The sequence below is a fragment of the Dromaius novaehollandiae genome, chromosome 13, assembly GCF_036370855.1.
Source record: "Dromaius novaehollandiae isolate bDroNov1 chromosome 13, bDroNov1.hap1, whole genome shotgun sequence".
NCBI lineage: Eukaryota > Metazoa > Chordata > Aves > Casuariiformes > Dromaiidae > Dromaius > Dromaius novaehollandiae.
The window spans coordinates 4065433-4207363 of NC_088110.1; the positions used below are offsets into that span (position 1 = coordinate 4065433).

The 141931-nt window shown below is 43.8% G+C and overlaps 4 protein-coding genes across 11 annotated transcripts in view; 3 read left to right on the forward strand and 1 right to left on the reverse strand.

Annotated features, from left to right (window-relative positions):
- Positions 1-21117: 21117 nt before the first annotated feature.
- On the forward strand, positions 21118-69786 carry CBFB (core-binding factor subunit beta). 2 transcript variants are annotated; one of them, XM_026112120.2, is made up of 6 exons: positions 21118-21376; positions 21529-21615; positions 26226-26342; positions 46280-46396; positions 52733-52859; positions 67481-69786. In XM_026112120.2, exons 1-6 carry the CDS (start codon positions 21299-21301, stop codon positions 67501-67503), a joined length of 549 nt encoding a protein of 182 aa, XP_025967905.1. In that variant the 5' UTR covers positions 21118-21298; the 3' UTR covers positions 67504-69786. The 2 variants fall into 2 exon arrangements, with proteins under 2 accessions (XP_025967905.1, XP_025967904.1); XM_026112119.2 differs by having other exon boundaries at positions 52733-52828.
- A 9405-nt stretch (positions 69787-79191) lies between these two features.
- On the forward strand, positions 79192-81632 carry LOC135329766 (uncharacterized). The gene is made up of 2 exons (XM_064519542.1): positions 79192-79676; positions 80554-81632. The coding sequence occupies exons 1-2, from the start codon at positions 79376-79378 to the stop codon at positions 81630-81632; spliced, it is 1380 nt and encodes a 459-aa protein (XP_064375612.1). The 5' UTR covers positions 79192-79375.
- An 8084-nt stretch (positions 81633-89716) lies between these two features.
- PHAF1 (phagosome assembly factor 1) lies at positions 89717-126029 on the forward strand. Of its 7 annotated transcripts, none has more exons than XM_064519463.1 (17): positions 89717-89774; positions 90272-90399; positions 94823-94905; positions 98700-98783; positions 103438-103481; positions 103774-103853; positions 108918-109012; positions 111537-111634; positions 113376-113488; positions 115530-115663; positions 116317-116400; positions 117127-117209; positions 118054-118097; positions 120091-120134; positions 121768-121826; positions 123444-123516; positions 123990-126029. In XM_064519463.1, exons 2-17 carry the CDS (start codon positions 90336-90338, stop codon positions 124077-124079), a joined length of 1272 nt encoding a protein of 423 aa, XP_064375533.1. In that variant the 5' UTR covers positions 89717-89774; positions 90272-90335; the 3' UTR covers positions 124080-126029. The 7 variants fall into 7 exon arrangements, with proteins under 7 accessions (XP_064375533.1, XP_064375537.1, XP_064375538.1 ...); XM_064519467.1 differs by having other exon boundaries at positions 89750-89894; positions 124325-126029; XM_064519462.1 differs by having other exon boundaries at positions 89751-89894.
- A 6399-nt stretch (positions 126030-132428) lies between these two features.
- Positions 132429-141931, reverse strand: part of B3GNT9 (UDP-GlcNAc:betaGal beta-1,3-N-acetylglucosaminyltransferase 9) — a 16378-nt gene continuing 6875 nt past the window's right edge. Inside the window, exon 2 of the mRNA XM_064519461.1 lies at positions 132429-135582. Within this exon, the coding sequence (XP_064375531.1) occupies positions 134274-135582 (1309 nt within the window). The 3' untranslated portion in view covers positions 132429-134273. The remainder of the gene's footprint in view (positions 135583-141931) is intronic.

Here is a 141931-nt window from a genome sequence, read left to right on the forward strand (position 1 = left end):
CACACAGAAAATTCCCAGCAGTGGCAGCTTTCTTCCCACCATCCTGACAGCGAAATCAAACCCATCTCTTCTGGCAACCACCAGTTTCTGGGGCTGGATAGTGCGGTCTGGAGAGCTGCAGGCATATCTGGAGGTACCTGCAGATACGGAGCAGAGCCTCCCTCGTGCAGCGTTGCACGGGCCACGCTCGCTTTGATCATGTTATATCCATCTGCCCCTCCCGAAAATGAGTCGGTGGTAGGCAAAGGAGCTTCGCCATTGAGAAACGCCAGTGACCGCACCTAGGGAAAACCAGGCTGAACGGCGCAGATGTGAAGCAGCTGGAAGCTACAACTCAGGAGAGGGATTTCAGATTCACCGTTGACGGCGGAAGAGCTGACCAAGGGCTGGGCCCCGGCTGGAGGGGAAGGAGGACGAGGCAGAGGTGCGGGTCTGGCCGGCAGCAGCGAGGCGGCACGCTTTCGCACGAGCCAAAGGGCCAGGCTGGAGCCCCAGCACGGCGTTTCAGCCTCCGCGCTCGGCTCCAAGCACCCCGGAAAAGAAACGACGTGCCTTGAGAAGGGGGAATGAACATACTCGTGCAGCCGGCTCGCCCCGGCCCCGCGCCGTGCAGCAAAGCAAGCCGCAGGACGTGGGTGCGGGGAGCTACGGGCTCGGCAACCCTCTCTGCTTAATGCTTTTACACGATAGCATCCTTTATGTAGATGGCTTCTTGTTTTCCTCCTCCTCGCTAGGCATGGGACCCGCTGCACAGACAAAGAGGCACCATGGTATAAAAACTTGCTACATCTTGCCTGGAGGCAGCAAATCTGAAAGCAAAATTGAATTCTTAAGGCCCCATGGAAAGTCACTAAACCTGTCATGCGAGGTTTGCTGGCACCGACGCGTCCACGCTGAATGAAGTCCTCTGGGTGAGGGTTATAGGCTCCAGCGCCACGGCCCGCCGCGGTGTTTCGTGAGCGGTCCCCAGCCATCGGCCCCATCGGGCTCGGCGTGCCACCAAGGCTCGCTCCCGTCCCCCAAAGCGTTTCCGCTCCTCCTTGGCCTCCCTTTCCCCCGCATCAACCCGGAGGGAAACACGGGTTTAAGTGCAGGTGATTTAAGGCCAGGCGTAAGGCGTTGAACCTCCCAGCGCCTCTCTGCCCCGTGCGACGGCCCACGGGAAGCCTCACAGCCCGCGTGCGTCCGGGCGCTCTCCGGGAACGCCGTCCGAACCCGACTGCGCCGAAATCTACAGAGAAAATACGTTCGGGTGCTTTAATAAGCAATAACCTATTAAGAGAGCTTCTGCAGGCTTTGGCCTACTTAATACAGAGCTTAGGGCTAAAAGCAACGTCGAAGCCGAGATCGACCCTGTTGCTGGAGGGAATCCCTATAATTTTCCATTCGATTCCCGGGACGAAAGGCTCAGACGCCTCCCTCCTGGAGCGCCGGCGCTTTTCTCTGCTCTCCCTCTTGGGATTAACCGCCGGGCGGCCCGTCTGGAGCCTCTTCTCCCGGGGCAGCCGGTGTCCCCGGAGGCTCCGACGTGCACGGAGCTGCGCGCGGGCTGACGGCGGCGAACGGAGCAGCTGGGCATGAACGGCGCTGGCGGTGGCCGACACCGCTTAGGCACCTTCACTCCCAGCCGTTTTGTTGTATCCCCCCCCGCCCCCCTCCCCCGGGTCTGAAGGATGGAGGATGAGTCATCCTCCCCCGTTCCTCGAGGAGAGATCTGAAGCGCTTTCTAAAAAAAAAGACAACCCAAAACACGTCTGCTCTTTTAATCGCTGCTAAATTGCACAAGGCGCAGCCGGTCTGGCCGGTGATGCCACGGAGCGCCTTTTCCCATGGCGCACACATGTGTTTTACAGTTTTCCACGGAGCCTCGCGGAGGCTGGGGAAGCCGCTCCAGGGCTCGCCCGGCAGCCGGGCCCCGCGCGCCGCCACGGCTCGCTCGTCGGCGAGCAGCACGGCTCCCTGCCCTGCTTTGCGTCTTGCCGGCATCACGTCACTGGTATTTCTTTCCTCAAAGCCTGGTGGCAGAGCAGAATATCTTGGCACTAAGCGAAAAAGCCCAGCGCAGCACGCCGGAGCAAAGGGCAGAACTGTTTCCTCCTGCAGCAGCTACGTCCCGGCAGCCCTCTGGGAGGAATATATATATATATATTTTTTCCCCTTCCATTTAATGCAAAAAGAGAGCTCACAATTCCGGTCTGCTGCATTTTTTTCATTCCCCCCTTGAAAAAAATATCCCCCTGCCTTCTGCAGTGAGAGCGTGTATTTATGAGCCGAAAGAGCATCGACCACAGCATTATTTAAAAGTTTGTTTTTGACGAGTACCTTTGGCTTTTCCACGCTATAAATCAGCCTCGGCTGGGAGTTTATTTTTTGATCCGGAGGTGATGTTTTCGTAGCCCTGAAACGGCCGTAAAGGCTGGCGTCCCGCGGAAAGTCACGCTGGGCTCTCCGCATCCGTGGTCGGCGTCGTTCGCCGCGGGCTGCCGCTTGGAAAGCGCTTTCCTTCGGCCGGACGGGAAAATCAGGTGGAAAACATCAGAGTGGCCCTGCAGCCTTTTCCTTCCCCCCTGGCCGAGCATCGCCGGCAGGGACCCGCGGAGGGGCGACACGTGCGAGACCCTCATTTTTAAGCAGAAAGGGTTTTTTTGCACCATAGCATTGTAATAAAAAACTAGCCCTAAGTTAGGCTCCTCCACTATGTGCTTGAAGTCGGAGAGCCCGAATCCGGCCCCAGAGCCTTCAGACAGCTGCAGCTGACTGCCCCAAAGAAGCAGGAGCAGCCTCATTAGCTCAGTCAGGCGGTAACTCTGAAACCTAATGGGAACCGCTGGAAAGGCAACCATGTTAACATGCTCCCTCCACCCCGGAGACGGCCTTAACTTGTTATTCCACAGCAATTCTCGCATTGTCTTGGGAGGCACAAGTTTTCAACGTCTCCAAACGTGTCAAGTCAGCTCTCAAAATCTGCATGTCTGCAACACACAGAAAAACAAACCTGGCTTTATTATGAAAAACGTCCAACAGAAAAAATATTAAACCTGCTCGTCTTGTGTCTTCCAAAGCATGTGTTTGCCAACAACTGCTTTCCTTTAAGCACGATGCTAATGCTGCTCCAGGAGTTACCCACTTCCCTGCTACGCGTAGCTACCGCCTGCCTAGCTTCAGGTGGGCAGATAAAAAGTCAGTCCTCAAATTCTCCCAGTGGGACGTGCGACCTTCAGCGGCCTGACCTCCTCCTACTTGTTTTTCTTTTTTATGAGCGTGCTTGTTTTACAGAAGTCCCAATTTCCAGCGTGACCCGGCCGCGTCGCCTGGACCTTGCAGCTCGCCCAGAGGCAGAACCGCCAGAGCAGCAGCATCGGGGCTCCCGGGGGAATTGCTCCATTTTACAGATGGGGAAACTGAGGCCGGGGCAAATGAGGTGGGAAGGAAAGGACAGACGTGGCGGGGCGTCTGCATCCCTTTGGGACGGGAAGGTGCCTGGCGAACGGGCAGCCCATCAGCCCTTCGGGTTTGGTTACTGAGGGTGCTGGGACCCAATTAGCGGCCAGGCGGGCTGCCTAACGAACCAGGGCCCGTGAGGGGCACGTGCTGGCCAGCTGCAGGGGGGTGCAAGGCCCCCCCACCGCTGATCCACACCTGGGGCTCCTCAGGCATTAACCAAGCAGGGCTAGAAAAGGCTGCAGCCCAGCTGGGCATGTGCCTATGGAGGTCCCTATCTGCAGGGGTCTGTGGGAAGTGGGGGCCTGGCTTTTGGGGGTTGAAACCCCCTAATGCTGGTGTCTATTGTAGCTGCTTGTGATGCTCCTGGGCCCTGCAAGGATGGGCTCATGTGCCTGCTCTCAGGCTGAGGAGGAGCTGTTTGAGTGTCTGCTCCCCAAGGAAAGGGAAGAAATGCTGCTAAACAGGTAGGAACAAAGCCAGGAGATGTTGCTGCCTATTGCAGTGGGTTTGAGGTGATGGGGTTTTTCTGCTGTGTGTCTGGATATCAAAGTGAGAAGTGGGGAGATGCTGAACCAGAAGGAGCTTCTTGTGAGAAAGCAGCAGGGCCCTGTAGCACCTGCACAAGTAACTTAGTGACCCTGTGCTCAGAACTGAGGCCCTGGGGCAGGTGCTGCAAAGAGATGAGTGTTTTTTTCAGGGAAAAATGATGAAATGGGAGAGGAAATAAGAATCCTGTCTGAAAAGGCAGTAACTTTACTAAAAATCCCATGCTGAGTTGAGATCTAGTGTGGAAGTGTGGAAGCAGTGACAGCTGTCTGGGGGGACCCTGGTGGTCTGTGTGCTGTGACTTTGCTATGAATTAAGTGCATCTTTGTCCTGTAGCAGTATAAAAATGTGCTGTTTGACTGCGGGATGGCACAGGCCTTGGAAATGCACGTGGGAGAGTGTGGGCTGGGAAAGGAGGGGAAATCTCTGTGTGGCTCTGGCACGTGCAGGGAAAGACCCATTGCTGACTTGCATTGAGGGCAAACTGGGTTTTAAGACCTGTTCCAGCCCTTGGTGGCTCTCAGACTGTAACATCCCTGTGAGGATGGCTGGGGGGAGCAGTCAGTATTTGCCCAGCTTTGGATGGATCCATTGCTGGTGCTGCCCGGCAGCAGGCAGGCACCTTGGGAAGGGATGTGAGAAGTCGCCTCCAAGCCTGGGTGAGCTGTGCCCCCGGCCAGGCCCTCGTCCTAATTCAAAGCAGGCCAAAATTATGCAAATGGGGGAAATCCTGCCAATGCCTTCCTGGAGAGGCAGCAGCTGCTGGGAAGCCCTGGCTGCTCCCTGGCACGTTTGCCGGGGGAAGGAAGCGATGCAGGAGCGGGCGCGTTGGCCGAGCACCGCGGGAGCAGCCTCCCGGGCCGCCGCACTGGGTGCAGGACGCGATTAGCGCAAGGGAGCCCCGTCCCTTTGGATGTGCGCGGGGCAGAAGAGGACACAGCAGCACATTTGCATGTGGTGGCTACACCCGGCTGCAACCAAATTACTGGTGGTGGAGAAGAGTCATCCCTCAGGTCTGCTCCCTAATTTATGGAAGCAAAAGCAGGGAGGGGATGGTGAGGGGGAGGAAGGGAGGGAGAAGCAAGCATGGCCATTATGCATGCAAATACAGCGTTTGCATGTGTTTTGTGCACTTTCCCACCATTAACGAATTGCTTGTTACTCTGTGTGCTCCTGGGTCCTGAGAGCCACAGCGGCTCTGCCCCTGGGCCGTGGTTTTGCGTGCCCAGCAGTCCCTGTGCAGCGTGTCGCAGTGTGCCGGTGCCTGGCTGCATCTGGGCACCCACAGGGTGAGCCAGGCCCCACGGGGACCCTGCCCGGCCCACGGGCCTGGCCTGGGGTGGGGAGCAAAGCGAGCACCTCGCCCTCCGTGTTCCCCAGCCACCCACCTGGGCTTCCTCGCTGCAATACTTATTTTCCCCGAAGCAGCTTCCCATGGGGCTGAGCTAAGCCAAAACGCCTGCAGGCTCAACCCCGCCAGGGGCGAGGACCTGCTCGGATTTGCTCTCTGGTGCTGTTGCCTCCGGTGCTGATGGAGGAGCCCTGATGCTAACCGGAGGATGCACTGGATTCTCCTCCGCTCTGGCTCGGTCCGCTGGCTTTAGGCTGATCCTGTCCGAGAGGGTGAGATTTGCCTGTCCCTGCACATCGGGAGCAAACCTGTTGAGCAACTTCGCTGTTAAAATAGTGACTGTAGGATGAAGCAGTGGGAGAGCAAGATCTGTCCGCTTATGTCTCTTCCGGAAAGGCTTGGTAATGAACCAGTCCTCTGTGCGTAGCGGGAATGGAAACAACAGCCCTGGAGTCTGACCCCAGACAATTGTTTTCAGCAGAGAGGACCAAGAAGGCAATTAATAATGTTTAAGTGAAAGAAATAAAATAGCAATACTGTATCTAGAAATTCTTCTGAGGGCCAGAGGCATGGCAGAAAGATATATACTTCAGCATTTCTGTCAGAATAAATGACCCTCCTGAGAGAACTATTTTTTGAGACTCTTTCTGCCCCACTGGACATAATTTAAGAAATGCATTACCACTAAAAACAGCTAATTTTAGCCAGTAGATGAGTTGCAAAGGGTCATATTTTTCCTCCTGCACTTGAAGGACAGCGGATATGTTATTAGAGAACCATAATGCAAACAGTAGTTTCTGATTAGAAGAGAACATCGTCAGCGCTTCTCCAATTAGGCATAGGCATCAAGTTCCCCAGCGCACAAATGGGTTGTTAGCAAACCTCTGTCTCCTCTGCTGGGAACAGAGCGATGGCTTGCGAAAACGCAGCCCGCCTATTCAGAGCTGCTGTGAAGTTTCTTGGCAAGAGCCAACTCCTCAGCCCCATCTGTCAGTGTGCTCCAGCCCCTCTGTGAAGGGACCACCACTGAGCATAAAAAGAGGGCATTTGTCATGTCTGCTTCCAGGCCTTGCCCTCGTGGAGAAATGGTGCAGTGCCAGTTGTCTATGACGTGGATGCTTGTCCCCTGAGCAATGAGCCAAGGCCACCACGTTCATTTTGTGGAGCCTACCAAATGGCCATCTGAGATCAATTAGCTTGTCGTTACTCATCCTGCTCTGCCTTGAACTGGTGACCTACAAGTGCAGGTCCACAGGCTGGGCTCCCAACGATGTGCAGATCTGTCCAACTAGCAATGAGAAGTGTCCTCTGTAAACGCAGTGTATGCGGTCCTGCTCTGTCAGCCACCAGCTCTTATTAACTCAACCCAAGGGCCAAGTTGAGCCAAGCTTGGAAAAAGAGGTAGGAGCATCAGCTGTTTAGCTCCGTGATAATGGGCTGCTGACTGGAGGAGAATGGCTTGTGTTAGTGACAATTTAAAACTATTTTATGACTTGAAATGCTGTTTTAACTTTGCATTTGAACAACTGATGTCTGGTTGCTTTGTTATTTTAAATTGCTATTCATAACTAGTTAGTAGCTGAAATCATGGCTTTATTTATTGAAGATACTGAGTATGTAATCCCGAGGCTATATTTATTGGCCTGTGTGTATTGAAAGTTCATTATTTAGATGTGGATATTTAACATAGTAAAAGATATGGCCTTTTTGATTAAAGGAGTGTGGCCTTGACAGGAGTGTTTGCTGCCTGTGGAGTCTGCAATTACTGCACATGATTCAGTTCTTAAGCTTAAATCTGGAAGATCCATGACTCCTTTTCTCATTCAAATTTGTGTTCTTGCATAACTGTTTTTGGGTAGTGTACAGGGAACAATGGGATTCATTGTTAGTCTGAAAAGTGGATTATTTCAAGATGGCTGGGATGCAAGTACAGGTCTGACGTGGTTTGGGAGAGCTGCTTTAGGATGTCTGGCGTGTGCTGACCCTGACCTTCAGGGGCTGCTGGGTGTTGCGGCAGTGGGCACGTGGATTTGGGCGCTGCCACTGCTGGAGAGACGCTGGGGCTCCTGGCTGCGGTACTGAAATGCAGCTCTGGAGCGTCAGCCTGCTCTGGGACGTCTTGGGACAGCAGCTGGTGTGGGCAGGCTGTTGGCATTACCCCGTCTGTGGCGACCTTCCCCTGAGCATGGCCATGGGAGACGTGCTTCCTGCGTTTACTACTGTTTAGTTTTTCAACCTAAATATAGACCAATTGTTTCTCCCCTTGGAGTGCTGAAGAGTTTTACTGTGAGCTGCATTTTCCAAAACCTTCTCAAGAGGATAATATTTATCATTGAAACAAGCTCTTGTTCCAGCGTGTGTTTTTGTTTTAAGCTTCCTTGCTTTAGTATGGGTGGGATCTAATGTTGGCCCCTTTATGATTATTTTAATTAGAACTACCCGATGCCAAAGGACTGTGCAGCACGGCAGCCAAGGCTACTTGGGTGTTAATAGTTGTGCGCAGTAGAAACCTGAAGACTGCTATTCTGGGTTTTCAAGACCACGTGGCTCAGCCTACACTGTGTTGACATAAGAGGAAAGCTTTTTGGAAATTGCCACAGCTTGGAAAATAGTTGGTCCTTTTTTTGAAAATCCTGGAGTTAATAAAAACAATATTCTTTCTGATTAAAACTCTCTAAGTGTTTGCTTTACTATGCTTTTAATTTCCAAATAAATCAGTGCCTCTATGGAATTATTCAATTGACACAAATTTGTTCCACCTAAAATGAATAGCAAGCCTGAGAAAGCGATGGGAAATTGCGAATTCATCATTGCATGACTTCCACCAGTACATATTTCCCCTAATCAAAATGCAACCAGATATTCAATCCAAGGAAAACATTTCAAAGAGTTCATCATATGCCACAAGCTTCCAAAACTTTGCTAAATCTGATAGCAAGAAAATATCATACATCTTAGTCATTCATATATGCCATGGAAAGATAAATGTAAGGTTCGGCTCTTACCACAGTTGGAGAAACCTGTAACTGGGGTCCTTTCTGCAAGATTCATGAGCTGATGGAGCAGTGGTAGAGGGACATTTCAATATACTGTGTTACAGTCTTGGGTTTCTATGTTTAAACAAGCAGAAAAAATATCCAGTCTTTCAGGTCTCACTTTAGGGGGAAAAAAAAAATTTTGAAGCACAAGCTTGACTCTCCTTCAGGTCAATGGCTTTTAGGCATGTGCTGAATAAAAATCTTCCTGAACCGAGGCCATACTTGTGAGCACAGAGCAAAATAGTGGGAGCCCTGGTCATTGGAAACATATTGACAATTTAAAGAAAACATCTGCTCTTGATCTATTATTTCTGTCTTTAGCAGCTGGGATAAAGCTGTGCTTGACAAGTCAGCCCCTCAGGGTGAGGACAGTACATCTTGCAAGATGTAATAAGATAAGTGTAATGATCCTAGATGTAAGAGTAATGATACCTAGGAAAAAAACTAGGCTGAAGCTTATGTTTCCCTGCTGTTAGAAAGTACCTTTGAGCTATGTGCGAAGTGTGTGTTATTCTGCTCAACAGATCACAGAAGTTTGGCTGTGGGCATCTGTCAAGCTCACAGCCCTCTCATTGCAAGGGCTGTTAACTTCCTACTGCTACCCTGGTAGCATCGCGGGAGGGTCGTCTTCATGGGTTTCCAAACAAAGCTGGGCTGAGCACCAACAAAAAAGGTGGTGGTGGGAAAAGGGTCCTGGATGGCAATGTGAAGGCTCACTGGAGTGTGAGCTGGTGCAAATATCTGCAGAGGTTTTGCCTCAGCAGCAGCTCTTCTGTTGGCTCCCAAGTAATCAGTAGCTTGGGCACTTTCTGACTCAGATCACTTTTAATAGCTGCTGCTGCTGGCTCAATATTTCAAGCATCTGCATGACTGCTTTTTTAACCTATATCAGCTCACAGGTGCTCAGCACTATGTTTAAGTTAGAAATTCAACCGGGAAGAAACTGGCAAAGAACTATTGTTACTTGACACTCACACGCGTTAGCCCTGCAAGTCCTGCAGGTGAATGCTTGTCATGACAAAGGCTTGATGTGCTTAGAATGAAAATTAGGTAGTCAAAAAGACTGTTGAGAAATTGATCTACTCAGAAATATTTTAAATGGAAAATACAAGAAATTAAAGGAGGAAACCTGTTCTCTGCAAGAGTTGCTGAAGTCCTTGATGAAATGAGGAGAAGATAGTGCATGGAACGTGATAGAAGAGAATTTAATGCTGAGCTGCTCCTATGAAGCTCTAGGCTAAGCTTTAGGTGGTGGGAAAGGCTGGGAACATAACTAGCTGCTATAGGAGACAGAGGCTAGAGACTCAAGATCTTTGACTTGTAGTTGCTGCTTTGTTCTAGCTTGTTTTATGCAGCTGAGCAGGAACATAAGCTACACCTCAATTTTTTTTTTTTTTTTTTTTTTTTTTTGGATGGTCTCAAGTGTTTTCTGAAGTCTTTGAACAGAGAGCAGGATGAAAATACAGGCAAAGTGCTGCATTTTAGTCTCCTTTTACTCTTTCAGCAGTGTCATGTTCCCTGGCTACATATGTTTTTGTACAGAGAAGTGTAATCAGCTTTGCATCCTGCATTGCCATGAGCACTTCCTCTTCAGTTCAAAGGCAGTTCAGAGGAACAGATTTAGAGACCTGTCCTCATGTCCATATTCATGTGCACCACTGCTTTGACTGTGCTTCAAACCTGGCTTCTTGTGCTTAATAACTTGGGGCTCATGATCCTGTTTTCTCATTTACGTGTTGTGGCTGTGTCATTCCCTTGGAGAAAAGCTCTTGTTTGTCATTAAACACCCACTGTCTGTGAAACGCAGTGGAGGTGGCCAGTGTGCGCAGAGACAAGCGGTAGCTCATCATCCCAGGTATAGTTTTGCCTACATAAGCATAAAAAGGTGGATTACAGGTGCTTCAGAGAAAAACGCGCAGAGCTGACTTTCAAAGCGCCTTGTGCACTCCTTATACGAGGCGGTGTGAAAGTCAGCATGCAGGCAGGAGCAAGGAGCTCATGGGCAGAGATCAGTCACGGCATGGTGCCTCTGGGCTTTTGTTAGACCTTCACCGATGAGTTTGTTAGTACTAAATACAGCGTTTCTCATAAATACTGGTAAATGGGTACTTTTGGGCCTGGGTGGAGACTGTAATGGTGTGCAGCTTCAATGCTGAGCTCTGGTTACCTAAAGACCAGACTGACTCAACCAGCTTTGATTTCATCTTGCTCCAAAGTAATTGCGGCGTGTTTTAGGGACTGTAATTAATTGAAATTAAAATGAATAGGGATTCTTTCAGTGGAAAGAAATGAGAAAGTGGAAACTTCTCCCAGCTTCATGGTTTTGGGAGAATGTGTTTCCTGGAGATGCCTTCAGGTGTTTATGGTGTCTCCAATGGGAGAGAAACTCAGGCCATGTGCTATGTAGCCCCACTTCTACAGTCTCTGAGGGAGATGAAGTACATGATCTGGCCTCCAGGCTGGCTGATTCGGAGAGGCTAGTGGTTCATTTCGCAAGGGCTGTTGCTGCAAACCACTGCTTGTGCTGACTTTGCACAGTCAGTAGGTCATTAATCCTTCTGCAGATCTGTCAGTAAGGTAATCCTGGGGTGCCATTAGAGGTTGTCCTCAGTACACATGCATCCAGATTACTAGTGAGGCAGATGGTGTGAATCTTCTGAATCCATATTGGGCTTTTACTGTAAGCAGGAGCCTAAACTGAGTGTCTGAACATAGCCCTTCTTGACCCGGAAACAGTAACACAGTGAACGCACCTGGTTTTCATCCTTTGAAATTAATGTTAGTCACTCGGGTTTCCTGCCAGATAAAGACGTATTAAAGGGCAAAACTCAGAAATGGAAGTATACTTCTTACAAGAGCAGAAAAGAGCCATTAAGATACCATGGTGGAAAATAAAACGAGAGCAGATTTGATAGAGGCCAGGATCAAACACCGTAGGAAATCCGAGTCTGCGGAGCACACAATGAGAATGGAATCCACAATAGCCTTTTCACATCTAGAAGCAAACCAAAGAAACACAAGTGAACAATTTGGTGCTACCAAGAAAATTACCATAAATATTAAGGACATGAAAACCAAGCCTAAAGGATAATCTTGTCGTGTCTGGGGGGAACCTGCTTCTGGATCTCAAGATCTCTAAAGCTTCAAAAGAAGCTTAAAACTGAGAGATTTGCTGGCCCATGAGAAGCTGGAGGAAGCTGCTGTTACCAGAGCAAAAGAGAAGTGATGGCAGATACCCTGCTCCCAGGGCTGCGAGCTGCCTCCCCAGTGATGTTAGCTGGGCTGGGGTGGGATGTTCTGGTCTGTCTTCTGATGCTGTCAAGTGGCTTCCACTGACTCCAAGAGGATTTCTATTTGAGTTTCTGCAATTAAAATGAGACCTTGAAAGAGAAGGAACAGGAAGAGCAAATAAATGGGCATCCTGGTTTTATGAAGTAGTTAGACATCTGGTGAAGACCTGCCACGTTGGAAATGGAAGGAAAGAGTTGAAAAGGAGATCTGGGATGAGAACTGGGGAGGAAGAGCTCAGAATCCAGGCTTTTTTTCTCGGAAGACAGAGTATGGCAAACTGCTAGGTGAAAGGGATGTATGCAGCCTTGGATCAGAGAACAGAGTGGAAATCCCCTGGCTGGAGAAAAGAAGAAAGAGGATGAAGTAGCTGTAAGGAGATCCTAGGGTACTGTGCTCAGATAAACCCTAGAGGAGGAGAAGGAAAAAAAAAAAAAAAAAAGGAACTACATCAATCAGTGGTTGTGAAAGTGTGTATGTGTGAACCCTTCTGCAATTCCCAAGGGAGAAGAAGGACTTGGGTTGAGAATGCAGGAGTGCAGAACTCTAAATACTGGTGTCATCAGCCCTACCCAAACTAGCTTTCTATGAGCACAGACAAGTTGTCCAGCCTCCATGTGCCTCTCTTTCATTGCTTCTGTCAGGTGGGTATAATGAGTTGCCTCAGTCAGAACCGGCGTTAGCAACATATTGCTTCAACAGTTACAAAACCCCTCTGCTAAGGGAAGAGTATTTATTGCTAATTTTTTGTGTGAATGACTGCTTATAGGGCAGTTGGGAGGAGCCTTGACATGTCACCTGGTTTGCGCTGCACCTCCAGTTCCCTGCCCTTTGCTAGGGCCAGGATGGTTGCACTCCATCCATTTCCAACAGCCTCTTATGATGGAAACTAACTTCTCCCAGGGAATCTGCCCCAGGCTTTAACTGCCTTTACAGTTCAATGCTCCCCTGCTACCTAACCCCAGTCTCACTCTGTGCCTTGGACCCATTGCTGTTTGTCCTATCTGTTATGGAGGTTGCATATTTTAGGAACAAGGAAGGTGTCTGTGTTTTTGAGGGGGTACGCACCTACCGAGCGTGCCTGGTGGTTCTCATCGTAAGAAGCAAGTTTTTTGACTGCTTACAACTTTGCTGATTCTTATCTATTTAGGCTAAAGCTTTTCTATGCCAGGCATTTCTCTTGAGCTGTTTCCCCCCTCCCCAACCTTTTCTTCCCCTCTCTTTGCCTCTTTGTTTTAAAATTCAGCTAAAACTCTCAGCTGTTTGAGAGGGTTGTTAGGGAATGATACTGGTATTCAGCTGAACGGGAGAATGTCAGTCATGGGGGGGATGCGTGGTGTGGGAACTGCCAGCTGTGGCCAGCAATGCAGGGGCAAGATATGGGGAAATTCCCCCTTTGGAGCTCTGCATACCTTTAGCAAGGTACGCCTGTCAACCTGAAATACAGCCTTTGCATCCAAAAAGTCTCACTCAGCCACAAACCCCTTTTGACGCTGGATTCTTAGCAAAACAAGATATGTGAGATCACTATGCCTCTTTTTCCCCATTTTCCCCCCTCCTCCACTACAGATCTTTGAATCCACAGGTCAACTTCAACCAACCTTGTGAGTGGGAGGGAAAGAGGGTTTTGGAGAAGTGCCTGTGAATGTCCTTAGATGCAGCAGTGTGGGTGAGAGGGGAGAACAGAGGTACAAATCCTTAGGAAACCAGCAGGCATTTGATTTGGTGCTCGCCAGAGCAGCTTGGGCTTGTGCAGAATAATGCTGTCACTTGTGAATGCTCCTGCAAGCAGGTCTGGCACTGCGTTTGAGCTCCTTCAGCTTTCAAGGCTTTTTTTTTTTCCTCCCTTACCCCTTTTCTCAACAATTAAGACTGTTCAAAATCAAGGATCTCTGATGAAACCGGCTCTGGCTCTGCTACACATCAATCAAGGCTGGATTATGGGGTTTGAGCAGCCACTGGAATTTCTTTCCAGCGAAACCGTGGGAGTGACCTTTGTTTCCGCTCGTTTTGTGGGTCGGTCTCGAGCTTTGCTGGACGTCTGCAAACGCTGCGGCGGCTGCAGGAGACCACAGAGGTGACTGCGGGGTGACGAGAAACCTCGGCTTGCCGTGGGCCTCTCTTCCTTCGCTGCTGCTGTAGCATGTGCTGAGAGATGTTTTGCTCCTCTCCTTTCTGCTGGTACAGGGGAGCAAAGCCCGAAAACATAGAGAAGAAATTACAATGCTAACGACTTAAAGGAAGGGAAAAATCCCCATGTAATAGGAAAATCCTATGGTAGAGAGCACTGAGGAATCTGGCTTGGGACACAACCAAGGAAAAGGGGATAACTGTAAATACATCCTTCAACCTGGAACATGCAATCAAAGCTGCATGGGCAAATTTTTGCGCTCTTATGAAGTCAAACTGAGGCCTGAGACTGTGTTTTGACCCAGGGTGTGCCCGGTTGCATCAGGCTGGAGGAGTGGAGCCATCCTGATTTCTAGGCAGTAAGAACAAATAGCTAAAGCAACAGAGGAGATGCACAAAAACAAGACAACTATCAACACCCTGCTTTTTTTAAATGCCTTCCAAATTCTCCAAGGATAAGATCAACGCGCACAAAAACAATAACAGCACTGTATTAAAAGAAGGTGAAAAGGCAGCTCCCTCAGCAGTACACACCCCAGAAACGGGCTTGGCTTTGCTTTCTTGGAGCTGATGCGAAGCAGGTGGAGTTAGGCAAAGAGGCCCCAGAGCTGCAGCTGGATTATTTATTTATTTATTTATTTATTTATTTTAAGCAATATTTCCTTGTGGGCTTAATTTGAGATGTGAATTTAAATATTGCTGATTTCCAGTGTCAGCCTGAGGAAGTGACTTAACCTCTCAGTGATCTAGCTCTTAAATGGTGGCAGCTCTTCCTATCTTTGTATGTCTAATTAGACAACAGGCTTTGTGACTTAGCCTCCTGGCCCCTGTGTTCATCTGAGTGGAGCCTGGCTATCTCTGAAAGCATAATAAAATAGCCAAGGATCCATTTGGTACAATACAACTTGATTACCTGGTGTGTTAGGTGTATGGAGATATAAGCTTCTGTGATGCATTTAGTGTCTAACAACAGAGCAGAACTTTGTTCAATTCTGAAATGCTGACTTTCAGCCTGGACATGATATGCCTTCCTTTAGTAAGAATAAGATTTTATAATAACCTGTTGCTTTGAAAGCTGACATTTTTGCTGACTTTTATAAGACAAATCTAAAGTTGGAGGTGTCTAAAGCGCAAGTGCCTGAGAGGACTCAATGGCAGTGGAAAAATTTTAACTTCTAACTTCAGGATAACTTCCTAAAACAGAACAGGGGGTTTTAACAAATAATTACCACTAAGATTAGTGTAAGTTGTGCTGGTAAATGCTCTGGAGTTGTGTGTCCACATCTTCTAACAAAACATGGAACTTGGGGAAGGGGAGAATTTTTGTGCTTAGAAAACTTTGTTTCTAACCAGCAAAACACTTTCAGCTGAGATGTACCTGTGGCAAATCTCCCCTAATGTGAAGGCTGCTGGTACTTTTATTTCAGTAGGGCACAGCTTAAAAACCGTGATTAAGTTGCAAGTTCATTTCTGCTTTGACCATAGAGAAGGTAACAAAGCTTCATAATTGCAATGGCTTTCCACCACTGCATCTACAAGAGAGAAGTTATAGCTGAAAGCTTATGAGAATAACCTCCTTTGAGTCAGACTTGCTTGGATGTTACCTGTACCAAGACTGAACCACCTCTTAATGGTTGTACTGAATATAAATCAAATATATTACAGACTATAAGACTGAGCTTACTCAGTGACTTTCACATGAGGAAGAGGATAGAGACTTGGCTGGGCAGTGGCTACTAGACTACATATGTGTTTGCCTATTCCTTATGCTTTCTGCATAGGACAACTCAGTGTCACTCTGGTTCCTTCAGGCTGAAGAAAACCTCAGCTGTCCTGCGTGGACAATTTCATATTCTCTGTGAGCTGCCAGAGCGCTGTAGCTGGGCTGTGCCAGGCCTGAGGAACTGAAACTGTACCTATCATCTCTTCTTGTCACCTTCTGGAAGCCCTTAAGATCTAAAAGTCTGCAGGGACTCTGCAAAGAGCTACAAGATTGTAGATCTTGCTTGGCCCTTTTGTGTCTTGTTGTCCTTAGTATTCTTCACAATGTGTAAAAGGCTCTCTACTATAGCATCCTTTCCCCCCGAATTGGGTATATCTTTAATATGTTAGGAAATAGGTTTTTAATAGGTTAGGAAATACCATGTTTTGATGCAATGTTGCTGATAGAACAGTAGATAAGACATAGGAAAAGCTTTGCTTGAACAACATACACAATTTAGTGCCATTAATATTGTATATGTGTGGGGAAATAGCATAACAGCATCTTCAGAACAAATTTTGCACAGACAGTTTTTAAACACTTCCTTTTATGTATGTAGGCTTGGGTGAGTCATGTCTTGCGCTCAGTTAAACTTTCTCCTCGTTGCTCAACATCACAGGCAATGACAGCGCCTGGCTCTGCAGAGTGCTTCATCTGTACTTCTCTGGGCACGTGGCTGGTGGGGAATCGAGGCACAGGAAGTGAAGCGGTATGCCCAAAGTCACCTCGTACGTCAAAGGCAAAGCTGGAAGAGGTACCTAGTCCTGGGCGCTCTCACTAGGTGATGGAGACTGAGTCTAATAATATTTTTTTCCAGTTTGTATTCCATTTAGTAAAATGAAAAAGGGGGTTCAACATGAAAATTGCATAATTCCATTGCTGCCTCCCCCAAAAGAGATGGCACAGAATCCTTGAAATAGATATCTATTTCACTCATCGATGTTTCTGATAACAAATCTGTATGAAAATCACATAGTTTTCTGAGATTATCTGTTTTAGTTTTCTAACAAATGCTATAGTTCAGCCCCGGTTGCATCATCAGAGGAATGATTGGTTCCGATGATCTCAAGTTTGTATCTCATGTTGGTTTCCAGAAAAATGTCTGCATTTCCCTGGTTCACTGAAAGAATTTGAACAGATTTTCAGTTCATTATGATGTGGTGTTTTCGTAAGATGATGACAAGCTCATTAGTCAGAGGCCTTCTCTTCTACATCAGACTCATTCTACCTGGTATCACATTGTACTTCTGTAGTCGCACATGCCCCAATCTTTCTATGACCTAGCTTTTCGTATGCAAGTGACAGAAGAGTGTATTCAGGTGGGTGTTATACACTGTACAGGCCATGCTTTTTGGGGACATGCAGCACATGTATATTGTTAAAACAAAAGCTATTTCTTTATGGAGCATACTATTAAGTTGTCATTGCTCAAAACCAGAAATAGCCCTGGGTGCTGAACTTGGCCCTGTCTGGTGTCCAAATCATTAGGCTGAAGAAGGATGGGTTTTTTTTACTAGCAGTCTGTCTAGGCCCACCCATGAGGTCTTAGGTCTCTTGTTGCACCATGCTAGTAACTCAGGTTCAAGGAGAGATGTGAACACAGCCAGCCCTGCTCTAGAGTCATGGTCTGGTGCTGGGTCTCTGAGGTGCTGGGAGCATGGAACTGAACAGCTTCAGAGTGGGAAGGGTCTCCCATGCCCTGGCGAGTACTTCAAACACTCGGGAACAACCATGGTGGGCAGGAGTCATGTTCTAGTAAGAATGAGTCCCATTCAGTTATTTCAAATACTGCCCGTAGGCATCTTCCTTTAGGAAAAGGGTTCCAGATGTGGCGTCTGGAGTGGATGGATGCATCTCTTGTAGGCTCTTGTAGGTGCTGCTTTCTCCCTCATACCTACCATGCTTAGCATTTTTTAACTAGTATGCAGCTTCCCACTCAATGCAAAATTAACCCATTTTGTTTAACTGTTGTGGTATAGCTCTTATCTCTCTTTGTGTGCTATGTAAGATGTTTAGGTATGAACTTTGGACTCACAAAGCACAACTTTCAGCACTTGGGTGGCATTTGGGGTACCCGCATCCACCTTTGTATAACATGCTCCCACAGGCAGGAATTGACTTGGGTAGCTCATGTCCCTGTGCGCTGTCTGTATCCCTCCTGAAGGTTGTTTCGGGGGTCACTGAGATCACAGGATAGATCTTTGTGCTGATTTATGCAGGCTGGGCACAAAAGGCTGCTCCACAGGTGAGTTAGAAGGTTTGGGATGATTTCTGCATGTGACTGTGGGTCCGTGAACTCATCAGCAATACCCCTTGCTGCTGCTGGGAAGAGGTCAGCGAGGGTATCCCAGTTGGGAGCATCAACTGTAGCAGTAGGGGAAAAAAAAAAAAAAAATAGTCTGGGGGAAAGAAGTCAGTTCGTTGCTTGCTTTCTCCATCTTCCTGAATTCTGTGCAACTCATCAACAGAGAGATCTTGCATAAGTGGATTGCATTTCACATTTAATATGCATAATTATATCTTGTAAACAGTTTATTAATGGATCTAAAATCACAGGGTATAGTTTGTATACACATAACACTGGTGTTTGATTATGCTGCAGCTGCCATAGATCAACAGATACACAGGAGTCTTGCTTATTAGTGTCTCATGCACAAAGTCTAGAGAGCAACGTAACATTAGTACTACGCAGTGCTCCTCAGATGCTGCTACCTAGGGGAAACGGGGGATTTAAAGATGTGCTGGAGAGGGGTTAAAGTAAGTATAGTGTATATATAGGACTTGTCATTTGAAGAAAATGCTCTTCCTCAAAAGCTCTCATCTGTAAATCCTTAAGTGGTGTTCTTCCTCACTTATCTCTGCACCATAAACACTTTAGATCTGATTCTGAAAGGGGCTCTGTTCTGAGAGAGTGCTCAAAGTGGCATGCTTACAAGTTTGACCATTTCTATTTTCTGAAGGTGACTCATCCTGAGGCCTGGTGAACAGACTAACTTCTTATCTTGTGAATCAATTGCAGAAGGATTTGCAGACCAAGGTATGCCTGCTAACACTTGTGCAGCCCGAACCACACTGCGAGGGTTTGCAGAGATATCCCAGACATGTTTAGGAAGCGATCGTGTTTGGTTATGCGCAAGGGAAAAGGGTTTTTTGCTCGTTTTGGTGTACAGATGAGACAGTAAAAGCAAAAAATAGTTCAGGGAGCTGCAGGATTCCTATGAATCACACGCTAACCTCAACTTTCCCTCGTATGTCCCCCAGCTGCTACCTGCGTAGCCGCTTCTGATCTATATGCATGTTGACTGTCTGGCCAGCGACTCTGGCCAAGCAGTGTAAATAACTGTCGAAATGATGCTGTAGCCTTTCTTCCTGCAAAGATGCTAATTTGCGTGTGTCTCCTGTCTAGCTGGGAACAAAAAAAGTAGGAACTTCCCTAAGACCTGAATTGCCTTATTAAGTGTTTCCAGCTGGCAAAGGACCCCAAAGTTATTGGGTGGGGCTGCATGGAGGGGAGAGGGGAACAGCTTGTCTGATTTTTATAAGCTTCCCTTGATTAGGAAACAGGCCTAAAATAATTGTTTTGTCCCAGTTAAGTTGTATCTGTTACTACATAAAGGAAGTGGATCCCTTCATTAAGGAGGTATTCTTCAGAGAAGGTTTTCATGTTTTGTTTTCTCAAGTCTCAGTTCAGCTTGGAGAAAAAAGATAAATTCAGAAGAACAGTACAATAGTGGGCCACCGGTTGCCATCTTGCCCCTTCCAGATGTTCTGTCTGCATCACACCAACGGAGGCAGTGGCTGATCTGTTAGACTTCCCAATAATATTGCCTCACTTTATTTAAAACAAAAACTTTGCAGTGGAGAGGAGATGAGGACTCCGGGATGACAAATGATAAACACGGGGCTGTGGGGAAGCAAGCAGTCAAATTTGCTGTTGTTTCTCAAGTCTTGAAAAATATATGCCAAGGTCAAAAAAACAAATTTACTAGGTGATTATGACTCCTGTGTCTTATTTTAGGGTTTTACAAACACTCATTTTGCTTTGACCTTGGAATTTTTTTTTTTTTTGCAAATGTTATTTGGAAGGCACATACAGCTTGTAGGTGGGGGGTGTAAAATGGGTGATGTACTAGCAAGTAGTGAAAGATGATGGGAGGTCAAGAAACCAGCTAGATTTCTACCTGAGGAACTTGGCAGTTCTCCTGCAGGTCTATGCAGTTGGTATTGCTCTTGCTACAAGACGAATAGGTAATATGTACTTATTTTCTTAATTGCTTATTTTGGGGATCCTCTAAAGGTGCCTGACATCTGGGAGGATTTCCCTGAAGTTGGCATTAATCTCAATTTAATTAAGACAATATATGACATCTTTTCAATTAATGTCAATATGACATTCATTTTCAATCACAGTCTATTTTCTTTCTAGATTTGGTCATTATTGAGGAAATGTTTAAGTTCTTCTAGAACTTTTAAATTCTGAAATAGGTATACATCTCCATTAGAGCAAAATACTGAAAGTGAGGAGCTATGTTTTAAGTTTGTCTTGAGCTAATGCTTCAATCCGGAGTTGCTGCTGATCACAAATGTGTTAAACTCCCCGTAGCATATTTTCTACATTAAAAAAAACTTCTATTTTTTTATGAAGTCTGTATGTAAATAGCTAAGGGATACAGACACTTCCCTCGTTTTCTGTGAATTTGCTCGCCCCCGATGCAAATCGTGCCTGCCGGCTCACCTCAGCACGGCCCTCCTGCCATTTGCATGAGTCCGGGTGAAGCGGGGACTGTGCCACCGCGGGAGGAGGAAGCCTCCTTTCTTTATCAAAAGATCTAACAATATGCTCCAACATTTCCACGCTGGCCGTGGGCACGGCAACACGCGGCTGCCTCGGGCATGTGCGCCTGTGTTCACGATAAACCAGAGGGGCCGGGGGGGGGGGGGTAGGAAGAAAACAGCCAGGGTATGTGTGGAGCAGCTGAATTTAGGGACAGTGACGCACTCCTTGACTTCAAGGCTGTCCCGCCCTGGCGTGTGAGGCAGAGCGGCGAGTCCCGCCGCCGGCTTGGCGCTGAGCTTTTGGCAGGTAAGCGATGGCAGAGGCCGGGGGTGCGAGGGCGGCCGGGGGGGCGGGGGGTGCCCGGCGCGGCCCCCCTCGCCCGCCGGCCGGGCCGGGCCGGGCCGGGGCAGGTGCGGGCGCTGCCCGCGGCGCTGCTGCGTCACGCGCGTCCCGCGCCCTGAGGGGGCCGTGAGGGGCCGGGGGGCGCCGCAGCCGCCGGCGACAGCGCCGAGGCGGCTCCCCCGGGCGCAGGAAGCCGGAAACCGCCCAGACGGGCCGCGTTAGGGGCGGGGGGGCCGGGGGACCCCGCTCTCCTCAGCCGTGGCGGGGGGGGTGAGTCACCCGAGCTGGGGGGGGGGTGACTCAACGCCCCCTTCCCGCCTCGGAGGGAGGCGCGCGGCGCGGCGCATGCGCGGCGGCGGCGGCGGAGTTGTGAATGGTGCGGCTGTTCGGCCGGAGTTTACGAGCCGGGGAGGAAGTCGGCGGGGCGGGGAGGGGAGGGGAGGGAGCGGGAGGAGGCGGGAGCGGGCGGCGCGCGGCGGCAGCGCGAGCTCCGGCGGCGGTTGTGCGCGCGCGGGGGGGGAGGGGGCGGCGGCGGGGGCTAACAAAGGGCGAGGCGAGCGCTGGGGCTGGGACAGCGCGGGGCGGGCGGGCGGCGGGCAGCCGGCGGCGGCCGCACCACCATGCCGCGGGTTGTCCCCGACCAGCGGAGCAAGTTCGAGAACGAGGAGTTCTTCAGGAAGCTGAGCCGCGAGTGCGAGGTGAGGCGGCGGCGGCGGCGGCGGCGACCCCCCGCCGCGGGGAAAGTTTCCGCGGCGCCGGGGGGGCGGGGGGGCGGCGGCGCAGTCTGTGCAGTGCGCTGCCCCCTTATCGCGGCGACTGGCCCCTCCTGATTGCGCGCTGCTCTCCGCAGATTAAGTACACCGGCTTCAGGGACCGGCCCCACGAGGAGCGGCAGGCCCGCTTCCAGAACGCCTGCCGCGACGGCCGCTCCGAGATCGTAAGTGCCGCCCCCGGCCCGGCCCCGAGGCGCCTGCTACCGGCGGGAGAAGGGAGGGGGGGTCGCGGCGGCGGGGCCGGGCGTGGCGTGGCGGCGGGGCCGGGCCGGGCGCCCTCTGCCCCGGGTCCCGCCGCCGGCGCGGAAAAGTTTCGCCTCTGCTCCGAAAGGCGCAGAAAACCCCCCGGGGCGAGTTACTTGGCGGCGGCGGCGGCTGTTCCTGCTCGGCCGGGGACGCGGCGCAGCACCGACTCGTAGCTGGCGCTAGTTACATCTGCCCCCGAAATACCCGGGCAGAGGGGACTTGCGAGGAAAAGATGATGCCCCCCCCCCCGTTTAAGAATCGTGCCGTTTGCCTGAGCGCGTTAGCTCGCACTCTCTCTGCTAGAGAAATGAAAACGCGCTCGGCTCGAGCGTCAGGGTTAAAGGAAGGCAGCGTGTGTGTGAAAAAAAGTCTTTTATCGTCTTCAGAATGAGCTGCGAGTGCAAATTGGCTGTACTTCCTTCCCTCCTGCACATGTTGCAGTTGTGAGCTGCTTATTTCACTAAGCAGCTTTTTTCTTTCTTTCTTTTTTTTTTTTTTGAAATAGTACCTTTAGAATGGTGGCAATATGTCACGTTATTCAGAATATACGATCCAAAAGTCTCGAGTAAGCTATTTTTGGTGGGCTAAATCAAATACTTTTGAAATTAGGCTTTAAAAAATGGAACTTAACTTAAAAATTGGAGCCCCATTTTTCTCATTCATTAAGGTTAGCTACAGACCACTTCTTTTCTGAATTAGAATGCAAGATCAAATATGGCTCGGAGTAGTCAAGAACTGACTAGTTATTTCCTGGTTTGATTTGTGCTACGAGTTCCTTCTGCAAGATCAGTATCTTATACCATTATTGTTAGGGATCTAGTTATTAACTCTTCACTGTTCCTGAAATGCAGAAGTAACTTCTTTTGCACTTACAACATATAACGAAGGACAAATTAAACATTCCCTGCTCCCACTAAGTTTGGTTTATGACAATTCTTTAATTTCCTGTGGTGCAGTTAGGTTTAATAAAACTCCTTAAATGTATACCCGTGCGCAATGAAATTATTCATATGCACATCCATACTGGAATATAATTGAATACCAGCTACTGCAACTGATCTGTTTGTTTGCACTTGTGAGTAAAAGGGTATACGCTCAAGTAACATCTTTACATATTACTGGGTAACTTTAACTAAATCTTAGCTGTGCTTGTCCCGTAAGGTTTCAGAACCAGTAATGTAATTTTGTGAGAAGGTCCCTGTAGTCAGTCTCTTAATTTTGCTTCTTTGTTTAAACTCATTTTTCACTGCGTGTGTCTCCTTCCTTTAAAAAGTCACCAGGGAAACAATGGGTAGGTAAAGACAACATAATTTACTAGCATTTGTAGTTCCTGAACAGGTGAAAGTGCATAGTATACCTGAGTCCTTCCCTTTAAAAAAAAAAAAAAAAAAAAAAAAACCCTCCTTAGTTTGTAATTAGCTTGTTACTGCAGCTTATGTACTTATTTCTGTAAGTGGGGAATCACTGTAGATCCACACTTATATTTCTAAGCCTGCTCCATCAGAACTACATCCCTTGGAGAAGCTACTAGGGATGGCTATTCTGCATATTTTTTTCATTTACTTAATTACAAAGCAACCTCTAAATGTCTTGACCTGAAACATCTGGTTTTGTTCTGCAAACAGGGCGTAAGTAGTCGGGGTTATTTAGAAATGTAGTATGCACAATGACTGATGTTAGAGCTAGCTATTTTACTTTTTTTGTCTCAGATGTTTTCCTAGAGATAAAGGATTTATTCTTCTATTTTTTGAGGGAAGTCTTTGCAAATGACCTTACATATTTTGAGCAAGCAAAAAAAAAAAGGCTTTAAGAATTTAAATGTAGAGCTTGCAATAGGTTGGTTACCTTTGTCAAGTAACTGTTGATGGAATAAGAAAAATAGTTAACAATATTACTGAAAAATAACTGTAAAGTACTAAGTAAGAGTTGTATTTCACTTGTAGTAAATTGCTTTGATAATGTGAAAATAACTTTATGTATTAAATTTGTTTTGAGAGACTTTCTAACTACATACTCTCCTGGAAGGCACTTATTTGTGTTTATAGTGTCTAAATGTAGGTCAGGTCACCCTTGTACTACCTGATAAGCTCTTTGCAAAATTTGAGGCACATATGTACAATAGTGTTTCTGACTCAGTTTTAAAAGGTTACGTATAGCAAATTATATTCTTCTTAGTTTCAAGTTTAAGACCAAGCTGGTGGCGCGTTGTGCTTTCTGCCTTTTTTTTTTCTCCCGCTTTTTTAAATTAGAAAGAAAATATCGGTTCCAGTGTAGTCCTGTGTGCTTACCAGTAACGTTGTTCTTGGATTTCTCAGTATTGACTGATGATTTTGATTTAAGGAGAGCATGGGGATTTTAATTGGATGGTTTTATCTGTTTAAAGAGAGGAAATGCACTTCAAAAATCCAGAGAATAAATATCTACATAACTTTTAAATAACCTATGGTCTGAATGTTGGCTGCATGATTCCATGAGGATGTGGGAATTTATGTACTTTTGTTTTCCTTTTTTTCACATCTGTTTCCCCCCGCTTTTTCTTTTTTGTGGCCCTCTAGCACAAGTTCAGGGGGTTTTGGTGGGGTGGGGTAGAGGGATGGGTGCTTCACTGTCTCATTTAATTTCCCTGAAAGGGAGTATTTTACTTACGGTCTGCTATCCTTGTGCCCGCAGAAGCTTAAGCGGTCTGGAAGGCTGCGGATGTCAGCTGGTTTATACCCAAAGATCTCACTCTTTGGTATAGTTGGTTCTAAGTGTGTAAATGAAGTAGTCTAAAATACATACTTGATAAAGATGCTCAGCGATGGGAAGGTAGTTCTTGAACATGTGAAGTGGTGGTGACTTGATGAGTCGGAAATACTTAGAGTTAGGGATAATTTTTTGTTTAAATAGAATCACTTGAAAAACAAAGGGGTGATACAAGCTAGTCAAATAGCCTGGTAAGTGATGGGCTGTAGCCCTTGCAGTTTTATGCTTCCCATTTGTGCAGATGTATCCCTGATGAAGTTTCTGTTACGTGGCTTGAAATATTTCTTCTGAGGATTGTATTCAAACAAATATTAATGTACCAATACAATATTCTCAGTACTAGTAGGACTGCTTTGTCAGTTTTAATGGCATTGCACATGTACTTAATAGATTTTTTTAAAAAAATTCTCCTACTCTTAAAGAGTCTGGAAGGGAACCTTATTGCAGAGTATTGGTCTCTTTGAGGAGAAAAACACATCACACAAAGCACTTCTACTTTCAAAATGGGAGGTATTAGTGCTGTGACAATGTCGCAGTACGATGACCGGAACTGTCTTAAATGACATGTAGAGCTGTTGTGTCATAGATGGTGGCAGAGTGATATTTATACTACAAAGTTGCTGAATTCTGGGTTGCTTGACAGGGATCTGCTTGTCAAGAAATTCCAGCTATTAGAGTATTTATTTAGCTTTCAAGAAAAGCCGTATTCTGGATTAATGACCATTTAAATCTAAGTGATCATGGTAATCAATCCAATTATTTAATTGCAACAAATTATGTTTGACGCTAAGATTTTGAGTATAGCTATATTCTGGCAGTGCGTTTGAGTATTCGTATGCTTACAGGGCACATTGTAGTGTACCACAGAACAGAAATGTTGTGAATCTACAGAATCGTGCTTTCAAATATCTCCACTTTTTTTCATTCCGCATCTAGAAATTGGTGTTCTCTTCCCCCTTTGAGTTCATGAGATGTACGAATAAACGCAGAGGGCTTATAGAGAAAATTTGATCTTATTTTCATTTGACACAGTAGCACATTATTTACTTGAAAACAACGTACACTTTTTCTAATAGGCTTAAGTCAGGCCCCTTAATGATTTTACAAAAGGGTGCAACTGAAAGAATTCCTATTCCTACCTATTCTCATTGACGCAACATCTGCTGATCTGTATTTCAGTGGCGTCTTAATGTGGCAACAGGATTACGCGTCTTGTAATGTCTAATAATGCGTGGCATGTAGAGCTGTATATGGATGCTTATTTGCCTACAGACAATTAAATTCGGAATAAATACATTTCTATTCGGAGAAGTGTTTGTCTAGGTGTAAATAGATTGTGAAAAGAACCGAGTGCTCTTCTTTCAGAAAAGTTGCCCCTAGTAAGAGATATTGGGAGTTTGTTTTTCCTTCAGAGGTACTTTTAGAGAAATGCAAGCTCTTTAAAAAGCATAAGCAATTTTTAGTGCTTCACATACGAAGTTGGTATAGGGTATCCAGACAGAACTGAAATGACAGATTCTAATGTCAGCAAAACTGATTTGAAAGAAGTATTGATTCCATGTTGTATTTTATATCTGAAGCAGCCAATGGCAAATGTTGTCAAAATGGAATCAGATGTTTGTAACTTAATACTTAAGAAAAATGATGAGTGCATGTTTCTGACTTTAAGTATTCTCTATGCTGCCTGGCTTAAGACATAAACTGATGTAAAAATAAATGACTGCCTGCATAATTTATGTAATGTCTTGCTCCCTGATCCTGTTTGTATTGATTTTTCTAAAAGGCTTTTGTGGCCACAGGAACCAATCTGTCTCTCCAGTTTTTTCCGGCCAGCTGGCAGGGGGAGCAGCGACAGACACCAACCCGGGAGTATGTCGACTTTGAAAGAGAAGGAGGCAAGGTAAGAAGGAAGTTGTTGCAACTGAAAAATGTTTATGTTGTGCTTATGGTCTTATTAATGTGGACTGCGTGAATGATGTGAAATTAATAGTATTTCACGTCTCAGTCATGTGAGTGCAATTGAGTGCTGGTACGGTAAACTCTAGTATCGCTTTGTTTTAAAGCATGTTAATATTTCGGAGGGAAACATGGGCAATACTGGTGGCTTTTTTATTATTTTCAGGAACAGAAGAACTTGGTTTCTGTCATCATACTATGATAAAACTTTGGGGGAGCGATTGAAATTGGGTTACTGTTCTGTAGATGCTTCTAGAATGGTACAGAGATTAGACCTCAGCTGACAAATTGTTGAACTAATGAAAATTTACATTCTGAACAGGTTGTTACTTTGGGTGTTAGATTGTTAGCTGATATGACAAATGCTCAATTTGCTGTTTAGTGGAACAAGGTGCTTTTTTTAATACAGTTTCATCATGAGTGATAATATAGAATAAGCATTGCTTTCAAAACTGGTTTCTGATTTCCTTCCTGCCACCCCCCCACCCCGAGTTGTCCCATGAACTGATATCAAAAACTAGAATTCCCTGAAGACACAGTGATGATTAATGTGAAGCTGTATCAGAATTAAAGTCAGAAACCTTGCTTACTCTCATCAGAATAAAGTTACTGGAACTACTTATGACTGGTTTTATTTTACAGGGAAGGCATACGTTTAAAAATGTAGGTGCTATGTCCTGTCTATGCTATTTAAATGCTTTGGGACTGATCTGGTGATGACTGAAGTCGGTAGGAGTCTTTGTGCTGACCTCAGGAGGTTTGGGCCAGGATTTAAGCCCCTTTAGCATTTTTTGTTTCAGGCTAGTTTCTGTATAATTTTGGCGGGTTTTAAAGATTTTAATAGACTTCAAAACTCTTGCTTCTGCCTGAAAGTTTTTGCCTATTCTGGTAATAAGTAAAAGCTAATATTACCAATTTTAAAAGGCTGGAGGAAGTACTTGAAACATATTCAGTTTTAACGGCATATTGGGTCTTTTAAATTTATCTTCCGCTAGGCGGAAGATAAATATTTCCTATAGTAGGAAAGCCTGAAAGGAAGAAGAAAAAATACCTGAGGGGCAGATACACTATTTGGAATTCAAGTTAATGAGTTTTTGGAAAAATTATTTTCCATTTAGTCCTGTGAGGCTTGCAGAAGTTTGACAAATTGGGGGAGAAGGAGTGAAGTTGGCTGTGTTGGGTACTGACTGCTTTGCTAAGGAAATCGAATTGAATCTGGCTCTCACTGAAAAATATTGATTCTGGCTCACAATTGAATGAGGAATTTTTCTTGTAACGTGTCAGAAGACCGTAGTCTCTCTTCTTGCCAGTTCAAAAATAATTTTATTTACTTTCATGTTTTTTTAACTTTGTTTTCGCTGAATGAATTCTTGAAGTACTGAGCTATTTCATCCATTTTCTTGTGTTGTCTTAATCACGTAGGAACCTGGTAGATACACTGTGTATTAAAATAGAACATGACTCTCATTAATGCATGCCACTCCCTGTTTTATGTGTGTTTACAGTAAATTCTAGAGTGCTTCGCTATGTGCTTAGAATGTTTCATCTGAATCAGGCTAGAGGTGATTAAACTAGTAAATGGGAATAGTGTTATGCTCTAATGTGAACAAATCAAAAACTCTCAGTTGTGATCTAACTTTACTACTGTAAAGTCCATGCGAATGCAGGCTTGTTCTGCACAGAATTGAGCTTGCTTGAAAGTAAGCCACTCCCATAATTTCAGAGGAGATGGGAGAGTTTCTTGTGTTATCAACAAACAGTTACACTTTTTTATTATTTGAATTGTCTGAGATTTTGTTCTCTGTAGATTCTTGTAACTTGGTTTTAAGAATTTCTTTCATAGGCTTCAGCAGTCTCTTAACACCATGTGATTTTTGTAGCTCTGTGCAACATTGTTTTATGAGCTTTGATTCTTGAGGCAGTGCATAATGTGTGTTTGTTCATCACTGGATTTAAGCCAGCAAGGCATGTTTTTAATTATATGAATAAAAAAGGCTATGGGGGGAGCTGTCAGTTAATTATTATTTTAGGCATTAGTTTGAGATCTAGAATGTAGATAAAGTTACCAACACTAGAATATTTTTATTCTGGAATTCTGCTTAAATGCTTGGCCAAGCAAGTGATGGCCTAAAATAGTTTATTCAGGGTATAAGTATGTCCCTATTGTACCTAAGCAGTTTTGTACATAGATTAACAGGATTACCAATACAACATCTGCTAGAATTGCTTTTTAATGATTGCATTTTAGAGAACCATATTGTTCTGATATTTCTTAAGTGAGGGATTTTTCTTATGCTTAGCTTGCCTTTAAATTTTGTATATCTGATGTTCACAGTGGGTGGGTAAGCCTCTAGCGGACACCCTGTCTTCATTAGTTCAGGAATGGGATAGCTAAGTGTTAAGCTTAGAAGATGGGTAGAAAAAAAATGTTAAATTTAACATTTTTTTTAAGATTGTTTTAATACTGTGCTGTCTTTGACATGCAGCAAATGTGCATCCTTTAATTGCGCATTTGAGCAGTTTTTCAGGTTTGTCTTAGCAAAAGTACAAACATCTGTAAAAAATGGCTCTCCAGGCTGTAAAAATCATAGAACATAGTATTTCATTGTGATGCTCTCAGGCGGTTGCGAGGGGCTCAAACTGTGTGGTGTGTTTCTGGATCTCCTAATCATACCAAGGTGTCTTAATCCAAGGTGTCTTAATCCTGTGTATTGTCAGCTCATGTCCAGTTCTTTTTCGAACATAAATAGAAGTTACTAAGAAATTCAGAGGCAGACACTGCAGTGTAATCTACTGCCTGAAATCTCACATCATCGAACCCTGGAATGAATTAGTGTTTTATTTTCCTCTTGGTTCTCTAGTATCGTTAATTATGAAGGCTAGTTCTGTTGTGCTTAATGAGGTTCTTTCATTTTTACTTCAGGCTCTAGTGTGCATATGTGGGGACATATTTCCCTTCACCGCTTTTTAAAATCTAATTTTATTGGGAGCCCCCTTCTTTTGTGAAGAACAGTGTGATTGGCTTCCTTTGCTTCATTTGTTTTGTATACCTTTTACTGTGAGATAAAATGTCCATGTTTTTTGTTTCTTAGAGGCATTTATCTAGCTGTAGTCTTTCTTACCTGGAAGTATTTTAGTTCTTGGGTTATTCTTTATTTTTATTTTTTAATTGTTTAAATACTTTGACCAGTTACTACATGCAGGACCCCTCGTGAAGCGTGTGAAGTTATTTTACTTCCCCTCCCCTTCCATCTCATTTCTGATGCAGCTTAACTTCCTGTCTGCTGTTCAGCAGCAGCTGCTCATAAACCAGCATCTTCAACACAGGCTTATTTCAGTATAATACGCTGTAAACTCCAGAATTCCAGAAGAAAGCACATCGGACGTAGTATAAATTGATTCAGTGTGTCTGGTATGCCACGTGTGTGGTGTAGCTAGGATTTGTACTCACTGGATTAAACCATTAACTTTGTTCTAGCCTCAAGTAGCAGAACGCATTTTAAAAGAATACTGGACTTCAGTTCTCTTCCTCTGAAGATGCTGAGTTTCTCCTCGTGCTATTTTTCCTGTTACAACTAGGAAACTTGTTGGCTATAAGCAGTTGATGTTAAATACTTGGATGAATATGAAAAACCAAAGAATCTCTATTACAGTACAGATGCTACAACAGTTTGAAAAAGGTAGTGAGAAAGAAAGAAGATGAATTTAAATTCCAGTCAACAGACGAGGTTTTGCTTTGGGGCCTTTTTTCTCACCAGAATTAATTGTACAGCTTGATAACTAAGACTTGTATCCAAATCAGCTTTTTCTTTTCTGACTTTGGTAATAAACTGTCACATATTATTGGGATAGCTGTATTGGCTGCTGTGTTTTTTGAGCAAATGTAATTACCGGTCAAACATAGGATATCAATGTTTATTTGGAAGGTGAAGATTTAATTTATGAGAAATGTCTGAATACTTGTGCAAACCTGTTTTGAAGTGGTGCTTTTACTTTCTTTGTTGGTCCACACTACTTTCTGAAGAATTCAGCTGAAAGTCAGTTCATTCAAGCAAAGTTGGATTAGCAGCTTGCTTGGGGTTTTTGTACACTTCTGAACAAAAAAGGATGTCTGCGAAACTGATTTACAGTTTCAGCTCTTGTTTATCTCCACTGTAGTGCTCAAGAGCCATGTTCCTTAAGTTTTCAGTTTTTCATTTCCAGTCTGGCAGTATTTACAGTTAATACACAGAGTACGTAGTCACCATCTGAAATATTCTCACAGTTAGCGCAATTTCTTGCATGTGTATCCTGCAGGACACTGAGTTTAGTTCCTGCACAAAAGGGATTTTGGTTTAATTTTTTCTTCTAGGCCTGTGGGAAAGGATGCCTGATGCTATGAATTTAGAACAAATGTATGCTAGAGCCATACTATTAGTCAAAGATTATATTGTGGCGTGCCACCACATAGGGTAAACGCAACCATGAGATGCACGTGGTCATCACTTTATCTTTGCATAGTATCCAATAGTTGAGGTGTTAACAGTCATCAAGACTCTATCCTTTAATTTATCTGTAGTAATCTCATGTTCTTTCAAATTATTGTGAAGATCTCTGTTTAAGATACTTCTGGAGACAGTGCTATGAGCCATAGAAGTTGGGTGTCACCTGACAAAGTTCACAGAGCCATTTGTATGTAGGACACACAGGCATGTAAGGTACGATATAAGTGAAAACCTGGCAAATGTCAACATTTAAGGGGGACTGTGCATTCTTTGTGGATTGTCTCCTAATATGTGAGGACATCTGATGAGGACGTTCTGTTTCCCAGGAACTGTCCTGCTCATAAACAGTTTCTCTTGCAGAACAGTCTCGTTGCTTCACACATCTAAACTTGGAAGGCTGAGATTCATTGTGTAGCTCTGCAGACTCTGACTGTTCTTTAGGTTAGTCCTTTAATCCCTTGGTGGATTAAGAAAACAATATTTTGGCGGCAGGTTTTTATTCAGTTGTTGTTCTCCCCATTTGTGCTAGCAGAATGATACAAAATTTCTCTTCTGATTTATTCTCAATTTACTTTAGGAATGCAGAACTGGCGAGATCTGACTGGTGCCTGTCCTCAGTTTTGGTACTTTTTCAGAGAACCCTTTTCTAGGATGCCTTGGAAATCTTTGGTGTCAGTATCTGCTGCTCTTGGTCTGGCCATGTTGCTTCAGCTTAACTGTTCAGCTTCCTACTCAGCTCTCCATAATGACCCACAACCCAAAAATGTTGTGGTAACTGGGACAGCCAGAAAGATTCTTTTGTAAAATGCAGCCAGTGGTCAGTGCAGGGACGTCTCTGTGCCCAGGCCCTTTGAGGTGCTTTTGCCTGCTTCACCCAAGAGAAGTGGTGTTGCCTTGATAAAGCCCACAGTCACTTTTGTCACTTCTTTGTCTTTCTTTTCCTGTAAGCTTTAAACAAAAAGTCAGTCTTCATTCTGACAGCAGATGAATAGGTTTGGTACTGTATCTGGGATAGGCCTGGCTAAACAGCTTTAATGTCTTTTGTTTAAGAGGTGTGTGACAGGGATCCTGCAAAGGCTGAAAGAATAAGAAGACTCCACTTTCCTGGATGGCCCCTTTGATCAGTCGCCATCCAGACATCTATATGATTGGAGCAAAATAGTAGGTTTCAATGGATGCTTGAGATTCTAGATTTTTATTGTCGTATTTGTGCTTAGGATGTCTCTTTTTTTCCCCTGTCCTTTAAGCAGAGACTGCTCTGTTGTTTTTTCCCCAGATATCATTTCTTTGTTTATGGTCCTCTACAAAGTATAGATACCCTTTTTCCTTGCTTTTTCTGGATGCTTTGACATGGTATTCATTATGACCAGCTATTGCATAGAGGAAAGCTATTTAATTGAAACTCGCTTTGAAGTTGAGTACTCGTAGCATATTTTTACTTATTCACTTTCCCACAGAGGTGGGAGATGCCTCTATCTGCATCCGGTTTATATACTTTTAACAGTTCAGAGCTTGGTCTTTGGGAAGAGAAATCTTCAGAGCGCATAGCTCATTAGGTATGTATTGTCCTATGCTGGCAAGCAGCCAAAGGCTGAGATTTGGACAGTTGTTGCTGAAGACCGATTTATCACCGGGTGCCCTCGTCCATGCGAGCATGAGTCACACCAGGCATCTCTCATGTGACAAGTATCCACAGCCTTTTCCCCTTAATCCTCATGCTCCCCCCCATCCTCCAGATACTTTTGTTAGTGCATGCAGCCTGGTTTGTGCGTTGTGGTGTACACAGCGACTGTGCCATTTTGAAACAGAGCTTATGAGCAATGCTTACAGTATTTCTGTGCTATTTGTGATGCCTACCTGTCAACCCTTTCGGTAGTGCCTAAATACTTCAGATCTGCCATCAGAACATCTGTTTTGGATTAGCTTTTATTACATGTTGTAGAAGCACTTTTTCAGTCATATTTTATATATTACTTTGAGCTTTTTCCAGTGGTCTGAAGGCATCCATTACAGTTGTACAGGCAAGACTTCACGTTTACTAATACGAGCCTCCTAAAGTTTGTCAGAAGAGGAACAAAACCAGAGCAAGTTAGTGAGCTAAATTTTACATTTGGGAACCAGCTATGTGTAAGGACAGATGAGTGCTGTGTGGATGAAAGCAGTGCTTAAGATCCCTGCAGCATAGATGTTGGAAGAAATCCAGACATTTGGATTGTTGAATCTTTTTGCCTGCATATCAGTCTCTGCTTACTAAGCAGAGTTGTTAATGTTACGCTTCTGTGTTCTTCATATAAATGAATGAGAAAAGTAAGAATGCTGCTGTTGAGGATTTGTCTGTTTCTTTGTGCAAATGACTTAATACATCATATTTTACAAAGCTATTCAGTAAGATGTCTAAACATTTGCTACAGGAAACTGTAATTTTTCAGAAAGTTACTGAAATGTTTCTTCAAGCTTTATTGTCCAAAGCGCAAGTAACAAAATAATTAGCTTACATAATTGTATATTTGATGCTTTAACAAGCTGGCCTGGTACAGTGTATATTGTGACAAAAATATGGAAAAAATGAGGACTTCTGTCTTGCAGACCAGCACTAATCCAAGTGCATGCGAGTGGTAATAAAAAGATCATCTTTTGGGCAATTGTTGATGCTGCAGATTTGTCTAAGCAAAAAAAAAATCCATGTTTTCTGTCTTTTGTTAATGTCTAGGCTTGTACACAGGATCCAAATCATGGCTCTTTGGGGAGACTGTGTAGAACTTGGGCATTCTTTTTTGTGTTGAAGATACTTTAACAGTTGCAGGCAGTAGCTCTTAAGTTGTGGGACTTCTTGGTATGAAACTTGTATCTGTTCATCTCAGAATAGATATAGAAGATAAAACCTATGGAAGGTGGCGGAAGTTATTGAACCTGGCATGAGTTTTACAGTAAAGGTCGTTAACGTTTTAGTTTTCCATTGAAATGGAGTGACTGAGGACAAAGTGTTTTGTCATGCATTTCAGATATTTTTTGATCTGAAATCTGTGGAAGAAAGCAGCTACAGAACATTTGATAGGGACTTCGATCTACTGATGAAATGTCTCCTGATGGTGGTCGAGGAGGGGTGAGCGTCATTTGACAAAACAGATTGGAAGTGATCAGAAGAAATGATTAGCTTATTTTCAGCCAAAGTATTTATTTAAAAAAATTACTTGGTAGAGGCAATGCTGGATTTTTTGTTATTCTTGTTAAAACTGATATAAGCCTAAAGAATGCTTCAGAACAGGAAAACTGAAGCAGGAAGGTATCTAAGTAAAATACAATACCTGTAGCAGTACATTTTTCTCATGCTGCTGAAGAGTGTTTTGGAATTTCTTCATGAAGTTCCCATGCTTCTCTGATTTTTGAGGGCATTAGGATATTGAGGGTAAGCATAGCATTTTCGTTTAGGTGGAGGGACAATGGGCAATGAACTTATGTCCAGATAACTCAAACAAGGGGAATCTGAATATGCAACACTCTTGTGCAATTACATATCCTAGTAGCCTGACAAGTTTTCATTGAGGAAAATATCAGGATTGCAGTTACAGCATACAAGAAACCTGATGTTTTTGATTGCATCACATAGGCTTACAGACTGTTGGTGAAACATGTAGGATGGTACTTTCTTGACCAAAACATTCAGAGAAGCGGCGTGGAATTTTTTTTTCTCCCCCTCTTCTGATGGTCTGGAACTTGAGACTTGGGCTTTTGAGGAAGTATAGCTCTTGTCAGCTATGAATTTTTTTTGGATCTTCAAGAAAATGAATCAGTAGGCGGGTTATAAGGGGTAAAAATACACACTGCGTAAGAGTTTGAATTAAAATCCCTTCCCCTCTCCTTCACACCATACAGTGTTGGTTCTGTCCTTTTCTTGTGTTGGGAGAATTCTAGTCATGTTTTGGCTAACCAAAACTGAAATTGTCTATTATGTTTATAACTGACCTTTGTATACGTTTCAGGATTTGGCTGTTTGGAGAACTTGATACTAAAAATATGTCTGAAAGTGCTACTTTCTGTTAAAGAAGATTCCTAGATGTTGCTAATGATATTTCTCTGCAGAAGCTGATAGTCCTCTACAGAATAATTATGACACCATAAAATTTTATTGGGTAGTGAAAGCTAAGTAGTTGTTATGGTATACAAAAGACAAAAAATGAATAACTTAAGTTAATTTAAGGCTTAATGCAGTGTGACTTGTTGAATTCATGTTCATGCATTAGTTCTTAACTGCACTGTTTCCCATATGTGCCTAGTTTCAGTGAAAGAACCTGATTCAGCTGTGCTTGAAGCTAATCAAACTTAAAGGCTTTTCCAATCTTTTTGCATCTATAGCATCCCTTTTTCCTTTCCCTTTCTTCCTCCACTGAATTCTGTGCCTGTCTTCCTTTTTTTTTTTGTTCTGTGAAAATACAGAATGTTTCTCAAGCTAATTTTCTGGGGAAGAGAAATGGTCCAGAAAGGAGCCACTGTTGTCACTGTACTTTGGTACTTTGGGTGGTTTCAGCAAAAAAGCCAAGGAATTCAAGTGCTGTGGATCCTGTGGCTCCTTCAGCTTCAGAACAACTTCGGAGGATAATGGCCAAAAAACAAAGACAAAAAACCCCACCCAACACACAAGAAGATCTTATGTCTGTTCTGTCAAATATCCTAGTTTTTCTCACTTAGTTGCATGTCAGTGTTAGTTAATAAGAAACAGGGTAGTCTCTTTTACTTCTTTATGTTCAGCTGCAGATAGTCTCACAAAAACTAACTTTCTTTGTGGGTTTGCCAGTTCTTCTATTGGTTCATTTTTATTTTTAAATAGGGGGACATCTGGTCTGCTTTTATGCCTTTTCCTTTTTCTGCTTTTCTCAGTAAGGCCTGGTTTAATGGAGTTTGTGCAGTTTGTGGGGTTTCCTCAGTTTTTCCAGACTTGAATCCTGCTTAAGTGGGAATGACGAGACTGTCAAAGCGCTCAAGAACATAACAGCAAAAGGGCAGAAGAGGTAACTTTCCTTGCCCTTGTCTTGTTTGAATTAGCTCCTGAATGGGTTTTATTGGTTGCTTGCCAACATTGTCAAAATTGGGTACTTTCGTGAGTATATTTGCATCATGCACTTGAAATTTTCAGTTTGAAAATACAGGTTTAAGAGACTATTAGATACCGTTCCTGAAACTGGAAAAAAAAAATCTTCATTCCCCAGCAGGAGATAGCACTAGTTATCTCATTCAGAACAGATTTTCTTCTTTTTATCTTTCTTGCCTGTCCGCATTGTATTCCCCCTGCCTTTGCAAAGAATATTGACAGGACAGTCTGTTTGTGGCTCTTGAACCGCATCAGTAGCTTGGCTCTTTTGCATTCAACCTCTGGTTCCCCTAAAAGGGCTGTGGCACCAGGAGCAGGGCTGTGTCGGCTCTGGGACCAGGTCGGGGCTAGCCCAGCTGTGATTTTCAGCAAAGCAGTGGGGCCTCTGCAGAGTTACTGCAGTGTCCTGCCCTTGAGCTGTCTCAAAGCTCCCTTCGTCTCTTCTTACCAATGCACCTGATGCATCCTTCACATCTCGGCTGTAGGAGAGCCTTTGCACGAAGAGCTGAGGTTCAGGCGTGTATCTCATTGCTATAGGACCACAGTGCCATTGCAGTTGTTCCTGGTAAACTGTGATTTTTGTTGTGTGCTGTGTTCTTCTGGAACCAACAGTGCAGAACAGGGACGCTTTTTCAGTAATTTGGTGCTAGGTGTGTGTCAGGCATGGTTGCCTTGCCCATTTACAAGACCTGTAGGGACAGAATGGTACTGTGTTGGTAGATTTAATTCCTCTTCTGAACCTGTGCTTTATAGGTTATGGTTTTGCTATTTATTTGCATTCGAGTAACATGGTGTAATATGTGTTTAAAACTCTCTTTATAAGCCCTCTTTAAAATATTTAGTTGCAACTATTTTTTTGTCGCACCACTTCCTGAAAGTGTGAATAATAACTAATTTTGAAATTTCTGTCTGGAAAATATATTCTGTCAGTGTGGCAGAGAACAGCACGTGTCAGTGTTAGTTGACTTGTTTTGTGAACATAAGCATTTGTTGGTTGCACGTATGCATACTTCAAGCAGGACAGCAGCAGTTGGCTTGTAAATACCTTTCTGCAACAGCATTAGTCTTTTCAAATGTTATGCCCAGTTGTAATAAAAATTGGGTCTTTTATAATGCATGCCATTTTGGCAGAGGAGATTTAAAATCCAGCCATTTTCTCATGCAGAATCTAGTAGTAAAAATGTAATGAAAAAAAGACTCTCTAAAGTTTCATAGGGGAAAACCCCAGAACGGATTTGCCTTTCAGATTATCCCCATGTTCTGCTGCTTGCATTTTTGTTGACTCTGTTCCAACTATGTGGTTGGCTTTGTCTTTTTGGCGGCATATGGATTGAGCCTGAGCATGAGACACGTTTTACATTGGGAAGCATAGACTTCTTTGTAGTGACATTGCAAAAACAGCAAGCCACCTGCTTGCTTTTTGTTTTGTATTTTTTTTGGTGGCTTTGGTCAAGTGTAGTGTATGTTTACTGCTGAGTCTAGCAACTGAAATGTTTTTGAAAGATGAACTGTGGGGGATTGTCTGCAGATTTATTTGCTTATTATTTAATAATAAATGGTCATTTCTGTGCAGTAACATTTTAGGTTTTTCTCTGCTAACTTCTGAACATAAGTACTGATCAGTGATTTTAATCCAGGAATAAAATGCTGTAGTCTCAGATGTTAATGACATTTGTTCGGACATCCTTAGTGCTTCATACCTGACTGTCTTTTAGTTAATTGAACTCGGTGTCTCAGTAACATGGAAAGCTCGTTGAGAGAAGTTTTGTCACAGTTCTGATAGTATTTACAAAGAAATTTTTAACGGGGTCCATACAGGAATTTGAGTACTACATAGAATTGTAAAAATGGGTGGTGCTCTGTTCAATGATACATCTGAATTTTATTTATCTAGACAGACTTGTCCCCAAATTTTACTTTTATTGTCAGTAAAATCAGGTGATCTTAATCACATTTGTCGTTAGCATACATAAATAGACCTATATAAACTCAGGGATTTTTGTGGAGGGGGAGAAATAGTATTTACCAGCCTAAAACCTTTTTAAAGTATTTTTCTGATTGTTGAATTTGACAGGTGCTATATTTTGATAAAGGTCAAACTAAACTAAAAACTTCTCTGAGAAATTAATTCGTATCTGCCACTTGCCTAATTCACTTTACATTTTGAACGTATCTTAGTATGTTCCAATACGTAGAACTCATATGAACGAGGGCTATGTTGCTCGACAGGGGAAAACCACTGAGACTTAAAATCTTAAACAGCAATGTTAATTGCTTATATACAGTAGAACCTTGCAAATAATAGTTAAATCTGGAAGCTCTGTGCTCAGCTATTTTTGTTTTACTTGTTGCTATTAAAATTTTAGTACAGGCTGTTAGCAATCCATGGGATATTTTGTAATTCAGCAAATTCTTTTCTTCAAGATAATTTGTTCCTGACAGAGAATTTTTATTTCCACTGCTTTTTGTAATCTTAAAGTAGTGCATTATGAAAGGCTGCCTTTACAGTCTTTTTTTCTTCATTTTTTTGGAAGCATAACAGTCTGGATTGAGCCTCTTAACAAGCAAGCAGCTTTGTTGATGTTTGTTTTTGCTTGAGGAATCGGCCTTTTGTCATAGGCTGATGGAAAAGAGAAACCCAATTTCATTTTGAACATTAAACTTTGTCTTTCCAGAAATTCTGCCTGTGGTCTGTAAAATTAATGCCTGCTTCTTTCCATGGCACGTGTAGGTGATGTGGAGGGAAGAGGAAAGTGAAAAAGTTGGATGTCTGCTCCCTCCAAAGTGTGTTCTGTGCACTGGGGTAGGTGGGGTTGCTCCTCATCTTACCAGCCTCTCATCAAATAGCTCGTGCAGCCTGAAGTCAGAAGCGAAACGTCTGTGTGCCTGATCGCAGAAAGCTGTAGGAGCAGGTCACAAGCGAGATGATCGTTGCTCCGCAGGGTCTCCTGTGCCCCCTCGTTGCGTCCCTGGGCAGCCCTGCTAAGCGCGCTGGTTCCCGTCAGTGAAGTCGCGTTATCAGCTGCTCTCGAGCCGGTGGGGAGCTGTTGTCAGTAGTGTCACACAGCTGTGGCATAGGTGCCACCCTGGAGACACTTGCAAGCTGTGTATTCATCTTGAAAGCCACAGCTTGGTCATCCATGTACAGCTGTTTAGGAGAGTCTTGTTTTGTCAGGAAGCGTCATTTCCTTCGCATTTTTACAGAATAGTTTAAAGATTAAACCTTAACAAAACTAGCGATCGCATTTTCACATACTGGGAGCTGTTTCAAGATGTACATTTTGAAATAACTTAAAGCATTTCCTTTCTGTGTTTAAAAGGAGAGGTAATATGGCTGAGCTTTCAAAATCAGACGTCGCCAATATGGCGAACTAGTTAGAAGCACTTGTGCACGGTGTGTCTGCAACGTAATGGAGCTGTTTTAAAAAGTTATCTAGAGAAACCTGACATTTGAAAAGTAACTAGCTAGCAAAAATACAACTAGCTAAAAGGTGCGTTTAAGAACATGAACAGAGAGGGATCAAGCTGAGGCTGTTTGGAGGAATACTGAACAAAACATATTTAGAAGTAGATTAAATGAGTTTATTGTGTAGTGTAACACTAAGAAGGCTGAAAATGCTGTGCTGAACCCCGGGTATGACATGGCACCAACGATCAAATATCGTTCTGAAGAATGAATTTATCTGGTTGCTTTGCTTTTGCTTTCTTAGTGCTGTAATCTGTGATGCAGATAATGAGAGGAATGATTCTGTTCCCCACCCTTTGAAGCATGTGATATGTTAGGATTGATTTAAATTTGATGGATTTTTGAGTTCTTTAATGCATCGTTACAAACTGTTTAGGAGTCTATTGTTCTAAGATTCAAATGCCATCCTCTTCTCTAATTTTTGAAAAAAATAAACATTTACAGCACTCGAAATTGTTGAAGTGGGAGTCCTTTTGTTTCATAAATATTATAAAAGTCTGTATCACTTCTCTTGACTTTCTAAATGGAATTCTTTTTTTCTTTAACTCTTTTGATTTACTGTGTTTCATTCCCATTAAAGCTGGTTAACAAGGCCTTTGAGAGTTAAACTCACAAGAAGGTCTGATAAATGCTGTAAACCTTGTCTATGACTTGGTTATTTTTCGTTACTTTCTTTTAAAATACTTTTAGATATTGATCACTTGTATAGTCTGAAGCCTTGTGTTGTCATCAGCCTTTATGGTAACTGTAATTGTTAGTGAACATAGATACTATTACGCTCATTACAGCGATCCTGTTTTTTTCCCCAAGTAATTTGGAGTTTTAGTGACTAGCTTCTGTAGCAAAGCTTTATAAAATCATATATGTGTATTTTTCTGCCTGCTGTAGATTTCTTCTTCCCTCCTCATTCCCCTGTTTTGTGCCCCCTTTCTGAAACCCCGGGCTAGCAAGTGTTTTCTGCGTTAGGATGTGCAAGTCAGAGTCACGGTATGCAAGGGTGTTATCGGGGTGAGTGGGTAGGGGTGGCTTCGCTTTACACTTCACGACAGTCGTGCCAAATCTGTGTGGCAAGACCACAGCATTTTATTTATGAAAATGCATATGTACACCCTTAAGATTTCTGTTAAAGGGATGAATGCATAATTACCTATTTAGATATTTTGAATAGATGCTCTCCTTTTACTTGGCAGTGTATGCAGATCCCCTTACGAGAAGCTGAAATGATGAGGGTAGCCTTGACTGGTTTAAAAATCTTTCTTACTTGGGATAAATGTTTACAGCTGTTTCTCTCTTAGTGGTCACTGCTTCATATATGAAGTCATTGGGGAGACTGTTTAAATATTTAAAGTTGGGTATGATTCAGGGGTAGGTGGGATCAAAACTGGAACATACTTATTTGGATCAGCCCGGAGACAGGGAGCTTGTGTGAACGCTTATGAATGGGCAGATGTGTGGTGAGGCGGAGGGTGAGTCAGAGCCGAGCGTCTTCTGCAAGAATGCGTTTTGTTCCAGTGTGCTGGGAAAATGAAAACAGGAGGAGGGAGGGGGCTAGCCCGCTTCGCCGGGGACCCGGGTTTCCTGGTGGGGCGAAGCTTGTCCCGTTGGTGGCTCTGCGTGTTGTTAGTGTGCTGATTCATTAGTAGTGGGTGGTGAGAACTGTGTGTAATCTCTGGGGGAGGAAATGGCTTGGTTGCTTTAGGGAGAAAGAACATTTTCTGTAACTGCAGGATGTGTGGATGGAGCACACAGATAGCATATCTATATCACATCAGTTAAATACCCTGGTATTGTAAGATAAGGATTTTACTAGAGAACTAAAATAGGATGTGAAACTGAGGTTTTGTCTTGAGCTCAAGTAAAATAACTTTTTTTCAAGTCATTGAGAATTGCCTTCTCTCTACTTTATTCAAATCAAGTTTGGTTTTTAAAACATGAACGAGCAGTGTTACATAGAGCCAAGCCCTGGCTTTATTTATTTCCCCCCTGCCTTTACACAACTAAACTAACCCTCAGTTGGAGGGGATGGTTGTTCATTTAAACACAGATGAAACAAAGTAACAGAGATCAGTTGAAAGAGTTACAAATTGGAGTATGAAAAGAAAGGCCAGAGAAGCTATACCTTGAAGGCGCAGCACAGCAGTCTTTGGGATGGAGCTGGCTGGTAGGTCAACAAAGCTCAAGTACATTGAGTCTAACGGGTTGAGGCAGAACCTCCTTGAGATCACCTGCATCTGTGGTGCTGTTCATCCTCAATCCCGATAAGCTGTCAGGAGTTAAGAGCGTTTGCTAGGGTGGTCGGTCAGCCAGTAAGCAGAATATATTTACTCTAATGCTGAGAATCTCTTTCCAGGGTAAAAGCATCATTTCAACTTTCCTTGTTAAAGATTTTTGATGCTACTGTGATTTATTGTAAGAGTTTGAACTGGAAGGTATAGTTTGGAGTGAAAAGCTTTGGCATAACATGAATTTCTGTTCAGATGACTGTTACAAGCTAATAAAAATTGCTCTGATACATAAAGAAAGCTGCTTTATGGCTTAACTCTTCCTTTCTGCTAGGAGCTCTAGGGATGCTGTCAGCATGCGTGTTAGGTTGCTCTGGTGTTTCGCTGCAGAAGCCTGCGTACAGAGGCAACTGCCCTCCAAAACCTCCTCTCCTCAATGGAGAGGTGCTAGACAGTGGTGTGTTGTTGCTTCTGTGGTTGTATTTTAATTATTCATTCTGTCCCTTGCCAACTTGAGCAAGTTTAAAAATACAGTGTAGAAATAGAAGGCAGATTTCAATGTGTGACGGTTTACCCAGATCTCAAAATCTAACAAACTAATGAGTTTTGGCTATGTCAGTGCATGGAAAAAAAGACTGCACCTGCGTGTGTAAGCTAGTATGTCAGTGCATCAGCTAGTTCAGAGAATAATGCTGTCGCCTGGTATTTTTCAGGTGAAGTGACAGATGTTGTGTATTGCAGTGTTAATGATGGAATGCAAACTCTGTGGCTTGATAAAACTAAGATGCATGTGATAAAATGGTGATTTTATCATACATAATCAAAAAATTAAACCAAAATAAGTGTTCTTGAAGTTATTTAGGTAACAAAATGCAGTGTACAGGAAGATGGGGAAAGAAACAAGCTAAGATTTCCCATGCATATGAACTTACTCTCCTCCATTAACATGTATGAAAATACTTAATTTAGTTGCATAACCATCTACTGTCCTCATTAGGGAAGTCATGCCTCTTTCAGTGCATAGGATGGACTCTACTCTGAAAGAGGCGACAGTGTAATGCATCTTTAAATTTCGTCTTCTATTATGTATGCCTGTAGGGTGTTTCTTTAGGTACCATTAAATTCCTGTACTGCATATGAAATTGTTAATTGCCTGATTTCTCCCTCCTCCCTTTTCTTACCACTCTCAAGTGCTTTTCGCCCAAGTGTCTCAAGTTTTACAAGACTGACTTCCAGATGTTGTTATAAAAAGCACCAGAAGGGTTGGGGAGGATTTGTAAATTGATATAAACGCAATTAATCTAGTTTTAGCAACAAAATCTTGAAAGATTTATTCTGAGAAAGCTATCTTTATTTTTAGATGGAAAAATGAATAGCTGTGTACTATTAAGGGGGAATTTGGGGTCTTTATAGAAATAAAGTGGGTTTTTCCTTTGCTGTCTTGCTGTGGCCTTCTTTAGGCAATTTTTAGAATATAAAACTTTGAAAGTTTTTAAAAGATAATGTTATTTTGGACTTTGAGGTGTACTAATGTAGATCATGTGACTGTAGATGAGCAGTAATTTAATAATATTCTGTTAAGTTTGGAAATTGAAAGGGAACCAACATGGCTTTATCTGAAAAGAAGGAAATATGTGGTTAAACGGTTTTGGCTACAGCCTTAGGTGGTTTCCATTCTTCCAGAAAGAGGAGAGGGGGGAGAAAGAAACTGAATTCCTTTCTCTACTATAAAGGAAAGAGCACTAGTATGCTTTATTGTGTGTTTTAATGAGAGAAAAGTGACTGCATAAGTACATGTGGCTTTCAATATGAATTACTCTAAATTTGAATGATTATATGGTAACTTCAGAGCTCAAATAGCTTGTTAAGAAGCTCACCCTTTCAGAAGTGAAAAATGTTTGCTATCTGAGTTGTGGTGTTGGTAGAAATGAAGACCTACTGAACCCAAAGGGGTAAAGCTTTAAGGGCTCTGATTCAGGAGCAAGGGCAGAGTACTCTATACTTTATCTTAAAAGGTCAGGCTGTGTGCCAGTGGTTCAAGAACTGCTTTATCAGCAGCTCGGCTGTTGGTCAGTGTGGATAGGGCAGATAGTAGGGAGCAGTAATCACATCAGTTCTGTTGACTTGTTTCCCTTGACTTCTAAAGACTTTTCACAGGATTTCCAAAACTGCTTAGACTTCCAGGTGATGCTTAAGGTGCTGCTTTTGCAGTACTGAGCTCTAAGCAATTGCAGCTCAGCTACCTGCGGGGAAAGTCTGCGCATGATGCCCTGGCAGCTGCAATGACCAAGGACGTTGGACAACAGCTGCAAAACATATGTGGCAGCACAGTATGCCTGGGGGGTGGGAATGGGGACCCAAAACACAAGAAAATTTAATTCTGGAAGGTTTCTCCTTGAAAAGCTAGATTTCATGGTCTTGGGGGAAGTGCTGTAGAACTTTTGTTATCCCATGTTTTTGTTGTTGGCCAGAAGGATTGAGGAAGCAAAGTTGAAAGATAACCCCTAAATGAAGATCTGCAAAATAGTTGTCTGTTTTTGCAAGAACTAACTGGTATGAGAATAAAGATTATGTGTGGTCTTTACAGACCCTCAGTTAGCTTATGCTGCTTTTTTCCTTTCAATCTATCATTATGCTTTCTTGGTGGAAGAGAATGACTCTTCTAATGGCCTCTTTAACTGTCTGTCTTTCACTTCTGAGCTAATTAAATGTGCCAATTAAATTGATTGTGCGTACTTCATTAATTTCTTGTGGATTGAACAAGTGAAGACCGTGCTGAAGGAGAGCAGTGTTGTATTTGATATTTTTGAAATGATTATTCTTGAAATGAGGATGGTGGGAGGTGGTTTCCTGGTACTCCCCATCTTACTCATGCTAATTCTGACTCCTCTGTTCACAGAGGCTTTTGGTGGGTAGTTTTGCACCCTGCGTGGAGCGCTTCCGTTGCAGAAGTCATAGGTGTGGAGTGATGATTGCATGGTTAGTCTGAATTCAAGGACAGAAATCTTGAATCTGTGCTCTTTAGTGGAGGAGTAGGGAAGGTGGTGTGAAGATGATAAACCTGAAGTAACCTTTATTTCTTGGTTATTGAGTTACTGCATATTGTACTGATTAAAACTTTCAAAATAGGTTGCTTTTTAGTGAACTCTGGCAAATTGTAAAAATCAAGCCCAGAGATCAAACATGGAGATTTTCTTTGGCAAATAATATTACTTGCTTGTCAGTTGGTTTCATGTTATTTGTCTGTTGTTTCTTCTGCTTGTGGATTGCCTTTCATGTTAATAAAGACTTAATCTCCTCAGAACAACCTGTGCGTAAGGCAGTTCACTCTTCTTCCGTACCTCCTATAACTCTTTGCCTTTCCATCCTCTGACCCAGTGACCTCAGCTGGGAAGTGTGGACCTGAGCAGGTAGGTGCCATCAAGACGGCTTGAGCTACACCGTAGCACTAACCATGAGTTACAGCTTGCTGATGGTAATTTGCCGGAGGATGAGTTTAGAGCTCTCGGAGGAGGAACTGTCTGTAAATTCCCCTAGCTAGCTGGGGCATTTCTGAAGACTTGAAAAGACTCAATAGGATTTTTAGAAGCCTAGGTGGTCTCTAAATCTTAAATGAGTGCTGGCCCGTGTGTGACTGGTTTACCGCTCTGGCAACTAAGCACAGACAAACTTTTACTCCACGAGTGGTTTGCCTACCAAGTACGCCTAAATAACAATTGAAAGCTGATTATTATTTTCATGATTTAGACAATTATTCTGTTCTGTGTGCTTTTTTTTTTCCTTTATCATACTGAAGCCAGCAAATGTAAGGTGTCAAACTCCTTTAGTGTTGTATCTGCTTCTTTTCAAATTTCCTGTGTGGAGATTACTCTGGTCTATAGGAGGGATAATATTTCTGCTTTAAATCACTGTATCACTTACTGCTGTCTAGGTGTAGGTACTTAAGTTCATGTGTTACTTTTCTCACTGCTGTTTAAGACACTGTATGGGCTGGCGCTATAGGTGGTTTTTGATGACCCCACGTCAGTTATTTCAACAAGCCTTTCACAAATGCTAGAATACACAAAGAAAGACTTTGTGTGTGATACATGTAATGTATTTTACTAAACTCTGACTTGTTTTTAAATTTGAGGAGGACTGAAACTGTTGCTTGTCCTTTATTGAAGGAACTTATGTATCGGGTAAAATACAGTACTACTTGGAGAGTAGGAAGGCGTGTATTCATTTAAACATTTAAGATAGACCCTTGTAAAGCATCTTCCCTAGCTGGCAGCATGCCGCTTTTTGTGACATGAAGGTAACCTGACGAGAAAAAAAGTTCCTTTAACTGAAAGCAGTAATGGAATTCTAACCAAATCCTGGTGCATGCCAGTTTATAAAATGAGAACACAGCTTAAATTTATTCCATCCAGTACAGTAGGCAAAAGTTACAGCGCTCTCTTGATTAAAATGAGTCCTTGGGAAGGAGGCAGGAGAAACTGCTAAATGGAATCTCATGTTACCGACTGGCTTGGACAGTCTTCTAAGAGCACATGTCGAAGCTTCCTGCATCAGTATTTTCATTGTGCATGCATGTGTGTAAGTGCTTTCAAATTCATAGCATATGTTTTGTTTTAATTTCAGGTGTACTTGAAGGCACCTATGATTCTCAATGGTGTCTGTGTAATCTGGAAAGGCTGGATAGATCTACAGAGACTGGATGGTATGGGCTGCCTGGAATTTGATGAAGAGAGAGCGCAGGTAAGGCAGTCCTGCCCATGGCTAGCTTCAGAAACATATTTATAAGGAATGTTAGTGCTTCTGCACCCTAGACATTTTGTTCTTCTGCAAGGAAGTGCACAGTCAGGTAGCAGTCACGTGTTCTAATTTGCTTGTCTTCTGCCTTCAGCTTTTGAGTACAAATTCCAAAGAAAACTTACATTGTGAAAGTTCTGAAATTTGTGGTTGTACCAATGTTTTAATTAGATCAAACTATTTGGGAGCAGGAACCTTCTGTAATTTACAACTTTGTGGAGTGACTTAGCACTATTACAGTGCTCCAGTGATAAATATTAAGGTTTTCAAAAAGCTATGGCTGTAACCTGCAGTAATTTAACTTGCGAGTCTATTTCAATTGACTGCTCTTAATTGTTTTTCAGAGTAGTTTTTTGTTCTCCTACATAGGCTTAGGAGAGGGGGGATGGTAGGAGGTTTTTTTTGCATCTGTTCTCTAACAGTATTAGTCACTGCCTTGTGAAGGTATGGCAGCTTTTGAGAGCTTTTGAGAATCCTGCTTCTTACATCTATAAAGTGACTCTTACTAGCAATTGAATTTTTGGACGTGCACAAGAACAAAGTAAACACAGAGAAAATGACTTTTTAAATGTGTATCACATATATAAGCTTCACTTACATAGCTGTAAGGTTCCTTAGTTTAGTCAGATTCAAGACAGACCTTTTTGATTTTGAAATACAGCTTGGTGACAAAGTTCTTTAACTGATATAATAAGCTGCTGCAGCAGGTTTGTGTGGGCTGCTATGAAGATCATGATGTACTTCAATCTGCCTTCGCTGTAGAAAGTAAATTGGATATAGTAACATCAGTTACCAGACTTAGGTCTTAACTGATGATCCATATTTTATGGGACTGCTTAACACTTCACTTTTGTAGTTTGGTAATTACTTTAGAAATGTTAGAGCTCTATGAAGGCATGATCCAAAGAGCTTCCAAATACGGAGATTTGGAAAGCATGCAGAGAGAAGTAGAAGGCTGAGCAATTCCCTGCAGCCCTTTCTGGTTTTCATGTTCTGTGTTCATACTCTGGCAGTGGTTTCTGCTAATTTACTCTGGTCTACCTGTATATAGCCATTTTCTCCTAACTTTTTTTTTCCTGAGCATTTTCTTTCACTGGAGACTGTTAGGACTTCCCCTAACTTTTCTGGATACTTGAGTAATTCACTTTGAACCACTGTTACATGCCTCCTGAACTGCACCTCTGTCTTTTTCATCTTGATAGCAGAACAAAACTGGACTCTTTTTATATCTGTTTCTTATTGTCACCTTAACTTCAGAGACCCAAAATAACTCTGTTTTCTTAATACTTGAAATGGTTTGTATGACCTTGGTGATGCCTTTTTGTGTATGTGTGATGTCTTCTGTATCTTGTGTACATGGATGGATTTTGCAAAAACTTGCTATTCATTTAAATTATTGGCTTTTCTAGGTTGCCTTTACTTTCTCTTTGCACCCCCCTCCCCATTTTGATCTATGGGCATATTTGTATATGGTAAGAGTGACAAGGTGCATGATTGCATAAATGTCCACATTTTAAAAAATGTCCGTATTGTTTCCACTTACTGTGCTTTAGTTCACGCAGCAGAGTAGTTAGTCTGGGTGCGTGAACTGGATTCGATTTGGATGAAACTGAACCGGAGGAGATCCTTTGGGAGCGCACTTAATGTGTTTTGACCTCTAATGGGTCAGACTAGAGAGAGGCCAAAGTAAAACCTCCTCTAGTGAGGATACTGTGGATGCAGGTCCTCAGCACCAACTGCTTCACTCTGCAGACCCCCTCTCATGCTGTGCTGCACTTCTTGCAAATGTTAGAGGTAGCCTTTTCTCTCTGAAAGGAATCACCCAGACAGAGGCTTGACTAAGAACTGTGTCTGGTATGATATGCTCACTCGTGACTTCTGTTGAATTATCCTTGGAGCAATGATTTCTTGATGTGAACCTAAATGATGCTGAAATAGTTCTGACCAGCTGTGCCTCTGCTGTATCTTTTGGGGGTTAGTATCTCTCTGGCAAATTGCTTCTGGCAGTTGTGCAACTGGAACTGATTTAAATAAGGATATATTCTCTGTTTCCACTGTGTGCATCTCATTCTCAGTCCCCCCTTTCTCAGGATTTTCTTTTTAGTTATTCTGATAGTGCAGCCAGTCACTACCGAACAAATGAGGACCCGTGAGAAGATTCCACCGAAATACGAAGCGCGCTTCTCTTTTGCAAATGCAGAACTTGAGAGCATATCGATTAATTTGTTTCTGTACAAGAGTTAGAAGTATTCAAATTAAATTTTGTATATATGAATAGTGGCAAGTTTTGTGTTCCCCTTGCCTCTCCCAAGCTTAAGAAAGCAGTTTCCATATTACTGAGATCATGTTAATTTGTGTATGTTAGTTTGAGCCCCAGAACCAAGCTTTTCCTTGGACACTAGTATTCAGAATAGCATTCACTTCTCTGTCAGCATTTGAGCGAGCTAAGCTCCTGTTGCAGCAGCGTTTTCTCTGGAAAGAGGTGGGTGCTATAAACTGCATTGGACTAGAACTCCTTTTGACTAGTAGTTTACACAGCCAGCTCATTTGTAGACCTTGGAGGATTGTGCAAGATAAATCCCCAAATTCTTTTGAGTTGATCTATGAATATTGCATTTGAAACATAACACTTAGTTCATGTGACTTATGAACTGAGAGGAGACTGATTTTGAGTGTGCACCCAGAAGGACACACTGTCACTCTTTTCCAAAATGTGATAGTTCCTGAAAAAATGGGCCCTCATCCATAAGGGGAGGGTGGTGGAATGACCTAGATTTGATTTCATTGTGTTAATTTCATGATAAATGTTTTTTGCTACTCCAAGGATTTGCATGGTCTTGGATTATTTTGATTTCCTGATGTGCATACTCTGGTTTAGCTACGTTTAACAATTTTTTGTTTTCAAAAAGTATTTGTGCACTGAGCACGTGATTCAGTGCTTTCTTACGTGCTGAGTTCAGGGTGCTGATCTGGAAGTATTAAACACTGTGGATTTAGAGATGTGGGTTTTGTACTCTTACAGGTGTGTAATCTATTTTCAACTTGTTTCTCAGCATCAGTTATTAGGAGGTTGTTGGTCATGTTATTTGTTAAACAGTAGTGACTAGGAGTTACGAGTGTTGTAAGGCACTGTATACAAGCACAGAGCAGTAGATGTACCTTAATGTTGCGTTGGGCTTTTTACGTAAAGCACGAGTTAGAAAAAAAACAAAGTTAATGAAAAAATAAATACTTAAGTTATATTTGCATATAATGCATCTGTTTTGGAAGTCTGTGGGCAATCCTTTACATTGTTTGGTTTCCTTCCTCTATTATTTACTTCTGTGTCTAGAACTGTTTTCATATTCCTGGTGGAAATTGACCGAAATGCTGATTTTGATCTCAAAACAAATTGCTGTCAGAATGGGTTCAAGTGATTGACTCGTGCTCAGCAGCACATTTATTGCCTGTGCCAGCCAGGGTATTTTGTAATATGAGGCCCTACTGGCTGCTTCTTCCCGCTGCGCGCACCCCCCCTTACTCCTGTTTTCTGGAAAGCTTGCTTCATAAAAGTCTAACGGTCTTTGTATTCTCTTGTGTTTTCATGTCTCTTACCGCTTCCTCTTTCTGGGATCAGATCAAATTGTTCTTTGCTGCCACTGTTTCGAAATGGTACTGTCTTCTACGAGGTCACAAGTGTTTTTTCAAAGACTATCACGATGCTGAAGTACTTTAATTGTAGCTTTCAGGCCGCTGTTCTTTCTGTTCAGTGCACAGCATGCTGATGTCTTCTTCTGAAACAGCCTTAGCTTTTGTTCTCAGAGGCCCCGATTCAACTGCACGTTCAGACTTCAGTGGACTCACTGATAGGCACAAAGCTCTGTGCGTGTCCTTGACTATCTTCCCCATCTGAGACTGAAATTTCCCTGAATTTGGTGTTTGTCTTGAGTCTCATTAAGCTCCCATCTGTTTCTGTCGTCAGTACTTACAGCTCTCCTCCATAACAGAGCAGTTCTTGCTGTGTGGACTCTGTAGCTCTAACTTGTTGTTCTCATTAAAGCTTTTCCTGCCAGACTGCTGTGGTGGCTCAGCGCGAGTCTCCACTGTGTGTGTGCGTGTGTGTGTAAGCCTCAATTTCTTTTTCTTTTTTTTTTTTTTTTTTTCTGGTTTGGGTTTTTTGTTTTGTTCTGTTTTCATGTTGATACAACTCATGTTTTGCTTATTCTTCTGTTTAGTAGACTCGTACCAGGAACATTTTTACTGGCTAAAAGTCAGATGGATAAATGGTTGGGTTGGATATAGTGAAATTCATTAGGCTACAGTTACCAGATTTGGGTGACATTTGGGGAAAAAGGGTTATTAAACTGATGTACAAGACCCAAGACATGCTTGTTTAATTTCTATTACAGCACATCACCAGAAGTAGAGCAGGCTTTTTTTTAACTTAATGTCATTCTTACTTGTTTTTTCCTTTTCTAAGACATTAGTAAACCAGTGTTTCAGCTGTCAACATGTGTTCATTCTGGATGTCAACATATTGATTCTTCTCTGATACTCTGATTTAGGTTCTGCTGGTTATGGCCATTTAAAAAACACATTTTGCCTGGGTTTATATGTTAGTCTTCTATTACATGACTACTTTAAATGATGGTGAAATGTAAATATCTTTAACACAAATATCTGCTTTAAGTCTGTTTAAAAAAAAATAGGGTGATCATGGCATTTTATGTAGCTTCTGTAAATCAGAAGTAGGGCAGGTCTTCTGTAGTCATCGGGGAGAGGTAAGCTTATCTATTTTATCTCTATCTTTCTGCATTATTAAGAACAAACTTACTTTTCATTCCCTGACCTCAGTTGCTATGAACATGAACATTAAAAGAGCTAGAAAGGGCCAAATTCGACTTTTAAAAATAGGAGATCATGTCAAAGTATTATCTTATTGGCAGCTTTAAACATTGCCCTTCAACGTAGTGTTCAGGGGACTTAGCTGTGAAGAGTTATTGATTGACAGGTGTTTGTATTTAACTGTGCTAGGCCACAAGGGGCACTCACTCGCATCCGTTCACAGCATTGCTTTAGGGTGCAGAGCTGCGCCTTGGGCAAAAAAAGCAATCTAACATTCTTTTAGACTAGAGACGTTTTATCTTAAATTAAAAAATTTATGCGCTTAATCCCTTGGTATATAAAAATTCAGTTGGGTTCTCGGAGTGTGTTTGTCCTCTGTCAAGGTTAGGCTTTTTATCTTTCTAAGAGGACTGTCAACTTTGAAAATAACATGTGTGTGTTTATGGGCATCCTAAGTGGAGCTGATAATTATAGCTGAAGCGTTATGAGGAGGGAGAAGTGATTCAGTTTATTCTTTGTTGTTTTGTTGTTCCTCTTTAGAGTTGGCTACTCCATTGTGGACACTTCAAAATGTTGATGGGGAACAGAAATACCTATTCTAATTCTGAGCAAAATATGTGTAACTAACTGTCTTTAAGGAAAATAATTTGTAAGCTAATTAATAATGGCTTAGATATTAAAAACATTTTATTTATGACTTTATTTTTCCAATAGAAAATCTAAATTGAAGTTTTTTTGTGCATTACTTCATTAAAATTATTCCTGTGCATAAGCTATTGTATTTAAAAATCAAAGAACAGGGCTATAGAAAACCTCTAGGTTTCTTCTGAGTTGTATGTGTGTGTGCGCACAAATTAGTGAAGGAATAATTGCTTTGCAATAAGTGCTTTGCATTTTCTCATGCAGCTAAATTTAAATGATACATAATCATTATGAATGTTCATACTGATTTGCCTTCAGCAACTTGTGAGAAAATGGAGGATTTAATTAATCTGTAACTTACATAATACTTTTTTAATGGAAAGGAGAAAATTAATTTACTTCTGTATCATGATGTCAATGAACTCTAACTGGCTATATCTGTAAATACTATCTTCAAAATGACTTTAATAAAGATAAAATGTATTGCCTCTTTCGCATAACTCTTGAGGTTTCCTTTAAATTCCTAACATTTAGAAAATAAATACTTCTGAAAAGCAGTTCCTACTTAAAAATGCATTTAAGTAGTGGCTGCACTGCAGGATTGGTTTCCTCTATTGCAGTGATGAAGGTGAGCAATAATTCACTAACCTGTATTAGCAATTGCTGGAATAACTAACTCATGGTTTGGTGTTCTAGCAGCTGCTGTAGGACAGAATTGTCTTTGGCATTGTCAGATGATCTCTAATGTTCGAAAGAAATGCAATCTGGTAAAAATGAGGGTAGTCTTTTGTGTCACTCTGTCATCTGGTTTGGTAGCAGGAGGATGCATTGGCACAGCAAGCCTTTGAAGAAGCTCGGAGAAGAACTCGTGAGTTTGAGGATAGAGACAGGTCTCATCGGGAGGAAATGGAGGTGAGGGTTTCACAGCTGCTGTCAGTAACTGGTTAGTACTTTCCCAAAACTCTAGCTTGTTTGCAATATTTTGTTTGTCTGTACAATGTTGTGGATTTTGTTTGTTGTTTGTAAAATGTATTGTTTTTAGCAGTCTTAAAAGAAATTTCAAATTTTTGAAGCTTAAGAATGCTTGTATTTTACCCTTTTTTCCTCTCTGTGGGTGATCTTTTTTGTGGGTATTAAGCTTTAAGGCTAGACTTGTTTGCAAAGCTGCTATATCTCTGTCAAAGGGTTTTATTAATAGCAGATAGAGGGGCCTTCTGCCCTCTGCATCTCTCATGGACACTGGAAAGGCTTGGGGAGCTGCTGGCAGATTATTTTGTAGTTGGCTACCCTGTGTTATGGAAAACATTACCACTGAGCAGATTCAGTTGGTACAGTCTGGTCACTCCTGCAGGTTTAGCTTTGCTTTCCTCTCACCTTTTTCTCTCTGGTGTTATTCCCCACCTCCATTTTGCTGGTATAGTTCCCCCTTCCTTGTTCTTTGCTTCTTTAGGGCCCCACAGTCTTAAATCCTTTTCCTTATTTATGAGAGCAGAAATTACTGGGATCAAGCAAAGAGGAGCCGGCAAAGGGAATGGAAAGCAGCTGCTCAGAGATGTCAAAAGGGGAGAGCTGTAAGAGGACCAGCGATACATGAGGGAGAGTTGGCAAGTTAAGGCAAGTTGTAGATCAGGCAGAGAATATTGAGGAAACCGTTTGAATTTCTCTGCCTTGAGAACTCTTTCTACTTCATCAGAACTATGGTCTAAATTTGCTGTAATCAAATGTGACCAATCTGCTCCTGCTCTGGATTTTAGAAAATTTGATCGCTGTTGTTGCTACATGTCTTCCCTTCTGCCTGCTGACTGACATTGAGATGGTTACACAGACTTTCCTCCCTTCCAAGTAAAAAGGGAAGGCACAGAGCAATAAGAATGAGAGAAAGAGGGAAGATCTAGAGAATAACATCTGTCACTTTGGAGAGATGCAACCAGGTTGGGTGTCAGCCATAGCAAAGGTAAAACCCCTACCTCTCTGGGTTCATGACCACTGGATCCTTGGAAGAGCTAGATTAGCTGGATCTTGTCTGAATCTAGTCAGCATAGCTGTAGCCTCCTTGTAGGTTCAGTTCAAAAGGAAGGTAGAATTAACTTACCAAAGCTGGTTATGAAGATCTGAGGCAGCTTACTCAGAACAAGAGGGAATGCCTTAATGTTAACAACATGGTAGGAACTTTAAACCCTGCCTTCTATCTTATTTTTCCTGACCTCAATTTACTTAAAGCTTTTCTTGAATTCTTTTCCTTTACTGTTCCCTTTTTCCCCACTCCCATTACTACAGAAAGGAAGCTGTGTACTTGCTGAATGCTGAAGGCTTAAAATAAGTGAGACTTCCTGAAATAATTTTTGGAATTCTGCTTTGAGACTTACTCTTGTCCTAAGTGTAGAAACCCCTTATTTTGCAGCTAGAAGGCAGAGAATCTTTTTCCATTAATAATGAGATTGAGATAGTGTTATGCATCTGGGTCTTCACAACGGACATCTCAACTCACGACAATGAGCCACAAAAAGCAATGTCCCTGGCCAGCTGCAGGGACTGGGTTCAATAACTTCCGAAAAGACTCTTGCTTTTGATAAGACAACAGGCAGTTGCTGTTAAATGATCTCATTATTAGCTGCTAGTCCCCATTTTCTCTTAAAACAAGAATAGACAGTGTCCCATCTAAAACACTGATATAGATCACCTACAGAAAGGAAGAAAAGGAAAAAAGGTTTATTTAAATTGTGTTTAAGTGAATGAAAAATATTGCTAAAGGAACTTCAAGTTTATGTAACGTAAAATGCATGATTTTTTAAAATTGCAATAAATTTGTGCACTTTATTCTACTGTACAATTTTAGTATGTATAACCAACAGTTTTTTGCCTCAATTACTAGTAGTTCTGTAATTGGTTTTTTAGATTTCAGTTTTCTTATTTATGTGGTTTGGGGAAATTATCCTGGCTACATATCTGGAATGTTTACAGATGAGCTTTTGCACTCTGAATCTTAAGACTGCATAAAAATCAGGATCTTTTGGAGGAAGGAGGGTGGGGGGAGGAGCCCTGAAATGCATTCCTAAGGAGGAATCGTGTTTTAGAACCATTCATTGCTTGCCTGACTTTCACTTTAGTTGTATTCTAATACAGAATTCAGGCAGAATCAAATCTACTTTATCAGTAAGCGCTTACATACAGTACTCATCATGTAAAATTCTCTATGGAAAGAAATGCACAAATGATTAGTCCTGTGCATTCCCATGTTTCTTGCATTTATGACCTGTATCAAATTTTCCAGCGTTCACACACTCGGTCACCTTGGAAATATGGTTTGTCAGTTGTTCCCTTCTGATGATTGCATTGCTGACAGTTATAAAAATGTTAGTCAAACTGCATTGCGTACTGCTTGTGTAATTTCAGTAGTGGAACTAAAGATGCAGTTTGACCTACAGAGATGGTATTTGATGAAGTTCTTGCAGGGTGGTTAGAAAAGGTGGGTTCTAAGTGTGCTGAGTGAATTTTTATTTATGTTACACTACTTACAGTTGGAGTTTCCCACAGCATAACTTTTTTCTGTAGTATATCTACACCTTTCATCATTTCTAGAACTTAAAAATCTTTTTTTCCCTGCTAAGCATGGCATAGACAGTAAAACTAGAAACTGGTGGACTTTAACACTGATGAGATCCTGTTCAAAGATTGTTACAGGAATTGCAACACTGTGTAAAATCAAAAGATTTCAGACTAGTATTATAGCTGAAATGCCTTTAATAGAGACCAGACTCTGCTTCAGTGGGGGAGGAAAGGGGAATCTTATAATATTCCACCCACTCCTACCCAAAACAGAGGCGCCAGCTCTTTGGAAACATTCATCCATCCAAAGCCTGGCAGCATATGAAAATGATCAGAGATTCAATTCTTTATTTATACAGCTTTCTCTGTAGAAAAGATTCCCTATTCTAAGTCTCTGTGCAGACTTTCAAAACACAAAGTGGTGTATTCTTGCCAAACAGTGATCCCAAAGTAGGTGGTTGAACAGTTAAAGTGGTTTGTGTTATGTATGTGATAGTTGGATGTTATAATGGTGACACTTTGAAGGGGAGGAAAATAGCAAGTGTGGTAACAATTTAGGAATAATTATCTACTATTCTAATTTTCATTATTAATTGTCCTTAAAAAAAAGAAAAAAGAAAAGTGCCATCAGGTTTGCTTGCCATCCTTGCATTACACACTGTGCTTTCTATTCGCAGTGTCGGTACCATAGTGGATTTTTATTTTAGTGAATACATCTTTTGCATCTGGGATCAGAATCAGCTGGTTTTGGTAGATTGTGCTTGAATTTCCATAAGTGACCCTTCTTTTTTTCTTTCCTTTTTTTCCCCCCAATTACAGCATTCATCTAATGCGAATACGATGGCGCACTTTCAGGTGCAAATGGATTTACGAATTCTAGTTTATGTTCTTAAGTGCCTCTGAGTTGAAGTGTGTTCTGTTATATTTTAACATAGTTTCAGTTTTGAATACAAGATGCTTCTGTTTTTTGTCAACTTACGTAGGTTAGTCAAATCAGATAGTACAAATCTTGCCTCACTGTGTTCAGAATTCCTTCCTTTTAAAGATGCTTTTGAAGCTGGTGAGTGCTTTAAATTAATGTCTTCAAAATTAATATTGTATTTGCTTTTACAAAAATATTGGAATGTTGTGAAAGTAAATATTTAATGATACACATGGAGAAAGACCGTATCCTCAAGGCCTGTTGTAAAAATAAGTAATTGTATGAATTTTCATTGACTTTAGGAACATTGGGCTACTTAGCAAACTTATACTATTTAATGACTTCATACCAGCTGAAAACAGAGTTCTGTCTTTCCATAAACAAGTGTCAAACCATGGCAAACTTGGTCCAAGGTCATTATTTTACTGGGCTATTCTGGATCTGGTATGATTGAACCAGGCATATGAACCTGAAATATATTTGTGCTTTGTTTCTCTTTGCCAAAATAATAGAAGGAGAATGAGGAGACTGAAGAGATATCAGTGAGATGCATAGTTTTTCATTATCTCTTTATCTCTTCATTTTTTGGAAGAGAGTTAATATTAGGAACATAAGTGAAATTCTACTTTTTTGCATCAGTTTCTTCCATTTTTCTGCTCTGGGATGGTTTCGGTATGAATGACCAGAGTGCAGTGTCGGGATAAGAAGTGTTCTGCAGAAATTACTGTGAGGTTGCTGTCTAGTGAAAGACTCGAGCAATGTCTAAACTTTGCTTTTTATTCAGTGTTTTGCCCTTAGGAACATGATGGAAAGTGCATTATGCTGTCCAGAATGACTGAGAGGTTCACAGGGCCCCTAGTTAGTGAAATTAGAGTACATTGAAAGTAACAGCCTGCAATTCAGTCCAGAAAAGCAGCAGGTAGGTGCCTCCTGCCAGCTGTTTGCTGGCACAGAGGGTACAAAGCGGTGGACTTTCAGCAGGGGAATGGAGAAAGAGAAGAGGAAATCTCGCGTGTTGCTATTTCATCATGTCTGCAGGTTCGTTTCCATTTTCAAGTTAGTCTGCCTTATACGAAAGAAACCTTCACAAAAGCAATCTATTTGAGAGCTTGGTTTGTCCTAGTCTGTTACTCTTGAGCTTAGCTAAAGATGCTCCACTGATTGCTTTACTTGGTTGGATTTGTGCTCAGTTTTCCAATGCAATTTGTTCAAGGAGGCATTTTTGAAATTTAATATTTTTTTATTTTGTGTTCATTTCCCGTATTGCTGCAGTGCTCTTTATTTTAGCAATGCTGCAAGTAAAGAAGCAAAGTGGTTTGCTCTTCCCTGAAACAGCCTAGTCTAGTCTAGCAATCTTGTCTGTTTGTGGTCTTGTGCTAAATATAAAATACATTAATGGGTAAGCAGAGCCGTTTTAGGAAACTGCATGAAATTCCCATTTTTAAAAAGCTTCACATTTTTCAGAAAAAAGCTCAGTTTTGAATTTTTCATTGCTCCTTCCACTAGAAATCCCCCACAATAAAAAGCACCAAAAATACGGAGGGGCGGGGGGGAACTTATAAAAATTATTGGAATACAAATTTACATAAATCTTAGCTACTCAGTATGGCCCTCAGTTTTCTACACGTTCTGTGTAGAACTGAGAATTATGAGTTGAAATGGGAAATATGCATTTCATGTAATTATGCCCAAGTTGCAAACTCCTAGAAAACAGGAGTTTGTTAAAGAAATGCAAAAAGTTCACCAGTAATACGAAATCAAGTCATAGGGCTCATTTTCATATTCTCTTCAAGGTTCTGAGCAGAGAAGTTACTCTTCCTTCTTTCTTACTTGAAAGGAAAATTAAGTTGGAACTACCAGTGTAAAGAGATACTCTAACCAATTATATACCTATTTTGGTTAAATATGACTTGCTTCTGAAGCAAGTATAAAATTCCAATAAGGTGGTTTTTTCCTCTTTTTTTTTTTTTTTTTTTTCCCTCATGAGATTCTCTCACTTGTAAGTGTTTTGAGTTGTTTTCTCAAAAACTGTTCTGGAATGAACTTCATTACTTCTTGTTATATGTATTATCCAAAACTACAGTGATTTTAAAAAAGTACAAAGTTTAATAAAGCTTTTTGAATGTGGAAAAAAAACCAGTTTGTGGCTTCCACTTATGCAGAGAGTAGTGCAGGCTTGGTACGTGCCTGTATTTATGTATAGCGTAACTTTGTTTATATTTTAGATAGATATCATATTTAAAAAAAACCTACTAAACCGTGTGTGTATATATACTGCCTTAAAAGGTTTTGAGGTGAGCATAATACAAGTAGACCAGTAAAGTTATGACTGTTTTGCAAGGACTTCTAAATAACTAGTATTTATATAAAAGTGCTATGAATGCATATATCAGAGAAACAGTTTGTGCTGTACAGAATCAATGCTGAATATAGTACAGAGAAGATCAATTTTGCAAATCAGGGAATACTGTAATATAAGCATCTTCTTTCAGTCAATGAAGGTTAGAAGGGGGCTGAGCAACAGAGGATTACAGTCTGGAGGCAATCAATATTAATTATAAATTTATAACCTCTGTACCAACCTTCAAACAATACTTTCTAAAAGGGAGCCTTACAAGCTTTTTCCCTTGGAAAAGAAGCGTTCATGCAAAAGTGAAAATTTTACTAATGTGTACTTGAAACCTAAAAGCTTGCCCCATTCCCGTGCTTTTTTTTTTTTTTTCTCAGCTCGCCCTTACTTTAATCCAGTAGACCCCTGTCTGTAGCTTCATGATGCATTTTAAGCAAAGACACGGACGTTGCAATGACTCTGGGCAGCAGTGCGTCAGGAATTCACAGCCAGGTTGTGCCTGCTTGGCCTGGCCGTGCTCCACAGCTCTCTGGTAGCCAGTGGTGGGAGAGCAGCAGCTCAGCGCAGAGTCCTCTTCGGTGAGGAGGTCCCTGTTTGTAGAAGTAGTTTGGATGCTTGAAATGGATCTTCATGGAGGCCGGTGCTAAATGGTTTTTATATGTATAGTCTTTGTCAAGAAAATTGTGTGTTTCAACTTTCAGTCAGCTTAAAAGAAAGGCCATGAATGGGTATAGGCAAGAAAATTGTGTGTTTCAACTTTCAGTCAGCTTATAAGAAAGGCCATGAATGGGTATAGGAGTAGAAAAGAGTCATCAGGTATAGAGTTCATGATGTTAGGACACTAGGACTTTGGACTAACATGTAAATAACCTCTTACCAACTATGAGAGACTGTTTTCCATTATTTGAATAACTTAAGTGATGTTTGGCATAATTAAGAAAGACCAAGGATACTTCTCCTTCCCACAGTTAAGTGCAAAGGAGGGGTTACTGTAAACTGGGCAGCATGGCCAGCAAACAAAGCGACTTCTGGCACTGGATCTAGCCTACAAAGTCTCATGATGATAGCTGCACCTGCTTAGGGAAGGGGTAAAAATCATATCCCTGACTGACAGCTAGCTACTTAGAGATGCAATTTATAGTGATGAAGGGGTTCCTCGTGCTGCTGTAGCTTGAGCTGTCCTGAGAAGTGAAGGCTATGAGGGAGAGTCTCCCCGCAAACCTGTCGGAGACCTGGGAGTGTACAGGCTGCGCCATCAGGCTGACCACGACACAAGAGTGCTAATACAAATTGTCACTGTTAGTGTATATTAGTGGCGCAGCTTTGCTGACTTAAATTCTGAGAAGGCCAAATTTCCCCTCTTCTTCTCTTGAATATTGTACAACTCACAGTAATTGAACGGAGGCATGGGCAGAATTCTGTGTTCAAACATCTGCATTAATCAGGGATTTAAAGAGCCTTCAGCTTGTTGCTTTTCTTTGTGCTGGTCTGCCTAAGTTAGCAGGATTGATGATTCATTAAAAAATTATATATATATATGTATATATAAAAGTATTCAAACATTAGGAGGAGCTTGATCTGGGGGGGGTACTGTGTACTCTCTTTAAGAAAATCATCTGCAGTGTGCTCTCAAGTTCAAGGGTTTTGTTGTGTTTTTTGGTTTTTTTAATTCTTTTCAGTAGGTTGACAATCATTCTAAGAGAATCCAAATGTTGACTGTTTAGTTTTTCATAACATAGCCTGATTTTTTTTCACTTATTTAGTAAATTACAGATGACAGATGCCAAGGCACATAATGCATCTGCTCTCTCTATTTCAGCAGTATGGAGCTGCCAGAATGCAATTAAAGAATCGCAGTGGAGTGGTCCGCGAGAAGACTTTATTTTGGCTACTCTTTGTGACAGCCCTTCTCCAAATTCTCCCTTCCCTCCCTTTCACTAGCATCCCAAGTGTATATGCAGTGCAGATTGATTTTGCGATTTTACTGCCTGGTATTCAGAGGTCCCAATTCTGACTGCTTATTTTGAGTAATTCATAGAAAGGGAGGGTCATTTTCGTGGCAGCCATGTCCATCCTTCCTAAATTTAGCTCCAGCTTCCTCAGTTCTGCTTTCTCAGAGTTATCAACATAAGCCACGCTGTGGGACTGCATTAGCTTTTTCTGATGAAGTCGTATGGTGAAGGGAGTTTTTCTCAGGTGTGTCCCAAATCTCTGAAAATGTGCAGGAAGCTCCATAACCTTCAGAAAGTCAGAGTGGCCAGCAGATGGAGGAACTCCTGTGTGTAGGGATCCACCTCATAAGGTCTGGCGTATTGGGTTAGAGACATTATGTTTGACAGGTCATATCTAAGGATTTGTACAGGAGTGGCTGCAGGGTTTTGGGCTAACAGAATTGAACAGAGGGTATTGCAAATAGAAGAAATGAGAGAATGGCGCAAATAGCGTAGCAGTGATGGCTGGCATGATTTTCATGATGAGGGTGTAGTTGCAGAAACTTTCTCAAAGCCAGCTTAAGAAATTTATATGGGCATTGTTGAAAACATGCCAAACTGCAGCAAGGGTCAGGGTTGAGGGGTAAGAGGAGGAGGATGGTGTCCAACTGTCTTGGCTGCTGGAGGAAGTGCTTATGTGCCTTCTTCCTTAGTTGCCATTATTCTTGGAACTGCTTTTACCCAAGTGCCCCAGTAACAGATGGAAATGCTCCAATGTGATCCCTGTCCAAAAGAGCCACGGTTTCTCGTTAATGATTCAATGACTTTAAGAGATCTCATTTATTAAGAAGAAAATTGACAAAATACAGCAAGTAAGTTATACTCTGCTGTGGCTTTTAGCCCATACCAGTTAGCCTGTATTTAGGCTTGGAGAAAGCTCAGCAATAGAGGGTTGAAGTGAGCGTAGGTGCAAGAGTACTGCAGCGTATAGCCTTTCCTGTTGTTTACCCTCAAGTCCAGGGTGATTTTGTTACAAATGTTCCTGTTGTTTGTTAGTATGTTATTCACCCTGTGGTGTCAGTAGACCAGTCCAGTGTGAATAAATCTAGAATAGCATGTTATAGGAGGCTTTGCAATGTTTTCTGCCAAATACGTTCCTGCAATTCTTTCAGTCAATCATCATACCATCTCCTACTTTAGAGGTTTTAAATGGCTTGTGGCCAGTTATAATTCCTTCCGTATTGCAGAAGATTTGCATGGCTTCATGTGCTGAAAGCTGAGTGCAGAGTATTTTTGGGTATTGAAACTCCGTGTGTATCCATTGCATTAACTATTCAATTTCAGGATATTTGGAAGGAAACTGGTGGTGTTGATTAAAACACATTCAGTTTTAGGAACATTACCAGAGTGGTGGGATCTGTGTACTATTAACAAGTTTTTCCTTACAACCCAATACTTGTGCCAACAGACTTCCTGCTGTATCACTTTGCAAATTCCAGATTTGACCCAAAGGGAATGATTTAGCAGCTGAAATAACTGCATTAGAGTTTAGAGCCTTTCGCTAAGTAGCAGCTGAATAACATTCAGCGTATTCCTCCTTCAAATTTTAAATCAGCGTTTTACTGAAAAGTGAAATATGCTGAGATAAGATGAATAACTACTGTTTTCTCATGACTCGTTATGCATGACTCATGGCAGCATATTCCATTTCCCAATTGCAAAAGATAGATGCATCTTTTTTAATTGAAGCAAGTCTCCTTTATCTTTACGAAGCTGGGCTCATTACTCACTGAGAGTAATTCTGATGCTTCTGCATGGCTTCATACTCATAAGATATGCATTTCAAAAATTACAGCGAATGCTGCAATTTGGAGGATTGATTAGCTGTGCTAAGAGTATGGGAACCAAAGTAGAGAGAATTCTGGAAATTGTCATTTTTATATCTGTAAAAGGGAACTTTTAGCTTCCTGTAATACGTTGTGAGGAGAACTTTCAGATAACACCATTCGGGTAGGCAGATTTCTTCTGCAAGTGAACGTTAAGAATTTGGTGGCGTTTTTTTAATCAAAGTTGTATTTTGCCCTTTGTCAGCAGCCAAAAATATCACCTGCTTCCTGATACTCGACAGTGTGCTTGCTGTCTGCATACAAGGCGATTTCTCTTGTTCTTCATTTCAGAAATGGCCATGTTTCAGCACTGGAGTGTTTTTAATTTTATATAGAGCTGTAACATTTTTTCAACATGTAAAGCACAAGAGTAGTCATTGCATACTGTGCTCATGCTTTGGCAGGATACTGAGTGACAGACTAAGGATGTTTCACGTCTACGTATTCTTACACAGTAGTATAGCGCAAATGAAGGAGAGCGTCTTAAGTGAGGCTGAGCTGTCACTCCGACATTTAGAAGTTCCATGTGTAAATCCCCCTTACTGAAATGCAAAACTACACCTTTATCCACAGATACTGGTAAGGCATTGTAATGACTGCTTTCAGTACATTTGAGGGTAATTTGTCATGCCTTTTGTGTATCACTTGAAAGGGCAAATCTGGTAGTTGTTCGGTAGTGGCTTCTGCAAACCCTGCAAGTCGCAGTGATGTCATAAATCATGTGAATTCTTTCATATGTTTTGAAAGAAAAGGCCACTTTAGGAAAAGTATAAATGCAACCATATGCTCCTTGTACCTTGGAGTCGTCTCTGGAATTTGACAATAAAATTGCTGTGCATATAATTTGGGTTCTGAAGAGGAAACTGTTGCTTTTAAAGCAGAAGTACAGCAGCATTAACTTGCTGTTTTTTCTAGTAAGTGTAGAAAATGTGTATTGAGTACAAAACCAGTAACAAAACAGATCAGTATAAATAAGATTTTGGTATCTCTTAAAGATAGTGCATGCCTTTGTTTCTTCCTGGAAGAAAAGGGAAGAAGTTAAAAACAAAAAGTCATTATAGTCTTGGACAACAGCAGAAATGTGTGCAAAGAGGAACTGTTATCCTTTTGTTAATTTTAGTACAGCTCTTAAATTAGTCTGTAGAAGTATGTATTTAGGCTTGCAGAACGGCCATTTTGTATTAGGAAAAACTTTACATCCCAGTTTACTTTCTTGTTGAAGAAAAAATTAAGTATGGCTTTCACTCACTAACCCTTCCACAGTGATATTGATAGTCAAAAAGTTGCTTCAGTGGCTGGAAGGAATAGGCCTTTTAACATCTAAAATCTTTAGCACTGTGTGCAATGAGACCTGTTTGTTTTAATGTGATCCCTCAGATTGCTGAGAAAGCTGGGGTTTGGTGCGTCACAGGGATGTTGGCTGGCAGTTTCTGTGTTTTTCTGCATGTGGGAAAAACAGATCACTTCTTCAGTCTTGAGTATGACCGGTGTAGATAGAACAGAGCAAGAGGTCTTTCCCCTAAATCTAAAATCCAGCTGACACTGCTACTTGATACATGAATGTACCAGATATCGAATGTGATACTTAAAACATGCAATTCTAAGCAGTGGCCCCTTAAAGAGGGTGCAGGAGGGAACAGCCTCCCTGAAAACGTGCTGATTACTAGAGGGATTTATTGAATGAACTTCGAGCTCACTGGAATGGGGTTATTTGTAGGAAAGGAAAATAAAACTTTAAATCATCATTTATATAGGAGATGGAGGCAAGACTACTTCTCCTTGTGGGTGCAGCTAACTAATTGCACTTCCAAGCAGGGCAAAATGAGCCAGGCAAGAAGAATGGTAGGTAAGGGGGAAACGTGCAGAGAGGGAAAAGTCCAAACTGGAGAAAGCGATACTGGCGGTACATGGCAGAGGGTTTGGGAGTTGCCAGGCTGGGCTTATTTGCCGTTTAGCGTGGGGCAGAGCACGCAGCAGGGTGTGACCCGGGGTAACTGCACTTGTGGCGGGAAGACGTCCTCGGTGTCAGTAAATGACTCAGAAGCAGCCCAGGAGCATCTCCGAGCAGCAGTCACAGTTTAGTTGAAATACTTGTATTATTCAGTGCTGTCGTGAAAGCTTGATAATTGCCCGAGCTGCATGTTTCACTGCTACAACTGCCTGTGTTAGGTCTGTTTCTGCCTCTTTCAACCAGGTATGAAAAGTCTGTGTAAGGGGGCAGGTGTCGCTTGTTTTGCGCACTTTTTTGGAGCGCTTTTGTCTGTTCTGGCACTGAACATGGCAGGTTGCTTCAGCTGGTGAAGCCAGTGGAGCTATACTGAACAGCTCTTGTGTGATGATGACTTCCACCAGCTGAGAATGTGGCCCCTGATCCTACTTGGAGAGCAGTGGTAGTTAAAGGGCAAAGTGCCAGCTATACACTCGCAAACATAAAAATATCGAGATACTAGCATGTCTTAAAAAACAGCTAACATGTTTTGGATGTTCCCAGAATAGTCGTAGTGCTTTGAAATTTAAGTGCATGCGTGGCTTTCAAAGTATTTAATTGCAGCATTTGCAGCATATTAATATTAGCATGTGCCACTAGGAAACTGAGAAAATGTAGATGATCCTCACCATGAAATATAAATCTCTTCTGACAGGTTTTTTAAATGCTTTTTGTCTCCCATTTTCTCAAGTCAGCTCTAGCTGTTGCTACCATTGACATTCGAAGACAGGAAGTCATTAATATCCTCTCCAGGATTTCAGTGTAGCAGGCAGAAAACAAACCTTTTTAGGACAATTTCCTGGTAACTTTCAGGGAACAAACTCGATCGCTTTGGGCAGGTTTTGAAGACCTACCACCCTGTTACCCAGCCTTGAGCTGTGAAACTCTCATTGCATTTTTAAATCAGAGCTCGTTATTCAGGTGAAAACTTGAGTTTTTTGGGCAGTACAGGTTACAAGGACTTGAGTATGGCCAGTGTTTGAAGGTGGTCATAGTCGAAAGGGGGAATACAGCAGAAGAAGTGGTGCAGGGGAGTAGTTTGTGCGCACAAAGATGTTTTCACAACTGGCAAGTTCAGCTGAGATTGACGGTGTTAAAGTAGCAAAAAGGGGTAGAGAGCAACGGGCAGCCCGGAGAAGTAGAGTGCACAAAACCAAAGCTGTGTGTTGTAGGAAGGAAGCTAATCGAGTGATTATAAAATGGAAGCTGTGATCTACGACCAACAGGCAAGAAAGAGAAGCTGAGCAGTGTCTTGTGCTGGGTGGAGGGCAAAGAGGAGAAAACGGGGGATTTTTGAGACACTGAGGAAGCAAAAGCCAGCAGGGTTCAAAAACAGTCTGGATATGTACAGAGGAGAAAAAATACTCAGGCTATGAGCCTGAATCAAGGGGAAGGAGCATGATGTTCAGTTGCAGAAGTGGCACATGGCGCTTGTCTGCCCTCAGTGAGCTCTGCCTGGCAGGAGACATCTTGGACTTTCTTCTCAGCTGTGTTCTCCTGCACATGTTCGCAGTGGATGAAGGTTGAATCTTACTGCCTTAGAAGAAATGCAGCATAGCTGTCATCTAACATGTACGGGTATGTTTAATAGTGGAAGGAGGAGAACTTAGTTGCTCTTAAAAATAATAATAATATGCGTATTTGCCTTCTTTTGCTAATTTCTTTTTAAAAAGCAGATGCTTCTGAACTCTTAGCATTTATTGCAGATGAATAGCTTTTTCCTCCTGGAATTTATTTTTAAACTGGCATAGCCATAACTTACAAAGAATAAACTGTTTCATTCTTAAATAGATCTTGCTCTCCAAACAAAGCAGGAAAGAATTCAGCATTGCATTTTTGAGAAACACACAATAAAAGTGTTATGCATGTCTAATACAGTGTGTGTGTGGAGGGGTGCTGCTTGGTCAGATTTCTTCACTTAAAAGGTTAGCTCTTTACTTATCCAGCAAGAGAATAAAAGCAAATCAGCAGGCAAGATAGATTTGCCCTCTGGGACAAAAATGTACTAGCTACATGCATGTGCATTCCTCAGGTGGAGATAATAGGTAAGTCTCTTTTACTATGACTGATGTTGACTGTCCTTAATGTCCTCTTGAAATTGCTGTCAACTCAAGCAGTTTAACAGAGCCATTTATTTTGAAGGAGAACTGACATTATGAATGTTTTCTAATACAGGGATGCAGTCATAAGTACCACAGTATTTTCAGCTTTGAATTATTGCTAATTATATAGGTTTCACAAAAAATGAAGTATATGCTGCAGAGAAACTCCAGCTTTAAGAAGTGTTAAACTGTTTCAGTCAATCTATAGATTAAATTGTACTGGGCTGTTAATGTATAAATGTGGAAGTCTTTGTTCCAAAAGAAAACCAAATTAACTGTCAATCACACAAATATACTAAGGGGAAATTTATCTGGCAACGATGTAACCTATCCTGCCATCTTGCATTGTAGCCTTTCTCAAGATCCTGAACCTGGGAGCATTTACAAAGAGCATTTACAAAAACAGTTAACAGAGGGAATTTCAAAGCAAAAATGTCTTTTGGCAGAAGAGGCACAAAACTGTTGTCTTTACTGTTCTTCTCAAAGTCTCTTGTCAATATAGAGTGTTATCAAGAAGCATCCCAGCCACAGGCTGAGTCTGGGGGTGCACACGCACACCCATGCTGCCTCCGGGATCTTCTCTGAGCAGAGAAAGCCTCCGGCCTTGCTGGCCCTGAACGGGATGGCAAGGCAGAGCCAAAGCTCGGTGCCCCTCTAGAGAGGGGATGGGGGAGTGGGGATGGAGGCTGATTTTCATGTTGAAAATGAATGCTTTAGTTCTTGCTTGAAATGTGAATTTTCTGCCTTGGAATTGTCTGTGGTCTTATGCATGTGCTTAATACAATTAACTGATAATTTCTGAATCATTTTTTGGATCCTAAATGTGTTCGTTTAATGCAGGCAAGAAGGCAACAAGACCCTAGTCCTGGATCTAACCTAGGAAGTGGCGATGACCTCAAACTACGTTAATCGACAGCAGCAGGCATGCCATGGGTCTGCATACATGCATTGCTTCTACTTGGCAAAGGATAGATTAAAAGACCAGAAACTGTGATAACTGGGTATACTATGGTCTGTTTCCTGACCTGCGGCAGTCAAAATCACCATGAACTGCCATGGTTTGCACTATGTTTATGTTACGATACCTGCATTTCCCATTTTAAGCATGTAGCCAGTGGCAATTTGAAATTTTGTTTTTCTATGCAAACTTATTTTTGTTGGCACTATTTTAGTGAAATGGAAACTTATGCAGCTATAAAACCATTTTTCTCAACTGTAATAAAAATTGTCACTTAAAAATAGGTCAAGATATTACAGATTAATTTTTTGTTTTGTTTTTTTGTAAACTGCTGGAAGCCAATGCATTCCAAGCTTTTTTTTTTTTTAATATGGGCTTTCGGAAATTTTGATTGTCCTTATTGTGCTCCTGCTTTATTTTAGATATGCATTCTTACCTTTCTTTCAGTTTTCTTTTTTCTAAATTTGCAAGACCTTTTGAAAACTGCTGACATTATTTTGCATATTTCCAAGCTAAACCCAGTGATGCAGAGCTGTCGGAATCAAATTTCAAACCATGCAGGTTTGTATCTTACAGTTGCAGTATTCTTTTAACTGCTAACAATTCATTGGTTCCACTTTTTAAATGATAATATCTTTATATATATATATTATATATACGCACACACAGGTATATATGTGTGTGTGTATGTATATTCATGCATTCTGCCCCAGTATCTATCTTAGATTTTATTCTGTATTAAGTGAGTTTGGGTGGTTATTATACCCCTGTATATAGTACTTTACTGAAACTCATAGGAAGTCGCAGGCTGGCTTCTGTTTTATTCAGGGATTTTTTTAAATAGTTCTTGGAAGGGATACTGCAACTCTGATTAGATTTGACAGCATGCTAAACTGGGAACAAAAGTGATCAGCTGCCAAGGTGATATGTATTAAATCATGTTTAAGATAGCTGCTTTAAGTATATTTTATATCTTACGCTTTTTGTAAAGTTGTGCTGAATGGTGAAAAGTTGAGATGAGGTTGTGTGCAGAAAACCTCATTACTGTGCATAGGACACTTCTATTAAAATCTTATGCAAATTAAAACTACATTGCAGTATATATTGCATTTTCTAACAGGGTAAGATTTGGGATGAGTTAATTTGTGCAAATTGTTTTGGGGGGTTTTGGTCAATGGACTTCAAGTTTTTCATTGCATCCAGTAGTCTAAGAAAACAGATTGGAAATGTGATGCCATTTGGCATTGTCAAAATGCGGTGCTTTCTGTACAGCCTGATTAATCAAAGTGTCATTTAAATACCTTTTTAAAATAAGCGATCTAGTTTCAGTATTTTAAGAATGATTTTGAAAGCAGAAACTCTGTATGATTAGAACAGCTAAATCTTTATTAAATTAATTCTGTAATTAAGATAATTACCTTCCTCATTAATGGCAAAACAATTGATGCAAAAGAGGTCTTGCAAAAATATAAACAAATGTCAATGTGAAGGAGAATCTTTGTATGTTAATAGTGTGAATATTTAACATTCACTTAAAAAATGTCAATAACTGTAAACTGTGAGAAATGTCATCAAATAGAAATATTTTGATACTTCAATTTAAATGTGATTCACCTGGAAGATAACCTTTTTCACTCTGTGGCCACATATTCTTCTCGCTTTTCTTCCCCCAAAGAAATAATTTTTCTAAAGTGTTGCTGCAATGAGTTATTTAAGGGACACACGCATGCATACACACGCATCCCTAGCCTTGGATCTTCTCTGCCATCTGTGTATTTTTGATGGAATAGTCTGAAGATTTATTTTAAAAGGTTTTCTTAACGTTTCAGACAGTGGTTTTAAACCATAAGTACACAGGAAATGATGCTATCAGATATTAACATTGCTATCTTTGTGTAAATACTGAACTTTCCCTATCATCATTTAGCATTCTGCTGCTTATGATATCTTAATGCTGGCATTAAGATCACAAGCCCTTACCCTCTGCTGGTTAGTGCAGACTTTTTAAAGTGCATTTTAAGTTATTGATGCAATTTGATATTTTTCATAATTTCTATTTAAACTGAAGTTGCATCATCTTTCTTGAATTCATCTCCTGTAAGAGTTGCCTTAAGCTACAGGATTGCTTTTGCTACTTTTTGTGTTGTATGTTTAACTTTCATAATAAACTTCCGTGTAGTGAAAACAAGTTGCTGTGGATTTATTTCCGACATCCTGGTAATCCGCACTAACATATTCTGTGTTTGGGGAGGATTAATGGAATATTGGGTAATGTTTCTGGTGCACTGTCACTGCAAGTCTGAGCTGATGTCCATTTTTAAAGCAATAGTGACATCCAGTGGTCGTTTAAACTAACCCAGACATCCCCCTTTATTTATGGACTATCCAGGGTGTTAATGGCTCTCTGAAAAGCCTTAAAGTAAGGGAGCAGTGTCACTTACTGGGAAAAATGTTTATTTTGCTTCCCTACAGCTCTGTGTGCTTTTATAAGTTATGCTATCCTTACTCAGAAAGCATAATTCCACTTGAATAACCCTAAATGAATTTTCTTTTAATCTCGCTGGATTGTGATGACTCTGCAGTGTATAGAACAGCGCTGTTTGTGTGCACGGTTTTATGGCAGCCATTAAACGGTGCTAATGATGGATAGCTTGTAGTCTTACCTCTCAATTCATTAGATGATTCATTTTTCTGCCCCATTGTGCATCATAAGTAGATGAGTGTTACTCACAGAGGCTTTCCTTGAGTGGAGGCATCTTTTCCTCCCCCTTATTCCTTTTAATTTGAACTTGCTTCTTAGATACACTGTATAGCAGAGAGAATCTGAAAAGCCTCCTGTGTGAGGCACCTACAGCAAAAGAGGTTTTGTGAAACATTACATTATTTTCTCTGAATTAGCATGACTTGGGCATGGCTGTGTTCAATTTGAGAGTGAAAGACCACTGGAAATGGAGTTTCTTGGACTGGAGAAGGACGATAACAGCCTGGAAGCCAGCCTGAGAAAGTGAAGTACGGTAACTTAGGCCATTTTAAAAAATGAGAACACCTTAGAATTATGTGACCTCCTCCTAACCCTGAAAAAATTCAGAGTATTGACTGTTCAGTCTATTTTAAACCTTAAATGGATGGGTTTCCTAGTCACTCTTTAATGAAATGACAGTTATCAGCTGTTCTGGTTTGGGTTCTTGCTCCACTTTTTGCTAGCAGGAAATTATGAAAATGAGACTGTTGGTGAAAACAGTAACTTTTCTGTTCCTGTAACTTACGGTGTTTGGTCTGATTTGCTGATGATAAGCCTTCTTCAGGTAAAGGGCTGGGAAGTTAAATGAAAGATGTTGGTTTTGAAGTCATCCACAGTTGCATGGTTTGACAGGACTTCTGTATTTTTTTTCATCCCCTGCTGGTTCAGGGCTCCACTTTATTACTGATGTATTTCAGAATCCTTCCTGTCCACATAGAAATATGACTGCTTTATTTAACGTACATTATTTTATTACTGCATTTCCAATGCAAATAAGTTACGGGATTAAAAAATGACTTCAAGGGCAAGAATTATAGAGAGAAGTTATAGTGGAGCTGTACATTTGCATAGGCAACATTTCTTATAACTCATTTGCCTCACATCCTGTCTCCCCACTGCACCAAAATGTAAATCCCAGCACATGCATATTCATGGGCTGCTGCACAGCTCAGGGCTGCTTAGGCTAACAGTTTAAGTAACTTTATTAAATACCTTTCTCAATTACAGATTGAGATAAGTGAACTTCCCAAATTGCCTCAGGCACATTTCTCAAAGCTCAGGAGCGAAAAAAAATGGTGCAGAAAACTCCGAGCTAACTCGGCCCTGCAGTGGATGGCCGTGGAGAAATCCAGGTGCCTGTAGGAAGGGAAGAAGCTGAAAATGAGCGTGTTCCTCCCTGGGCCTGGTCTGCAGCCTGTCGAAGCCTGTGAGCCTTTTGACAGGTTTGTGTTGCCCTGTAACTCTTGCAATGAGCGTCTCTGCCTTTCCCAGCCTGTTAGGCTTCATGATACGGGTCTTGGGGAAATGACTTTTCCCTGTGCTCAACTTCTGCTGTTCCACTGGCAGTAACTTTCTGGGTTTTGTGACAGCTACTGACTCTATCTTTTCCCTTTATTTTCCTCTTCCTTCCAGGGAAGGTGATGACTCTCTCATCTTGCCGTTTTGTGGATATTTACTGTATTTTTTCTTTTTCTCCATGACTGTTTCATTAAGTCAGCTTGGAAACAGAAAAATGCCTTGGAGCTGGAGAAAAGTTTATGCCTGAAAGCTCCCCTTTTCTTCCTTCCCGCTGCTACAAGCTGGTTTACTGAAAGCGATTCCCTCCCTGAAAGCTGCCTGCTTGCATCCTGAGGCTGTCTCGGCCGCACCACTGCTGCTTTTGCTATTCGTACCGTGCAGAAGCGCAGCGGAGCGCCGGCCTGGCAAAGCGAGCGGTGCGAGAGCTAAAACACCCGGCTGCCGGGTGCCCTCGGCCTCAGCAGCCGCTTGTGCGAAGGTGCCGCAGCACAGTTCACGGCAGCGCTGCTCCAGCAGCTCCGCTTCGCGATTTCGGACCTCTTCCAGGGCTTTCCCCCGCCGCCACAGCAGCGACAGGTCGCGGCTCTGCGTGCCGTGCTCCCTGGGCGATCTCGGCCGCGCCGGGCTGAGGTCGGCCCGGGAGGAAACGAGACGGCTCGAGGACAAAGCCGCGCGAAGGTGGGTCTAGCCGCGGAGGCTGGGCGGTAAGGCTTCTCAGGTCTCCTCAGGAAGGGAAGTGAGAAGATGCCCAAGCGCGGCAGGTTAGAAAAGCAAAAGGCGGGGGTGGGAGCGCTGCCGCGGGGCGGGGGAGGACAGCTCGGGGCATCCCTCCCCGACGCCTGCTGTCCCTTTTCCTTCAAGGGCAAGCTGCCTTGGTCGCGTGGGCGGTTGGGTGTTTGCCCTCGCTTCGGGCTGCTCACAACGGTCGGGTGCAGCTCTCAGCTCCAGCCCTGGGCCGGAGGAGAGGGGACGTGCGGTACGGAGGGCTCCCAGCGCCTGCAGCTGGCCACGTGAGCCCATGCTGTCCCTCGCCCTCCAGCGCCGACGTCTCCGAGCCACCTGCCCGCAAATGGCAGGAGTTAACCACTGCCGTGGGAGGCTGTTGCGGGAATATCCGTGGGCAGCGCTTAAAGGAGAGCGGAGCGAGACGCGGGGTCGTGGCGGCCATGCAGGGGCCGCAGCCGGTCTCGCTGCGACTAGGGGTCTGCTCTCGCCTGCGGTTCGGGGAGAGGTGGGAGGCGTCGCTCGTCCATGCGATGTCACCTCCGAGCACCCCGCGGCCTCCGTGAGCTGTCCTCCCCCACCGAAGGCATCCTGCGTCGTTAGCTAAAGTAACGGTTCTCGTTCCCTGCCCTTGTCTCTGCCATGGCCGAGCTGAGCCCTTTGCAGCACAACTCGCCATCTCCTCACAGCGCTGCGCTTGGTTTTGTCCGTGATCGCGTATAAACGCTTTTGAGATCTTCTGGCAAAGGGGAAAATGCACTGGCTGGTGCCTTCGGCTCGCGGAGGTGCGCGGCGTCGGGGCGAAACGCGGCAGCCCAGCGCGGGCACCGGGGGCAGCAGGGCACAGGGCTGCGAGCGCTCGGCGGGTAAAACGCTGCTGTTTGACAGCGCTCGATGTTCCTGTAACGCAGTGTTTTTCGCTCAGGAGCCCGGCACAGCTGGTGCCACGAGCCTGCAGTTCTCTGGCAGCTTTCCTAGGCCGCGCTGGGGGTGGGAAGGAAACGCGGCCAATTTCCATCCATCGGAAGTGAAGGCCGCCAAAAGGCAGGAGCCGACAGCTCGCGTGTCGGTGGGCTGCTTCTGTGCATCACGCTTTCCCCTGCGGGACGTGGGTGCGTCTCCTCTAAAATCCTGCCCGTGCTGGTGTTGAAATGCTGCTTTAATGCTTGTTTTAGTGGCCGAGGACCCAGGCGTCGCGGGGAGCCCCTGGCCGGGACGGCTGCAGGGAAGCACGGCCTCCGCTCCCTGCACCCGGCCCTGGCGGTCGGGGTCTTTCTCCAGCTCCGCTCGGAGCCTCTGCAGCTTTGGGAAGTGCTTCCCCCCCTTCCCGCCCACTCGCTCTCCCCTGCCTGTCGTGGGGCAGAACCGCCCTCGGACCCCGGCTCCCTTTTCGGAGGCGTCGTGCCGCTCCTGTCCCCGCGCCGCTTGCTCCCATGCCGAGGCCGGATCCTCTTTTTACTTCTGCTTTCGGTTCTGCTCGGCAGCGCCCATCTCGCGTACGACCACGGGGCCGCGGCATCGGGGACACCAGGCGCGTGACTCACTTCGGCCGCGGGCTCTCGGGACCCCCCGCAGCCCAGCGTCCCCCACTCCTGCAAAGGGCCACGGCGGCGAGAGGCTGCTGCAGGGCGTCATCCCGGCCGGAGCCGGCTGGGAAGCTTCCCGGAGCCTCCTGAGATGGGACTTTGCCGTCCTGCCTGGAAAGCTTGAAAGTTGACTGCGATTTCCAAGATGGGCAACGGTGCTTGGCAGAGCTGCCATCCAGCGGCACGTGCATCCAGTCATTTAAAACATATATATATATAAATTCAGAGTTACGCTAAGTGGTGCAAGAGGTACCGTTTGGTCCACGAATATGTAAAGGGTGGCTGCAAAAGGAGCAGGGTGGGAAAACACAGGACCAGGGGACTTCAGAGATGTCTGAGGATGGTCTTTGGGAAGGACCTTGCTCCAGTGACCCCAGGGTCCCTCCCGGCCCCGCGCAGCAGGGAAGGGCCCAGCGCCGGCTCCCGCTGCCGTTTGCATGGGGGCCTCTCCTCCGGCTGGGAAATCCAGCTCGTGCTCTGCTGCCGTGAGTTCTTACAGGGATTTTAATTGCAAAGGTAACAGGCTCTGCGAAAGGCCGTCCTTGCTCCGTACCACCGACCCATCACGGCTTTAATTTGCTCCGCTGCGTTTTACTGCTCCGGCCTGATTGCTCGGGCTCCGGCTTTTAGCAGAGCGGCAGCTGCCAGCCTTGGTGCTGGGTGGGCGCCGGCGGCACGTGAAGCTGTCTCCGGCTGCAGGGAAAACACCGCTGAAGGTGATGCCTCGGTGGGCAAAAGCGAATCACTTGCGCAGGCGCGGCGACGGTGCCAGGGGCGTTTTTGCCCTTTTGTAGCGTACCGCCGCGGGGAGCCCGGGCGGCTCTGAATTTCCTTGTCAGGAAGCCCAGCAGCGCGTAGGGGCTTCCAGACCGCTGTGCGTTGGACGGAGTGATTTCCCTCTGCAAAATGAGTAATTTTCAGCCTCAAGGAAGGCGAAGAGTTGCAAATAGGCCTTGACGAGCGTTTTTGTTCTGCTTTCCTTATTCTGTTTTGCAAATAAGTCTTCGCCCCGCTGCTGCGTGTTCACCAGAAGTGGCTTTGAAAAGCCTTGGTCGGCTTTGATTGATATTAAATGATAAAATTGCTCATCCTAAGGGAGAGCGGGGGGGAAACAGATCCACTCCTGCTCTTGCCTCAGGTAGGACTCTGCACCCCAGCGAAGGCCCTCGACGGAGCGCGTTTTGCAGGGCGGCTTAGGAACCAAGGAAGCCTTGCTAAGCATGGCCAAACGGGGGGAGAGCTGGACGGCAGCGTGCTAGAAGGGCTGACCCAGGAGGAACCGAGTTGTTTTGTAGGAACATCCAACCCACTAGCTGGACACCAGATGTGGCCTCCGGCAGGTGAAGGACACCCGGAGCCCCAACTGCTGCGTGTTACCGCTGCAGCTGAAGCACCTTGCAAATAAAAGAGGAAACCTATGTATCTGTTCCTCATGAAGCTGAATCAAATCTATACCCAGCTCCATGTGAATCATAGCTTGCAATATATATATATATATTTATTTATTTATTATTATTTCTCCTCCTTTCTTCCTTTTTTTCTCCTTTTGCAGCCCGGCCCAAGGCGCTTTTCCGCAGTGACCCTTCTCGGCCGGGCCGGCCCCGGGGCCCTGGGCATCACTCATCATGCAGGTGACCAGCCCTCATAGAAGCCCCTTGGTCAAACAGCCCCATTTTCGGCTTTTACCGACGGGAGGGCAACCTGCGGGAGATGGGCAAGGGGCCTTCCGAGCCTCCGCTTTCTCCCCACGTCATTTTGGGAATAGCCTGGCTGATAATTCACATGATAAAATGCAGCAGTAGTTTCCCTGGAGGGAAGGGCCAGCCCTTGGGAGCAGGGATGGGGATGCCTGTTTTGGGATCGGCCCGTGCTGACGGGGTCCTCCAGCGGTCCCAGCAGCTCGGTGGGACCCAGAGGCTTAAAGGTGTCAGTGGTAGCGGGAAAGCGAGGATACATCACTGCAGGGCAGTGCCAGCGCTCGGACGAGTGCCCGAGCGACGTCTGCCTCGGTTTGCTGTGGGGGGGGTGCGGGAACGGCTTTCAAAGCACAGTTCGAGCAAATACTGTTTTGAAATGTGTATAGCTGCAAAACCAAAGTGTTTCAGAAGGAAATGCACCTACAAAAATAAAAAAAATAATGACCACTTCAGAGTTTTGTAGGAATTGTCCTTCTCCTGCCCTAAACAGCTCTGCCAAGTTTGGGGTCTGTTTCCAAAGCATTTCTGGGCAGCCGCAGCGAAGAGGGCACGACAGAAACGATGCACGCTTTTGTCAGCGTCGCTGTGAAATCCCAGCCCGAGAGGGCAGCTCGCTGTCAGGCTGCGCCCTGGCCCTGTGCGGAGCACGGCCGGCCGAGCGCCGAGGCCTCTCCCGCACCGCCGCCACCGCGCGCTCCCCGGGCCCGCGAGCCCTGCCCCCATCCTTCTTTTTTCTTTTTTCTCCCTATTTTTGAGGGGTTTTTTTGGGCACCGGATTGCAGCCCCCAGCCCTTTCCTCTTAACGCCTCCCCCAGATGGGTGGAATTCAGAGAAAGTCAACTAAAACCCAAGTAATTCCCCACAGCTGCCCATTCTGACCCAAAATATGATCGCAATCTAAAATATGAAAAATTACGAGCTAGTCTTAAAATTTATATACATATATTTAAGATAACCACTGTTTTGGAAAGGAAAGGGAGAGCTATACTTTCTGAGCCTTTAGGTTAGGCTCAGTTATCATCCATCATTTCATCATTCAAGTCAATCCAGCGAGTGAGCAAAGCGGAGCGCAGGTGTCCAAACTCATGGGAACCAGCTTTAGCCGGCAATGGCATCACAAGCTCCAGTTCAGGCCAACACTTAAAATTGTCTCTATTTGGGTCTCGTGACAAATGAGGCGTGTAAGATCACTAGTTAGCTGCTTCTTATCCCGAGTATTTTCCTCGTGGACCTCACCAGTTAGCGCGTACGGACCGCTCCTGCGCGCCCCATGAGTCCCAGCGCTGCGCGTAGCTTGCGACGAGCGATCAGCCCCCGCTACCGGCAGGCGAAGGCTAATTTTTCTTTTTGATCCAATAAATACTTGTCAGAGGGCTGTAAGGAGGAGAAAAAAAATTGGCAGCACCTCTGCTCTTTTCAGCATATTAAGATGTCTCTGTGCTTAGACTTGAAAAGGAAAGCGAGGCATGGATGATAAATAGAGCAACGTGCAGCTGACTTCAAGGGAAAGCTAATTTCCCTGGGGCTTGCTCCGCACTGCGTACATTAAGACCTAGCCCGCTTTGACAGCGCTGTGCCCTGAAGACAGATGCTTAAAAACACCGCGGTTAGTGCGAAGCTGACCTGAGGTTCGGCTCTGAAACGCCTCGGTCTCCTCCCAGCCGCTCGCCGGGACGGCGGGACGCGGAGCCGCTCGCCCCGCTGGCACAGCAAGCAGAGCTGCTCCAAGCCACCCACGAATTTAAACCGGGAAAAGTTCCCGAGTGGCAATTCCAGGGTGAAGAACCAACCACGTAAAGACACCCTTGAGCGCCGCGTGAGCGCAATATGCCACTTCTCCCTGGCTAGTTACAAGCCAGGAGCAATCGGGGAGAGGGGACCTGTCAAGGCCTTTCTACGGGCGATTGCCTTACAAGCCAAAGAAGCTCACTGCCACACGTTTTAGGCAGGAAAGTTGGGTTTCAAAACCTCTGTAGAAAACACCAGGGCCATATGCTGCACTGAAAGCCTTCTTTGCCTCAGTCTTTACTGGTGAGGCTGGCCCTTGGGAAGCCCCTGAGCCCAGCAGGGGAGGCTGGAGCAATGGAGACTTGCCCTGGGCAGAGAGGATCAGGAGTGGGAACGCTTAACAAACCGGACACACGTGAGTCCGTGGCGTCATGGGATGCACCTGCAATGCTGAGGGAGCTGGCTGATGTCACCACGAAGCTGCTATCGGTTATCTCTGAAATGTCACAGTGATCAGGAGAAGGGCCTGAGGACTGGAAGAAAGCAAACATCATTCCTATCTTCAGCAAGGAGGACCTAGGACCTACGGGCCAGTCAGCCTCAACTTGATTCCTGGAAGGGGATGGAGCAACTCATCCTGGACACCGTGTGGAAGACAGGAAGGTGATGGGGAATAGTCAGGATAGATTCATGAAGGGGAAATCATGCTTGAGCAACCTGATAGCCTTCTATGGTGGAATGACTGGCTTGGTGGATGAGGGGAGAGCGGTGGATATTGTCTCAACTCAAATAAGGCTTTTGACACCGTCTCCCACAACAGCCTCCTAGGCAAGCTCAGGAAGCGTGGGCTGGAGGAGTGGACAGTGAGGCGGCCCGAGAACTGGCTGAATGGCAGAGCTCAGAGGGTCGTGCTTAGTGGCACAAGGTCTGGCTGAAGCCTGTAGCTAGTGGTGTCCCCAGGGGTCAACACTGGGTCCAGTCTTGTGCGACTTCTTCCTCAGTGACCTGGATGAAGGGACAGAGTGCACCCTCAGCAAGTTTGCTGCTGAGTCAAACCTGGGAGGAGTGGCTGACGCCCCAGAGGGCTGTGCTGCCATTCAGAGGGGCCTCGAGGCTGGAGAGATGGGCAGAGATTGACCTCGTGAAGGTCAATAAAGGGAAGCGCGGAGTCCTGCACCTAGGGAGGAAAAACCCCATGCCCAGGACAGGCTGGGGGCTGCCCTGCTGGAAAGCAGCTCTGCAGAGAAGGACTTGGGGGTCCTGGTGGAGGACACGTTGCCCATGAGGCAGCAATGTGCCCTTGTGGCCCAGAAGGCCAATGGTGTCCTGGGCTGCATTAGGAAGAGCCTTGCCAGCAGGTGCAGGGAGGTGATCCTGCCCCTCTGCCCAGCCCTGGTGAGGCCACAGCTGGAGTACCGTGTCCAGTGCTGGGCTCCCCAACACACGAGAGACTGGGAGCTACTGGAGCGAGCGCAGCAAAAGGCTACTAAGAGGATGAAGGGGCTGGAGCATGTCTGCTGTGGGGAGAGGCTGCGAGAGCTGGGTCTGTTCGGCCTGGAGCAGAGAAGCCTGAGGGGGAGGGAATCTCATCAATGTGTTTAGGTATCCGAAGGGAGGGTGCAAAGAGGATGGGGCCGGGCTCTTTTCAGTGGTGCCCAGCAATAGCCCGAGAGGCACCAGGCACAAACTAAAATGCAGGCAGTTTTGTCTGAAGGTAAGGAGAAACTTGTTGCCTGTGAGGGTCAGAGAGCAGTGGAGCAGGTTGCCCAGGGAGGTGGTGGAGCCTCCATCCTTGGAGATATTCCAAAGCCATCTGGACACGGTCCTGGGCAATGTGACCCTGCTTGAGCAGGGGGTTGGACTAGCTGCTCTCCAGAGATCCCTTCCAACCTCAAGCATTCTGCGATTCTGGGCCCTTCCTTGCGGTTCCTGTGGCAGCCGGGTGCCCGGCACCCGTCTCCCCTCGCCCCCCACCCAGGCTGTGCCCGCTGCCAGGGGTTTCTGATGCGCTCGAAGACCTCACAGTGCTGCCGCAGCAGTGACCTCACCGTCCCAGCCCTGTCCCCGTCCCAGGGGACAGCAGTCACAAAGGGTTTGCGTGGGGAGGCGAGAGCAGCTCCAAAGGGCTGCGTCTGCTCCCGAGCCCTTGGTCCACGGCCCCGCCATGCTGGACACCGTGGGTCACGGCTGGGTCTCCCTTCTCTGGGGCAGTGGCTGCCTCCTGCACCTCTGCCCCAGCTTCCTGCTGCTGCTGGTGGCCTGGGCCACCGTGAGCATCTGGTGCAGCGTCTGCAAACGCCGCCAGGTAGGAGGGAGGCTCCGGGGCAGCCGTTCTCCCACCCTGCAGGAGGGCCCTGGCTGGCGGGGACCCACCCGTGCGGTGGGTGGGGGTCGGGGTGCTGCGGGCTCAGCCGAGGCCGCGGTCACAGTGCCGGTGCTCCTGTGCTGCAGGTCTCTCCCTGGAGCTGTTGCGGGGGGAGGCACTCGGACGCCCGGGACCCAGGTGAGGCTGCGCTGCCCCGGTGCTGGCTCCCGCCGGGGACCACGTGCCTGCCCGGCTGGGATCATGGCCCCGGCCCCGAGCGGCCCCACGGCAGTGGGGTTCACGCTGCCCGCATGGGGAGAGGTGCCGTCCCTGGGGGGCTGCTTGGGGACAAGCCGCGCTCCGGGCTGCTGGGCCATGGGGGTGCCCCATCCATTGCTGCCCTGCTCACTTGTGTGTCCCTGAGGGGGCTCCAATCCCTCCCCTGCCGCGGGCTGTCGGGGTCCCCAGGTCCCTGCTGTGTCCCTGCTCCTCTGCACGGGGCCTGCTGGGAGGCGGGTCCAGGAGGGGTTGTCGGTGGGGCTGGGCCGTTCCGCGCGTGGGGCTCTTCTCTGCGGTCCCCAGCTCTTGGCCCTGGGAAGGGGAGGGCTGCCCTGCTCCCCGCGCCCTGCTCCCTGCCCAGCACAGCTCTGCTCCGCGGCACCGAGCGCTCGGCCTCGCCCGGTGCCGGGCTGCTCCCGGAGATGGGATCCCTCCGGCCGACCGCATTCCCGGGGCCCAGGGGCTGCCCCGGGCTGGGGTGCGCCCGCGCTGGGCACAACAGGGCCCCGTGCCCAGCCGGGAGGCGGCCGCGGGGCTGCGTGTGGGGCAGGTGCCCTCGGCCCTGCTCAGGGTGCCCTGTCCCCACTCTGTGTTGCAGGCGATGAGCAGCGGGCGTCCGGCTGCAGGGCCCGGGGTGGGTTCCTGTGCTACGACCTCAGCTGCAGGCCCTGCGGCGAGGCCGCCCGGGAGAGGCAGCGGCAGCTGGAGGCAGAAGCTTGGCAAAGCCCCTGGGCCTCCAGCAGGCCACAGTCGCCCTCCTCGGAGGACTCCAGCCCCTGGAGGGCACACAGCGAGCGGAGGAGACTGCCTGCCCGGCATAGGGGGCTGCCCCAGAGGGGGCCGGGGACCCCCAGGCCGCTGCCTCCAGCCACAGCCCCAACCGTCCTCGAGCTTCGCAGCCAGGCCGACAAGCTTGCGGGGCTGACGCACGCCCTGCCAGAGAGAGCTGTCAGCCCCCAGGCCGGCTCACCCACCGCCCTGGGCTCGCGCCTGGCTGAGGGGGCTGGCAGCCTGCCCGGGGGCACCGATCCTCGCCCCGTGTCGAGGCTGAAGCTGGGACACAAGATCAAGAAGAGGCTGCGGATGCACTTGATAAAGAAGTGCACAGAGATCCGTCTGGCAGGCTTCCCCGCCGTGGTGCAGGCATCCTGGGAGGTGTCCATCTGCAGCCTGGGGCACCCCGCAGCCCCCCCACCGCTGCGCTCCACCACGGCCCCCAAGTACTTCCACACGGCAGAGGCCCTGTTCCTGCCGGAGGAGGCCCGGGAAACCCTGGAGCTCCACATCCGGGCAAAGAGGCTGCAGCACCAGCAGAGCCTATCCAAGGAGTCGCCTGCAGCTCACGTGCCCCAGGCACCGGTCTCAGCCCACCAAGAGCAGCGTCAAGAGACCCCCGTCCAGCTGCCCGCTCAGCATCCGCCCTGCCTTCCCCAGGCCACCAAGCACCGTGCAGAGCCACAGCCTGAGCCCTTCCCTCCGGAGAGGGACAACAACAGCGGGCAGGAAGAAAAGAAGCGGCAGGGATCGGACACTCAGGGCAGGATGTGGCGCCTGAGGAACACCAAGGGAGCGGTCACATACACGGCCCAGCGGCTCTCCCAGAGCCCCCGTGCCACGAGGTGGACCATCCTCAGGGTCCTGGTGTTACATCCTCCGAGCAAAGGCTCATTCAGTTAAACACATATCCCTGGCCGACATCAGGGGAGCAAGGTCAGGCGGAAGAAACCGCAGGACCGAAGGCAGGAGGAAGGAGCACGCTGAACCGGCTGCAACTCCAGCCATCACGGGAGAGCCGTTCGGCTATTGTCCCCGGGTGAGACCCACCAACACAGGTCAAGGAAAGAAACTCCACTCACCTTAATCATTACAGAATTTACTGATAATCACCACCAAGATTAGACGTGTCAGTAGAAAAATAAATTTTACACCAGTTTCTATCATACCAAGATTTGTTTGTGACTGCTTGCAGGAGTCAGTGAAGTACAAAGTCGGGCTGACCTAAAGCACATCAGCACACACTGTGCCCACACCCAGAAAGCAGGACTGTGCATCTGGGCTCCAGCAGCGGCCCTTCTCCAGCGCAGGCGGCTTTTCTTTGGCTGACCCCCCTGGCTGGGCCCTGCGGACAGGGCTTCACCGCAGCGCCCGCTCCGGGACACGGAGCCATTTCCATTCTTGCAAGCTCTGCCCAGCTTTTGGCAAGGTGGCACCGCAGTGCCTCAAAACTACTCAGAACTGCTCTTCCTGTAATTTTGCCCTTTCGGTTTGGATCTGGTTTTCTTGGAGAGGGCATGTAGGAGAGCTGGGCCTGCACAGCTTCCTGCTGTGCTCTGGGATCCCCGGGGCCATGCAGAGACCTCACCCCCCTGGCTAAGACTTGTTAAGATAAGTGAGCATCTCACTGTTCACCTTTTACACAAGAATTCCCCGAAAATCTCACCGCACCTGGGCACCGACAGGCCCCACGGGGTACAGCCACCCAACACCCGAGCTGTAGCCAAGCTGCAAACTTTTCACGTGAAACACTCCCCTCAAAAGAGATGCTGGGAGATTACAACAGGCAGGAAACAGGCCATTTTCTGGCAGCCCACACTGGGTGGTTTTATCCACTGATTTTTTTTTCCCCATTTGTTCTGAGCTCTTCACAGCAAGGATTTGTGTCCCGCAGGTCTCAACCCCATTGCTGCGGAGGAGTCCTCCACTGAGCGGCAAGGAAAAGGCCACTGCAGCCCCCAAGCCAAGACCCATTCCCACCCTGCCGTCTCTGTGACCCCCGAGGGACCCCCAGCAGCGAGGTCGCCATGCCCTTAACATTCTGGTTAAGCTGCTCCAGCATGGGAACCTGCCCAGGGACAAATCCTCTCCAGCTTCATCTCCCTCTGCTCTGTCCTCTCCCACACCTGCACGCTCCTCACACTGTAACACACAGCACAGTGGCAAAGTGCTTCCCCGGTGACAATCAGCTTAATCTTTGCTACCACGACACCCCACACACCGAGGTCATGAACAAAGGAAACAGAGAAGGTGCCCAAGACACTAGTTTCTTGCGTCGTCTAAAACCTAAGACCAAACCTGCCCAGTCTACGTCTCACAAAAGACTTCAATCCAGCCAGCAGAATACAGGGCCTGCACAGCTTCCTGCTGTGCTCTGGGATCACCACGGTGATACAGAGAGCTCATCCCCATGACGCTGATGGGAGGCACCCACGAGTGCTGAGGCAGCTGGCCACTGTCCTTGCTAGGCCACTCTGTCATCTTTGAAAGGTCATGGTGATCGGGAGAGGTGCCTGAGGACTGGAAGAAAGCAAATGTCACTCCAGTCTTCAAAAAGGGCGAGGAAGAGGACCTGGGGAACTACAGGCCAGTCAGCCTCCCCTGCATCCCTGGGAAGGTGATGGAACAGCTCATCCTGGATGTCATCTCCAAGCATGGGGAGGAAAAGAAGGTGATGAGGAGTAGTCAGTATGGATTCCCCAAGGGGAAATCATGCCTAAGCAACCTGATAGCCTTCTATGGTGGAATGACTGGCTGGGTAGATGAGGGGAGAGCACTGGATGCTGTCTAGCTCGGCTTCAGTCCGGCTTTTGACACCGTCTCCCACAACAGCCTCCTAGGCAAGCTCAGGAAGCGTGGGCTGGAGGAGTGGACAGTGAGGCGGCCCGAGAACTGGCTGAATGGCAGAGCTCAGAGGGTCGTGCTTAGTGGCACAAGGTCTGGCTGAAGCCTGTAGCTAGTGGTGTCCCCAGGGGTCAACACTGGGTCCAGTCTTGTGCGACTTCTTCCTCAGTGACCTGGATGAAGGGACAGAGTGCACCCTCAGCAAGTTTGCTGCTGAGTCGAACCTGGGAGGAGTGGCTGACGCCCCAGAGGGCTGTGCTGCCATTCAGAGGGGCCTCGAGGCTGGAGAGATGGGCAGAGATTGACCTCGTGAAGGTCAATAAAGGGAAGCGCGGAGTCCTGCACCTAGGGAGGAAAAACCCCATGCCCAGGACAGGCTGGGGGCTGCCCTGCTGGAAAGCAGCTCTGCAGAGAAGGACTTGGGGGTCCTGGTGGAGGACACGTTGCCCATGAGGCAGCAATGTGCCCTTGTGGCCCAGAAGGCCAATGGTGTCCTGGGCTGCATTAGGAAGAGCCTTGCCAGCAGGTGCAGGGAGGTGATCCTGCCCCTCTGCCCAGCCCTGGTGAGGCCACAGCTGGAGTACCGTGTCCAGTGCTGGGCTCCCCAACACACGAGAGACTGGGAGCTACTGGAGCGAGCGCAGCAAAAGGCTACTAAGAGGATGAAGGGGCTGGAGCATGTCTGCTGTGGGGAGAGGCTGCGAGAGCTGGGTCTGTTCGGCCTGGAGCAGAGAAGCCTGAGGGGGAGGGAATCTCATCAATGTGTTTAGGTATCCGAAGGGAGGGTGCAAAGAGGATGGGGCCAGGCTCTTTTCAGTGGTGCCCAGCAATAGCCCGAGAGGCACCAGGCACAAACTAAAATGCAGGCAGTTTTGTCTGAACATGAGGAAAAACTTTTTTTCCCAGGGAGGTTGTGGGGTCTCCATCCTTGGAGGTATTCAAAAGTGGACACAGTCCTGGGCAACATGCTCTAGGTGACCCTACTTGAGCAGACGGTTAGACCAAGTGATCTCCAGAGGTCCCTTCCAACCCCGACTATCCTGTGATGGACGTGTCTGCGCTCCCCCCACTCCAAGCACTCGGCACAGGTTTTGCAGAAGCGCTGGTGGGTAGGAAGGAGCCCAGGGCACGCTCGGTTCATGTTGTCCACTTTCTTGTGTTTGCAGGCTGCAGAGAGGCAGCAATGGCACCTTTGGGCTGGGCTCGGTGGGACCGTGGCCGTGAGTGCCGCCGGCAGGGCTCTGTCCGGGGGGCAGCTCGGATCGGGAGCCGGCAGAGAAAGCGGAGCTGATGAGCAACAACTCCCGTTTTCTCAGCAGTCATTCCTCTGGTCGTAACCCAAATCAGATGTGGTACAGCTGTGGGCTCCTGTTGTTGTCGTTGCCTATTTTTACACACTTTGTTTCCCCCCCCCCACCCCCCCGGAGACGGCTTGGTCCATCCCTGGAAAAAGAGGTGTGACTGTGTTGTTACTCATATATAACATTTGCTAATACAGTTATTTAGCTGACAGCTTTTATTTGCAGCTGCCTCGTACATGGCGCACGTACAGGTTGCATCCGTCGATTTTAAAGAGTGAAACATGGCGGTTAGCCAAGGCCGTGGCCCCAGCGTTCCCGCTCGCCGGAGCCAGAACCAGGTCGCTGCCTGGGCTCACTACCGGGGCCCCCAAATCAGGCTGCCTTGCTGGGTTTTGTGAGGCTCGTAGGAAGCTCACACGCCTGGCGGGAGCTCCAGCCCGCTCGTGGGAATCAGCTGCATTCAAGCATGTAGCAGGAATTTTGTTTTTGCTTTGTTTTTTTTTCTGCGAGAAACCCAAGCTTCTGTGGTTAGCCGTGTTGACAGCGCAACGTCCGTGCGGAGCACTGCGTCGGCACGGCCGGGAATGCGGCTTTCGGGTTTGCCCCCTCTCCGGGGCGCGAGACCTCACTCGGCGGGGCCTCGCTCTCGGAGCTTTACTCAGGCAGGAGAAAAACTGCTGTTTACCAGGAAAAATGATTAATTGCAACCAGAAAGTAAACTGCAAAGGGGTAAACTGCCTTTCCCGGGGCCCCGTGTCGCCTCTAAGCCGGGAGAGCGGGAGGAATCGCGGCTGCGATAAAGCAGCACCGGCTCGAGGTTTCTGTGGCCTTAGCTTTGGGTGAAAGAGGTACCGCTGGGCAGTGAAGAAATGGGCTAGCAAGTCTAAAAAAAAACAGGAGAAAAAGATGTCATTAGTTTAATTCTGCATATGGTGCATATTGCCCCCTGCCCCAAGCTGCAGGGCCAAACTCCCCACCGGGATGAGGAGCTCTGATGCTACTGAGATGCCTCCTCCTGGGTTCATCCCCGCAGGATGCGATGCCAAAAAGTTCATCCGTGAGCGTCTAAAATGGGGAAATCCGTCAGCCCGTTACCGTAGGCGATGCAAATTGTGGTAGCCTGTAAAGCCCTCCGGCCTCCCTCAACCCTGCCTTGCTCGCGCGGCCCTAGCAAGGGACACGTCACGTGGTGAGCGCTGGCGCTAGTCCATACCCTCGGCTTCTTGCTCATTTGTGTTTAATTATCATCTGCTTATGTTGGGCAATGCCTTGGCTGAACGCCATCCACCCCGGTCAGGTTTCTGCCGTACAAATGGATGATGCTCACAGTTACCAGCAGAGTTCACAAAAGCAAATGTGTTCCCCGAATTGTTCTGGCGAGATTCTCCCCGGGACGCGCGATCCATCTGCACGGACCTCTCCATTCCACGCAGCAGCAAGGGTTCAAGCCGGGGGTTTCTGTGGCCCTTCAAGCCTTTCTGACCCTTCTTCACATCAACTCTTGGAGTCAAATGCCAGCTGTGTGGTGCTTTTGCTCCCGCATGTTACTACTGTGTTGCTCGAGGCTGGTGTCCTGAGGGAAGCAGTGCCTGAAAGCTGTGGGAAATGGTCTGACACGAGGGTGTCCAAGGTGAGGTTTGGTGGTGGGTTGGTGGATCTGAGCTAGCAGCCTCTCAGCATCCTGGGGGAGCCCCGTTATCATGATTTATTGCATCTACACCTACTGCTCCTGTGGTCTCCCGGGGTCTGAGCATGGCTGCAGGTGCTGAGAGCATGCTGTGTAGCAGGGGGGAAAGTGGGGGAAAATGGGGAAAAAACACTCCAGGGTCTTGCTGACGCCGCAGCCACCGCTGAGCGGGCCAGCACAGAGGGGATGAACATGGCACTGGTCCGTCAGTGAGCGCCTGGGAGCTGCCAGGCGCCGTGCGGAGGGATGCTCAGGCCATATTCACGCCATCATCCCAAATACAGGTGCTACCTGCACTGGTGCTCCCCGTGTTTTCCCAGAACGCTGCTATGCCAGTGGCCCTGTTGATAGTTCCTGCCTCAGTGAGTCATTCGTGAGCTTGTTCCGGTGCCTTTGCTCATGCCACTTACTAATTTCTACTTAATTCCTTCCCACAAGCCTTTGTCCCACACCCTTGTGTTTCAACCGGAAAAACTAGATGCAGCTGGGTGTTTTTTTTTCCCCCTCAGCTTACTCTCATGGTTTCTGACACAGCGTAATTAGGGCTTAAATTTTTACATCTGACACCCGTCTAAAGGTATCTCCGCAGAGCCACATCACAGGGGTGATGCACTCCGTCCGGCACTGCTGGCGGTGGCATTTTTTGAGCAGAGGTATTAAATGGAAAAGTGGTAAAAGTCTGCTTGCCTTGGCCTAGGAAGGCATCAAAAATAATCAAAGGATTTAGCCAGCAGTGTATTGACTGCAGTGCGGCAGCAGCAAAAGTCTCGGTAGCAGCTGAGATGCACGGCTGCAATGCACGTGAGCAAGGCTGCCGCGACCTCAGCGCCGCTTAGCAGGAAGGGCAGATGCGTCCGAGTATCGGCAAGTGCCAAAAAACCAGAGCTGGGCCAACTGCCAAAACCAGAGAGTGGGCTTTTCGTGTTTTGGCACATGCCTTTTTCCTTCGTCAAGGTAGAAAGTTGAAATACTGTTTTTTGGTTTTCGGTTGCAGTTCTTTCTGAGAGTTGAAGCTTTCCAACATGTTTCACCTGGATGCTATCGCACTGATTATGTGGGACACAGTAAAGTACGTGTGGGTTTATGTTATATGAGAAACAATAAATTTTCGGCTAGATTAAAACATATTTCAATAAATTCTCATCCTCGTATGACTCAATACAGTCCAATTTAATTATGTGAGCATGTTTTCAATGGAAAAATAGTCTTTTTGACCAAAGCAAAAGAGTGAGCGGCTCCAGTTGAATCTACCTTGAAAAGTCCTGCTGAAAACGTTCCTCCACGCGAGCAACCGGTGCCGTCCCAGCGAGGCAGACGCAGACGGCTGCGGAGCTCGAGAGAAGGGAGGGCAATTTTCACGCGGCGCGAGCAAAGCGTGCACGACCCATCGGGGGGGGGGGGGGGGGGGTTGCCTCTCCCAGGGAGAACAATTTGCAGAGACGGGAGAAACCGTGTTAAGTCCTCCTGAAGGCCCAGGCTGCACCGACGTGCTTGTCAGCTCTGCGCCTGCTATGGCCCCCATGGAAACCCCGGGGACACTCAGGGCTGCGTAAGGAACAAGTGCCGTTTTTTTCTGCCACGAGCTTGCCTCTGCCACAGAGGGGTACACACGTAACATCACGCAGGCCGGTGGCTCTGGGAACTGTGATTTCTGGTGCGGTCGGCAGTTCGCCTTGAACAGGACGGGCAGGTGCAGTGCAGATGTTCGCGCGGAGGAGAGGCCAGGACCGGCCTCTCAATTCCTGCCAGCCATGGCATAAGAGCGGTGTTTTTCTGTTATAATCAAGTCCACACGTTCTGCTAACATTTGGGGCAGATATTTTCCTGTAACGCTTGGGCAAATTTGCTCCGACGAGATTTTGCAGGCAACCCCCCGCACCTCCCGCTTCCGCCCCGCAGCCCTCGACCGACGAGCAACCGGCTGTGATGGCTGCCGCGGCCGTCCGCGCCCCTCGCAGAGAGGGTCTCCGGGTCGCCTCAGCTGATCTGATCCTGATGTGTGTTCCTGAAAAAATTAGCAGAAACTATCCAAAATACTGTCTTGTGATCTGTCTAGACTATGACTTCATCGGTGTATCTGTTTAGAGGGGTGATTTTACACAGGACTAGCAGGAGGAGAGGTTTTCTCTTCCCTTTGTGCCTTTGCCTTCAAGGCACTTAAGAAGAATATAGCACTTTGTTGCCCGTAAACCTTTAATAGGACAGTGTTAGCCCCCGCCAGCCAGCTCCGACACGGACGGGGGGGTCTCCAAGCTGCTCAGCTCTGAAAAGCGCCGGGAAAGGAGACGGTGGGAGAGGCAGCACGACGTGGGGCCTCTGCGGCAAGAGGGGTGGCAGCGGTGCTCGGCCCGGCGGCGGGACAGCGGAGAGGCCGCGAGAGGAGGCCTGTGGCGGGCGAAACGCCCGGGAAGCGGGTTACCCTCCACGCTGGTTCTCCTGTTCAAAGGAAAAGGTCACTCTGGGGAAGAAAACCAAATTCAGAAGTGCTCAGATTTAATCCCTCGTATGTTGTGACCTGTTTCTTCCGTCCTCCCTTGGGTCTACTGACAAAACCGCTGAAAAAAGGCAGCTCATCTAAAAGCATCTCTTTTCTGCCGTGGTAAACCCATCTCATTCAGGGCCTGCCCCAGGCTCCCGCCACCCCGGCCAGCGTAAGGCCAGTAAACAGCCGGGATCCTAAGCAGGGTTTCCAGGAAAGTTTATTCAAAAAAAAAACCATTCAAGAGAAAGACGTGTCCTTGCTGTGAGAAACTTCTTTTATGCTATATCATCCTCTAACCAAAGGGATGGAAAAGATGGGAGAATTATTTTCAGGAGGGTGAAACGTGGGTAGGCCAGAGGGCCCTGCCTCGAGTCGGTCGCGCCGTTTCTTGGTTTTCTCGCAGGGCGGGTGCTTGGTGGGACATGGCGCCCAGGTGCGGTGGGGGTCTCCCCGCCATGGGGTGGCCATAGGGCGGGAAGGGCGCACCTCACGTCCCGGGCGGGCCGAGGCAGGGCTCGAACCCGCGGCCTCCCACCTGCCAGGCTACGCCCTCCCTCCTCCCCCACCGCCGGGGGCGGGGCGGTGCCCCCTCCCGCGGCTGCTCCGCCCCTGGCCCCGCCCCCCCTCGGAGCCCCGCCCCCGGCTCCCTCCCTCCCCGTCGCCCCGCCCCCCCCCCACGCGGGCTCGCCTGACGACAGCTGCAAAGCACTTTTTCAGCAGCCGCAAGTGAGGTGAGTCGCAGCCCCGCAGCGCGGGGGGAGGGGGGATATAACCCCCCCCGCGGCGGGAAAGGGGTGCTGTCGGTGCGCGCGGGCCGAGCGGCGGAACGGGGGCTGCCCTTCCTGCTAGGGGTGGGGGGCCGGGCGGCGGCAGCGGCTCCGGGACTCAGTGGCTGGCCGGAAGGGGGGGTGGGAAAGGGGGGAGAGGGAGCGGGACGGTGGTCGGGAGGGGACAGAAGCAGCGGGTGCGCGCACGGGGCGCCGGGGGGGGGCGGTTGCTATGGTGACGGCGGCCGGGCCGGGGGGGGCGGCGGCGGCGCCGGTGCCGGGGGGGCCGGGGCTGGGGGGCGCCGCTGTGACTCAGCGCGGGGCGCGTTGGGGGCGCTCCCCGCTTCCAGCGGCTCCTGCGGGCGGGGGCCGCGCTTCGTGCGGCGGCGGATGGGGCCGGCGGGCGGGGGGCGGCGGGCCCGGGGCGCAGGCCGTGACCCGCCGCCCCGCTCCCCGCGCAGGGCCCCGGCGCAGCGCCTCGGTGACCGGCTGTGCGAGCCCTGGGCCTCGACGGTAGCTGAGCCAATGCTAGATCTGGAGGTGGTGCCCGAGCGCTCTCTGGGGAACGAGCAATGGGAGTTCACCTTGGGTAAGTGCGGGGCGCGGGGCGCCGAGCCGGGCTTCCTCCGCCGCCGCGGCCCTTCGGGGAGCCTCCTGCCTCCCCCTCCTTCTCCTCCTCCTCCTCGGTGTGCACCCCGGGTTGTGCTGCCAGCTTGCGCGCTTCCTTCTCTCCGCTCGCCTCCTTCCCTCTGCTCGCCTCCTCTCGCCTTGTTGTTGTTGCTTTCGACCGGCCACTTTTTCTCTTTCTTTTTTCTTAAATAACTCCCCAAGAGGCGACACGGACGTATCGATTGTAATCTGAACACCCAACGTCAGGCCATGCTGATATCTATGCTTAACATAAGTAGTGCCCTTTTCAGCCCAAGCCCTTTGTAAATACGAGCGGTTTCATAATCTGTGCGTTGCTGCTGGCTTGCAACTTTACAGCGGAGAACGTGAACTTCTGAGAGGTTTTCCCAGGGTTAGATAGCACGCATTTGGCCTGCCAGTGATTCGCTGTGCCCTTATTTTTGGTCTCTCTGGAAGGCACTTCCCTGTCACTCTCCTATTTACTGAGAAAGAAGGAGAGTTTTCTCCCAGCTGATGCGAATTTAGGTGGTGCCCAGCCCAGTGCTCCTGAGCACAGAGTTGAATCTTAGGTGGCATAGATTCTTCACATCATCTTGTTTTTGAGCCTGCTGTTAGTCCTTCAGATCTTCAGAAGTTACTATAGCTATCCTAACTTTCACCTGGTTGTTTTGGATTTCAGCATTTGACTCCTGTTGTCGCAATTTCTCATCTTTGTTGCTGCTCTGTCTACAGCACAGTTAACTGTGATAGTAAGATGGCTAATGTAAACAGGGCTCTGTGTGGCAGCCATTTGTGTCGGCCAGAGCTTGAGTTACACTTCGGCTGCTGTTGTTGTTGCCTGTGATAGCAGGGGGACAGGCCCTCAACTCTGCATGACCTTTTGTGAACCTTTATCTGTATTACCTGAAAATAAATCTCAAATTCTATGCCCTAGCCATGGTTGTAAGCACGTAGCACTGCCTCTCCCTCCCCAACCCCCAGTTCTCCTTAGGAAAAGACAATTTTCTTCTTCCCGAGAACCTCACTAATGCAATCTTGTGATTAAAATTATATACTGTGTCTATGTATATGTGTACACACACATGCGCACAGACATGAGGGAGAGGAAGCTCAGCTGTAATTCTTGGAGTAAACATAGCCACCACGTGACATGTCTAATATATAATTAGCATGACCTGCTTGTATAGAGCAAGGGACTGACTAGGTGGTAGGATACTTAACTTTGTCCTGTGCTAGCAGTACCATAAGAAAACTCTCTCTGCTGATAAAGCTGGTTCAGCCCCACTGGGGGTAACAAGGTTGGAAGCCTTAGTGTAAATGGGGCTCTGGCTGCCAGGGACATACTACTCATCGTTTGTTTAGCTCTGCTCTTAGCAGAACTAATGGCAGTGTTCTTGAGCTGCTGCTGACTCTGGCTCCCAGTCTTGTACCCACAATGGCGATGACTGAGGGGGAAATGCCAGGAAAATTTCTTACATGAGGTTTGGGATTCTGTTTCTGGCTCTGGCATTGACTCACGATGTGACCAGAGCATAAAAAATTTAACCAAGGCTGAGTTTTGTGTTCGGTTAGATACCTGTGTCACTGCCACCTCTGAGGCTACGTTCCTGCAGTTTTAAAGAGGGAGAACAATTAAATACTTATTTTTGTACTGCCTGTAGCTGTGTTATTAGCAGTAGATGCACTTACAGTTTCTAAGACACATTTATGTTTCTCTTGCTTTCTATACTTTCCTTTCCTGCTAAGTTTCACTCCTTTTTCTTTTTTATTTAATGCATTGTGAGACCTCTCGCGTTGTTGTGTTGTATTCTTTTTTTATTATTCTTTATTCACTCGTCTGCTCTTCCCCTTCAAGACACATAGTCAAAGAGCTAAAACTTTGAGATGTGTTGTTCGCAACCAGTGTATGTCAGAGGAGTATCTTGTATCGCTCCAGCATTCAGAGAAGGGGAATGCCTGTGACAGTGGAGTACTAGAGCTGAACTTTGTAGGCTTTATTTGCAGTGGCTCGGTTTGGCTGACTGTCCGATATGGTGGAAACCATGTTTGCTTTCCAGTCCTCCCCAGCTGGTAAGGGAGAAAAAGCAGTCTTTGTCTTCTTTGACTGCAAAGGCTGCCGACTGTTGAGGAAAAGGTGGGGTTTGCATTTGTGTGTGTGAGAAGGGTGGAGAAAAATAACCTAGTTTCTTTACTCCTTCTTTGGCTGTCTACTAATGGAGGCAAAGGGAGGATATCGGCTCTTCCACCTGTGTTTTAGGTTTTGAACTATTTTTGGAGAACTTAGGTTGCTATTTGTGGCTTTGCTAAGCAGTTGCCTAGTAGAATCTGCTTGATTCTCATTCAGGGAAAGCTGAATAAAATCAGTCCGTGTCCGTTTGTTTGCTGCTCGAGGAAGCTCTGAGTAAGAGAGTCACGTGAGCTATCTGTTTGCATGCTTAGGAACCCAAGATTTCATCAGTTTACATCAGCCTACAAACTGGACTTCGTGTCTGTGCGCACTCCTTTAACCACGTGCGTTTTTGTCGAAACAGTGCCTACTGCGGCAATTACTATGGGCTTGTGGGTTCTGTTAGCTTGTTCGCTTGGTTTGCTCAAGCCTATGCTACTTGTTCTGTAGAGCAGTTAATGTTCTTACCCCTGCAGGCCTCCAGTCGGCTTTGAGACTGTGTTTTGAGCACCTAGCTATTAAAAAGTACTCTGGATTTTATGCTTTAAATAACTTTTGCTTTTTTTTCTAATCATAGTTTTCAGTAGGTGATGAGATATGTACATATCACAGGAGCATCTTTGAGCTTAACTTCACCCAGCTATTTATGTTTCTGTTCTGCTTTGAAAATACCATCTAATACATAATAATTGTCTCCTCAAAACACACTCAGACTCGGCTGCTTAGACTGTAGGGCAACTGCTATTTCCTAGATAATAGGAAACAGTGCTGCTTTGTTGTGTGGCTCTGTGCGTTTTAATTGCATTAGTGTTATTAGAAATTCAGAAAGAATACTTATTTTATCATCTCGTGGTTTGTAATTTCTAGTCACAAAAAGTGTTTTCCATGTTAAATCCTCGAAACGATATATGTTTGTCTGTATCTGTGTGTGTGTGTGTGTGTATATATATATATATATATGCACACAGATATATATATATAATGGGGGGTGCTTGGTACTGCAGGTAATGTCTATAAGGTGCTTTTGGAACATGATGTACAGTCTGTGTTTAAGAGACATGTAGCTAGTAACTAAAACTTTCAATACCTGAACTATCATTAAATAAAAATGTCGGTTCCACAGTAGATTTTCCTAAAGGGATAATTTGTTTAATGTTTAAAAAAAAAAAAAGAAGACTAGAAATATGAAAAGGGCAAGGAGTGTACATAAAATATCAAATAGCTAAATCTAAATCGACTTGCAGAAATTAATATGGAAACAAAACCAAAATTATGAGCTCGTGATCTCTCTTTATAAATGCCAAATTTGAATCCAGGAACATGATCACATTTCATTTGGAAAGGCAACAAAGGTTTCAACAGTGTGAAAAAGGATGAGGTGACATGGTGCTGTTCTTTCTGCAGAATCAGCTGGTTTACACCATACCCCAAATTGTACAGAGGTAAAAATAACATATATAGACTATAAAGAATACCTCTAAAGTTGTATTAGAAGGTGGATAGTAATAATGTCTTATTTCAGTAAAACCAAATTGTGTAATATGTATATCTTAACTTCTTCTTTGTCAAAGCTGCTGTTCAGTTGCTCTTAGAAAACCTGTGCATATATATTGGAGAAACAGTGTAAACTGAGAATATAAAATTCACTCTTCCTTGATACAGCTGTAGCTACATCAGCAACTAATATGGTCTATTAAGTCTAAGCAGAATCATTACTCTGTTTTTATGTATGTATTTTTAACTGTGTTCAATGACTCAGATTATTAATCTTGACCAAAGCATATGCAATAAAGCGTGACCCAGGTGCCTATTCAATGTGTATAAGAATGCTCATCAACTTGAGCTTTTTCTACAGGCTATTCTGTAAATTACTTGATTTTTGACCTTCCCCCCCAAAGCAGAAAATTCTGCATGTGGATTGCAGAAAGGTCTGTGCTTTTCCTGCCTAAACCTCGCTATTTAATGTCGTTGCTAGAGATTATTTTCTTTCATACGTGTGCCTAACAAGCTGGTGGGTAAACAATGGGTTTTTATTCCAGAAAACAGGTCTGTGCTGCTAGTATGAGTCAAGGAGGTTTTTGTCGATTGCCTACCTTTGTGTTGTAATTCACTGTTTGCTGGTGAGGACTCTCTTACCACATCTGTAGCCTTTCTGTCAAAAAATACTGCTAGCTACATCTCTGAATTGGAGCAATATGACTGTTTTTATTTACAGGAATGCCGTTGGCTCAGGCTGTAGCAATTCTTCAGAAACACTGTCGCATTATCAAAAACGTCCAGGTTCTGTACAGTGAGCAGGTGAGTAGCAAATGGTCCGGTCGAGTCATTCACCTAATTGTGTCCAAGCATTAAGGTATAATGGGATATACTGATACTGTGTCGTGCTGACATATTATACAAATTGCAGAGCTACTTGAAGTTGAATGACGCCAAATAATTGCCACCCCATGAAAGATGTGGCTTTTAGAACACTTTCACATCACGAGTAATAATCCTCAAGGCAGTGCAGTGATTTAACAGGTATCGGTTTTGTATGTGTGGTACTGTGGTAGTACTGTTTTTTCATTAAGAACGGAAATGTTCTGCAGTTAGCTGGATGATTTAATTCTAATCTCTTTACATTATCATTGTCAAGCGTTGCACTGTTTTTGAGGTACTGAATCACTCGTGACTTTCTGCTTTCATGTTTGATTCAGTGGTGATGAGCCTGCTGAAAATGCTTCCACACTTCCTCTCTGCATCTGCAGTTGTTTGCAAAAGTAGATGCAGTCATTTAAATCAGCTAGCTGTTTTTAATCATCCTCCATGATTAAAACAACACTGTTACAGTAGTTGCTAATACTTTTTGCGTTTCATCAAAAATGAGACTAGAAATGAAACCTTTCTGATAGATCAAACAAAATGTATTATATATCCACCTTTCTTGGGAAGAGGCGATGAGGCAAAGCAGACCTGTGGCTCTCCACATGTGAACTATGTGAAGTGCATGTTAATCAGAAGATGGTTTTTGTATGTCGTAGATTAGAGATCTTTGCATCAGGGAAAAGGCGAAGTCTGGCAGAATGTGATTTTTGTATCAAAATACTGATAGAGGTCTTAGTCATTTGCTACTCTGCAAATGGATAAGGAACAAGCTCAACTCTGGGGTTTGCAGCCAGATACATGTTTCATCTAATTAAATGTTACATATTTTTTAATTATGTAGATTTATGGCTTTCATGATGACTCTTTACTTTGCAAATTGAAAATGTAGCTCCTTGAATTTAATATGTAGGGCCATCCATTTGGCAGTGAATGCATCCCTTGTTTTTTCTGCTACTATTTTTTTTCTCTCCAGCTTTTCTGATTACAATGCATTCCAGAATCATTTCTAGGTTTGTTTAGATAAATAATGAGATTCCCGTTTCTCTCAGTGTTATGGAATGACAGAAGGATTAACAGTCCCATGCTAGAAAGCATGGTACACCACTGCTGGGCTTTTTAGGCCTCTGTGAAAGGTACATTATACTTGACTGCATACACTTAAGAACAAAGGAATTTTATTGTACCTATAGGGTTTTTTAGCTTTTTCTCCCCAAGCTATAATAAATATAAAGATGTTTTTGGCATCTGTGTAATCCAACAAAATAGAATACCTCAATTTTGTGGAATAGATGTGTTGACGATATTTTTCCCACATATCGTGCCTGATATCAGAGCCGTTATTTCCACGCGCCACTCAGGGCCTGCAGTCGATTGTCTGGCTGTCTCCTGGTTCTCGTGCAGAACATCACACGCTTCGTTAGCAGGTGGGCCCAAAGCGTTACTGGTGCAGTGCTTGGAAGGTTCAAACCTTTAAATAGACTTTGTCTAGCACAACTTGTATGTACCTGAACAGCCGTTCATATCTTTTCTCTTTGGTTTCTAAAAGAATGTGTTTGAGCATAGTGATCAAATGTCATTTAAAGTTGTTGCATCTAAAGCAGTGAATCTCTGATCCTGGAACTCCAGCAGCAAGTATTTCCTTTCAAATATGTATGTGTGGCAGTTAAATGCAGTTAGATCTGCCCACAGCTCTCTCTTTCACTTGCCATAAATGGGATGCGTAAACTGCCAAAAAAACCCCTTAATGAATCAATTTCTGTGAGAGGTATTTTAACTTCTATTTTTGGTCAGTTTAAATGGGGTACCTCATTGGCCTTTATATCCTTTCCTAAATCTGTTCCTCTGGAATTGTATCAATGGGGCTGTGATAGTGAGAAGTTTTTCCCTGCAGCTTTTTGCAGAGCAGTGTTGCAACTGCACACTTGAATTTCTTCCCTTAGGAATGGCTCTCCCAGTACTTCCTGACGTCGTCTTCTCCCACTTGAAGTTCCGTTTTGCACGTTAGTAGTCACATGAGCCTCACATGTGCCCTTGAAACTCTTCTTCTGTTATAAACTCTGCCAGCATAGGATAGAAGCTCTTGACTGTAATAATTGTCAAGCTTTTCCTCAGGAGTTCCACCCCCTGTCTTTTCCAGCCACTCAGAGGGACTTGTGTTCTCATTAGTTTTGGAATAACTTTATTAAAACTCTGCTTAGAAACCAGTGAGTTGTAGAGCATGTCCCATATCAGAAAAGTTATGTATATTTTTAATGTAACACAACACGTGTTTGCTATGTCTAGCCTTTCTACATTAGTTTCATAAAGGATTCAAACACAGACTCTGAGTCAACATCAGACAGTTTCCTCAGGCTCATGGTTGTAGTGCCGTGTCACTTCTATTCTAGATGGTATCATAACAGAAGTTCACCAGCAAAAGCAAAGTATTGATGCCATTGTGCAAGGCGGTGTGAAGATTTCATTTCAAATAGCGCCTGCAAGTCTAATCACCAGTGTTCAAGAAAGATGAGCTCGGACTGAACCATCTTCAGGAAAAGCTGCTGGAGTGATTAAGGGGAATGGGAAATCTGCAGTGCAGGAGATGGCTAAGTCAGAACAAGCCGCAGGGCTTTCAATGTGAAGTGTAGGATCTGGTTACTTAAATACATGATTTGTAAGGGGATGGGAGTCACATGTGAGAAAGCACAGAGGTTATCAGGGCTAAATGACAGTGTTGACATGAGAACAAAGAGGTATGATTGTCAGTGAGTAAATTTAGGATGGAAATTAAAATTTTGACTGTCAAAACACAGACCTTCTCCTGGTGGAGCAAAGCAGGGAGTAGCTGTTTTTAAGACAGCTCATGCTTAATTCATAGAAAGGGCTGTATGATGTGGTTGCTTGCATTAGAAGCTTGAATGCGCCCCTGATGTCCCATTCTAGTTGCCTTTTGCCGGATGACTGCTTGGTGCAGTTTTAGGGCATGCATGTTGTTGCCTGTCTGTCGTTCAGCCTTTTTCTTCTCTGAGGCTGTTGTGGAGGGTAGAGCTTATGAAGCAGATGTGCTTGAGATGGTGCCTGATCAAATAGGACCAACTGACTATGTACACGAGGATTGTACTGCATCTTCCCCAGTGTTGCAGAAGATGGAGATGGCATGAAGCCTATCCAGATGCCAGCGGAGCCAGGGGAATGTCTCCTGTTGGCTCCAGCAGACTGCAAATTAAGCCTTTGGTTGTTATGATTCACAGTAACTAAGGAAACCTAAATTCACAACCTAAGACTCGGAAGCCTTCTTTTTTAGGCCTGAAAAGGACCGTGAGACCCTTTGGTATGGTGAGTGGGCACTCCAAATCCTTTTGTCAAGTGTACGCTTGGTTCTGATGAGAGACTTTGAGATGGGCTGTTATTTTTGTGCATCAGGAATGCACCAGACGGTCCCTACGCGATCACTCTGTGTGATGCTAAATGTGGAGTGTTAATTTCTGTGTCCTTTTTTCCCATTCAAGTAACGGCCAGCTCCTCTTTTGGGGAGTTCTTGCAGAGCGCATGAGGGCACTTCTTTTCATAACAAAACTGACGGGGCTGGGAGCTTTGGCCAAATGTATTTTTGTTATACTTCTTCATTGAATAAACAATTGTCTTCTGAGGCAGTTTTGTTTTTCCCAAATAACCAGTTTACACAACGATACTTAGCTTAACAAAAAAGCCTTGAAATTAAAAGCCTAACAGCTTTTTTTATTTTACAGTCACCTCTTAGCCATGACCTCATCCTTAACCTGACTCAGGATGGAATCAAACTGCTGTTTGATGCTTTCAATCAGAGACTTAAGGTAAAACACCCTTGCTGGAAGCAGAACAAGGATATGTTGTCACTTAATACACTGTAATTACTATATGGTCTTTTTCATACATTTAATTTGCCATATTTAATGCTCTCTTTGAGATAATGAACTGCATGTCTTTGAGGATTAAATCTTGATTTATAGGATTAGAGTGCTTTAACATTCTACTGAGGACTACAAGAAACCGTTAGGAGTATAATGATCTGGTGTCTTCTCTCTTCCCCATCCTATCTCATATGGTAGCATACACTGAAAAAGCCCTTACTAAAGCTAAGCTTGGGGTTTGAAATCATATCATCAGTGAATGCAGACTGGATAGTGGTGTGTGGTGTTTTTCCCCCCTCAGGTTGTTTTTTTTAGTGGTGCTGCCATCTTATTTCTGGAAGTAAACTTCTTCCTATTCTTAGTTTTCAGTTGTTACATTCATAGAATACTTATATGGCCTTGAGTGTATGATTTCTCCCAGGAGGTCAAATCCTGGCCTATTTTGAGCAGACCTCTCCTGCACTGACTTCAGTTTGTTCTAGGTTAGCTTTTATCTCAGTGATCAAAGTCCTCAGCCCGGCAATGCTACCTCGGTGCTTTTACATGACTGGGTGCTGAGCTGCCTCTCTGGGACACTTCATGTAGTTAGGATGTGAAATAAAGGGCAGGCTGGTCGCTAACCTCCCATGGCATTTGTTCCCCAAAAAATCTGTTATGGGAGTGATACAGTTCTGCATACAAAATGGGCTACTCTGGGACTCTGTAGAGCTATGAGTAGATCAGTACAAAATTGAAAAATGGTTTCTCAACTGAAACACTTTAAAATGTCTATGTGTAACTTTTTAGTTATTCAGGGTGGTCACAAATTCAGATTTTCACAAAGGACTAACTGTGTCGAACAGTTGTGAGTGTGGTTCTCGTGTGGACTGCACACATTGCACTGTGTCCCAAGTCTAATTTCCAGTGAGCAGGTGTTGACTGGGCAAATTGTGTGAGGGTATGCTGCTCTAACTGCCATGCCAGCTGACATTTAGCTTTTGAAAGCAGAAATGTGAAGTTAAATTTGATGCTTAAAAAAATAAACAAAAAAGCCACAATGCTTACCCTGTAGGTAAGCCTGGGAATATGGTGTTCATATCCATATTTTCAACCATTGGAAGAGTGATAGGTGAAGCCTGTTCGTGTTACTCAGTTACGTCTCCGATGAAGACAACAAAACTTTGTTCTCCAAAATGTCAGCTTACTACTTTATCGCAAAAATCACTTTAAGGATGTGGCAGTGTGCTATCAGCTGAAACTTGAGCTCTTCCTATGCTTAAAGTGTATATACAATTGTTAAGTAGCAACCCAACTCAATAGTTGTCACAGACATTTATTTCTCTTTTGTAGTGACCTATGAAACCATGTTACATTCATTTTTCTTTTTCAAGTTTTTTTTATATTAACTATTAAAAATAAACATTTTGCAGAATAGTTTTCAGCTCAAATTGAGCTCAAATGGGGGGGGATCTGAGCATTTTTTTATGCCAGATCTTAGTTTGTAATCGACTTATGGAAGCTTCTGTTCCTAAAGTAATATCTGAAATAGTGGGGTTCTCATTTTTCTTGAGATTTAGAACTTACGGTGGTTCAGATTGATCACATGAGTGTAGGATTTGTAAGAGAATATTTTTAGAATTGTTTGTCAGATGGATCTTTATCACTGTAAGTTACACCCACTATAGAAATTCTTTCATATAAACATTTTTTATATACATGTAAGGAGACAACTTGAAACTGACAGTCACTTCAAGTGCATGATAGAACAAACAAAACAATAATAGACCAAACTGACTGTTCTCGTATATGGTGGTTTAGTGATCTACTGAGATCTTTCTTTGTTTTCAACTATGAAAACTAAAGCTATATAAATGCATAGTGTGTTGCAAAAACTTGTACTCGCAAAACTGTTCAGAAAGCTTTGTAGAAGCAGTTCTGTGAGATCCCTTCAGGAGTGAGCAACAAGACTTGTTGCAGAATGGTGTAGGTGGAGACGCAGTAATGCCCCTTTTTGAAGATGGTATGACTCTGTTCTCAGTGTTGCTCAGCAGCAGCAAAACTGGAAAAATCAATCCCCCCTGCCCTTTTTTTAAACACTGTTGCTATTGGAATTGGTTGTGGAAAAGAGATTGAAATAAAGGCTACTACAAGTGAAAGCCTTATAGACCCAAAGAAGCTGCCACAGGAATAACTCCATAGCAATATTCCTAAAGAGATTTGCCCTCCTCTGCAGGAGGGGGAGAAAGCTTGTGTGTACTCTCTCTGCTCCTCTTCAACAGCCAAAATAATGCAAGAGATGTTACTCTATTAGCCTGAAGCTAAAGTGAAAGAGTAAATCCTGGACCAAGGTCTAAAACCATAATTTTACTATGAATTATGACAATAATCTCTTCAGCATACATTCTCTTTCTCTCGTGTAGAGGAAGAGCTTGTTGTTCTGTTATTGCTGGTTAGTAGATACCTGAACATTTCTATGAGTCTTACTGAGCAGTAATTATTGAGAAGGTGATTGTAGCAAAACATCAGTTTTTAACTCATTTAAACCGATTGCCTTTTGGTTGTGCAGTAGATTCATTGCTGAATGTTCCTTAGCTTCTTTGTTCCTCTGCACTTAGGAAAAGTCACCATAGTACTTTAATCAGTGCAGCTTCTCTAGTCTGAAAAATAAATGCTATTACAATGTTCTGGTGTGCTGCAGTGTTTCTTCAGTGTATTTGGCTTTCATGATTGTTTTGAGGCCTTTTGTCTATTTTAAATTTTGCTAAATTGTGCTTTTTTTTTTTTCCTGCCTTTGTGGTTAGTAAAAAGAAATGTTGACATGAATAGATCTTCAGTCTGAGTTGTGGGAAGAGGGCTCATGGCAAATTGGTGTCTGGCTGCTGTCAGTGTGTTTCTCATGTGGGACCTTATTTGCACAATATACTATTCTTAGTTAACTGTTCTTTCTTTCTGTTCTTTGGTCCTGTTCCTCCACTGCCATGTGTTTTAGCCAGGTGTGTTCCAGCAGAACCTCTGGAGAGTACCTGATACTCTCTGTTAGAGAAAAATCACCCCACATATAGATCTAGCTTTGCTGCAACTATTTTCAAAAACACTTGGAGGGGGGAGTGGAAAGAAGACATGCAGTGTTATTTTAAAGGAGAAAAAAAGTAAAGTTATTCCTAGCTTTCCATAAATGTGGCCTTTTCTTTAGCGAGCTGTACAGTAAAGGAAATCTGGACATGTCAAACTGCATTTGAATTAAAAAGTTGGATAACTATTTTTTCTAAAAAGCAAAATTCAAAGTGTATTGATGAAGAAGAAATACTTGTTTGCTCTTCTTTATGTTGGCTTTGCCAAAACTGTTAATTTGTTGCTTGTTTTGTGCTAAACTTGTTGCTTGTATCCTGAAGTGTGTGGGCTTTCTTAGCAAACCAGAAGTGCTTCAGAGAACTCTTCTAACTTTTTATGAGTCAACAGTGTACCATTAGATGTTAATTTTTATATAGCGGTTTGAGCATTGCAAGTATTTTTATATAGGGGTATTTACCAGACATCTCCCAGAAACAAGACTTCCTTTTTAGCTGGTGGTATTTTTAGGCTTTAAAGCCACATTGGTAGCAAGCTCCCTGGGGAATTCTGCTTTACTCTCCAGTTGAAGAGTGAGAGCTTTTTAAATCTGTCAGTGATGTGTTAGAGGATTATCCAAAGCAAGAAAAAGCTCTTTACTTTTTCTTTACAGCAGTTATGATGTCTTCTATGTATTTGCCTTCTCCTGCTGATATGGGAACACCTACGCAGGGTGGAAGAAGGCTTGTGTTTGACTCTGGTGGTTCCCCAGACTAGCAGAGTTGCATTAAAATCACATGAAACCAGTGTCAGATGTGAGTTTGCAATAGTGTATCCAGCACAAAGGATTCATACCTAATATTGCATGCAGTGAGAAGAGCTCCCTGGAATATTCGATAATGTGTAAAATATTTAATGAACATCAGAACTAGATATTATGACTTGCTCTGATTCCTTGTGGGCTGCTCTTCTGGTCATCCTCTGCTTAGAGATGTGGCTAGGTGTCTTTTTATCTACTATCAAAATAGAATATTACTACTTAGTTTTGCGATGTTCATCTTGTCCTTTAGAAAGAGTTGGAAAGTGTAAACACAATGCAGTCAGCTCAAGGACTGACTTCCCCATAAAGGCATTCTTCAGCGTAAAGAGGGCAACCCAAGCAGTGGACTACTGGTTGATTTTTCATTAAAGAGTCCTCTAATTAGCTAACTGTTGCTATTACTTGCCTTTGTACTTGCTTAAGAGTAGCTCTTGTGGAAATCAAGATGCTGACGTGTTAGTTAAAAGATTACTTTCTGCATATCAGTGCTGATGATGGACACAGATGCAAAGATTTGGAGGTACTGTAGTGAAGCCTTGGTTCTTCTGCAGTTCTTGTTTTAGATGTGCAGTTACTAAGTCGGTTTCCAGAGTTTTGTGTTTGTCAATATGGTTTATATCTAGCAGAGTTCCTTTGGGGAAGGAGGTCAAGCAGTACTGGCTAATTTTGCCTTTGGACAGGAGTTTGCCTCTGTTGTTATGATTCACAGATGTTGGAAGTATGGTAATGTTTCTGTTTCCTGTGTTTCAGGTGATTGAAGTTTATGACTTGACTAAGGTGAAGTTAAAATATTGGTAAGTGATTTGAGACCTCCTGTCATCTCTCTTTCATTACAGTGAACTGGTTTCTTTGCTTTTTTTTTTTTAATCCTGAATTCACTTTTTTCTTTCATTCTTGTGAGGAAAACAGTCTAACAGTCAAAAAGAGTGTAGATGCCTTTCTTGCACATAGCACTTGGTTAGATTACCAGTTTATTCTTCCCCTTCAGACTTAGACTTTCTAATTTAAATGCAGTATTGCCATTTGTAAACACTTGTAGCATCTATTCAACACTCTAAGGCACACTCTTCTCGTTTTCTCCTTCAGTGGTGTCCATTTTAACTCTCAGGCAATCGCTCCAACCATAGAACAAATTGATCAGTCATTTGGAGCAACGCATCCAGGAGGTAAGCCAGATTTTTTTTTTGAGAATCAAAAGTGCGCATAGATGGATAGACTTTTTTCTAGAAAGTCTTTCCTCTGTCTCCATAGAGAAACATGTAGAGACTTCTGTTGTCAGATGATTTGAAATTATGTTTCAGAACGGTCACCTTATAGGTTGGTTATCTTTATAAAATATATTGTAAATTGAATGGTTATGTTCTTTAAGTGAAATAATGAGGCACACGGTCATTGACCCACAGAGTGGTATGCTCAAATACCATTAATGATCTGTTTTGAACCACCAGTGCCCAGAAAATCCTGAGCTGCTTTGTTGCTGTTGTTTTTACACATTCTTATGCAGAGTCTGGTCTCAAGTGCCCTTGGGGATTAAGTATACTCTGAACCTAGAGACATTTCAGCCGATCTCCTTGCAGAGCCAGCCAGGACTGTCTGCTCAGGCTCCGTGCTCTGAGAGCATGGTTGTACTGCTGCTAGGACAGGATCCAGTCTGAGCGTGTGTACAACTGGCTTGCATCTCCCTGAACCCCTTTTCTGTTACGAGGTATGGAGCCAGCCTAGGTGCAGCCCAGCCAGAACTGGGACAAGTTTAATTAACCTGACTGAACCCACCCTGACTCTTGCAGAAGCTACTTGGCTTCACTGCTTCCATAACAGGAAAAATGCAGTCTTTAAGCCCTCTGTTTATATGGGATGACAATTTATTCCAGGGTTTTGATAGGTGACGAAACTAAGCAAATGATGAAATTTTCAAGAAGAGTGCGTTTATAATTAATTGCTTGGGAACCTTCAAGAAGTGGAGCCACAAAACTGACATAGGAAGAAGGAAGGTTAACTCCATATGGGCAAGATAGCAAGATACCCTTTTTAGAGCATCTTTTTCTATTTTTGCCTTACTCCAAGCATTTGCAGTAGTCAGGCTGATCCCAGATAAGCTAGCCGCCTTTGTGATTGATGGCAATTGCATATCCAGTCTTTGTGCCTGTTCTCTGTAGGCAATCTCTTGCACATCACAGAACAGGATTTATTAACTGTGGAGAGTCATGTGGCTAAAGTAATATGGCACGAAAGCCTGCTGTAGTAGCTGAACATCAGACTGAGATAAGTGGAGGTTGGAGGATTTCTAGCCATAATTTTCCAAGGACCAGAATTAGCCGCCTTAAGTTTCACTTCAGTTGTGATCTTAAGCTTTCCTCTTAGATGGACACTCTGAAGTCTATAGTTAGTTGTTATGGGAGTAGTGTGCATGGGAGCTTATGTAGAGTTTAGGCAGGGTAAAAGCGGTCCTGTATCCCAGAAAATTTATAGTTTTAACTTGTTCTGTGATCATGGTTTATTTGCAAATACTTAGGGGAGAAAGTGCTCACAAAATTGTGAAATCATGAATGATAAAATTACATACCTAGCTGTAAGCATTATTTACGATAGGAATAACATGTTTTATTACTGCATAAAATTGTATGCAAGCACATAAAATGTACCGCGTGTCCTCATGCAGAGTTTGCCAGATCTTGTGTGCTTGTCATATTCAATTAAGAAAACTTGCATGCTTGCTTCATCTGATGATAGTTTTCATAACTTTTCATCCGCCGGCATGTAGCTGGGAAATGTATTTGTTAAGCTGTTGGCCTCTTACCGTTTCACTAGAACATGTACTCATTCAGTTTCCTTGCTGAAATTCAGTATCTTCCCTTAATGGCCTGCTTAGCCTAAATAAATGCTTTGTGTGAAGCAGTCTGATGATGATAAATTGAGTTTCAACTGTATCATGCAGTGCAAGGTTTTGGTGACTGTTTTCTAAAACAACAACAAAAAAAATAGTTTTCAGGATCTGGGAGGCATGATGACAGAGTTTTCATGTCCCACAGAAATTTGATATGGGAGGGGGGGAGGAAGATGGGAAGAGAAACTTTCCTCATCTCTCATGTGACAGAAGTCCCAAAGGTCTGTTTCTGTGAATGAAAACAAGACTAAACCATCTCTTGTCTTCTCCACACTGGTACTTCCCTGAAACCTGCTCATCTTTCTCTTCCCCCAAAAAACAACCCAAGCCCTATAAATTTAAAAGTATTTTGGTTTTTTGTTCTTCTTTTGTTGTTGTTTCATCCCGGTGTGCCACACCCACTAGAGTTTCAAAGCAAGATGTCATCTTTCACTTAAAACCAAGGTGATTATAGCAGAACTTTCCTGTGACAGGATAAAACCATAGTTTCCAAACACACTTCAAAAGGTTAGAGGCAGTTTCTCGTTGAAGCTGACCTTCAGCAAGCAGTTTTGGTTTTGCCAAATCAGTGGTTTAAAACAGAAGAGTCATCAGAAAATTTGCAGCCAGCTTCATTGCTTTCCAGCTAATGTTAGTTTGAAACGTTGCAGCATCTCTGTGGTAGAGCTGAACCCCATGATTGAAGCTTGGTCGCTCTTGAGGTCAATAGCTTCATCAAAGCCAACGTTTCCTCCCACTTTTCCATCTCCCTTCCCTGAGTCTGTAACTGACCTCGTGCTGGGGAGCGCTCGCTCTTGCCAGTGGTTCTGTTGAAATCACATCCTGCTCTGAATTCCCATGAATGTGGCTGTTTGCTGAAGTGCCGTTCAGCATGGATGGGGGCTATGGAATTGGGCCGAGGTCGCTACACAGGAGGAAAAAATCATCTATGGTTACTTACCGATGGAAAAGATAACTCAGTGCTGCTAAGTGTGAAGTTCTTGCTTGTTTTAAATGAAATTATAGGAGGGGTTGTTTTTAACAATCTTGTTTTGTTACTCTCAATTTTGGGGTGTTTTTTTTTTTGCTGCAGAATATGCCTTACCAAGTGTGATGGGAAGGACTGTGTCCGATTGTCAGGCTGCAGCTGGACCTTGAGCTGGTCACAGCCCTGGGCAGAGCTGTCCTTTTCTCTCCCTAGCCTGTTTTCTTTAAAGGGACCATCTTCTACACACTCAGTCTCTAAAATTACGCCTTCTTAGAACATAAAGTTAAGAACAAAACAACTCTGTTAACAGAAAAATTGGATCTGCTGGCTGAGACAGCTTAATAAAATACCAAAGGCAAACCATTCTGCCACAGTAAGGAGGGAGGGTTGCCCAAGCTCCTCTGGGCTGCCAGAGAAGTCTCCCGTTCGACATGAGTTAGACTTGAATTTTGGATCTGCCTCTGCTCTTCTGCAGGCTGGCTGCTCTCTATAGCTTTTTCCCACCTCACCCAGAGTGCAGCAGCGAGGACGCAACCTTTCTGCCTCTGTCAGCTGTGTTTAACAGAATGATACTGCAGGGACCTGTGCAGTAAATCAAAAAGATTGCATGCCTCAGTCATGTTTGCTCACATCAGTAGCCGTGACATACAGTCTTGAGGGATAAGTGAGAGAACTTCCCAGGGATGAAAACATTCCTTGCCCTTTAAGCCTAAACATCAACAAACATTTCAGGGGATGGGAACTGATGCGATTTGTATAATCAGATATCGCACTTGGCATGACTAGGGGAAAAACACTTCTCCAGCTGGCTGTGGGCTTCGGAAAAGATGCATCATAATTTATCACATGAGAGAGATTTGTGTAATTTTCGTGCAGATCAAAACATTTCCCTCTCTCCACACATTTTCCTTTGAGTGACAGGCAGGGAAAATGCTCTTAAGGAGTACATTCTGTAAAAAAAAAAAAAGCCAATGATTTCTAAAAGCTTACTGGTTATTGCTCAGCTGTGAATCAGAGCAGGTTTGTATACAGGGGTATCGATGTACTTCTAACAAGTGAAAAGTAGACAGACCTCCTATGTGAAGGTGCAAGCAGTTTGGAAGCAAGAACTGATATTCTTTCACTGAAACTTCTTCCTCCCTTCCCCCTCGCCTCCATTCATTTTCTATACTGAGCAGTCTGGCATTGTCCAGATTTTTTGTGACATGTCTCTGAAGCTGAGATTTTAGGAGGCATTTTGTAATGACAACGAAATGCATTTTCTTTGTGTAAATGATAAGCTGTTACATGTTTTTAAATATAAACCTATAAGTGAAAAAGAGAATACTGAACAGATTTCCCTTGGTAAAGTGGAAGAAAGCAGCATCTCTTGTCTGAGTGTTTCTTTATTGTTTTTTGCCTCTGCTGTTTTGCAAATGAGCTAGCTTCTGTGTGCTACAAGAACACTGTGTTCCACTCAGCAGCTCCCAGTGACAGGTTGAAATTTGGTATGATCAATTCCGAAATTGTGTCTGGGATGCAAGTCTCCAGGGGTTGTTTTTAAGCACTGTGCAGTCTCAAAGCTTTGTCTTGTTAGAGTAAAGACTGAGGTGCCTTGTGTTGGTGATCATAGTTGATGATGTACAATTTATTGCAGCAAATCAGGACATCTCAGGGAATGTGATGACAGCCAGAAGTCTGTGTGTTCCAGTTTATCCCTGTTCTTTGTAAAAGCTGACCAGCTGGCTTTTCTGGTGATATTATTTTTAATAATCATTAAAATGGCCTAGGACCTGCATATCTGAGGTCTTTCCTTCTTGTGCCCTATCACTCAGCAAAGCACCTAGTGAACCTGGGGTGTGCGAGCTAGCTCTCTGCTTGGGAAAGAGGTAGCATGGGCAGGGAGTTACCTGTGAGCTCCCACTCGGAGTGGGCATCCCGTTAGTTTGAAACACTGAATTTACTAATATTGTACGCACGTCTGTTTGAAAGACTTCTTGGTAAATACTGTATCAGTGTTTCACAAAACAGTGAACAGAACTGTTTGGTAGCAATGGCAGCTGTTTTAGCTGTTTTAGTAGTACTAAGCTATAACTGATCGTGTCATGTTGTGTAATTGTATCTTTAGGGACATATTAGTGTCTACAGGCTTGTATAGGCACCTCTGATTCTGATGAATATAAGGCTTCTCTTATTTCTATGTTTTTATTGCAACAAATAAAATTAAATCAACAAAACAAAAAATAAAAATGGAATCTTTTATTTTCCCATGTAATCCTATTCCTCTCTCATACTGAGATGTGGCAAATCCATTGAAGTGATGAAAGTGCTGTTAGATCTGATCTGGAGAAATCATTGTCTGTTCTTGTAACTTTGTTTTTCCTTTCTCTTCCCTTTCAGTGTATAATTCAGCTGAACAACTCTTTCACCTCAATTTCAGAGGACTGTCGTTTTCCTTTCAGTTAGACTCGTGGACTGAAACTCCGAAGTACGAGGTCAGGAATCGTTCTTAGTTAATAGATAGTCTTTTTGCCTCTGTGATGCTTGCAAAATATCACCTACAGCGTGTCTCGCCTGCAAGCAAAAGAAACCAGTAATTTGGAAGGAATTTAACTCCTCAGTTATATTCTTATTTGTGTTATATAAGCATTTCAAAGCCCAGGTTATTTTGCTTTTAGCAGACTGCAAATGCTTAGAGGTTTTGTTTGCATCATGAACTGGGACCAGCAATTTTGTTGTTGAAAGGAGTCCTCTAAAAATAAGAGCTCTCTGAATGCAAATACATAAATATTAAGCAATCTAATGGAAGGCTGTTCTTCTATCAGTTATTTTTGAATCTCATCAAAGTGATTACACAACTAAATTAGGGCAGAGTTCACGAAATATGTTTTCATGTTAAGTGTCCTTCAGTATGAGTGCTTTTGGAAAGCCCAATAAAATGAGCTTTCTTTGTAATGCATGTTTGCATTTCCACCAAATGTTTGGATGAGTTACTGAATAATTGAACATATTATTGCATTCTGTGAAATTGCAGTGGAAGCAAGATCAGGTCTTCTGTGACTTCCCCTAATGAAGTCACTAATGAAAACGTATGTATAACCTCTTTTGCGTGAGGATGGAAACACTCTCTGCTGTGTTATCCACGCTTATGAAAAAATGCATGCAGTATGGTATTAGTAATAAGAAGAGCATATAAAGAGCTAAAACTAGGAGAAATCAACCAACATAGTTCTGATGTTATAGCTTTAGAAGTTGTATTTTGACATATGAGAGAAGAGGGAGGTATCTAGGAAAAGCTGCTATTTAGCAGTAATGAAAACGAGTCAAAATCAGACATGTCAGAAGGTAAGTTGGAACCTAACAATAAGCCAGATAAAGCCAATATATCAACAAGGAATAGATGCTTTTTGTGCAAGAGTTCCAAGGGTTTTTATGAATGAAATGCTTGAGCTGCTAACAAAATCAGTTGTTATACCGAGCAATTGAAAAGCTGTTAAAATAAAATTACTAGAGCCAATCTTAGCTGTTGCAGAGCGGTGTGTCTTGTTTTGGTACCTGATTCAGTTAACTAAGAAAACAAATTAGAGGTAGTTACAAAAAGCTTGTTACAAGCACGCCTAGAGAGGGACATACTGTGGTTCTTGGTGATAATTCAGTTCTTTATAGTTGCCAGAATAATACAGAAATTTGATTTGCATTCTGAAAGTCAGTTACATGAAGTCAGTAGAAATACTTCCACAGTGAAAGGCAAAATTCTCCATAATGTTTTAAATAGATGGAAATGGAATAGTTTTCAAAAACAATAGTACAAAACAGTCCACAGGGAGGAGGACTATTTGTGCAGCCTTCCAGAGAGGATAGTTACGAAAGGCTGAAGACTGAAGTGAAATTTGAAAATGTCAAAATTTTTCAAGTTTAGAGAGGATCATACAGGAAGGCGAAATTAATTAGCAAAGCAGTCTAATCTCTATTGTGTAAATGAAAAAAAAATTCAAAAGAAAGCTTTTGGGTTTTGATATGGTTGGTAACAAACTGCAGGTGACAAGAATGTGAAAACGTGCTCACACTTTCTCTGTAAGAAATGCGGCATATATGGTTTAGGCACTTTCATGGGTCTAGAGAAGATTTCTCTGTTGCCAAGGTCTCACTCTTTTGAAAAGTAGTCTAAAATCTGGCTCCTTTAGACTGTGTGTGTTAGAGGTGTTTGTGGGCAAATTCAGAAAGAGGATTAAATTCAGGGCAACTGTTTAATAAGTATTGGAGGTTCCCCTCTTAACACCTACAGCAATGAAAGTCATTCGTTCTATGGGTTAGTGTTCTTTTTTTTTTAAATAATCTTTCATGTTTAGCTTATGAGGTCAAGCTAAAGTAAATCGGGATAATGCTTTGCACTTTGCACATGTCTTGTTTGTTGGGTTGCTTGTGAGAAAGCTAGTTCCTCTTCTGCCCAAAGCTAGCAAAGTATGTTGACAGTGTTGAAGAAAGGTCCTGACTTCTTTGGCACTCCTTTTATTTGATGAGAAACACTTATAAAATCAAAACAGTATGTGTAAGAAAGTGGAAGTGATAAGGAGAGTGGAAAAATTTATTTTCCAGGCTTTTTCCAAATGAACAAAAGTTCTGAAAGGCTGAAGTCAAGGCAGTGGGGGAGAAGTTCTGCCTTTGAGGTGGCCTGTTTTTCAGAACTGTGACTACAGCAAACCAGTACAAATACTTTCACATCTAGTAAACTTTTATTTTGCTGGTTTCCAGAGATCAAACCAAGAAAACTTGAATACTTAGTATGCACATGACTAGTTGACAGACTAGTGCCATCTTTTGGCAGGTAAGCATAGGGAGCATTTCACTCCAACATAGGAATCCAAAAGTGTAATGCAAAATGAACAGTCTTCCCCCACCCTTTTGCCTCTAGCTAGAGACTTATTTGCATTGGTAAGCATATTATGCATTTCTGTTGTGGTATTTTGGTGTGAAATGTGTCCAGTGTGTCATGCAGCCAGAATGATTTTGTATCCACAGCCTAACTTTGCCCACGGTCTAGCTTCTCTGCAAATCCCACATGGTGCGACTGTGAAACGTATGTACATCTACAACGGAAACAGCCTGCAGGATACCAAGTATGTACAGCTGGTCATGCTTTTTTGTTATTGACAACACATTTTTTCTTCTTCATTTATGTAGGTGTTTTCAAAAGCTACATATATTTACATATAAACTTAGTTTTATAGTTCAGTTTGTCTTTTATGTATTTGGTAGTATGCAGAATGCTTTTAGATACTAACGTCTTTCAAATTTCAGTAGGCATTATCCTCAGACCTTATAATCAAATATGATTTTGATTTATGTTGTGCTAAAATCAGCCTGGCTCAGCTGCAGTAGACTAACTCATTTGAGCTGAAAATAAATTCATAAAGGAGGGAATGTAGTAGAATCTAGTAAGAGATGCATTTAAGCTATTTTTACTGTATGGTAATCTCTCCCAAGACTGATCAAACTCTTTTGGTAGGAAAACAGACACTTTACGGTATTTGTACTTTGAATACCATGGCAGGGTCTTGCCAAAGGTCTTAAACTCTCTTGCTGTATAAAAATAATAAAATGTGTATTTCCAGTCTTAAGCCATATGCATACTCTACCATATATTCCATGTATTTCCTGACTGAACTTATTATTCTGAGAAAATAAATCTTTGTGCCTTAATACTAGTGGAATAGTTGTACTCGAATATTGTTAATGTTTGATATAGTATTTTATTCTGCCTTCTTCCAAGCAGTAATTTATTGCAAAACATCTGATGCTTTGCTGCTTCTAAAAGCATTGTTTCTAGGATTCCTTACTCAAAGAAAAGAATCTCTAAATTCTTCCTTTCAGCTTAGAAACACCAAAACTGATAAGGTAGTGGCTTATGTGGAGAAGATCACGATTTAATGCCAGGAGCAGTAATGCACTGGCATGTTAATTTTCTCATGAGGGAGGGATAAATTATAATGACAAACAGCCTTGTTTACCCAGGCCTTGTCTCCTAATTAGAAATAAGTGCACTTCAGAAAATGTTGCTTGTGCCCATCTGTGACATTGGGGGAGCTTGAGTGAATGCGCTGATGATTGTCACATGGGACTCTTGGGTGGGGGGGGCGCTGAGCTCAAAGCCTCAGTTCCTAGCTCAAGTCATTCACTTAGAGGAGAGATACACATGAGTAGGAAAAGTGAATTTTAAAGGAAACAAGCTGGCGCACAAAACAGCAGCTCTTTCATTGAAAATATCTTTCTTGCTGTTGCTACGATTATCTCCAATATTATTATAATTCAATTAACAAGGACTGTCCTGGTAAAGCTGCAGCGCTGTTTGTGGTATACCTACACAAGCTGCGTTCACAGTCTGGGTTACAGAATACCTTCCCAAGTGCAGTGAGAGGGTCATGGTGAAGGCTTTGCTGCTGCATTTGAGAGATGCACCTAGTTCTACGAGTAGGTACTTTGAAAAAAAACTGTACGACTTCCATTTTCCTGAGAAAAGTTTGAAATGATACAATATCTTCATAGGAGGTACCCAAAGGCTGGATACAGTTTCTGTAGTTTCTGGAGTCTTTAAAACTTGGTGCTTGTTCCATTAATAGTAAAGGTCCTGCATTTGAATGCTGCCCTGTTCCTGTTTCTTAAGTCTTCCTGATGCTTGTACAAAACCATTGATTTTTTTTTTTGTGTTCTTTTAGTCTTCAGTCTGAGGTAAAAGCTGCTTAGTCAACATTAATGAGCTCTGTTCCAGTGAACTGTCTTCATCTGTCATCAGCTTTTTTATAGAAAATTTGAAGATTAAGCCAATCCAACACCTATTTTTCTTGCTTTGTTTCATTTTAGGGCTCCCTTGATGCCCCCCAGCTGTTTTCTCGGTAATGTGTACGCAGAGAACGTTGATGTTCTGCGAGATGGAACTGGACCCTCAGGTTTACGGCTTCGCCTACTCACTGCAGGTATTGGTGAAGCAAGGAGTTTCAAATGGGTTCCTGTCCTCAGGAAAAGAGGGGCAAACTTGTATAAAGTAGACAGAGGTTAGTTATGTACCTTGTTTTGAACTATCAGAAACAAAATCAAACCCTCGTGAAGATGAGATGAGTGTGTCTGCTGCTGCACTTCCCTGGGCCTGGAGAAGTCCCTGAGGGTTGTAGCCTGTGTTTTTTATAGTTCCAAGCTCACAGAGTCTGTTTGCAGCAGTGGAATTTGTCTCCAGGTGTATATATGTAGGACAAAGCAGATGCAAGTACATCACAGGAAAAAGGTTAGAAATTAAAAAAACTTGGGTCCATGTGCATTTTTTCTGAGATTCCAGTGACCTGTTTTATGTCAATGTTTTTGTGATGAATTCTAGAAGACTTAAAAGTGTAATGCCATCAGGAGATACAAATGCTGTAACCTTAGACTTCACATCTTAAATTCAATTCAGGGTTCATTTGCTGTAGGAGACTGTGCTGGAAGCGACAGAGGTTGATAAGTAACTTGTCCTTGTGTGTTCTTTCAGAGATGGGCAGGCCTTAGTCATTAGAGGAAGGTGTATTGCCTGCAAAGCAACCTTGTTCAGTGACGGGAGCTGGAGAGTTGACAATACTTTTTAAGAAAAAATATTCAGATTTTTTTTAAATAATTTTCATTAGCAGTCCCTGCTTCTATTCTGACTAGCCCTATCTATACTGTGGAAATACTTAGAATACATTCCCAGTATGCAAAAGTTGAAGGGGAAAAAAGACAAAATTTAAGAAGGAGAATAAGAAACAGTGAACAAAAATGGAGCAGGTGTGTTCGAGTTACTTTGCTTCTGTCTTTTCAGAGAAAGAAAATGGAGAGCTGCCTAGGACAGAGAACCCTTACCCTCGTGTACTAGGGAAGGAGTTAGCTATAACATCATAGTAATGTAGATTTTGAAAAATTGGACACCTCTAAGGTAGTGTGTCACGCTAGTTAACACGCATATCTGCAGTTTTAATGAAATCTTGGCAATGAATAAAATAACTATTTAAAATATTACATTAACTTTCAGAGTGAACCTTGCAAGAAGGCAGTCTTGGCATTTGTGGTTCCTGCCTTGCTAAAGATTGCAGAAGCTCCTTTGCAGAACACATTAGACACATGTTCTAGCATTAGTTTCTCTGCAAGTATGTTAATTTGAAGTAAATCTTGCTTAAAAAAATCAAGGGTGGCTTAATGGGATTTTTTCTTGTTTATCTCATTTGGGAAATAGCTGCATGAGAAACATATAGTGAGAAAAGCTAAATGTGCATTTAGAGCACATCCTTTGTTTTGCAGTAACATGCATATGTGTGCGTGCATTCTAGAAAATGAGGATACCACATCCCAAAAAGCAAATAGGGTCACACACACCATAAGATCTCTTTTGTTTCTTAACATCTAGTAACGTATGTCAGCTATTCATCAATGTAATGGCACTTACGTAGGACTCACTTCTAACAAACATTGTTTATGTATGAATGCACTTACCGTTGATTTAACAAGCTATAGGAGTCTTCAGAGAAGAATGTGAGTTTTCTCATATAATTAATATGGATGAGGAATTCAATTTCGTGGGCTTTACTTTTTTTAGCTGCAGGGGGCATGCTTAGGTTACATGTCACTATAGTTTTGGAAATACATCTCTAGTTAAAGTCGTTTAAGGATAGGAGTAATTCTTGGTACTTACTGCTAATAACCAGCTGATCAAGTTGAGACCGACTAGGAAAATAAGTCATTTCTATGAAAGGCAAAGAAATGAAGATAGCATTACTAAAGTTGGCGAATAAGGTGGGGGTCTGTGCTGTAGTCAGTAAATACAACACTTGGGTTAGAAATATTTACTATTTTGAACTGTTGCAAAAGTAAAGAGTTAAATTTAGTTCAGCAGTGTTGTCTACAGAATGCAGCTGTTTCATTTATGATAGAGAAACATTAAACTTCTGCTATTGGTTTGTTGATATATCTCCTGATAAGCAAAATATGAATGTTAAGTTGTTTTCTATTTTTCAGGTTGTGGCCTGGGCGTTTTAGCTGATGCCAAGATGCGGGTATTTGAGCGCTGTGTGTACTTTGGTGATTCATGCCAGGATGTGCTGAGCACTTTGGGGTCTCCGCACAAAGTCTTCTACAAGTCGGAAGATAAGGTAGGGAAATCCATTCAGGCATAGGACTTTGTCTTTGTTCAGTGCTGTCTCAGTTTAATCACAGGGTTTGGGTTTTGCAAGGCAATGAAGTTGTAAACTTTCATAAAGCACAGATTACAGCCACTTCATTTGACATGCGATAAACCAGGATGAAGCATTGTATGATTTGGTTTAGAAAAGTCTTTTTAAAATTAAATTAATGCAAATCTGTTTAAAAGAAAACAAAAAACAAAAAAAAAACCCCACCTGCTGTGTGGTTTGCATCATTTTACCTGGTTTAAAAACTGATGAAAATGGGAGCAGTTTTGAATCCAAATAAGCCATAGCAAGTCAGTACTCTTTTTAACTTTAAAAATTGTAATTCATATAAAATAACTTCAGCATATATTTCCATCTTTTCCTAATGCTTTTGTGTAACAGCATATGAGTAAACCTTTTACGTCAGATAACTAAACAAGAAAAAGCTGGTATGTTGTTATGCTGCTGCAAGCAGCTAATGGTCCTCTCGTGTAGCACAGGATCTTACATTTTTAAACAAGAGTTGTAGTATGAAATGAGACAATGACAATTTGTTTGACTGTAGCAGTAGTATTGTTTGTGCATTAATCTTTGTGAGGATTGTAATATACGTCTGAAAAACGTGTTTCTTGCAGATGAAAATCCATTCGCCCTCTCCCCATAAGCAGGTTCCATCGAAGTGCAATGACTACTTCTTCAATTATTTCACACTTGGAGTGGTGAGTGGGAAGCTTCCATAAACAAATGCATTCAAAGCTTTGATTTAGCTGCACAGCAATCCTTTCAGAATGCCAAAAGCAATGAGGATGAGAGGCCGTGCAACTCTTGCTGCCTCAGAAATCTCCGAATACGAGAAACAATACTGACTTGTCTCTAGCACTTGTGAATTCCATTGGTAACGTTTTATCATCCCCACCAGTGGATGGGGGGCTTTTTATATTCATTCTTTGGCATTCTCCTAGGTTTTCTCCCCCTGCCATGCCTGATGCATAGAAATACAAATTCTTGTTTCTGAAATCCATGCTTCTGTCTCACAGGACAGATAAATGTGCTGTAATACTAGTTATGAAAGTGTGCAGAGTGGTGGGATGCAGCTCAACATTCATATCCCTCCTGAATGTGGTATTATAGCTATTCTGCTTTGGTCTGCATCAGTGTAAATCCATAAGCAGAAAGACAAGCCCTCCTTAGAAAAATAGCCAACAGTAGCAAATAAAACAGTGCAGCTGTGGTTGCATGCTGGAAGAACTGTGAATTTATTTGAATTTACAGATAGTTTCATTCTTAAATATTACTTTTCATCGTTCCATTCAGTTCCTATTGGATGGACACACATTGCTGTGTATGCATACTATTACAAGTAAGCTGAGCTTAATTTGGGGAAAGCCACCTTCCTCTCTCAAAATTGCTTCCTGTCTATCTGTTTGTTTGTTTTTCTTCAACAGGATATTCTCTTTGATGCAAACACTCACAAGGTGAAGAAATTTGTCCTGCATACAAATTATCCTGGTCATTACAACTTTAACATGTGAGTGTAAAGAACTGATCTGTTCATTAAAAAAAAAAAAAAAAGTATTTTAAAACATGTAAAAAGGAAATCTTATGTTCCTTTTATACAGTTCCTCTAGTTTTTCCCAAGGGTCTTTGGTGTATCTGATAGCCAGTGGAGGTTTCAGGTATCTTTGTTAGCACTTTTTATTCTTGTTTTCTTTTTACTTTTAAATGCTTTTATATTGTCAAATATGTCTTGAAGCAGTAAATGAAGCAAGGTAGTTCTTGGTCCAGCTATAATCTGCAGATTCTTTTGCTAGAAGCAAACTTGGCGTTAGCGGGAGTGTCCATTTGCTGGTAGGTGGCTGCTGGGTTTTTTCCTGACATTATTTCAGTTAGTGACATAGTTTGCCCTCTTGTGCTTCTGACCAAAGTGTTTTCAATACTTTTTAAATGTAAACTCTTTAGTGGAGGAAAGTGAGTTATATAAGGAATAAGTGGTTGGATGTCTAAAATAGAGAGAACATGTTTTCAGGCAGTTGGTGTTAGTATGAGAGAGAGAGAGAAATCTATACTATTGTTTCTAACCTGAACTTTTAATCTATCCACTCAATGTACTAGCAGAGTAATTTGTGCTGTGAAGGACCTTTTGTATTCTTTACAAAATGGTGTTGCAACGTTTCCAGGCTGCTGCCTTTTTTGATGTGGAAGATTAAAACATTAGAATTTTTCTCCCTAATCCATTAGCACTGGGACTCTCATTTTCATGTTATTGTTCATGTGGCTTTCATTAAACTGGTTACTAGGAGTTCTGAGTTTGCAGTATGTAGTTTATGTTGGCTCTTCTGTTTTCTAATAGCTGTATGATTTGCACTTTCTAGCTACCATCGCTGTGAATTCAAGATTCCGCTAGTCATTAAGCGAGGTGAGTGGTTCTTCTGTCATCCTTCTTCAGGGGGCGTGTAGCACAAAATGCACAAAGGGAGATATCATCAGTTTTCATTTTTGATGCACTCCTCCTCAGAGGATGCTAGTAGTGAAGATGATTGAGGCAGAAGAGAGATTTTTGGGGTTGAGATTTTTTTTTAACTGAAAGATACTTCAGGATGAGTTCTCTAATTCTCTGACTTTAGTTATACTACCCTGATTATTTGCTTGGATCATAGGGATATCTAGCTGCAACATCGCTAATTTTCTGTAGTTCTGCTGCTCTGCTTTGTACCTGAAGGCTCAGAATCTGTGAGGCAGTGTTGGTCTGCACTGGTCCAGTCCGCTGCTGGATTTTTTAATGGTGTGCTGCTCTCATCATTCTCACTCTTAAAAGGCTTATTCATGATACTTAACATGAACTGGCATAGTTGAGAATGAGGCAAGCATCCAGAGTGCTTTGGCTCTACATGCTGTCGTACGCCTGTAGGTGTCCACCTAGAAGTCTCCAAGCTCAGAAAGCAGTGTTGTGTACTGGTCCAAATTTCTCTTGTTAACTGGTGGCTCTGATTCAGCAACTTATTTAGACGTGCCCAGCTCTGTGCATGTGCATAATCTCAGTAAAGCATGTGGAACCCTGTTTGCCTGAAGGTCGTTGTGATCAAGGTAGACTTCTTCAGTCTAAGAGTTAATAGGTATCCTGGAAAAGTAGGTACTTGGAGTAACCAGGAAAGCAGGATACTTGCTGGGATTTGGCCAGAGATGCATTCTTCAGTTACCACCTGTGTAAAGTGTAGGTCTCCTGTGGATGTCGCTGCAGTCTGAGCGTGTGGATGAATAAAAAAGTGGAAAAAGAATGTCTCTCTATATATATGCTTACATGAAAATTGATTTATAGTTCAGCCAAGAGAATAAGCATGGAAGTCTACCCACTTCTTAAATCCCTTCCCTTAAGGCTATTGTGCAATAGTGCAAATGCTTTCATTTCTGATTATTTTTATTCACCTCAAGTAGCACCATGCATGGATGCGTCTGATTACATTTCGTTGACCTTTATGTTCTCCAGGTTATGTTCAGGACATGAAACAAGTTGAAAAGAAATGTTACAAAATTTAGGAAGAGTCCATCTTCTTCCATCTGGTGGCAGTGCACGATGCAATCCTATGTATTCCTTTCTGTAATTCAGTTTCAGACAATAAACGGGTGGTCAGCGTTAAGCTGCACAAATGCTGAACTTTCACCCTAAAAAGATTGTGTTCATTAAGCAGGAGGAAAATAGAGAGGAACTTTCAATCAAATTAAAGACCATATGCTGCATTTGGCCTCTTTAGTGTCTAGCTTCATTCCCACTGCTTCCGAGAAGATGCTTTCAATATGCAGAAGTTCCCAGAGTATCTATAAAACAATGCCGGAAACTGCCAGCAAACAAGTCATTTTGAAGATTGTAAGCCCAAATATGATGCTGTCCACATCTGTGGCTTTTTGTTATTTAACAGAAGGGTGGTTTTTTTCCCCATGAGAATGACACTGGGGACTGTTGTTCCCAAACTCCCAGCTTTTTCTCCCCTTCTGATTTCAGCCCTGAGTCTCAAGCTCTCAGTCTTGCCAACTTCCTTTCCAAACATAACAGTGTTTGGACTTGAGGAGTAGCACATGTCATCTGGATGAAAGTCTATGCTAGGCAGGTTAACTCTGTGCAGAGAGATGTAGTTTCACTCTGATATTCTTACATGTAAGATTACAACTTAAGCATTCTTATATATAGGATAAGAAGTTGCTGTAAATAGGCTGCTTTGTTTAATCAAGTCAGCTGGTGTTTAATCAATGCTACTGACAATTTTCTCTGCTAGTAAATGGCAGTAAACTTGTGTATGAACTGACCTGAGGCTTGCATGTCTCCCTCTATCTGAACTACCCAAATAAAGGATTATATAGGGAACTTTTCTGTTCAAGCACAAATTACAGATGCTTTTCTGTTTTTTCTTTCACAGATAGTGCTGATTCACAGACTGAAACATGTACAACATACAGCAAGGTAAGTCTTTACAGGACTGAATGGTTTACTTCTTTCTTTAAACCACCTAAAGGATCTATGCCAGATTTGCAATGTGGTCTGAAGAACAAAAATAGCATTGTTCCATGTTGATATAAAATAGCGATATTTAAAGACAGGTTTTAATGAGTGTTTTGTGGTTCAGACACTTTATTATATTAAGAATTAAAGGCATTCATCATAGCTTGCTTTTAGTAAATTAAATTACTGCATATTTTGCATGGTAGCTGCAGGTAGAAATAGAAAGTAAAATAAGTATTTGGGAAAGTGCTAGTAGTGGTGGCTAAATGTTAACAGGAAGAGACAGTTCTCAACAAGATTTTCATGGAGCTTTGCTGTATGTCTTCAAGAACTACATTAAATAGAAATTAACCAAGAATGTCCAGTATCTTTCCACTTTTTTCTGAAGGGTCCAAATAACAGGACACTTCTCAGGCAGCAGCAGGTCTCACAACAACATCACTGCCAAGTGCAGATCCCCTGATTGCAAAGGCTCCTTGAAGACTGTATAGCTTTATATCACCTGGATGAAATTCGCAGTTGCCACTGGGTGATTTTTTGAGAGCTACGCTAAGTTGAAATATTTCATGAAAATTTTATTCAGAAGCACCTCTTCAGTTAACGCTTAGCCAGGATCAGTGCTGTTCTCCTGGCTCATAGGACACACAGAGCAGTGAGACGGTGCTGTTTGTTCCTGACTGCTTAGGGAGTCGGAGCAGAGTAGTGAGACAAACTCGGGTGTTGCAGTGCTCAGATTTCTCCTGTGATGATGTGGAGTATTTTGAAGATTTGGTTCAGTCAGTTTCTACAGACTCAGTCCCAATTACCTGCCCCCATTCGGACAACAGCAGTATCGATGCCTAAGTGTAAGCTGCTCACCTTCTGCTGGCTTCTGAATGCTAAAAGCTGGATGAGAGAGATCCCACTCTGGCTGCATGGAGGTTGTGAAAGTATTTAGGAAACTAAGACTTTCCTTGGTGAATTTTGGACCCCTTACTGGAGGGGGGAAGTAGTCAGCAACTTGGATCCTACTACCATTTTTTTGCTTTTTGACTGAATTACTGCATCCTTCAGTGCTTTGACTTAATTCAGTCTTGCTTGTGAAACTGCAGCTTTTTATTAAGTCTGCTTACAGTGGTGAAAAATGCTGTAAATTCCCAAGCATTAAATAGCATAGCTTTCCTCTTCCTTTCTGAACTTGCCTGCTAAATCAAACAAAGGCTGCTGTGAGGGGTAGCAGTGATGCTGCCTTTCCCTCTGCAAAGGTATGTAAGAGGATATTTTGCTGAGGTTTCCCACAGCTGTAAAATTTTCTAAGGTGTCCCTGAAAATGCTGCAAGACTTCCCACATGCATTTTCCCCATAGGACTGCAGAATTTGTATTCATTTTTCTGATTTAAAGCAATTTTGAGACAAAAAAATGAGAATCTCCTAGCCCTGATAAGTTTCTGTTACTGAGTATGGCTCCAATCACAAAATGCTTCTGGAAGTAGAGCCTCCTATATTACTCAGCAAGTGAGCATGCCACAAACAAAACTGTACATGACTCTCTTCCTAGATAAAAAGAAGTTTTCCTGTGGCTCATTTTAACACAAAGTCTTTGATATATTTACAGTGGGACAGTATTCAAGACCTTCTGGGGCACCCTGTAGAGAAGCCAGTGGTACTACACAGGTAAAGATTTCTTTCTGTTTTGTTTGGCAGGGCCTGAGCTGATAAGAGAGGATGAATTTAGGGAGAGTAAGGGTGGGGTTTTTTGTATTAGATACTACTGAGATTTACCCAGTGTCTTTGCTGTTAGTTTCAGGCTTTCTGTCCATTAACAAGACAAGATCGCTGCTCTCTGAGGAAATAAAGGCTGACATGCGGAATGAAAACACTTCCAAAATTCCTTGAACTGTAAAATCCAGAGAGCTAAGCAGCATATAAATGAGTATCTCTGTTTATGCGTAACGAATAGTGTAGATTATTTATACTATAATAATACATGTTTCAACAATGCAACATCATAAAGGCAGTGTCTAATATGTATAGTAGTCTCTCTGAAGGAGTTTGCAGTCTTGCTTTATGTACATACGTGGCTGTTGTACGGTTGTCTTTAGCTGAAGACAGAATAGTATGCTTAAATTTGCTCCATTTCTACAGGTATTGAGCTGGCTGTTGGATAAAATAGGTGTTACTCGTTTGCAGAATTACCATTTTTATAATCTTTGACTTGTACGAAACAGTTCTGCAGTAATTTTATGTCAGGACAAGTTTAATTCATTGGTTCTGAGAAAATACTGCAGGAATTTCAGAAATACCTAACGAGGTATTTCTTGTCAGGCTTCCACAAAAATTAAACTCAAAATTGTAGTGAAACTATCATTTCTTGTGTTTCCCTCTTGCATTATTCCTGTTTTACGCTAGTGAGCAGAAGCCATGTAAAGTAAAGCTGGGGTGAAACAATGATGTATAGCACCCTTCTGTCTTCCATCTGTGTTGTAGAAGACAGTTCAGCCAGAATCTGTTTCATTGAACCCATCACCACTCTCAGACAGGCAATTTGAGAAACTGATCAGTTAAAAGAAAAGCCAAAAGTTGTATATTTTTCTAGGCTTTTTTTAGGCTGTGATCTAGAATCCATTGTAGTCAACAGGAGTCTCTTCCTTTTGACTTCACAGAGGCTTTGGGTCAACCCTATGATACGAAGCACTGCAGTTTAAAAAAATATATATATACGTGTACATGATCCACAAATATCCAAAATATTTGAAAGACAAGTGATGCATTAATATTGAAAAATACTGTTTGTTTAAATTTAGATTATTCCATTTTGGTATCATGCAAAGTAATTTTTTAACATGATGAAACCAGTGGATTAATGGACAGCATGGAGTAAATATATTGGAAAGAGACTGAAAAATAAATTAGATGAAAAAGTGGGAAAGGATCATACACAAAAATATTTGTCATAATTTACATAATCCTCCTCTCTTTGTGTATATCTGTTTATATTCAGGATTTTTTCCTATCCAAGTTCAGGGAAAGAGTTTTCCTATAGAGATCATTAGTAACTTTGATTATTTCTCCCTGAGTATGAATAGCTGTTCTGTGACATTTAAAAAAAAGATACCCTCTGACTCATTTGGAGTCTAGCAGTGGTGTTGGATAACCTAGGCTTACTCTCTTTTGATCAGAGGCATTTAGCACGAAAAGATGCTGTAGTTTACCCTGTATTAACGAGTGCTTTTTCTTTCCTACAAAGTTCCTGATTGTCACATACCCGTCTTTTCCCTCTTTTCTGTTAAGGTCGTCCTCTCCGAACAACACTAACCCATTTGGATCAACCTTTTGCTTTGGACTGCAACGAATGATCTTTGAGGTTAGGAGAAAAAGTTTCAAATTTTTTGAGCAAGAGAAGATGAGGAGCAGTTAGCTATTACTACTCTTTGCTGGCTTCTTATTTCCTATTTCGGCAAAAGCCAGCACTCAAGAGTGGTTGTATTTTCAGGGATTACTGACAGAAACAGGCAACTTTCCAGTCTCTTCTCTAAAGTTGTACATTTGCACATTAAAGCTGGCACTTCCAGTTTGTCGTCTAGGACTTGCACTAGCAGGAGATGCATGTGTGCAGCTCCGAGTACTTGTGGAGCGCGTTGGTGTTTAAGTGTGCCATGGAAATCTAGAGACCGTTTATAGGAACTAGCCAAGACTTTTCTGTTGGTTGCTTTCTTTGGTTGTTGGGATTTCTCCTTTCAGGCAGATCAGTTCCATTTTTGCCGTTTTCACTCTTCTGAGCTCCCTTTTGGTGTATGATTCGTTTAATTTCCCTTTTCCCCTGCCGTCCTTTTGCAGGTGATGCAGAATAATCACATAGCTTCTGTTACTCTGTATGGCCCAACAAGGCCCAGCAGCCAGTTGAGAACATCGGACCTTCCCCAGTGAGCATCCCCTGCAAAGTCACCTAATCTAAATGCTACAAAATTAGTACAGCGTGCCTTGATTTGCTGCCACTTAAAATATGGAAAGCACGTTATGATTTTTTTTCAATAAGCCTTTCCACCCAGGAGCGGTGTGGAAGGGAATTTCTCTCAACCCTTCATCATGGGGCATGGAACTATTGATGGAGGAAAGCAGCTTAGGTGCCTGTGCCGTCATTTATTCCTCTCAGTTGCCCTCATCCTATGCAGCACAGACCCGAAGAGACTGTCTGCCCTTCTCGGATGGCAGAAGGGGGAAGTGGAAGAGGGGCACGTAATGACTGCAACAGTTAGAAGCACAAACTTTCTGAGCCTTGGAGCATCTGGAAGCAGGTATTGATTTTAGTCTGTTTGTGTTACTGTATTGATGTGGTGGTCACATTTTAAGAAAAACGTGTGTGTGTATATATAGATATAAACACATCGGTATTTCTGTGGTTTAGGACATTGTACCAAGTGTGACAAGGATGTATATATGTCCATGATTTCAGGCACCACATCTTTGTGTAACTTTAAACCAAGCAAGTAGCATGTGCATAATACTTGGTTGTAACATTTGCACTACATACACTTTAATTACTTGATAAATGTTTATCTTCACTGAGGAGCATCTGCGTACTGGGTGTGAGTGGGGTGTGATGGTTATTTAATGTACGCTGCGCATAAAGCTTATTTATACAGTGGGTCAAATTAATCCACCTTCCTGCACTAATAATTACTTGATGTGCTGAAACAATTTTTTTTCTGCCATGACTGGTTTACTAATCTTTTCATATGCAGCTTCCAAAAAAATATTCTGGAAGAGGATATTTCTATGACTGAATTGTGTTTTAGTGAAGAGGTTTGATACAATTTTTCTTACTACAGAAAAATTGGAGCAAGAAACAGTGTTGCCTCATTTGCATCTGTTCCAAAATCCTGTATTCCTACCCTCTTTCTTTAGAGAAAGAAAATCTGTATATAACAATATATCAGAAAGAAATTCCCAAGCTCCTCTATCACCAAGAAAACCTTTTCTGTAACTTTTGATGTATGATTTTAATTTAATGCCAAAGGTTTAGCCAAAGACATCCTTACTGTAGTTTCACCATTTCTGTACATATACGCTAACTGCACACCCCACCCCAGCAAACAGGATATAGGCTTCTGTCTAGTTGGGAGATGCTGCTCGTGACGTTTTATCCCAGGAGGATACTTTGGGTTTGTAGTTCTCTTACCAGTCTTATTTGGGGGAAATAGGTGGTCTGTCTTTGAAATATTGAACCCTTTTTAAAAATGGACAAGAGAAATGTATAATTTTATCCCATTTTTAATATTTTGGTGTAGCAACTTGTGATACATAGATGACAATTTTGTGAGTTTTACTATGTGTGTACAGATTTTGTAAATACGACATTTTTGTAATTTTAACTCCATGTACAGTGTAATCCTGTATAGTTTATCAACGAATGAGAGATAGGAAATAGAATGTTAACTGCAGTTTTGGATCCTGGACCAGAAGCAGGGATAAATGTGGTGTGTGTGGGACATTCTTTGCCATTTAGTCTTCCTGTATACTGTGATACTCTAAACTGTTTTGCTAAAACAAACAAACAAAAAAAAGTCCCATGGAGAATCTAATGAATAAGGAAAAAGTTATTGTTCACCTTTATCCCTAGGTGTCACTCCTGTTGACTCCCTGTTCAATCTGTGCTGTCTCCTGTGATCATTGCTTGCTAAGAAAATTCTATGCCTCAATCTTCCTTTTGTTTCCTCTCTAATTTTAATTTCATTTTACATAGCCCTTCTGTAAATTAAATGGAATAATAATGAGCATGTACACTGAAAGAAAAATAAAATGAGACTCTCAGTTACTGTTTTTGTGTTAAATACAGTTGCTGGGTGCTTTTGTAATAAAAATCATGGATGTTCTTGCCTTTTTTTTTTCTTCTAACCAATTAGTTCTTTTTGTTTTACCATCTTTCAGACATTATATTCAAAATATCTTAATAGTGTTCCTCTTTTTACAGCCGATATAGCATGTCCTCCAAAGAAGCAGTATGAAAAATAACGTAACTTGCAGTCTGTTCCACAGTAGGCACATTGAAGCATACTATAAATGTTTGCCCCGAAACAGGGAAGGAGAGTCTTACAAGTATGGTAAATAACACTGTGGATTTTTTTTATTGTATTTTAAAATGTGGTTGTTACACTGTGTCAGTCACTGGGTATTTCATTAAAATTGATCAAGCTTCAAAGAGTTTGAGTATCACACAAAGTAATGAGGGAGATGTCTGTAGTAAGTGTAGCAAATGTAATTTCTCATATTGTTTGCTTGTGCCTTAAGGTACTTTAACAGAAAAGCATTGAAAGTGTGCTTTCCCTGCAGTAGCTTAGAGGTTAATGCAGGATATAGGGAATGGGACTCCTGTTTCTCTTGCGTTGGCTGTGTAACCCTGGGCAAGGCGCTGAGCTATCCATGCTTAGCTCAGCCTTCACTTTTGGAATGTATTTGCCTGGCGTCATATTTAGCTCAAACGGCTCACAGAGTTTTGTGATATCTGAATTGAGGTGATGTGCTTGTTGCTAACCTATGACAGCAGTACTGCTAATTATTGTAATCAATGTTAATCAAGTCTTCTCTAATAAGGACTCTGGATTAGCTGCAGGGGAAGATAAATTACTGACAGGATGATTTCAGTAATGGCTACACAGGTCCCTACCAGTATCCCATGCTGGAGCATATTTGGTCATGTTCTTCAGAAGGGCGAGGCAGGACCACTGCTAGAGCGTGACCCTCCAGACTAAGGACAGAGCGCCAGCAGCTAACCAAAGGTATTTAATGACTTCAGTGGCTCCCATCTTCACTTACAAAACCCTGGTGAGTCAAAACTAACAAAATATTGTAGATAGTTAAATGTGCTCTCTTAACAACCCAAATACTCCTCTAGGTCAGTCTTGAGGCATGGAAGAAATCTTGCTTTGTTTAAAAAAATTACTGTTCAGTCTCTAAGGGAAAAGGCAGTATGTTGCATCACTGTGAGTAAGACAACTCAAATGATGGGGTCATTCCCAGATGCAGCCTTTTTACTTGCCAGTGATTTTTCTCTTATCAAATGACAGCGGATTTTGTCCATTAGAAGCTTATCATGACACGTCTATCCTCCTTAGCTTAAAATTTAAAAAGATCCCTTTGCTGCTCTATAGAACTGGACTGAAGAAGTCTTCAAAGACTCAGATCCAGCATACTCTGAGCTATTAGTAAGGAGTGAAAAGCTCTTTCTCCATTTTTTTTGGGGGGGAGGCAGGGGCGGGCAGTCTGAGACTTCCTTACTCCTTGGAGCTCATCAGGAGGTTGAGGGATCTTTGCTAGACCAGGCCTGAGACATGTTAAATGTGACATGCAGCTCAAACCAGTCCCTTGATCTTAAAAAGCTCCTCTGTGACAGGCAGAAGTTAAAGGCAGCTTTGCATCTTGGCCACGGCTGATGGGCTGAAGGCAAAGCATTTAACTTTTGGGAGATGCAAGACTGGAGAAGGGCTGGGGGAGACTGAATGCAGTGCAGCTCTTCGAGGCTTCCTCTCCTTTCCTTTGTAACTGCAGCTGCCTGTAGCTCACTTCCCTGAGATGTTTTGATTCATTTGCTGCTGTTTGGATGAAGCCAAGACCAGCTGTTCCTGTGCAGGTGCATTAGGGGAGCTGGTGCGGAGGCTTTTGAGGAGTTGCTGGCATGAAAAGCATGGGCCTGGGGCCTGAGGGCAGTTTTGTATCACCAGACTGGAGAGAGGAAAGCCAAGGGAAGAAAGGAGCCCCGGGGGAGACCAGGAGGGTGGCAGGAAGCAGGGGCCAGGACAAGGCTGTTCTGTTCGAACGAAGACCCCTTGTTCTTACGGAGGTACGCCCGGCGGCGTGCCAGCCCCAGCTCTGCCGGGCCCCCCGGGCAGGGTGCATCGCCGTCGCCTCCCAGAGCAGCGGGGAGACTTGCCCTGTGTCAGAACCCACCTCGGCCTCTGCCCTCCTACTTCTAGTTGTGTGTGTTTCCATACAGATACTGCCTCGTTGCAACGTGTGCGCTGGTCCATCATTTTGGTTTCGCATGATAAAACTGTCTCCTTTGATACAACATTAAGTACAGTTGCATTTAATAAAATACATTGTGTCTGTAATCCCTTTTTGCTGTGTGCCTCTTCACTTTGGGTAGAAGCTGTGTGTGCGTCTGTCTGCGTGGCTTGAATATAGCAGTATTTTCCATGCTGTTTCATTTGCTTATGCTTAAAAAAACCTGATCTTCATGCCCTTTTTTTTTTTTTTGGAGGTGAAGCTGGCCAAGCTTCCCCCACTCCTTAGGCCTGTAAGCAGTCCCTGGGCTCCTGTTGGTGTTACAAGCAGTGCTATATAGATCAATGCTGCTGTACGGGGCTAGAAACTTCTGTTCCCGAAAGTGCAGTTCCTGTCAAGAAAACCCAATTTTCTGTTGCCAGGAACCATTTTACTTCTAATTCTAAATAGATTTTTTTTTTCTTTGCTGAAATAGGATATTCGGGCAGTGTATTAAAACTGGTTCATGCACTCGTGATTGTTCCCATTCCAGAACTCCCATCGAAACTGTTTAAAACAATCTTCCGTACGGCTCAGCATTGCAGCAAGGTGGTGATTCATCATTATCGGGGTCTGGCTCGAGGTTAGATTCCAGCTGACGTTTTTCGAGGGGAGACTGAGGGTGCTGGCGCCCACTTCGCACTGGCTTGTCCTAGAGGATGTTGGAGCAACTTTGCACATCTAAACTCTCATTGCGTTTTTTTTTTTTGTCTGATGGTTCCAAATGTATATGAGAATAAATGTGCGTGTGTGAAGCTGTGCAGCTGCTGCTTTGAAAGGAGCCTCAGGTCCAAGCGGTAGCTGTTTGCTTGCTTTAGACTATTTGGACGAGTACCAGGATGTCTAATACGGCAGAATTTCATGTGGGCCAATGGCATTTTACACTTCTTTGAGTTCAGAATATATTTGGAGAAGTGTTCTGATGCAAAAAGCATTTTCTATTTTAGCTCTGCAGACACAATTGTTTCATGTGACCTTTGTCTCATAAGCACCTTTTTGTGTTATTTTACCTCCTTCATCCTGTTACACAAACGCAAAGGCGTCCTCTTCCCTAGCTGGTGCTGTCAAACACAGCTCGACACAGCACTTGTAGCCAAATAGATACAAAAGATCACTGTGTGCGTTTGTGAAATTAGTAAAATATGAATTAATTCTGATGGGGTCTTTTCACGTAAGCTGTGCCCTGGGATGCTTCAGAGAGAAGATAAGATTGAAGCAAAATAACAAGAAATAAAAAGCAAAGCTTACTGAAGCGCTTTGGAGCATTAGAACAGGATCAGAAGTTGATGAGTTAGGGCAGCTCTGTTCAAGCCCTGGGTATAACTGATTTACCGAGTGATATCTGCATCCGCAAAGGTATTTGTTTCTGCAGGGAATGGTGTGTTACTTGGAGGATTCAGGTTGAACCTAAGTGCCACATCTCCTACTGTACCTGCATGAATTTTAGCTGTGATTAATAAAGCCACTCCCTAGCTGGTTTTCTGCCAGACCCGACATTGAAGGCTTTTGTTTCTTTTGTGGGGATGTTTGTTTTTCAGGCAGGCGAACTCGCTCCTTTTCATGATCTGAAAATGCTGACTGCTTCAAACAGTGGGAAAGGTAAGCTGGAGTTTACTGAGTCGATCACTTAATGTTTTGAAGGTGGTGTAACAATAACTTCTGTGCTGGACCAGACTTTAATGCTTTAACGTAACCCTTTCTCTTCCGTGCCCTAACGCATTTCCCTTTAAATGTTATTAGTTTATTCATTTTATAGTACTGCATATTATAATTCAGGACACTTAGTGTTTGAAGTATCTTAATGTTTTGAACCTGTACCTCCGACTGCAATCACTGCGTGAGTTTTGTTCCAGTATTAATATCCTTCGGAGCAACATTTGTTTTAAATACCTGTCACAAAAACCCCTGCATGGTTATGCAACGTGCAGTTCAATCAGCTAAGTAAGGAAAACAGAGCCTGAATCACTTTGTTCCATTGTCAGTTTGGCTGCTCTTTTCTTGGAAAAACTGAACTGGTACAGGATTTTGCAGTATTGCAAACTAGGAATTATCTACACTGATACAAATCTCAATTTTAACCAACAGCAGCATTTAACCAAGTGAATTTAAAGTCCAGCTTCAAAGGTGTCTGCACTGGAAGCTTGCAAGCGTTAGTACACAAATTGTGCAAAGCACGCACCTTCCCTGTACCCTGGCTGACTCCCATCTTGTGCATCCAGTGCTAGTCTGCTTTCCTGAGTTTACCGTGTTCCTTGCTATGTAGCTCCGTCACATCCAGAAGCATGGAGGCTACAAGGGCTCTCACACCCTATGGCCTCTGTGAGCATGTCTTAATATCATGGCTTTATTCCCATCCAGCTCAGTCAGGTATCCTGGGCACAAGACAGCCACTGAGCACCTGGATTGTTTTGTGTTTTTTTTTTCCTGGCCTCAGGACTGGGATTGTCCAAGGAGAGGGGCTGGGGTGGGAAGGAAGGGGCAGAGATCCACGCGCTGGGTTTGCATGAATCGGAGGGATGGTAGCAGGCTGTTCAGAACTGCTGGGGGAGCTGTTGGCTGTCCTTTGAAGGAGTCATCCTCAAAGAGCTCATCCTTTGGTTTTGTTTAGTTTCCCCTCGTTTCCCTTTATTACCATTTGCATAAACTCTAGTATTTTGCTATGCCCAAGAATGAAAATAACTTAGTTTGAATGCACGTGGTTTTCATACTGGTTATAAGCCTAGAAAGTCATGAAAAGCAAGTTGGATTTTAAAGTATTACTGGTTTTGATGAGCTGCAATAGGGTTAGTAGCATAGCTAGGGAAATGTAGCGGGCTAATTTTCAGCAGTGGGCTGCTGAGAGCCTGCAACTCCAGCTGAAATGTTTAGCTCGGGGGCTCAGCAGGTCTTCAAATCAGACCAGAGGGGCTTGGGGTAGATTCACCCCCGCAGTCTGGGCTTTCAGTGTTCTCTGGAGAATAGTCTCTGTTCTAATATATAGACTAGTGTGAATTCTCTGAGCCAGCCGTTATTTTGTACCGTTTGCTTTTGAACTTGGGGTTTGCTTCCGAGAACCTGCTGCAGAAAGACGAGTACCTAAACTGACTGCAGGCAGGAAGCGCAGAGCTTTAACGCTCAGTTGCTTCAGTGTTGTCTTTGGCTCTCTTTTTTTACCCTCTCTAAGTCAGCAGCGAACCTGACCTAATGATGAATCTTGGCATTCAGCTCTAGTTTATGAGTTTGGAGGTGCTGAATATGAGGTTTAAGCCAACTGGGCTCATTACAATGGCCAAACCCTGCTCCTGATGTATAGTGTGAAAAGAGTTTGACTGTGCACGGGTCCCTGAGATTCAGTAAAACCTACTGAACTGTATTAGCCTCAGATGTTTGTCTGTCTTGAGGAAGTCTGCTTGCTTTCCTTGCTATCATTAGAAGCCACACAGCACGTTTTTAACATTTTCTTTTCTCATCAAGGATTATAGTCATAAACAAAAGAATGGAGAAAGGCACCCCCAACCAGTGCGTTGAATTAGCCAGTTAATAGAAGCCCCTTGGGGTTTCTTTTTAAAATGGACATGTTTGGGTTTCTGGGATGCAGCTTGAGCCCTTTCAAGACTTCTCAAGTTCATGAGGTTTGTGTTTGCTCTTCAAATTTTGTTTTGCATGGAGAGGTAATGTGGAATGGTCCCTATTTGCTTTTCACACACTTAAAGCAGATTGAATGGGCCATGCAGCAAAGGCTGACAAATGAAAGGAGGTATAGATATTAGATTTAGTATTCACTGGCAAAAAATGAGCTATTCCATAGACTAAGACAACAGAGTGAACAGTTTGCTCTAGTTCTGTTTCTTTCGGCTGTCGGAGTGTGTGGTGGCACAAACGGATGTTGAACAACAACTTTGGTCTCGGTGAAATGCACTCATTAATGCTATATTGTAGGTGGGTTGCAGATCTGAAGACATTACAGAGGGAGGAGCCAGACTTAGTATATCTCCGAGCTTGAAGGGAAGATCTACTTCATAAAGACAGCTGAACTTGAAATTGCATTGGGGGAAAACATAAGGTAAGCCTTGTTTATTGTCCTATCATTATCATTAAATTAAGTCCATCATAAGAAAAGATTTGCCAGGTTATCCAAAACAGTGAACTACCTGTCCTTTTCATGCTGCTGTCCTCATGCAGAATACATGTGGTGTTCATCTTAGCAAGCCACGCACGCAGAGGTACTCGACAGACTCACTCTGACAACTGGAGAGGCATGTTTACTTGCTAACTTTTAATTACAATATAAATAAGTTCCCAACTTGGAAACTAAACACAGATAATAAATTGCTGTACAAGCTCATAAATACATGCCTATCACGCATCTTCAGACAGGAGAGTGACTGTGTTTCTCCCATTAGCAAGGCTCATTTCTGCACCCTGCAGAGCTACTCGTAAAGTTCCCACGAGCATTTTGTATTTCAGGGTGTTGTCCTGTAAATATCCCAGATCAGCTTATGGTCCTTTGATTTCTACCTTCCCCTGAAAATACATTATCATAAGGTTTGAACTCTTAAAATGAAGATAACGCATTGCTGTATACCTTTAATTATTCGTATCCATAGATACTGCTAACTTCTTTTCATCCATGATGTACATAGTTAATGAGAACTGAGCCCAAACTACAGCTGAGTGGGAGGAAAGTTAGAGCCAGATCTAAGTGCTTAAGTGTTGACCATAGTTTTAAAAAAAAAAGAAAGAGCAAAAAAAAAAAAAAAAAAAAAAAAACCCAAAAAACAGTGTCGTCGTCTGATACTTAAAACGCCTACTGAGTTACAGGCAGTAACTGAAACATGAGAAGGCATCTACCAATAGAAAGATTGCTGTGCATTTTTGCTTTTTTGCAATGCCTTTAGAAAGGCTTTTATGTTTGGAAGCCCTTTTGTCTGAAGGATACCCTAACCCTTCACCTTACATGCTTAGCGATCTCAAAACTCTCAGCTGCTCTTCGTAGTTGGCCATACGCAGTGCAAGAGTGCCCAAGTCTGTAGAAACTAGCCCAGTCCATCAACATGTTTTCCTTTGGTTTGGAGAAGCTCCCCAAATGTGACACAAGCAGCAGTTCTGTATGTTTTTGCCCTTACCAGGAAAAGGCTAAAATAGAGCTCTCCAGATGCAAACCTCCTGAAGATCTGGATTACATGGTGAGAGAGAGATCAGCTGCTGTTGGATGACTTTGAGTTTTCAGAGTGCCAGTCAGCATATAGTGTAGAGAGCCTGAGCTCCCCCAAACACCACAGACAGGTCCTCTGGCATCCTGACAGTGTGTCAGTAGAACAGGTATTTGAACTGAAGTGCTGCTATGAATAATGAAAAACCAAGACATAAAGAGAGGTGAGCTGAAACCTCTTCTTATCCTTTCCCTAAAGGCCCTTCAGACTTCTGCTCCTTCCCAGATACCGACTTACCTGTCCTCTGCTCAACCGGCCATGCCAGCCCTCGGCCTCCAGTTTGTTTTCTTGTAGTCTGTCTTAACTGGGACCCTCTTTCAATAGCTCTGTTAGTTTTTCTTTTCTCCTCTTTCGAGGCCTCTTTTTTGAAAACCAGCCAGGCAGTGGGAATTTGATTTGAGCATTCACAGGGGAGACCTGATTTCATTTACTCTAGTTACTGTGTTGTTTGGTAATTTCTCAATGAGTCTGAGTCATTCTAATCAAGGTGACAAGTTGACAACCATCCTTGTGCTCCTTGGCATGATCTCTTGCCCTATCTTTCTCTTTCCAGTTGTCACATTCCTAACAATGCTGAAAAAAATCTAAGGATTGCGTTTTACAATGCATTTGTATATATTGGCCCTCTAAGCACTACTGCAAGTCTAATAAATAATAATAAATTAAAGATATTGTTACAATTATTTTGACTCATTAATGGAGAAGGGCCTACTATATTGTGTGTGTGTGCAAATGGCAAACTCCTGCAATAGTTTGCACTCTTCTCTTAACGTTAGTAAATAAGATAAGCTAAAATACTCTACTTCTAAAGTCTGTTTGATTGCAACCGTTCTAGGTTCCCTCGCTCAGCTGGTTTGCCATGTGTTTCTGCTGCAGTCTGCCTGCATGATCAGAAGAGTGATGCCCGTGTCGCTGTTTGAACTTTCTTTTTCCACTGGAAAGGCTTCTTCACCTGCTTCTTCTGAGTACAGGAAAGCCGTGGGCTGTGGAGCAGATTCCACATTAGCCAGATCTCAGCAACTTTTAGACTGTGAACTACCATGAGATCTTTGTAAAAACAGGGGTCAAATGTCTGTAGATGTGGGGCAGCAGAAGGCTTGACAATACCGAAAGTCTTGAATCCTTCGTGCAAAATGGGTTTGAGACTGATTCTCTGTAAGCACATGCCCAAAAAGACATCATCAATGGGAAAGAGTTCCACCTCTTTGCAAGCCCTGGAGAGCTTCCTCATGGTGCGGCTGGACAGTAAAAAACCTCCTCCACCTGCATAGGCTGGATAAATGCTTAGCCCATACATGGTCTCTGGGATATAGTATTTACTTTTTCGGACACGGATGGGGCGGGCATTGTAGATGATATCCCCAACGAAGAGGTCCTCAGTGGGGTCATGTCTCTCAAGGAAGTCAACAATGTTCTCTACATTGACAAAAACATCAGCATCACCTTTAAAAATAAATTTCACATTGGAGCAGAATTCAGCAGCCCAGTTCAGGAAATGGATCTCCTTCAGGGTCAAATTGAAGAAAGTATCCATGAAGTCCCAGAGTAAAATGTCCCTGTATGCCTGACTTTCCTGATGGATAAGGGTCTCCCATGTTGCTAACGCCGTCCTGTTCTTCGGTGTTCCCAGGAGGAAAACTCGTTGAATCTGCTCCCCATTCACCAAACCCTCCCTACCCCAAGTCTTACGGACAATCTCGCGTCTGTCGAAATCTTCAACCACTGATTTGATAGCAATGAGCAGAAAGGGACCTCCGGGTATTTTCCTGCATTTCTTGGGCTGGTTAATAAGAAGATTGAAGTTCCTGTTGTCTTTGTTTAGGAGATAACGCTTGAAGTTGAAGGCAGAATCAGTCAATGGCGGTGAAGTTGTAGTTTGGACCCTGTTATTCGCCACCTCTGCTCGTCTAACCATAGGAATTATTTGGGGTCTGGGAACTGTTGCCTCCGCTGGCATAGGTCTCCCAGGTGCTTTGAGATCAGAGAAAATTCTCTGTGTTGCTGAAGGTTTCTTGTGTGTCAGCTCCTTGTTTCCTGCTGGGACTAGGTGCTCTAGCTGGGAATAGAGTAAAGAGCCGAGTGCTAGCACCAGGAAAAGGGTACAGATCGCATCCCCCTTGAGACGTACTTTCATTGTCTCCACAGTGTTTCCAGGACTGTTAAAACATCTGTTTGAGCTGCCTGGTGCCAATGTCCATCTGTAAATAAATGCACTACATGTCAGCAAGAGGATTCAGCAGGTGTGAAGCATGCAGGTAAGACTAATTAAAGTCCCATTTAAAAAAAAGCAGCCAGCAAAGTATAAGGATATTGCTATTTTATTCATGCCAACACAGAGACACGCTAAGGAACTCTACCAAAGACACAGGTCGCAAATCTAGCACTGATCCCAGTGCTCTGGCTGTGACTTGGTTGGCTGTTAAGTCACTAAGAAGTCATCCAATGTCCTGAAAAACACTCCTTAAATACGACGTGAAATCAGCCCTTCCTCCTGCATCCCTCTCTGCTGAGCACGTTTTGCTGTTTCAGAAATTCCAATACTCTGAGAAAAAATGAGATGGACAATGCTAGTCTCTTTTTTTTTTTTTTTTTTTTTTTTTTTGAACTCTAATGATTTATGAAACTTGGTAACTGTTTCTGACTGTTTTTACCCTTTCTGAATCAAAACTGAGAAGCACAAACGTGGCTGCTGAAGGGCAGGCTTTGCAGTGGCAGTGTGTTTAATTGGCAGTTGCTGGAGTTTTCCCTGCCTGCAGAGCCAGCTCTCATAAACTGCCAATGATTTGTGCCTTCCAAATGAATACATTAGGTTCACTCTTGAATGCACATAGGGCCCTTTTGCTGCCAGGAATATTTATTAGCATATTAAATTATCTTAAATAACTTCATTTCAGTTAATAAAGTTAGAAGGAATATGTCATCATTATAACATTTGGTTACCAAGGGTGTTTTGCCACTGCCAAATCAGCCCTAATCAGTAAGCGAGAGGTGGACAAAAGAAATCCCAATACACAGAAGCAGTCATGCAATACAGAGACAAGTGTTAAGAGTGTTTTATTCACAGGTGAGATGAAGCCGCCTTATGAAACCCAAGATTTGATTCCTCACTTACACTTTTCCCAGAGATCTTCTGTCTCATTCAGTCAATTCTTCAACTGGGGAAAAAAAAAAAAAAAAAAAAAAGAGAGAGAGAGTTATAAGAAGGCAGAAAGCAGCATCTAAAAATAGTTCAGGGAGCGAACCGGTCATGTGTCCATAGCTGCACCAAAGGCAGATCCTTTAATCTCCGCTGTGCGCGTAGCCACGTTGTTTCCCACAGTGGCTGAACAGCTAGTTGGACCCGGAGGTGAAGTGATAGTCCCTCCAGGCGCTCAGGGAGTGCACATCTACTTATTTAAGCCCCACCTAAACTGAGGCAGGCTGCAATCCCAATCCCTACAGTTCTTAGCTGAGAGTATTATTTTAAAAGATCAGCTTCACCCAAACAAATTTTCCACAAGTGCCTATATATACTCTTATATATGCACTGATAAGCTTTTACAGTTGCATTGTGATTTACAGATCTATCTTGCCTATACTGTATAAGTAGACGCTTGGATTTTAAAGTATTACAGTTGTCTGATTTGTCTTTTTGTTTGACTTAGTTGAAGAGACCTTATCCAATAACTTCTTGAGCCAAGAACATCTGGTTGAACTGCAGCCTGTCTTCACTTCAGGCACACTCTTTATTTGAGCGTTGGTGGAGGACTGAAAACGATGGAGAAGCCAGCACGTGTGGTTTCCTAGGTAAATTATTCCTCTAATTAAGTTTTTCAGCCTACAGAGCATACAGATCAATTCTCAGCCTGAAGTCTAGCCACATAGTGGTGTTGCTGTGTCAAATATCTTATGGGCACTGAAGTATTTTACAAGAATACTGCTCATTGTGATTTTAATTTGGATATCACCTGGAGCAGGGCCCTCTTTAATTTGGCACCTGTTTTTCATAAATCCTTTTGCATTGGTGTTGAATGTATTACTTGCTAATTGTTTGTTAACCATAATTTTCGTATCAGCCTTAGCATTGTCTTTTTGAAGCTCAAAAATCACACTGACAACTCTGTAATTAAGGATTAAAATAGCGCTTGAGATGCACGTTACTTGGACCTGCTCATTTAAAAATATTTTGCATTTTCGCTACTACTTAACTGCATCTTTAAGCTACTGTTGAAATGGAGAGTATTTCATCATCACATGGCATCATTTACATTTCTCCTAAGTGCAGCCCCAGAATATTTACTGACCCGGCCTGCTTTGTCTCCAGTATTACCGAAAATTGTATTGTAGCAAATGGCTTATTTGTGCATTTGTAGGATTCCTTGTGTTCCAAGTAGATGTAAAATCACTTCCTCCTTGTCCTTCTGATGACCCTGTATTTCTCCTCAGGCCCACTTCTTTCTTGCCATTCTTTAGGCTCTAACAGATTTCTTGCTGTCAGGAAGACAAATACTTGCTGTTTTTTCCCTATTTGTTGGATTTTTTTTATTGCAGCTTTTGCTTCTCTTCTAGGCTAGGCAGTTTTAAAGCAGTATAGCTTTGATATTAATTATGCGATTGTAGAGTTTTCTTTTTCCCTGGCCTCTCACAGATGGTTGTGGAAATACAAATAATAGTCAGAAGCTGTTTTCTGTGTCCTTTCTCCCACGTGACTTGGCTCATAATTATTTTCAGCATTGTGAAACAGTCCCTTCTAACATGTATAGACTATTAGCTTGCGTTTTACATCCGTCATGGGCCAATTACACTTGGCAAGTCATGATCACTGTGCTCCTTAGCAACCTGCTGTGTTCAGTTTCGTGATAAATTAGCCTTTATCGGTCAAGATGAGGTTTACGGCAGGCTTCCCCTCATGTTGCCTTCCAAAATTATTCAGAAGCTCCAGGCATGTGAAAAGATAGTCCTGGCACCTCAGTACACCCAGAGCATGCAGCTGAATTTGAACCACTAAATCCTGCATCAAGTCTCGCTCATGAGAGTGAGATTTTCTGCTCAGTGCTATTCAAAGGGGTACCTAAAAAAGAGGACCTGTCCCAAAAAGCTCACAAGAACCAAAACTGAGGCAACTTTGTTACATCTACCAAAGCAGCTAAGCTAGGCAGCTCTGCCCCCAATGTCTCCCCAGGGAGCTGCAGACGCTCAGCCCCTTGCAGGGCTGATCTGGACGGCGTTGGCATATTTGTGCATCTCCAGTTGAGCTGAGGCCCTCGAGTGCTCTTTATAAAGTCTCATCGCTTTCTCCATTTTAATACCATCTTTTTCTTCTTTTCTGTACAAAAGTCTGATCTTATTTCAGCTGCCAGACTCCAGATGGTAATTAAGGAGCTGGATAAAAGTTTTGGATCTTTACTGTGTTTAATTTTATCAGTTAGGATTTGGAAGAGAAAGTGTATGATGAAACTCATGATTTCCATGACTTACAGATTTGTCTTGCCAGCATCTTGGAGTCTGGCAAGAAACACCCTCAGAAAAGCCAAGAAAAACCCTGAATTGTTACACGCCTGGGCTGGTGGCCCAGATTTTCCTTCTGTGTTTTCATTTATTGAAAGAAAAGAGTCTGAAATAGCAATTTCTGTCCTGAAATAAAACTGTTTAGTGTTGAATATAGACATCTAGTCTTCAAAAGAAGTTGCAAGCCCTTGAAGTGACTCCTTGATTGAATTCTGTGGATCTTCCAGGCAATATTAGATACTTCTGCCTTCGGTAGGAAATGCCCTCGATTGTTGCGCAGGTTTCAGCATCGTTCATGGTTGTCAGTGTGGGAAAAGTGCTCTGTCCTGTTACTGAATCAAGAGAGGGAGACTGATGATTCTGGCAGATATGCCAGTATTTCCTAGAGCCAGAGGGATTATTCATCCCCCTCAACATCAGGGAAAAAAATTCCAGGGCTATCAAAGTGAGCAGAAAATATTTGATGCCAAACGAGAGACGTGAGCCCAGCAGAGTGTTTCTCAGCAGAGCTGCTCGGTGCGTGGCTACATCCAAAGCGCAGCTGTCCAGCAGCTCACTGGGCTGTTTCGTACGCGGCTGTGATGATGCAGGGAATCTCTGTCCAACTTGTGAAATGTAGCTGAGGTTATGAAATTGCTGTATCACTCAGTGCTTTGGTGAATGTGGAATTAGCTGCCAGGGCTCTCTCTGGCATTCTCCAAGCTAGGAAAAATTGGGCAATTTTCACTCTTCACGTTGGCTCCCTGACGATTCCTACGGTAGGGATCATCACAGCAGTGCCTGAATGGAGAAATCAGGATGGACCAAGTTTGAACAGGACACTGGAACAAGGCAGCCTGGTGTTGATGCCAGAAGGTGTAAAACCCGAGCAGCTGAGAGGAGTGATGTACACCAGGAGAGGAGAGACACTCTTGTAGTGGCAGGACTGGCAGAGTGAAGCTGGCTCAGTGGGTGGAAGGAGCTGGAGAGGAAATCTGGATGTCTCAGTGCACCCTTATGCTCCAAGGGCAGCCCAAAGCAGAGGTGAGCAGTCTTTTATCTAAAACTGTCCGGCTTTTGTGTTGTTAAGCCAAGAGTAATTCTGTTACGGTGCCTTTGCTCTGTGCGCACCTGCGTCACCCCCCCCAGCAAGGGTGCACACCCAGCACGCCAGCGAGGTCCGAGGGCTCGGCAAGCCGTAGGTACAGGCTAGGAGGTCCCGTTTCTGTGAAGGGGCAGCAAGGAGAGAGCTCATCCGTAAGAAGCGTGCTGGAGAGGCCAGCAGTGCCACAGCCTGCTCAGTCCGAGAGGCGATGAATCACACGAGCTGCAAGCCGCTGGGCTGGACGTGGCAGCCTGGTGAGCAGCCAGCTGAGGGAATTCGACCTGGATTGTTACACACATGGGCTGAGGGCCCAGTCCTCCTCCTGGTTTTCATTTATTTGAGAGGACTCTGAAATACGGCCAAAGAGTGCTGAAATAAAAGCTGTTTAATGACAAATATAAAAGTTTGATTTAAAAAAAAAGGTTTTAGTCCTTTACTCAGCTGAATGATGTGAACCCTCAAGTTGATCCTGAAAATGTCCTTTTGCAGTAACCGGGACATCAGCATTACTTAGTAGGTGCCACTTGTGCTCACACTTGTCCATGTGGGAAAAAGTCTCTGGATCCTATTCCTGAAATCAGTCAAGAAGTCTTGATTATTCTGGCAGATTGCTTTGTTTCAAAGAGTGACTGTTCAACCTACTCAGCCTCAGGAAAAGCAGCTGCGATATCCAAACAAACTGAAATGTGGTGTACCAAACAAAAGGGTGCTAAGCATAGCAACAAGCTCTGCTGTGCGCTTGTCCCAGCCCAGACGATGGGAGCGTGCATCCCCACCGAGCGTGGCTGTGGGTCGCTCACGGCTCAGCTTGCTCTTCTGCCACGTGTGAAGCACTTCAGCTCGCTTCCCGGGTCTGCTTTGCCTCCCTGGAGCCGAGACCAGTAGGTCGGGGTGGTACAGTGGAGGGGTTGTGTATGTCCCTTGGGCTGCTCTGTACGCAGGGATGTGATTGCTGACAGAGTACATCTTCTGTTTCTCTGTAAAATGAACTAAAGATAATGTTGAGGATCCACCACCAGCATCTGTTCAATAAGCTTTTTGCAGTCCACAGGGGAACATGGAAAATCCTGGGTGGAGGGGAATAGACAGGGGATTGCAAGATATCAGCTGTCCCACCTGCAGTCCTGCGCTGAAGGTAAATGATAGAAAGCTGCTGTTGCTGCTCTTTAGAAGAGACTAGGGGAGATTCAACAAATGTGGAAACTTTCTTTTGGGGAGCTTGGACACTGTTCTGAGCAGTTGCCCGCAACCAAGACTACTTGCTGCTAGCGTGGCGGCCTAACCCCTCTGAAGGCAATGGGTATGGCTCTCCTGTGAGGCCACTTTCCCAGTCTCAGCTTGAACTACAATGAAATCCATCCCCACAAGCGTCACGTTAGCAAAACTGTTCAGCAGGCGGTTCCATAATAAGGCAGCCAGTGCAGAGGATAAGGAACAGAGAGGCCTGCAGCCAAAGCGTTGGAAGGCGAGGGCGAGAAACTGGAAAACAGGGAAACAGCAGGGAGGAGGCAGCATCAAGAACTGCTGCCCTATGGCAAGCTCCAGGCTACAGCCTGGATTTCCAGTGTGCGTTTATTGGTCCTAGAGAGTTCGGTTAAAACAGAAACAATCTTGGAAGTCTGGTCTAGGTTTTGATGCTGGGTTTTTGTCCTCATCTTTTGGGATTTCATACATCTTGGTTGACAGAAGATAATCGTGCTGGTTTCTCCCATGGTGCATTTGCTCAGAGTGGGACTGACTAAAGCAACAGCTATGCTTTGAGGCAGTGCTTGAGGTTATGGAAATCTGTTTTTGTTTTGTGTTGTTTGAACCTTTTTCATGCAATTGTAGTCAGGCTGTAACACCCAACGCTGGAATCCAAAACCTGGTGACCATGGCTGTGTGTGTGGGCTGGTGGTTGGGCTCTGGCCTGCAGCAGGGCGGTCCAGGCCTGTGTCCCTGTCCCACCTCATTTATAGCAATTTTTCCATCCTGGT

Bases quoted from the DNA above. Each gene is read 5' to 3' on its own strand.
- CBFB (XM_026112119.2), top strand. From the start codon at position 21,299: ATGCCGCGGGTTGTCCCCGACCAGCGGAGCAAGTTCGAGAACGAGGAG. The intron at 21,616-26,225 runs GTAAGTGCCGCC...TTTTTCTAAAAG, and splicing joins GCGACGGCCGCTCCGAGATC to GCTTTTGTGGCCACAGGAAC. The intron at 26,343-46,279 runs GTAAGAAGGAAG...TTTTAATTTCAG, and splicing joins TTGAAAGAGAAGGAGGCAAG to GTGTACTTGAAGGCACCTAT.
- LOC135329766 (XM_064519542.1), top strand. From the start codon at position 79,376: ATGCGCTCGAAGACCTCACAGTGCTGCCGCAGCAGTGACCTCACCGTC. The intron at 79,677-80,553 runs GTAGGAGGGAGG...TCTGTGTTGCAG, and splicing joins GCGTCTGCAAACGCCGCCAG to GCGATGAGCAGCGGGCGTCC.
- PHAF1 (XM_064519463.1), top strand. From the start codon at position 90,336: ATGCTAGATCTGGAGGTGGTGCCCGAGCGCTCTCTGGGGAACGAGCAA. The intron at 94,906-98,699 runs GTGAGTAGCAAA...TTTATTTTACAG, and splicing joins AGGTTCTGTACAGTGAGCAG to TCACCTCTTAGCCATGACCT. The intron at 115,664-116,316 runs GTAGGGAAATCC...TGTTTCTTGCAG, and splicing joins TCTACAAGTCGGAAGATAAG to ATGAAAATCCATTCGCCCTC.